Below are 144,179 nucleotides of genomic sequence, written 5' to 3' on the forward strand. Positions count from 1 at the left end.
TCTGTAGTGTGTACAGGTATTATTTTTATAGTAAGAATTATTATTTTACAAAATAAAAGTAAAACTGAAGCAGTTGTAAACATGGAATTGTCCTATGTAATGAGGCTTTTAAAATTTCTCCTCAATACACATAGTTTCTTATACAGTAATCTTGGGTGAGGTAGAGTGAGGTTATAGTAATTATAGGGCCATATTTTACAAAATTATCTTTTCAGGCATATACAGTATAATTTCTTACAAAGAAAATAACCTTGTAATATGCTTCTTTCTTTCTGATTTTTTTCCTCTTAATTGGAGAAGAAATCATACCAAGGAGAGTGATTATAAGAGAATATGAGTATCTATTCCCCTGCTTAGTGACACCAAAGAAACAACTTCTTTCAAAAAGGGCAAGACAAGAAGTGATTTACTTAACAAAAATATTCAATTATAAGGGAATCATCTGCAGTTCTGTTTCAGCAATACTCTCTATTCTTACTAATACACATTCTCTGTCTCAAAATCTGAAAGTATAAATGAATAAAGCATTAATGTTCCCTATGCCTTTTAGTTTTTGTGGAACAATATATGTCAAAGTCTAAAATCAGGAAAAAAAAGAGTGATCAGTTTTATTGAAATATTAGTGTGGATGATTCACAAGTTGAATAATTGAAGATAAATTAGACTCCAAGTGACTGCCAGGGTCGCTGGTTTTCTCAGAAGCCATGTTTATAAACAAAGGGAAAAATGAGAAATATGTGGCAAAAATGAGGAAAATGCTGGAACTCCAGAGCCTCACTGTAACACACCTCACAGACCTTATAAGACCTGACTCTGATTTTACCCATGGAAACCTCAAACATGGGCCTTAAAGAATCCAGATTACTTAGATCCTCAGACTAAAAAAGTATCCCAAACCACTATAAAGACCCCTGAATAATAACACTACTTCACATTATTATATTTTACATTTTACCAAGACACATCGACCTATATTTTTCTATACTTCATGCACAACTCCACAAGGTAGAGATAGAAAGAGGAATTACCCTAATTCCACAATAAAGAAATTAAGCCTGAGAAAGTCCTCATGGCTTTCCAAGGAAACCTATGTTAAATGGTAAAATGAAGATTCAAATTCAGGCTTTATGATAACATGACCTGTGCTCTATTTATTTCACTACAGAGGAGTGTGAGGTGAATCAGAGGATCTGCAGATAGTCAAAAAATGCATCAGGAGAGGGTGAACATAAATGTAAAAATCCTCAACAAAATACTAGCAAACAGGGTCCAACAGCAAATTAAAAGGATCATACACCATGATCAAGTGGAGTTTATCCCAGGATTGCAGGAATCTTCAATATGTGCAAATCAATCAATGTGATACACCATATTAATAAACTGAAGGATAAAACCATATAATAATCTCAATAGATGCAGAAAAAGCTTTTGACAAAATTCAACACGCATTTATGAAAAAAAAAACCCTCCAGAAAGTAGGCATAGAGGGAACTGACCTCAACATAATAAAGGCCATATATGACAAAACCACAACTAACATCATTCTCAATGGTGAAAAACTGAAACCATTTCCACTAAGATCAGAAAAAAGACAAGGTTGCTCACTCTCACCAGTATTATTCAACATAGTTTTGGAAGTTTTAGCCATAGGAATCAGAGAAGAAAAAGAAATAAAAGGAATCCAAATTGGAAAAGAAGAAGTAAAACTGTCACTCTTTGCAGATGACATGATACTATAAATAGAGAATCTTAAAGATGCTACCAGAAAACTACTAGAGCTAATCAATGAATTTGGTAAAATAGCAGGATACAAAATTAATACAAAGAAATCTCTAGCATTCCTATACACTAATGATGAAAAATTTGAAAGAGAAATTAAGGAAACACTCCCATTTACCACTGCAACAAAAAGAATAAATTACCTAGGAATAAACCTACCTAAGGAGACAAAATACTTGTATGTAGAAAACTATAAGACACTGGTGAAAGAAATTAAAGAGATGGAGAGATATACCGTGTTCTTGAATTGGAAGAATCAACATTGTGAAAATGAATACACTACCCAAAGCAATCTACAGATTCAATGCAATCTCTATCAAACTACCAATAGCATTTTTCACAGAACTAGAATCAGAAATTTCACAATTTGTATGGAAAAAAAAGACTCCGAATAGCCAAAGCAATCTTGAGAGGAAAAAAAAAATGGAGCTGTAGGAATCAGGCTCCCTGACTTCAGACTATACTACAAAGCTGCAGTAATCAAGATAGTATGGTACTGGAGCAAAAACAGAAATATAGATCAATAGAACAGGATAGAAAGCCCAGAGATAAACCCATGCACATATGGTCACCTTATCTTTGATAAAGGTGGCAAGAAAATTCAATGCATAAAATACAGCCTCTTTAATAAGTGGTGCTGGGAAAACTGGACAGCTACATTAAAAGAATGAAATAAAAACACTCCCTAACACCGTATACAAATATAAACTCAAAATGGATTAAAGACCTAAATGTAAGGCCAGACACTATAAAACTCTAAGAGGAAAAAATAGGCAGAACACTCTCTGACATAAATCACAGCCAGATCCTTTTTGATCTACCTCCTAGAGAAATTGAAATAAAAACAAAAATAAACAAATGGGAACTAATGAAACAAATATTTTACACAACAAAGGAAACCATGTACAAGACGAAAAGACAACCCTTAGAATGGGAGAAAATATTTGCAAACGAAGCAACTGATAGAGGATTAATCTCCAAAATATATAAGCAGCTCATGCAGCTCAATATCAGAAAAACAAACAACCCAATCCAAAAATGCCTAGACGACCTAATAGACATTTCTCTAAAGAAGATATACAGATTGCCAACAAAAACATGAAAGAATGCTCAACATCATTAATCATTAGGAAATGCAAATCAAGACTAAAAAAAGGTATCACCTCACACAGGGTAGCATGGCCATCATCAAAACATCTACAAACAATAAATGCTGGGGAGGGTGTGGAGAAAAGGGGACCTCTTGCACTGTTAGTGAGAACGTAAATTGATACAGCCACTATGGAGAACAGTATGGAGGTTCCTTAAAAATACTAAAAGTAGAATTACCATACGACCCAGCAATCCCACTATTGGGCATATACCCTGAGAAAACCATAATTCAAAAAGAGTCATGTAGCACAATGTTCATTGAAGCTCTATTTACAATAGCCAGGACATGGAAGCAACTAAAGTGTCCATTGACAGATGAATGGATAAAGAAGATGTGGCACATATATACAATGGAATATTACTCAACCATATAAAGAAATGAAATTGAGTTGTTTGTACTGAGGTGGATCAACATAGAGACTGTCATACAGAGTGAAGTAAGTCAGAAAGAGACAAATAAATACTGTATGCCAACCCATATATGTGGAATCTTAAAAAAAAAAAAGTTTTGAAGAACCTAGCACCAGGACAGGAATAAAGACACAGATGCAGTGAATGGATTTGAGGACACAGGGAGGGGAAAGGTAAGCTGGGATGAAGTGAGAGTGGCATGGACTTATATATACCAACAAATGTAAAATAGATAGCTAGTGGGAAGTAGCCGCATAGCACAGGGAGACCAGCTCTGTGCTTTGTGACCACATAGAGTGGTGGAATAGGGATGGTGGGAGGGAGATGCAAGAGGGAAGAGATATGGGGATATATGTATATGTATAGCTGATTCACTTTTTTATAAAGCACAAATTAACACACCAGTGTAAAGCAATCATATTCCAATAAAGATGTTAAAAATAAATAAATAAAAGCAGCAGTTTTCAGGGCTTCAGAAATTACCCAATGTGCTCACCAGAGGGCACACCAAAGCAACAAAGGAGCAAACAGCAAGTATCATGTGACTGGTGAACAATCCTTGTTCATATCACTCATTCATTTGGGTAAACATGTATTGGACACTAAGTGTATGCCAGACACTTGTTAATCACAGAGAGTGCAGTGGTGAGTGTGATCTCTCATGAGATGCCTGTGTGATGCAAGAAATAATGAGGGATGTGAAAAATATTCTTTTTCATGGAAGTGGAAGATATGATATCCTGGGCAGAGACAAGTGTCAGTGATACCTTGTACGTGGTTATTTTTGCGATCCTGGTTTTTCCCTAGGGTGATGTGTCCTGGTGTATGTGCCTTACATTTGGGTGGGCTGCTCCTGGTTTCTGTTATTAATTTTGGCAGTTACCCCTTGTCTAGTACTTATCCAAATTCCCAGCCATTCCAATTACAAGATTGACTAAATATTTACCCTTTCTCTTCACTTCACTTTAAAAGGCCGTGAAATTTGAGGTTCAAAGGAATAGAGGTGAGCCTTTCTAATCTGAAAGGGTCCTAGGTTTTCTTGAGGACTACTGCAGTCCACTTGCAATATCACAGTAATGCCAACTCAGAGAATAACTGGAAAAGTATTCCGTATCTGTGTATCTCCTTGACATAGGAATTATCAGTTTCAAAAATAAAAAGAAAGAAACTGCTTGAAAACTGTCTTTTATTAGGTTCTTTTGGAGGAGGTAGGTGTTTGACAAACTTCTCAATATCTTCTAAAATTAGTATCTACCTCTTCTTGGGCAAATTATTCCATTTATTATGGGAGATAAAGAATTATGCTCTTCATTTATATATTCAAAAAGCAACAGCCTATCTGCGGGGAGAGGAAATTGGATGAAGGTTGTCAAAAGGTACAAACTTCCAGTTATAAGATAAATAAGTAATAGGGATGTAATGTACAAACTGAGAAAGATAATTAACACTGCTATGTGTTACATATGAAAGCTGTTAAGAGAGTAAGCCATAAATTCTCATCACAAGGAAAAGGATGTGTTTTCTACTTCTTTAATTTTGTCTCTCTATGAGATGTTGGATGTTCACTAAACTTATTGTGATCATCATTAAATGATTTATGTAAGTCAAATCATTATGCTGTATGCCTTAAATGTACACAGTGCTGTACACCAATTATATGTCAATAAAACTGGAAGAAAATATTAAAAATTTACAAACAAAAATAAAATTTTATATAAAAAAATGTCATGTACCACAATGTTCATTGCAGCACTATTTACAATAGCCAGGACATGGAAGCAACCTAAGTGTCCATCAACAAATGAATGACTGAAGATGATGTGGCACATATATACAATGGAATATTACTCAGCCATAAAAAGAAACAAAATTGAGCTATTTGTAGCGAGGTGGATGGACTTAGAGTCTGTCATTCAGAGTGATGTAAGTCAGAAAGAGAAAAACAAATACCATATGCTAACACATATATATGGAATCTAAAAAAAAATGGTTCTGAAGAACCTAGGGGCAGGACAGGAATAAAGATGAAGACGAACAAAATGGACTTGAGGACATGGGGAGGGGGAAGGGTAAGCCAGGACGATGTGAGAGAGTGGCATTGACATATATATACTATCAATTGTAAAATAGATAGCTAGTGGGAAGCAGCCGTATACTACAGGGAGATCAGCTCGGTTCTTTGTGACCACCTAGAAGGGTGGGATAGAGAAGGTGGGAGGGAGACACAAGAGGGAGGGGATATGGGGATATATGTATACGTATAGCTGATTCACTTTGTTATACAGCGGAAACTAATACAACATTGTAAAGCAATTATACTACAGTAAAGATGATAGAAAAAGAAAAACAAAACATGAACTATTAAAAAAAGTGCATCAGGAATGGCAGGGTCTACCCTCTGTAGATTATACACATTTTAAAAAAAGCTTTCATCCTAACTTTTGCTGAGTCAATTATCTGTATCTAACCTATTTAATGGAACACTCATTAGACTCCAGGATACACTGGTCTCTTTGATTATGCTACTTTCCAAGAGGGATAATTGCAAGAAGATTTGACATAAAGCTTTTATGTGTAAGCAAAACATCTTGGTGTGGAAAGAAAAGAAAAAATGGAACAGTTACTGTGTACCTAGCACTTTGTCCACTTTATATGCAATTTGTAATCCTTACAACATTTTAGGAGGTTAATACTCTTATTATCCCCTTTATTCAGATAAGGTAACTGAAACCTACAGAAGTTAGGTAACTTGCACTAGATCATAAAGCTAGTAAATGCTAGAGTTAGGATTCAAACTAGGCTCTATGTGGGTTCAAATACCATGTTTTACCCATTATATAATTCTATATAAATGTAAGAACTACTTTTTGCACAGTATTGTTTTATTTTCCAAACTATTTTCATATAATTTTATATACAAATGTTATCTGAACCACCCCCAAACTTTCCCAACAATTTCTTCTTAAAAAGAGGCATGGAAATCAATATCCTCAATTGACAGATTAGGAACCTAAGAGATAGAGAATTCAAGTGACCTACTAAAGATCTTACAGAGATATAGTTGATAGGGTCAGGACTCAGTATAAATGTTCTGTGTTATTTGCATTTAAACCATTCTGTCTAATAGAGAAAGATAATCAATAAAATAAAACAAGGTAAATTATATTAAATGGCAAAAAGAAAAAAAACCTGTTGCAATAGAATAACTATGCATAACATTATCAACAGAAATCAAAAGGAGCAATAAGTTTTGAAGTTCGGGCTTTGGATGAAATACAAAGAAAAATAATATATAAATCACAACTTTTAAAAGTATAAGGCATTGAAAAACATGAAACTGCACTCACTTTTATGTTGTGAAAAAGATAAAGATGTGGGTTGGAAACAGGGGAGAGGAGGAAAAGATAAAAAGTATAAGATAAGAAGAGAAAAAAAGGGAGCAATACTGGCTCAAGGACAAAAACCTAGGACAGGTGGTTTGCAGTTACTGGGTCGAGGGTGACCTTTGTTCAAGAAAGAATATTTCAGTAATGAAAAGTTTCTAACAGTATACCCCTAATTGCCTAATTCAGTGGCCTTTTCTGAGTTTTCGTCAAGCAGAAGTCCTTTTCAAATTTGCTCAATATCCTTGTAATTAATCTTGTTCTCCCTACTTTTCTGTGATATGGGACTTTTCTGGCTCTTCTTCTTCAGTGTATAAGGACACTTGCCTTAGTTTTATCAATAACTTATGCTATGAACTTGGACTAGTCATTTCTCTCTGAAATGAATTCTTCAAAATTAGAATGTCAAAGTGCATATTTAAGGTCCTTTCCAGTTCTAGAGAACCATGATTCTGTAATCACTTCCTTTAATGATAATTTTCCCAACCTTAAATCAGCATTTATTACTGGGATTTCTTAGCTCACACTGAAGGCTTTCATTTGATAACAAGGTATGACTTTCAAAACTCTGTCACCTTTTCTCCCAAATACCAGACCTCTTTATGCAAATCTCTCCACCTGATGTCCCATAGACACCTCAAATAAACTCTTCTTATCTGTAAACTTACTCTTCTTCCCACATCCCTTTGTGTCTTTAGTAATATCATAATCTTCTCCAGGTCAAGCCTCTTAAGGTCTATAACTCAGCACTATCTTCCATTCTCCTTTCACATAAAGTCAAATAATAATTGTATCAGGTTTAACTATGAAAGTTTCTTGTATTCATACGATTACTGTTTTGTCAGTGATCTGGTTTAGGTACTCATGTTTAAGTACTAGTGTTCAAAACTATTAAAACAGTTTTCTACTCTCCACCTTTTGCCCCACCCCCACCCCAGATCTCTAACTCTTTCTTTCAAGCCATGCCTTGAGGCAGCTAGAACTAACTTCCTTTGATGTAAGCTTAATGATGTTTGGTGAATTACAACTCATAAAGCACTTAAAATTGTTCCTGTAGCACAATTAAGCGGTATATAAATGTTGGCTATTATTATGATTCCCCTTCACAAATAACTCTGAAAACTTCCTTTGATATACAAAGAAAAATTCTATGTTTCTTAGATTAGCATATAATAATCATTACAGTTTGATATCAGCTTATCTGTCCAGTTGTATTATGTATAATATCTCACTGGACAGGAAAATATTTAATTGCCTTATTTTCACACATATCCATTTTAAGGGGAAATTATCCAGTCTGTGGCCACTATTTCATTCATGTCAAGTGACCCTATTCTCCTCATCCATCTCCCACCATACCATAGTTATTTGTATGATGGTTATGTATCCATCATATTTTAGAGCATCCAGTAGGGCTATCAATTATATTTTATGGCCTATCACAAAACAAAAATCAGTCCAAAATATTTTAGTTTTCTTAAGAATTTGAACTAATAAAATGGTGGAGAATTTCCCAGCTGGCAGTAAGAAGGGGAAAAATTGATAATGAAGGGAGAAATAAACATGAGTAGCCATGATGAGCCATATGAAAGATGAAGCTACATGTGGGCAAAAACTAAGCAGAAGAAAAATTAGTTGATTGGGATGGAAAGCAAAGAAAAAAAATTACACTGAGAGGAGATATGCCATAAGAAACCAGGGCCAACTGGTTCCTTAGAGAATTTTAAACAGTACAGGAATAACTTGTTTTATTTTGCTTCATATTATTGTACTTCAAAGATATATTGTGCTTTTTACAAATTAAAGGTTTGTGGCAGCCCTGAAAGCATATCAATGCCATTATTCCAACAGCACTTACTCACTTCATGTCTCTGTGTCACCTTTTGATAATTCTTACAATATTTCAAACATTTTTGTTATTATTATATTTGTTATGGTGATCTGTTATCAGTGATCTTTGATGTTACTCTTGTAATTGTTATGCAGGACAAAAATCACATCCATATAAGATGGTGAACTTAATCAATAAATATTTTGTGTGTTCTGACTGCTCTACTGACAAGCCATTCACCAGTTTCTCTCCCTTTCCTCAAGCCTCCCTATTTCCTGAGACAAAACAATATTGAAATTAGGCCAGTTAATAACCCTACAATGGCCTCTAAGTGTTCAAGTAAAAATAGTAGTGCCATGTTTCTCACTATAAATCAAAAGCTAGAAATGATTAAGTTTAGTGAGGAAAGTATTCAAAAGCTAAGATAGGCTGAAAGCTAGTCCTATTGCATCAGATAGTTAGCCAAGTCGTAAATGCAAAGGAAAAGTGTTTGAAGAATATTAAAAGTGCTACTCTAATGAACACATGAATGATAAGAAAGTGAAACAGCCTTATTGCTGATATAAAGTTTTAGTGGTCTGGAGAGGAGATAAAACCAGCCACAACATTCCCTTAAGCCAAATACAGATCAAGACCCCAACTCTCTTCAATTCTATAAAGGCTGAGAGAAGAGACAATGCTGCAGAAAAACAATTTGAAGCTAGCAGAGGTTGGCTTATGAGGTTTAAGGAAAGAAGCCATCTCCATAACATAAAAGTACAAGGTGAAGCAGCAAGTGATGATGTAGAAGCTGCAGCAAGTTATCCAGAAGATCAAGCTAAGATAATTAACTAAGTGGCTACACTAAACAACAGATTTTAAATGTAGACAAACATCCTTCTATTGGCAGAAGATTCTGTTTAGGACTTTCATAGCTAGAGAGAAGTCAATGCCTGGCTTCAAAGCTTCAAAGGACAGACTGACTCTCTTGGTACAGGCTAATAATGCAGCTGGTGATTTAATGTTAAAGCTAATATTCATTTTATTTTCGGAAAATCCTAAGGCCTTTAAGAATTATACTAAATCTACTCTGCTATGCTCTATAAGTGGAACAACAAAGCTTGGATGACAGCACATCTGTTTACAACTTAGTTTACTGAATATTTTAAGCCCACTGTTAAGATCTACTGCTCAGAAAAATAACTATTTCTTTCCAAATATTATGTACTGCTCATTGACAAAGCACCTGGTCACCCAAGAGCTCTGATGGAGATATAAAATGAGATTAATGTTGTTTTCATGTCTGCTAACACAACATGCATTCTGCAGCTCATGGTTCAAGGAGTAATTTCAACTTCAAGTATTGTTATTTAAGAAATACCTTTTATAAGGCTATAGCTGCCATAGATAGTGATTCCTTTGGTGGATCTGAGCAAAGCAAATACAAAAGGTTCTGGAAAAGAATCACCATTCTATATACCATTAAGAACACTTCTGATTCATGGGAAGAGGTTATGTCAGTGGAGGAAGTAACTACAGATGTGGTAGAAATAGCAAGAGAACTAGAATTAGAAGTGTAACATGAAGCTGTGACTGAATTGCTGCAATCACAAACTAATGGATGAAGAATTGCTTCTTATAGATGAACAAAGTGGTTTCTGGAAATGGAAACTACTCCTGGAAAAGATGCTGTGAAGATTGTTGAAATGGCAACAAAGGATTTAGGATATTACAGAAAGTTGGTTGATAAAGCAGTGAAAGGGTTTGAGTGGATTGACTCCAATTTTGAAAGAAGTTCTACTGTGAGTAAAATGGTATCAAATACCATTTCATGCTCAGATAAATCATTCATGAAAGGAAGAGTTGATCAATATGGCAAACTTTATTGTTGTCTTGGTTTAAGAAATGGCCACAGCCACCTCAACCTTTAGCAACCACCACCCTGATCAGTCAGCAGCTGTCAACATTGAGGCAAGAACCTCCACCAGAAAAATGATTACAACGGGCTGAAGGCTCAGATAATTTTCAGCATAGAGCATTTTTAATTAAGTATGTACATTGTTTAGGTATAATGCCCACTTAATAGACTACAATATAGTATAAACATAATTTTTATATTTTTGGAAACTCAAAAAATTCATGTGACTCACTTTATTATGATATTCACTTTATTGCTGGGTCTGGAACTGAACCTGCAAAATCTCCGATGTATGCCTGTAGCTAGATCCTAGAGCTGCTTCTGTTCAGATGACTTCTCCATTTTAATACACATTCAGTCATACTCCATTAATTCTTGAGTTAGTTTAAATATCTCCATTCCATATAACAAACACCCCATTTCAATCCCACCTCCCTCAAAATCTAACCCAGATTTTTTGTTCAGATTGAATCTTTCCTTCTAAAACAGCTCCCCAATTACATTGTTTAGTTCTGAAATATCATTAATCCTACTCACCTTTGTATGAAACTGACATGTGTGTCAGTCTCCCTGATTAGATTTAGATAGGATTTTACTCACATCGTGCTCTTTGTTCACTTAAAAAAAATAGTGAGTTATTTCTCCAGGAAAAAAAATAGTTTTACTCCAGATCGACAAAGAATGGCAATTAGGGGTCTGCAACCATGGTGAGCAATGTGCAAGTCTCCACACAGCGAAGAGAGGAGAACTCTTTTAAAGAGCGGAAAAGAGAGTTGGAAAGGCTATATTGAACAAAGAGTTCATTGGGAGAGTTGAGAGTTCAAAGTATAGTGGCTTTTACATTTGCTGAGTTGTGATATTCTCTCATTATCTGAGCTCTTGCCTGGCAAGAAGAGGAAGACTCTTTTTTCCTTTTGGGCTCAGCTATTATTGCAGATCTTGAGAGCTCCCTTTTCTGTCCTCCTGAATCTATTTTAACTGAGGTTTCTGTTTATTAATTTTCATATCCTCCAAGAGTGGATACTTAGTAAGTATTTAACTGACTGAAGGGCTGCAATGAACTGAATAAATTAAAATTCACTGAGGTGTTCAAGCAGAGGCCAGAAAAATCTGTCAGAGAATCTGTAGCAGATACCCTTACATTGGGTGAGTGGACTCAGAGGCTTATGAGACTTTTTCTACTTAATCAAAATATATTTAATAAATTTGTGTTTTCACAGTGATAATCAGAGATTAAATCCATCAATCCATATATTCCTTTATAGGAATAATGTCCAGAACTTGTAATGATAGGGAATACCCATGGACCATTTACATATGAGGAGGACGAAATTGTTTAGGGGACAACTATTAAAATCAGAAATTTTCCAAATATTTAGGCAACATTCACCTTGTATAATTGAAATCTTGCATGCATGGAGAAAAGTAATTGAATATTGTACTGACTATTATAAAAAAAAGGCTTTCTTTAAGCAATACTCCTTTTTAATTAAAAATGAAAATAAGCCTAATAGTTTTTGAATAAAAAGTAAAGTCAAATTCTTTTCTAAGTGGTCAAGGAAAGACCTCATATCTTGTTGATTGTTTTCATTGTATTTAAAAGCTCTTTTTTTGTCTTTTTTTATTTTTAACATCTTTATTGGAGTATAATTGCTTTCCAATGGTGTGTTAGTTTCTGCTTTATAACAAAGTGAATCAGTCATACATAAACATATGTTCCCATATGTCTTCCCTCTTGCGTCTCCCTCCCTCCCACCCTCCCTATCCCGCCCCTCCAGGCTGTCACAAAGCACCAAGCCAATATCCCTGTGCCATGTGGCTGCTTCCCACTAGCTATCTACCTTACTACGTTTGTTAGTGTGTATATGTCCATGACTCTGTCTCGCCCTGTCACAGCTCACCCTTCCCCCTCCCCATAACCTGAAGTCCGTTCTCTAGTAGGTCTGCTCCTTTATTCCTGCCTTACCCCTAGGTTCTTCATGACCTTTTTTTTTTCTTAAATTCCATATATATGTGTTAGCATACGGTATTTGTCTTTTTCTTTCTGACTTACTTCACTCTGTATGACAGACTCTAGGTCTATCCACCTCATTAAAAATAGCTCAATTTCGTTTCTTTTTATGGCTGAGTAATATTCCATTGTATATATGTGCCACATCTTCTTTATCCATTAATCCGATGATGGGCACTTAGGTTGTTTCCATCTCCGGGCTATTGTAAATAGAGCTGCAATGAACATTTTGGTACATGACTCTTTTTGAATTTAGGTTTTCTCAGGGTATATGCCCAGTAGTGGGATTGCTGGATCGTATGGTAGTTCTATTTTAATTTACAATTTTTCTTATTTCTCCAAATAGAACAGTAGTGTTTTATCACCTGTGGTGCTGGGAAATTTCTCTATAACCTATGAGAACTCTTTTTATATTACTGAATCTTCCATTGTATACATCCATTGTAAAGCAATTATACTCCAATAAAGATGTTTAAAAAAAAGATATTATTGAATCTTAACAATGTTTTTAAAAAGGGGTTAGAGAGAGAGACATTCAAGATGGCAGAAGAGTAAGACGCAGAGATCACCTTCCTACCCACAAATACATCAGAAATACATCTACATGTGGAACAACTCTTACAGAACACCTACTGAACGCTGGCAGAAGACCTCAGATTTTCCAAAAGGCAAGAAACTCCACACATACTTGGGTATAGCAAAAGAAAAAAGAAAAAACAGAGACAAAAGAATAGGGACAATACCTGCACTACTGGGAGGGAGCTGTGAAGGAGGAAAAGATGCCACACTAGGAACCCCCTTCACTGGCAGAGACGGAGTGGGGGTTGATGAGAGGGGAAGCATCAGAGCCACAGAGGAGAGTGCAGCAACAGGGGTGCAGAGGGCAAAGTGGAGAGATCCCCGTAAAGAGGATCTCTGCCTACCAACACTCACCAGCCTGAAAGGCTTGTCTGCTCACCTGCCATGAAAAGTGGGACCTGGGAGCTGAGGCTACCTCTTCGCAGGTCACATCCCAGGGAGAGGACAGGGATTGGCTGTGTGAACACAGCCTGCAGGGGGCAAATACACCACAGAGAGAGGGGAGGGAGTCTGGGAAAAAGTCCGGACCTGCCTAAGAGGCAAGAGACCATTGTTTATGAGTGTGTGAGGAGAGGGGATTCAGACCACTGCCTAAATGAGCTCCAGAGATGGGCGCGAGCAACGGCTATCAGCGCAGACACCAGAGACAGGCATGAAACGCTAAGGCTGCTACTGTAGCCACCAAGAAGCCTGTGAACAAGCACAGGTCACTATCCACAGCTCCCCTCCCGGGAGTCTGTGCATCCCACCACTGCCAGGGTCCAGCGATCCAGGGACAACTTCCTCAGGAGAACGCTCAGCATGCCTCAGGCTGTTGCAACATCACACAGGCCACTGCAGCTGCAGGCTCGCCCCGAACTCTGTACCGCTTCCTCCCCTTGGCCTGAGTGAGACAGAGACCCCTAATCAGCTGCTTCTTTAACCCAGTCCTGTCTGAGTGAAGAACAAATGCCCTCAGTGACCTACACGTAGAGGTGGAGCCAAATCCAAAGCTGAACCCCAGGAGCTGTGCGAACAAAGAAGAGAAAGGGAAATCTCTCCAAGTAGCCTCAGGGGCAGCAGATTAAGTCTCTTCAATCAACTTGAAGTACCCTGCATCTGTGGAATACTTGAATAGACAGTGAATCATCCCAAAATTGAGGCAGTGGACTTGGGAGCAACTATACATATATATATATACATATATATGTATATATTTTTTTCATTCTTCGTTTTTTCTGAGGGTGTATGCTTCTTTCTGTGATTTTGTCGGTATAGCTTTGCTTTTATTACTTATCTTAGGGTCTGTCTGTACCTTCTTTTTTATTATTATAGCTTTTAGTGCTCATTATCATTGGTGAATTTGTTTTTGGTTTGGTTCCTCTCTTCTTTCATTCCTTTTTTTTCTTTTTATATTATTTTTAATTTTTTAAAAAATTTAATATTTATAATTTATTTTTCAATTTTAATAACTTTTATTTTATTTTATTCTTTCTTTCTTTCCTTTTTTTAATCCCTTTCCTTCTGAGCTGTATGACTGACAGGGATTTGGTGCTGGCCAGGTGTCAGACTTGTGCTTCTGAGGTGGGAGAGCTGAGTTCAGGACATTGGTGCTCCAGAGACCTCCAGGCTCCATTTAATGTCAAATGGTGAAAGATCTCACAGAGATCTCCATCTCAATGCTAAGCCCCAGCTCCACTCAATGACCAGCAAACTACAGGACAGTACACCCTATGCCAAACAACTAGCAAGACAGGAACACAACCCCACCCATTAGCAGAGAGGCTGCCTAAAATCATAATAAGTCCACAGACACCCCAAAACAGCACCACCGGATGTTAACCTGCCCACCAGAAAGATGAGATCCAGCCTCATCCACCAGAACACAGGCACTAGTCCCCTCCACCAGGAAGCCTACACAACCTACTGAACCAACATTAGCCACTGGGGGCAGAGACCAAAAACAACAGGAATTATGAACATGCAGCCTGCTAAAAGGAGACCCCCCAAACAGTAAGTTATACCAAATGAGAAGACAGAGTAACACACAGCAGATGAATGAGCAAGGTAAAAACTGACCAGAGCAAACAAATGAAGAGGAAATAGGCAGTCTACCTGGAAAATAATTCAGAGTAATGATAGTAAAGATGATCCAAAATCTTGGAAATTGAATGGATAAAACAAAATAAAAGTTTAACAAGGACCTAGAAGAACCATAACACAAACAAACAATGATGAGCAACACAATAAATGAAATTAAAAATTCTCTAGAAGGAATCAATAGCAGAATAACTGAGGCAGAAGAACGGATAAGTGACCGGGAAGATAAACTAGTGGAAATAACTACTGCAAAGTAGAATAAAGAAAAAGGAATGAAAAGAATTGAGGACACTCACAGAGACCTCTGTGACAACATTAAATGCACCAACATTTGACTTTTAGGGGTCCCAGAAGAAGAAGAGAAAAAGAAAGGGACTGAGAAAATATCAGAGATATTTGAAGAGATTATAGTTGAAAACTTCCCTAATATGGGAAATAATATAGTTAATCAAGTCCAGGAAGCACAGAGAGCATCATACAGAATAAATCCAAGGAGAAACTTTCCAAGACACATATTAACCAAACTAGCAAAAATTAAATACAAAGAAAATATATTAAAAGCAGCAAGGGAAAAGCAACAAATTACATACAAGGGAATTCCCATAACATCAAGAGCTGAATTTTCAGAAGAACTCTGCAAGCCAGAAGGGTGTGACCGGAAATATTTAAAGTGATGAAAGGGAAAAACCTACAACCAATACACCACACAGGAAGGATTTCATTCAGATTCAAAGGGGAAATTAAAAACTTTACAGGCAAGAAAACCTAAGAAAATACAGCACCAACAAACCAGCTTTACAACAAATGCTAAAGGAACTTCTCTAGTCAGGAAACACAAGAGAAGGAGACCTACAATAACAAACCCAAAACAAATAAGAAAATGGTAATAGGAGCATACATATCGATAACTACCTTAAATGTAAAAGGATTAAAGCTCCAACCAAAAGACATAGACTGGCTGAATGGATACAAAAACAAGACCCATATGTATGCTGTTTACAGGAGACACACTTCAGAGCTAGGGACACGTACAGACTGAAAGTGAGGGGATGGAAAAAGATATACCATACAAATGGAAATCAAAAGAAAGCTGGAGTAGCAATTCTCATATCAGACAAAATAGACTTTAAAATAAAGGCTATTACAAGAAACAAAGAAAGACACTACAACTGATCAAGGGATCAATCCAAGAAGAAGACATAACAGTTGTAAATATGTACCCATCATAGGAGCAACCCAATACTTAAGGCAAATGGTAACAGCCATAAAAGGGGAAATCAACAGTAACAAAATCATAGTAGGGGACTTTAACACCCCATTTTAACCAATGGACAGATCATCCAAAATGAAAATAAATAGGGAAACACAAGCTTTAAATGATATATTAAACAAGGTGGACTTAATTGATATTTATAGGACATTCCATCCAAAAAACAACAGAATACTCATTCTTCTCAAGTGCTCATGGAACATTCTCCAGGAGAGATCATATCTTGGGTCACAAATCAAGCCTTGGTAATTTAAGAAAATTGAAATTCTATCAAGTAACTTTCCAGAACACAATTCTATGAAACTAAGTATTAATTACAGAAAAGAACTGTAAAAAATACAAACACATGGAGGCTAAACAATACAATACTAAATAAGCAAGAAATCATTGTAGAAATGAAAGAGGAAAGCAAAAAAAAACCTAGAAAAAATTGACAATGAAAACACGACGACACAAAATCTATGGTTTGCATGAAAAGCAGTTCTAAGAGGGAAGTTTATAGCAATACAATCCTACCTTAAGAAACAAGAAACATCTCAAATAAAGAACCTAAACTTACACCAAAATCAATTAGAGAAAGAATAACAAAAGAACCCCAAAGTAAGCAGAAGGAAAGAAATCATAAAGATCAGATCAGAAATAAATGAAAAAGAAATGAAGGAAACAATAGCAAAGATCAATAAAACTAAAATCTGGTTCTTGGAGAATATAAACAAAATTGATAAAGCATTAGTCAGACTCACCAGGAAGAAAAGGGAGAAGACTCAAATCAATAGAATTAGAAACAAAAACGGAGAAGTAACAACTGACACTGCAGAAAAAGAAAGGATAATGAGAGATTACTACAAGCAACTCTATGCCAATAAAATGGACAACCTGGAAGAAATGAACAAATTCTTAGAAAAGCACAACCTTCTGAGGCTGAACCAGGCATATATAGAAAATATAAACAGACCAATCACAAGCACTGAAATTGAGACTGTTATTAAAAATCTTCCAACAAATAAAAGCCCAGGACCAGATGGCTTCAGAGGCAAATTCCTTCAAACATTTACAGAAGAGCTAACACCTCTCCTTTTCAAACTCTTCCAAAATATAGCAGAGAGAGGAACACTCCAAACTCATTCTACGAGGCCACCACCACCATGATACCAAAACCAGAAAAGATGTGAAAGCAAACAAAAACTACAGGCCAATATCACTGATGAACATAGATGCAAAAATCCTCAACAAAATACTAGCAGAAAGAGTCCAACAGCACATTAAAAGGATCATACACCATGATGAAGTGGATTTATTCCAGGAATGCAAGGATTCTTCAATATATGCAAAACAATCAACGTGATACACCATATTAACAAATTGAAGGAGAAAAACCATTTGATCACCTCAATAGATCCAGAAAAACTGTCAACAAAATTCAACACCCATTTAGGTAAAAACCCTCCAGAAGCAGGCATAGAGGGAACTTACCTCAACATAATAATGTCCATATGTTACAAACCCACATCCAACATTGTTCTCAATGGTGAAAAACTGAAAACACTTCCTAAAATTTCAGGAATAAGACAAGGTTGTCCACTCTAACCACTATTATTCAACACAGTTTTGGAAGTTTTAGCCACTGTAACCAGAGATGAAAAAGAAATAAACGGAATCCAAATCAGAAAAGAAGTAAAGCTGTCACTTTTTGCAGATGACATGATACAACACATAGAGAATCCTAAAGACTCTACCAGAAAACTAATAGAGTGAATCAATGAATTTGGTAAAGTACAGGATACAGAATTAATGCACAAAAATCTCTAGAATCCCTATACACTAATGATGAAAAATATGAAAGAGAAATTAAGGAAACACTCCCAATTACCATTGCCACAAAAAGAATAATATACCTAGGAATAAACTTACCTAAGGACACAAAATACCTGTATGCAGAAAGCTATGACACTGATGAAATAATTAAAGATGATACAAAGTGATAGAGAGATATACCATATCCTTGGATTAGAAGTATCAACACTGTGTAAAATGACTACACAACCCAAAGCAATCTACAGATTCAATGTAATTCCTATCAAATTCCCAATGGCATTTTTCACAGAACTACAACAAAAAATTTCAGAATTTGTATGGATACACAAAGGACTCCGAATAGCCAAAGCAAACTTGAGACAGAAAAGTGGAGCTGGATGAGTCAGGCTCCTAGACTTCAGACTATACTATAAAACTACAGTAATCAAGACAGTATGGTACTGGCACAAAAACAGAAATATAGATAAATGGAACAGCATAGAATCTCAGAATCCCAGAGACAAACACACACTTATGTTCACCTTATCTTTTTTTTTTTACATCTTTATTGGAGGATAATTGCTTTACAATGGTGTGTTAGTTTCTGCTTTATAACAAATTGAATCAGTTATACATATACATATGTTCCTATATCTCTTCCCTTTTGTGTCTTCCTCCCTCCAACAAACCTTATCCCACCACTCTAGGGGGTCACAAAACACCAAGCTGATCTCCCTGTGCTATGCGGCTGCTTCCCACTAGCTATCTATTTTACATTTGGTAGTGTATATATGTCCATGCCACACTCTCACTTTGTCACAGCTTACCATTCCCCATCCCCATATCCTCAAGTCTATTCGCTACTAGGTCTGTTTCTTTATTCCCGTCTTACCCCGAGGCTCTTCATTACCTTATTTTTTTTGTTTTTCTTAGATTCCATATATATGTGTTAGCATATGGTATTTGTTTTTCTCTTTCTGACTTACTTCACTCTGTATAACAGACTCTAGATTCATCCAGTTCACTACAAATATCTCAATTAAGTTTCATTTCATGGCTGAGTAATATTCCATTGTATATATGTGCCACATCATTTATTTATTTTTTACATCTTTATTGGAGTATAATTGCTTTACAATAGTGTGTTAGTTTCTGCTTTATAACAAAATGAATCACTTATACATATGTTCAAATATCTCTTCCCTTTTGCATCTCGCTACCTCCCATCTTTCCTATCCCACCCCTCTAGGTGGTCAAAAGTCACCGAGCTGATCTCCCTGTGCTATGCGGCTGATTCCCACTAGCTATCTATTTTACATTTGGTAGTGTATATATGTCCATGCCACTCTCTCACTTTGTCACAGCTTACCCTTCCCCCTCCCCATATCCTCAAGTCCATTCTCTAGTACGTCTGTGTCTTAATTCCTGTCTTACCCCTAGATTCTTCAAGACATTTTTTTTCTTAGATTCCACATATATGTGTTAGCATACGGTATTTACTTTCTCTTTCTGACTTACTTCACCCTGTATGAAAGACTCTAGGTCCATCCACCTCATTACCAATAGCTCAAGTTCATTTCTTTTTATGGCTGAGTAATATTCCATTGTATATATGTGTCACATCTTCTTAATCCATTTATCTGATGATGGACACTTAGGTTGTTTCCATCTCTTGGCTATTGTAAATAGAGCTGCAATGAATATTTTGGTACATGACTCTTTTTGATTTATGGTTCTCACAGGGTATATGCCCAGTAGTGGGATTGATGGGTCATATGGTAGTCTGTTTATAGTTTTTTAAGGAACCTCCATACTGATCTCCATAGTGGCTGTACCAATTCACATTCCAACAAGCAGTGAAAGAGTGTTCCCTTTTCTCCACACCCTCTCCAGCATTTATTGTTTCTAGATTTTTTGATGATGTCCATTCTGACTTGTGTGAGATGATATTTCATTGTAGTTTTGATTTGCATTTCTCTAATGATTAATGATGTTGAGCATTCTTTCATGTGTTTGCTGGCACTCTGTATATCTTCTTAGGAGTAATGTCTATTTAGGTCTTCTATGCATTTTTGGATTGGGTTGTTTGTTTTTTTTGTTATTGAGCTGCATGAGCTGCTTGTAAATTTTGGAGATTAATTCTTTTTCAGTTGCTTCATTTGTAAATATTTTCTCCCATTCTGAGGGTTGTCTTTTGGTCTTGTTTATGGTTTACTTTACTGTGCAAAAGCTTTGCAGTTTTGTTAGGTCCCATTTGTTTATTTTTTTTTTGTATTTCCATTTCTTCAAGAGTTGAGTCCAAAAGGATCTTGCTGGGATTTATATCATAGAGTGTTCTGCCTATGTTTTCCTCTAAGAGTTTGATAGTTTCTGGCCTTACATTTAGGTCTTTATTGCATTTTGAGCTTATTTTTTTGTATGGTGTTAGGAAGTTATCTAATCTCATACCTTTATATGTACCTGTCCAGTTTTCCAAGCACCACTTATTGAAGAGGCTGTCCTTTCTCCACTGTACTTTCCAGTTTCCTTTGTCAAAGATAATGTGAACATATATTCGTGAGTTTATCTCTGGGCTTTCTATCCTGTTCCATTGATCTATCTTTCTGTTTCTGTGCCAGAACCATACTGTCTTGATTACTGTAGCTTTGTCGTATAGTCTTAAGTCAGGGAGTCTGATTCCTCCAGTTCCGTTTTTCATTCTCAAGATTGCTTTGGCTATTCTGGATCTTTTGTGTTTCCATACAAATTGTGAATTTTTTTGTTCTAGTTCTGTGAAAAATGCCTGTGGTAGTTTGACAGGGATTGCATTGAATCTGTAGATTGCTTTGTGTAGTAGAGTCATTTTCACAATGTTGATACTTCCAATCCAAGAACATGGTATATCTCTCCATTTATTTGTATAATCCCTCATTTCTTTCATCAGTGTCTTAGAATTTTCTGCATAGAGGTCTTTTGTCTCCTAAGGTAGGTTTATTCCTAGATATTTTATTCTTTTTGTTGCAGTGGTAAATGGGAGTGTTTTCTGATTTCACTTTCAGATTTTTCATCATTAGTGTATAGGAATGCCAGAGACTTGTGTGCATTAATTTTGTATCCTTCTACTTTACCAACTTCATTGATTAGCTCTAGTAGGTTTCTGGTAACATCTTTAGGATTTTCTATATATAGTATCATGTCATCTGCAAACAGTGACAGCTTTACCTCTTCTTTTCCGATTTGGATTCCTTTTATTTTCTTTTCTTCTCTAATTGTTGTGGCTAAAACTTCCAAAACTATGTTGAATAATAGTAGTGAGTGTTGGCAACCTTGTCTTGTTCCTAATCATAGTGGAAATGCTTTCAGTTTTTCACCATTGAGGACGATGTTGGCTCTGGGTTTGTCATACATGGCCTTTATTTTGTTGAGAAAAGTTCTCTCTATGCCTATATTCTGGAGGGTTTTTATCATAAATAGGTGTTGAATTTTGTCAAAAGTTTTTCTGTATCTATTGAGAAAACCACATGGTTTTTCTCCTTCAATATGTTAATATGGTGTATCACATTTTTTGATTTTCGTATATTGAATAATCCTTGCATTTCTAGAATAAACCCCACTTGATCATGGTGTATGATCCTTTTAATGCGCTGTTGGACTCTTTCTGCTAGAATTTTGTTGAAGATTTTTGCATCTATTTTCATCAGTGATATTGGCCTGTAGTTTTATTTCTTTGTGACATCTTTGTCTGATTTCGGTATCAGGGTGATGGTGGCCTCGTAGAATGAGTTTGGGAGTGTTCCTCCCTCTGCTATATTTTGGAAGAGTTTGAGAAGGATAGTTGTTATATCTTCTCTAAATGTTTGATAGAATTCGCCTGTGAAGTTATCTGCTCCTGGGGTTTTGTTTGTTGGAAGAATTTTAATCACAGTTTCAAATTCAGTGCTTGTGATTTGTGTGTTCATATTTTCTATTTCTTCCTGATTCAGTCTTGACAGCTTGTGCTTTTCTAAGAATTTGTCCATTTCTTCCATGTTGTCCATTTTATTGGCATAGAGTTGATTGTAGTAATCTCTCATGATCTTTTGTATTACTGCAGGGTCAGTTGTTACTTCTCCTTTTTCATTTATATTTCTATTGATTTGAGTCTTTTACCTTTTTTCCTGATGAGTCTGGCTAATGTTTTATGAATTTTATTTATCTTTCAGAAAACCAGCTGTTAGTATTATTGATCTATGCTATCATTTCTTTCATTTCTTTTTAATTTATTTCTGATATGATCTTTATGATTTCTTTCCTTCTGCTAACTTTGGAGGTTTTTTTGTTCTTCTTTCTCTAATTGCTTTAGGTGCAAGGTTAGATTGTTTATTCGAGATGTTTCCTGTTTCTTAAGGTAGGATTGTATTGCTATAAACTTCCCTCTTAGAACTGCTTTTGCTGCATCCCATAGGTTTTGGATCATCGTGTCTCCATTTTCACTTGTTTCTAGGTAATTTTTTAATTTCCTCTTTGATTTCTTCAGTGATCACTTCGTTATTAAGTAGTGTATTGTTTACCCTCCATGTGTTTGTATTTTTTACAGATCTTTTACTGTAATTGATATCTAATCTCATACCACTGTGGTTGGCAAAGATACTTGATACAATTTCAATTTTCTTAAGTTTACCAAGGCTTGATTTGTGGCCCAGATATGATGTCTCCTGGGAAATGTTCCATGAGCACTTGAGAAAAATGTGTATTCTGTTGTTTTTGGATGGAATGTCCTATAAATATCAATTAAGTCCATCTTGTTTAATATATCATTTAAAGCTTGTGTTTCCTTCTTTTTGGATGATATGTCCATTGGTGAAAGTGCGGTGTTAAAGCCCCCTACAATAAATTTGTTACTATCGATTTCCCCATTTATGGCTGTTAGTATTTGCCTATGTATTGAGGTTCTCCTTTGTTAGGTGCATAAATATTTACAATTGTTATATCTTCTTCTTGGATCGATCCCTTGATCATTATGTAGTGTCCTTCCTTGTCTCTTCTAATACTCTTTATTTTATAAAGTCTATTTTTTCTGATATGAGAATTGCTACTCCAGCTTTCTTTTGGTATCAATTTGCATGGAATATCTTTTTCCATCCCCTCACTTTCAGTCTGTATGTGTCTCTAGGTCTGAAGTAGGTCTCTTGTAGACTGCATATATATGGGTTTTGTTTTTGTATCCATTCAGCCCATCTGTGTCTTTTGTTGGGAGCATTTAATCCATTTACATTTAAGGTAATTATCGATACGTGTGTTCCTATTCCCATTTTCTTAATTGTTTTAGGTTTGTTATTATAGGTCTTTTCCTTTCCTTGTCTTTCTTGCCTTGAGAACATCCTTTAGCATTTGTTGTAAAGCTGGATTTGTGATGCTGAACTCTCTCAGCTTTTGCTTTTCTTTGAAGCTTGTAATTTTCCCATCAAATCTGAGTAAGATCCATGCTGGGTAGAGTAATCTTGGTTGTAGGTTTTTCTCCTTCATCACTTTAAATATTTCCTGTCAGTCCCTTCTGGCTTGCAGAGCTTCTTCTGAAAGGTCAGCTGTTAACCTTATGGGGATAATCTCGTGTGTTATTTGTTGTTTTTCCCTTGCTGCTTTTAATATGTTTTCTTTGTGTTAATTTTTGACAGTTTGATTTATATGTGTCTTGGCGTGTTTCTCCTTGGATTTATCCTGTACGGGACTCTCTGTGCTTCCTGGACTTGATTAACTATTTCCTTTCCCATATTAGGGAAGTTTTCAACTATAATCTCTTCAAATATTTTCTCATTCCCTTTCTTTTTCTCTTCTTCTTTTGGAACCCCTATAATTCGAATGTTTGTGCATTTAATGTTGTCCCAGAGGTCTCTGAGACTGTCCTCATTTCTTTTCACTCTTTTTTCTTTATTCTGCTCTGCAGTAATTATTTCCACTATTTTATCTTCCAGGTCACTTATCCATTCTTCTGCCTCAGTTATTCTGCTACTGATCCCTTTTAGAGTATTTTTAATTTCATTTATTGTGTTGTTCATCGTTGCTTGTTTCCTCTTTTGTTCTTCTAGGTCCTTGATAAATGTTTCTTGCATTTTCTGTATTCTGTTTCTAAGATTTTGGATCATCCTGACTATCATTATTCTGAATTCATTTTCAGGTAGACTGCCTATTTCCTCTTCATTTTTTAGGTTTGGTGGGTTTTTATCTTGCTCCTTCATCTGCTTTTTGTTTCTCTGTCTTCTCATTTTGGTGATCTTACTGTGTTTGGGGTCTCCTTTTTTGCAGGCTGCAGGTTTTTTGTTCCCATTGTTTTTGGTGTTTGTCCCCAGTGGCTAAGATTGTTTCAGTGGGTTATGTAGGCTTCCTGGTGGAGGGGACTAGTGCCTGTGTTCTTGTGGATGAGGCTTGATCTTGTCTTTTGGGTGGACAGTTCCGTTTCTGGTGGTGTATTTTGTGGTGTCTGTGGCCTTATTATGGTTTTAGCCAGCCTGTCTACTAATGGGTAGGTTTGTGTTCCTCTCTTGCTAGTTGTTTGGCATAGGGTATCCAGCACTGTAGCTTGCTGGTCGTTGAGTGAAGCTGGATGTTGGTGTTGAGATGGAGATCTCAGGGAGATTTTCGCCATTTGATATTACGTGGAGCTGGGAGGTGTCTTGTGGACCACTGTCCTGAAGTTGGCTCTCTCACCTCAGAGACAGAGCGCTGACTCCTGGCTGCAGCACCAAGAGCCTTTCATACACACGGCTCAGAATAAAATGAAGAAAAAGTAGAAAAAACGAAATAAAGGGGATAAAATAAAGTAAGGTAAAATAAAATAAAGTTATTAAAATAAAAAAATAATTATTAAGAAAAAAATTTAAAAAAACCCAAAACGGTTGGATAGAACCCTAGGACAAATGGTGAAAGCAAAGCTGTACAGACAAAATCTCACACAGAAGCATACAAATACACACTCACAAAAAGAGGAAAAGAGGGAAAAATAATAAATCTTCCTCACAAAGTCCACCTCCGCAATTTGGGATCATTAATTACCTATTCAGGTATTCCACAGTTGCAAGGCACTTCAAGTTGATTGTGGAGATTCAATCCACTGCTCCTGTGGCTGCTGAGAGAGATTTCCCTTTCTCTTCTTTGTTCGCACAGCTCCCGGGGCTCAGCTTTGGATTTGCATGTAGGTTGCCGCCTTTGCATGTAGGTTGCCTGAGGGTGTCTTTTCTTCGCTCAGAGAGGGCAGTGTTAAAGGAGCCGTTGCTTCGGGGGCTCTGGCTCATTCAGGCCAGGGTGGAGGGAGGGGTACAGAGTGTGGGGTGAGCCTGTGGCGGCAGAGGCCAGCGTGACGTTGCACCAGCCTGAGGCGTGCTGTGCTTTCACCCAGGGAAGTTGTCCCTGGATCCCGAGAAACTGGCAGTGGCGGGCTGCACAGGCTCCCTGAAACAGAGGTGTGGATAGTGACCTGTGCTTGCACACAGGCTTCGTGGTGGCAGAAGCAGCAGCCTTAGCGTCTCATGCCCGTCTCTGCTGTCCACACTGTTAGCTGCGGCTCACGCACGTCTCTGGAGCTCTTTTAAGCAGCGCTCTTAATACCCTCTCCTTGAGCACCAGGAAAAAAAGAGGGAAGAAAAAGTCTCTTGCCTCTTCGGCAAGTCCAGACTTTTTCCTGGACTCCCTCCCAGCTAACCATAGTGCACTGACTCCTTCCGTCTGTGTTCACGCTGCCAGTCCTCTCCGTGAGCTCCGACAGAAGCCCGCCTCTCAGGCTGGTGAGTGCTGGTAGGCACTGATCCTCTGTGCAGAAATCTCTCCACTTTGTCCTCTGAACCCCTGTTGCTGTGCTCTCCTCCACAGCTCCGAAGCTCCCCCTCTCCACCACGTACAGTCTCCGCCCGTGAAGGGGCTTCTAGTGTGTGGAAAGCTTTCCTCCTTCACGGCTCCCTCCCGCTGGTACAGGTCCTGTTCCTATTCTTTTGTCTCTGTTTATTCTTTTTTCTTTTGCCCTACCCAGGTACATGGGGAGTTTCTATCCTTTTCAGAGGTCTGAGGACTTCTACCAGCGTTCAGTAGGTGTTCTGTAGGAGTTGTTCCACGTGTCGATGTATTTCTGATGTATCTGTGGGGAGGAAGATGATCTCCGCATCTTACTCTTCTGCCATTTTCCCCTCTCTCCCACATCTTCTTTATCCATTCATCTGTCGGTGGACACTTAGTTTGCTTCAATGTCTTGGCTACAGTAAACAGAGTTCAAAGAACATTTTGGTACATGATTCGTTTTGAATTATGGTTTTCTCAGGGTATAGGCCCAGTAGTTGGATTGCTGGGTTATATGATATATATATTTTATTTTTAGTTTTTTTTTTTTTTTTTTTTTTTTTTTTGCAGTATGCAGGTCTCTCACTGTTGTGGCCTCTCCCGTTGTGGAGCACAGGCTCCAGACGTGCAGGCTCAGCGGCCGTGGATCATGGGCCTAGCCGCTCTGCGGCATGTGGGATCTCCCGGAACCGGGGCACAAACCCGTGTCCCTGTATCGGCAGGCAGACTCTAAATCACTGCGCCACCAGGGAAGCCGTTATTTTTAGTTTTTTAATGAACCTCCATACTGTTCTCCATAGCGGCTGTATCAATTTACATTCCCACCAACAGTGCAAGAGGGTTCCCTTTTCTCCACACCCTTTCCAGCATTTAGTGTTTCTAGATGTTTTGATGATGACTATTCTAACTGGTGTGAGATGATATCTCATTGTAGTTTTGATCTGAACTTCTCTAATGATTAATGATGTTGAGCATTCTTTCATGTGTTTGTTGGCAATCTGTATATCTTCTTTGGAGGAATGTCTATTTAGGTCTTCTGCCCATTTTTGGATTGTGTTGTTTGTTTTTTTGTTATTGAGCTGCATGAGCTGCTTGTACATTTTGGAGATTAATCCTTTGTCAGTTGCTTCACTTAAAAATATTTTCTCCCATTCTGAGGGTTGTCTTTTGGTGTTGTTTATGGTTTCCTTTGCTGTCCAAAAGCTTTTAAGTTTCATTAGATCCCATTTGTTTATTTTTGTTTTTATTTCCATTTCTCCAGAAAGTGGGTCAAAAGGATCTTGCTGTGATTTATGTTGTAAAGTGTTCTACCTATGTTTTCCTCAAAGAGTTTGATAGTGTCTGGCCTTATATTTAGGTCTTTAATCCATTTTGAATTTATTTTTTGTGTATGGTGTTAGGGAGTATTCTAATTTCATCCTTTAACATGTACCTGTCCAGTTTTTGAAGCACCACTTATTGAAGAGGCTCTTTTCTCCACTTTATATTCTTGCCACCTTTATCAAAGATAAGGTGACCATATGTGTGTGGGTTTATCTCTGGACTCTCTATCCTGTTCCATTGGTCTATAATTCTGTTTTGTGTCATTACCATACTGTCTTGATTACTGTAGCTTTGTAGTATAGTCTGAAGGCAGGGAGCCTGATTCCTCCAGCTCCATTTTTCATTCTCAAGATTGCTTTGGCTCTTCGGGGTCTTTTGTGTTTCCACACAAATTGTGAAATTTTTTATCTACTTCTGAGAAAAATTCAAGTGGTAGTTTGATAGGGATTGCATTGAATCTGTAGATTGCTTTGGGTAGTAGAGTCATTTTCACAGTATTGATTCTTCCAATCCAAGCATACGATATATCTCTCCATCTATTTGTATCATCTTTAATTTCTTTCATCAGTGTCTTATAATTTTCTGCATACAGGTCTTTTGTCTCCTTAGGTAGGTTTATTCCTAGATATTTTATTCTTTTGTTGCAATGGTTAATGGGAGTATTTTCCTAATTTCATTTTCTGATTTTTCATCATTAGTGTATAGGAATGCCAGAGATTTCTGTGCATTATTTTTGTATCCTGTTACTTTACCAAATTCATTGATTTGCTCTAGTAGTTTTCTGGTGACACCTTTTTAGGATTCTCTGGGTAGAGTATGATGTAATCTGTACACAGTGACAGCTTTACTTCTTCTTTTCCGATATGGATTACTTGTATTTATTTTTCTTCTCTGACTGCTGTGGCTAAAACTTCCAAAACTTTTGAATAATAGTGGTGAGAGTAGGCAACCTTGTCTTGTTCCTGATATTAGTGGAAATGGTTTCAGTTTTTCACCATTGTGGATGATGTTGGCTGTGGGTTTGTCATACATGGCTTTTATTATGTTGAGGACATTTCCGCCTATGCCTACTTTCTTCAGGTTTTTATCATAAATGGGTGTTGAATTTTGTTGAGAACTTTCTCTGCATCTATTGAGATGATCATCTGGTTTTTCTTCCTCAGTTTGTTAATATGGTGCATCACGTTGATTGATTTGCGTATATTGAAGAATCTTTGCATTCCTGGAATAAACCCCACTTGATCATGGTGTATGATCCTTTTCATGTGCTGTTGGATTCTGTTTGCTAGTATTTTGTTGAGGATTTTTGCATCTATGTTCATCAGTGATATTGGCCTGTAGTTTACTTTCTTTGTAACATCCTTGGCTGGTTTTGGTGTCAGGGTGATGGTGGTCTCGTAGAATGCGTTTGGGAGTGTTCTTCCCTCTGCTATATTTTGGAAGAGTTTGAGAAGGATAGGTGTTAACTCTTCTTTAAATGTTTGATAGAATTTGCCTGTGAAGCCATCTGGTTATAGGCTTTCTTTCTTGGAAGATTTTTAAACACAGTTTCAATTTCAGTGCTTGTGATTGGTCTGTTCACATTTTCTATTTCTTCCTGGTTTGGCCTCATAAGGATGGGCATTTTAAGGATTTGGCAACTTTTTCCAGGTTTTCCATTTTATTGACATATAGCTGCTTGTAATAATCTTTCATGAGATTGTGTGTTTCTGCAGTGTCAGTTGTTACCGCTCATTTTTCATTTCTAATTCTATTGGTTTGTGTCTTCTCCCTTTTTTTGTTGATGAGTCTGGCTAATGGTTTATCAATTTTGTTTATCTTCTCAAAGAACCAGCTTTTACTTTTATTGATTTTTGCTATTGTTTCCTTCATTTATTTTTCATTAATTTCTGATCTGATCTTTATGATTACTTTCCTTCTTCTGACTTTGGGATTTTTTTTGTTCTTCTTTCTGTAATACATTTAGGTGTAAGGTTAGTGTTTTTATTTCAGATGTTTCTTGTTTCTTAAGGTAGGATTGTATTGCTGTAACCTTCCCTCTTAAAACTGCTTTTGCTGCATCAAATTGATTTTGGGTTGTTGCGCTTTCTTTGTCATTTGTTTCTAGGTATTTTTTGATTTCCTCTTTGATTTCTTCAGTGTTCGCTTGGTTATTTAGTAGTTTGTTGTTTAGCCTCCATTTACTTGTATTTTTTACAGATTTTTTCCTGTAATTGATATCTATTCTCATTGCATTGTGGTTGGAAAAGAGATGTAATATAATTTCAATTTTCTTAAGTTTACCAAGGCCTGATCTGTGACCCAAGATATGATCTATCCTGGAGAATGTTCTATGAACACTTGAGAAGAAAGTTTATTCTGCTGTTTTTGAATGGAATGTCCTATAAATATTAATTAAGTCCATCTTGTTTAATGTACCTTTTAAAGCTTCTGTTTCCTCATTTATTTGCATTTTGGATGATCTGTCCATTGTTGACAATGGAGTGTTATAGTCCCCTATTATAACTGTGTTACTGTCGATTTCCCCTTTTATGGCTGTTAGTATTTGCCTTATGTATTGAGGTGCTCCTATGTTGGGTGCATAAATATTTACAATTGCTATATCTTCATCCCTTGATCGTTATGCAGTGTCCTTCTTTGTCTCTTGTAATAGTCTTTATTTTAAAGTCTATTATGTCTTATATAAGAATTGCTATTCCAGCTTTATTTTGATTTCCATTTGCACGGAATATCTTTTTCCATCCCCTCACTTTCGGTCTGTATGTGTCACTAGGTCTGATGTGGGTCTCTTGTAGACAGCTTATATATGGTTCTTGCTTTGGTATCCATTCAGCCAGTCTGTGTCCTTTGGTGAGAGCATTTGATCAATTTACATTTAGAGTAATTATCAATATTTATGTTCCTATTCCCATTTTCTTAATTGTTTTGGGTTTGTTACTGTAGGTCTTTTTCTTTCTTGACTAGAGAAGTTCCTTTGGCCTTTGTTGTAAAGCTGGTTTGGTGGTGCTGAACTCTCGCAGCTTTTGCTTGTCTGTAAAGGTTTTAATTTCCCCATCTATGATGAATGAAAACCTTGCTGGGTAGAGTAATCATGGTTATAGGTTTTTCTCCTTTGTCACTTTAAATATGTCCTGCCAGTCTCTTCTAGCTTGCAAAGTTTCTGCTGAAAGATCATCTCTTAACATTATGGGGATTCCCTTGTGTGTTATTTGTATTTTTCCCTTGCTGCTTTTAGTATGTTTTATTTGTATTTAATTTTTGGTAGTTTGATTAATATGTGTCTTGGTGTGTTTCTCCTTGGATTTATCCTGTATGGGACTCTCTGTGCTTCCTGGACATGATTAATTATTTCCTTGCCCATGTTAGGGAAATTTTCAACTATAATATCTTCAAATATTTTCTGAGTCCCTTTCTTTTTCTCTTCTTCTTCTGGGACCCCTAAAAGTGTGATGTTGCTGCATTTAATGTTGTCACAGAGGTCTCTGAGACTGCCCTCAGTTCTTTTCAATCTTTTTTCTATATTCTGCTCTGCAGTAGTTATTTCCACTATTTTATTTTCCAGGTCACTTATTCGTTCCTGTGCCTCAGTTATTTCCCTATTGATTACTTCTAGAGAATTTTTAATTTCATTAATTGTGTTGTTCATCATCGTTTGTTTGATCTTTAGTTGTTCTAGGTCCTTGTTAAATGTTTCTTGTATTTTCTCTCCTATTTCCAAGATTTTGGATCATCTTTACTATTATTATTCTGAATTCCTTTTCAGGTAGACTGCCTGTTTCCTCTTCATTTATTAGGTCTGGTGGGTTTTTACATTGCTCCTTCATCTGCTGTGTGTTTTTCTGTCTTCTCATTTTGATTAACTTAATTTTTTTTGGCGTCTCCTCTTTGCAGTCTGCTGGTTCATAGTCCCCATTGTTTTTGGTGTCTGTTCCCAGTGGCTAACGTTGGTTCATTGGGTTGTGTAGGCTTCCTGGCCGAGGGGACTAGTGCATGTGTACTGGTGGTTGAGGCTGCATCTTGTCTTTCTGGTGAGCAGGTCCAGGTCTGGTGGTGTGTTTTGGGGTGTCTGTAGACTTATTATTATTTTAGGCAGCCTCTCTGATAATTGGTGGGGTTGTGTTCCTGTCTTTCTAGTTGTTTGACATAGGGTGTCCCGCACTGTTGCTTGCTGGTCATTGAGTGACTTGGGTGCTGGTGTTGAGATGGAGATCTGTGGGAGATTTTTGCCATTTGATATTTTGTGGAGCTGGGAGGTCTCTTGTTGACCAGTGTCCTGAAGTTGACTCTCCCACCGCAGAGGCACAGCACTGACTCCTGGCTGGAATCACAAGAGCCTTTCATACACACAGTTGAGAATAAAAGGGAGAAAATATAGTAAGAATGAAAGTAAGAGCATAAAATAAAATAAGATAAAATAAAATAGTTATTAAAATAAAAAGTAACAAATAATTATTTAAAAAAATTTTAAAGAGTAAAAAATTAATAAATTTAAAAAAAGTAACAGGCAGACAGAACCCTAGGAGAAATGATGAAAGCAAAGCTATACAGACAAAATCTCACACAAAATCATACACATACACACTCACAAAAATAGGAAAAGGGGAAAAAATATATCTTGCTCCCAAAGTCCACTTCCTCAATTTAGGATGATTCCTTGTCTATTCAGATATTTCACAGATGTAGAGTGCATCAAGTTAATTGCGGAGATTTAGTCTGCTGTTCCTGAGGCTGCAGGGAGTGATTTCCCTTTCTCTTCTCTTTTTGCACTGCTCCCAGTGTTCAGCTTTGAATTTGGACCCGCCTCTGCTTGTAGGTCGCTTGAGGGTGTCTGTTCTTCGGTCAGACTGGACGGGATTAATGGAGTAGCTGATTTGGGGCCTCTGGCTGACTCAGGCCAGGGGTGGAAGGGGTATGGATGTGGTGTGTACCTGTGGTGGCAGAGGCCAGCATGACGTTGCAGCATGCTGATGCAAGCCGTGCATTCTCCCGGGGAAGATATCCCTGTATGATGGGACCCTGGTAGTGGCAGGCTTCACAAACTCCTGGGAGGGGAGGTGTGGAGAGTGACCTGTACTTGCACACAGGCTTCTTGGTGGCGGCAGCAGCAGCCTTAGCGTCTCATTCCTTTCTCTGGGGTCTGTGCTGTTAGCTGCGGCTCGTGCTCATCTCTGGAGCTCCTTTAAGCAGCACTCTATATCCCCTCTCCTTGAGCACCAGGAAACAAAGAGGGAAGAAAAAGTCTCTTGCCTATTCGGCAGGTCCAGACTTATTCCCAGACTCCCTCCCAGCTAGCAGTTGTGCAATAACCCCTTCAGGCTGTGTCCACGCTGCAAACCCCAGTCCTCTCCCTGGGATTTGACTGAAGCCCAAGTCTCAGCTTCCAGACCCCGCCTGCCACAGTGGGTGAGCAGACAAACCTCTCAGGCTGTGGAGTGCTGGTCAACACTGATACTCCATGCAGGAATCTCTCTGCTTTGCCCTTCCAACCCCTGTTGCTGCACTCTCCTCTGTGGCTCCAAAGCTTCCCCCCTCCACCCCCTGCAGTCTCTGTACGTGAAGGGCCTTCCTAGTATGTGGAAACCTTTCCTCCTTCAGAGCTCCCTCCCACTGGTGCAGGTCCCAACCCTATTTTTTTGTATCTCTTTTTCCTTTTTTCCTTGGCCCTACCCAGGTACGTGGGGAGTTTCTTGCCTTTTGGGATGTCTGAGGTCTTCTGCTAGCATTCAATGGGTGTTATATAGGAGCAGTTCAACGTGTAGAGATATTTCTGATGTATCTGTGGGGAGGAAGGTTATCTCTGCCTCTTTCACTTCTGCTATCTTCCTCAACTCCCTCTACCTTATCTTTTATAAAGGAGGTTAGAATATACAATGGAAAAAAGACAGTCTCTTCAATAATTGATGCTGGGAAAACTGGATAGCTACATGTAAAATAATGAAGTTAGAACACTCCCTGACACCATACACAAAAATAAACTCAAAATGGATTAAAGACCTAAACGTTATGCAAGACACTATAAAACTCTAAGAGGAAAAAATAGGCAGAACACTCTCTGACATAAATCACAGCAAGATACTTTTTGACCCACCTCTGAGAGAAATGGAAATGAAAAAAAAATTAAAAATGGGACCTAATAAACCTTAAATATTTTGCACAGCAAATGAAAATATAAAGACAGAAACAACCATCAGAATGGGAGAAAATATTTTCAAATAAAGCAACTGACAAAGGATTAATCTTCAAAATTTACAAACAGCACATGCAGCTCAATATCAAAAGCCTGAACAACCCAATCCAAAAATGGGCAGAAGACTTAAATAGACATTTCCGCTATGATGATATACATATTGCCAACAGACACATGAAAGGATGCTCAACATCACTAATCATTAGAGAAATGCAAATCAAAATTACATTGATGTATCACCTCACACCAGTCAGAATGGTCATCATGAAAATATCTACAAACAATAAATGCTGGAGAGGGTGTGGAGAAAACGGAACCCTCTTGCACTGTTGGTGGGAATGTAACGTGATAAGCCACTATGGAGAACAGTACGGAAGTTCCTTAAAAAACTAAAAATAAAACTACCATATTACCCAGGAATCCCACTACTAGATATATACCCTGAGAAAACCATAATTCAACAAGATTCGTGTACCAAAATGTTCATTGCAGCTCTAGTTACAATAGCCAGGACATGGAAGCATGCTCTGTGCCCATCAACAGATTAATGGATAAAGAACATGTGGCCTATATATACAATGGAATATTACTCAGCCATAGAAAGAAATGAAACTGAGTTATTTGTAGTGAGGTGGATGGATCTAGAGACTGTCATACAGTATGAAGTAAGTCATGAAGAGTAAAACAAATAACATACGCCAACACATATATATGGAATCTAAAATAATAAAATAAAACGTTTCTGAAGCACCTAAGTTCAGAACAGGAATAAAAATGCAGACATAGAGAATGGACCTGCGGACATGGGGAGGGGTAGTGTAAGATAGGACAAAGTGAGAGAGTGACATGGACATATATATATACTATCAAATATAAAATAGATAGCTAGTGGGAAGCAGCCACATAGCACAGGGAGATCAGCTCGGTGCTTTGTGACCACCTAGAGAGGTGGGACTGGGAGGGTGCGAGGGAGGAGATGTGCGGATATATGTATATGTATAGCTGATTCACTTTGTTATAAAGCAGAAACTAACACACCATCATAAAGCAATTGTACTCCAATAACGGTGTTAAAGATATTAAAATAAAATAAATTTAAAAATAAAAAAGAATTACAACAGACACCACAGAAATACAAAGAATCATAGGAGACTACTACAAAAAACTATATGCCAATAAAATGTACAACCTAGAAGAAATGGACAAATACTTAGAGAGGTACAACCTTGTAAGACTGAACCAGGAAGAAATAGAAAATATGAACAGATTAATCACAGGCCCTGAAAATAAAACTCTCATTTAAAAACTTCCAACAAACAAAAGCCCAGAACCAGGAGTCTTCACAGCCGAATTCTATGAAACTTTTAGAGAAGAGTTAAAAAGTACCCTTCTGAAACTCTTCCAAAAATTGACAGAGAAAGGAACACTTCAGAACTCATTTTATGAGGCCACCATCACCCTGATACCAAAACCAAAGATACCAAAAAAGAAAATTACAGACTAATATCACTGATGAACATAGTTGCAAAAATCCTCAACAAAATATTAGCAATCTGAATGGAGCCATACATTAAAAGAAACATACAACGTGATGTAGTTGGATTTATGCCAGGGTTGCAAGTATTTTTCAATATCTGCCAATGAATTGGTGTGATACACCTCTTTAAAAAATTGAAGAAGTAAACCATATGATTGAGAGAGGGGGAAGATGATGGTAGAGTAAGACGCGGAGATCACCTTCCTACCCACAGATACATCAGAAATACATCTACACGTGGAACTACTCCTACAGAACACCTACTGAATCCTTCCAGAAGACCTCAAACCTCCCAAAAGGCAAGAAACTCCCCATGTACATGGGTAGGACAAAAGAAAAAAAGAATAAACAGAGACTAAAGAATAGGGATGGGACATGTACCAGTGGGAGGGAGCTGTGAAAGAGGAAAGGTTTCCACACACTAGGAAGCCCTTTTGCTGGCAGAGACTGCAGGAGGTGGAGGGGGGAAGCTTCAGAGCCACAGAGGAGAGCACAGAAAAAGGGGTGCCGAGGGCAAAGTGGAGTGATTACTGCACAGAGGATGGGTACCAACCAGCACTCACCAGCCCGAGAGCCTTGTCTGTTCACCTGCCAGGGTGGGCAGGTCTGGGAGCTGAGGCTTGGGCTTCTGGCAGAGCACAGGGAGAGGACTGGGTTTGGTGGCATGAGCACAGCATGCAGGGGGTTAGTGCACCACAGCTAGTAGGGAGGGAGTCCAGGAAAATGTCTGGGCCTGCCGAAGAGACAAAAGACTTTTTCTTCCCTCTTTATTTCCTGGTGCACGAGGAGAGGGGATTAAGCACGCTGCTTAAAGAAGCTCAAGAGACAGGCATGAGCCATGGCTAACAGCACGGACCAAAGAGAAGGGATGAGATGCTAAGGCTGCTGCTGCCACCATAAAGAAACTTGTGTGCGAGCACACGTCACTATCTGCACCTCCCTTCTGGGGAGCCTGTGCAGCCCGCCACTGCCAGGGTCCCGGGATCCAGGGACAACTTCCCCGGGAGAACGCACGGCACGCCTCCGGCTGGTGCAACGTCCTGCCGGCCTCTGCCGCCGCAGGCTCGCCCCGCATCTCGCATCTCCCTCCTCTCGGCCTGAGTTAGCCAGAGCCCCCAAATCAACTGCTCCTTTAATCCCATCCTGTCTGAACAAAGAACAGATGCCCTCAGGTGATCTAAATGCAGAGGCAGGGCCAAATCCAAAGCTGAGCTCCGGGAGCTGTGTGAACAAAGAAGAGAAAGGGAAGGCTCTCCCAGTATCCTCAGAAGCAGTGGATTAAAGCTCCACAATCAACTTGATGTACCCTGCATCTGTGGAATAGCTGAATAGACAACGAATCATCCCAAATTGAGGAGGTGGACTTTGAGAGCAAGATTTATTATTTTTCCCCTTTTCCTCTTTTTGTGAGTGTGTATGTGTATGGTCTGTGTGAGATTTTGCCTGTATAGCTTTGCTTTCACCATTTGTCCTAGGGTTTTATCTGTCTGATTTCTTTTTTTTTTTTTTACTTTGTAAAACATTTTTTTCTTACAATATATTTTTATTTTAATAACTTTATTTTATTTCACTTCATTTTCTTTTAGCCTCATTCTTTCTTTCTTTCTATATTTTCTCCCTTTTATTGTGAACCATATGGATGAAAGGCACTTGGTGCTGCAGCCAGGAGTCAGTGCTGTGCCTCTGAGGTGGGAGAGCCAACTTCAGGACACTGGTCCACAAGAGACCTCCCAGCTCCACATAATATCAAATGGCGAAAATCTCCCAGAGATCTCCATCTCAACACCAACACCGAGCTTCACTCAATGATCAGCAAGCTACAGTGCTGGACACCCTATGCCAAACAACTACCAAGACAGGAACACACCCCCACCCATTAGCAGAGAGGCTGCCTAAAATCATAACAAGGCCACAGTCACCCCAAAACACACCACCAGATGTGGACATCCCCACCAGAAACACAAGATCCAGTCTCATCCACCAGAACACAGGCAATACTCCCCTCGACCAGGAAGCCTACACAACCCACTGATCCAAATTTAGGCACTGGGGACAGACACCAAAAACAACGGGAAATACGAACCTGCAGCCTGTAAAATGAGACCCCAAACACAGTAAGATCAGCAAAATGAGAAGACAGAGAAACACAAAGCAGATGACGGAGCAAGATAAAATCCCACCAGACCTAACAAGTGAAGAGGAAATAGGCAGTCTACCGGAAAAATAATTCAGAATAATGATAGTAGTGATGATCCAAAATCTTGGAAATAGTATACAGAAAATGCAAGAAACCTTAAACAAGGACCTAGAAGAACTAAAGATAAAACAGGCAATGGTGAACAATAAAATAAATGCAAATAAAAATACTCTAGAGGGGTCAGTAGTACAATAACTGAGACAGAAGAAGCTGACCTGGAAGATAAAAGAGTGGAAATAACCAATGCAGAGCAGAATAAAGAAAAAAGAATGAAAAGAACTGAGGACAGTCTCAGAGACCTCTGGGACAACATTAAACACACCAACATTCAAACTATAGGGGTTCTAGAAGACGAAGAGAAAAAGAAAGTGAGTGAGAAAGTATTTGAAGATACTATAGTTGAAAACTTCCCTAATATGGGAAAGGATATAGTTAATCAAGTCCAGGAAGCACAAAGAGTCCCATACAAGAAAAATCAAAGTAGAAACCTACCAAGACACATATTAATCAAACTGTCAAAAATTAAATACAAGGAAAACATATTAAAAGCAGCAAGGGAAAAACAACAAATAACACACAAGGGAATCCCCATAAGGTTAAAAGCGGATCTTTCAGGAGAAACTGCAAGCCAGAAGGGACTGGCAGGACATATTTCAAGTGAAGAGGAGAAAAACCTACAACCAAGATTACTCTACCCAGCAAGTATCTCATTCATATTTGAAGGAGAAATATAAACCTATACATACAAGCAAAATCTGAAAGAGTTCAGCACCACCAAACCAGTTTTACAACAAATGCTAAAGGACCTTCTCTAGGCAAGAAACAGAAGAGATGGAAAAGACCTACAATAACAAACCCAAAACAATTTAGAAAATGGGAATAGGAACATACATGTCGATAATTACCTTAAATGTAAATGGATTGAATGCTCCCACCAAAAGACACAGATTGGCTGAATGGATACAAAAACAAGACCCATATATATGCAGTCTACAAGAGACCCACTTCAGACCTAGAGACACATACAGACTGAAAGTGAGGGGATGGAAAAAGATATTCCATGCAAATGGAAACCAAAAGAAAGCTGGAGTAGCAATTCTCATATGAAATAAAATAGGCTTTTAAATGAAGACTATTAGAAGAGAAAAAGAAGGACACTGCAAAATGTTCAAGTGATCAAACCAAGAAGAAGATATAACAATTGTAAATATTTATGCACCCAACATAGGAGCACCTCAATACATAAGGCAAATACTAACAGTCATAAAAGGGGAAATCAACAATAACACATGCATAGTAGAGGATTTTAACACCCCACATTCACTAATGGACTGATCATCCAAAATGAAAATAAAGAAAGAAACACAAGCTTTAAATTATACATTTAACAAGATGGATTTAATTGATATTTATAGGACATTCCATCCAAAAAGAACAGAATACACAATCTTCTCAAGTGCTCATGGAACATTCTTCAGGATAGATCATATCTTGGGTCACAAACCAAGCCTTGGTAAATTTAAGAAAATTGAAATTCTATCAAGTACCTTTTCTGACCACAATGCTATGAGACTAGATATGAGTTACAGGGAAAGATCTGTAAAAAAATACAAACACATGGAGGGTAAACAATACATTACTTAATAAGGGAGTGACCACTAAAGAAATCAAAGAGGAAATCAAAAAATACCTAGAAACAAATGACAATGGAGACACGACAACCCAAAACCTATAGGATGCAGCAAAAGCAGTTCTAAGAGGGAAGTTTGTATAAATATATGCCTACCTTAAGAAACAGGAAGTATCTTGAATAAACAACCTAACCTTGCACCTAAAACAATTAGAGAAAAAAACAAACAAAATTAGCAGAAGGAAAGAAATCATAAAGATCAGATCAGAAATAAATGAAAAAGAAATGAAGGAAAAAATAGCAAAGATCAATAAAACTAAAAGCTTGTTCTTTGAGAAGATGAACAAAATTGATAAACCATTAGACAGACTCATCTAGAAAAAAATGGAGAACACGCAAATCAGTAGAACTAGAAATGAAAAAGGTGAAGTAACAAGTGATACTGCAGAAATACAAAAGATCATGAGAGATTACTACAAACAACTCTATGCCAATAAAATGGGCAATGTGGAAGAAATGGACCAATTCTTAGAAATTGCACAATGTGCCAAGGCTGAATCAGGAAGAAATAGAAAATAATAACAGACCAACCACAAGCACTGAAATTGAAACTGTGATTAAAAATCTTCCAACAAACAAAAGCCAGGGCCAGGTGGCTTCACAGGCAAATTCTATCAAACATTTAGAGAAGAGTTAACACCTATTCTTCTCAAACTCTTCAAAAATATAGCAGAGAGAGGAACACAACCAAGCTCATTCTACGGGGCCACCATCACCCTGATAACAAAACCAGACAAGGATGTCACAAAGAAAGTAAACTACAGGCCAATATCACTGATGAACATGGATGCAAATACCATCAACAAAATACAAGCAAACAGAATCCAACAGCACATTAAAGGGTTCATACACCATGATCAAGTGGGGTTTATTCCAGGAATGCAAGGATTCTTCAATAGACGCAAATCAATCAATGTGATAAACCATATTAACAAATTGAAGGAGAAAAACCATATGATCGTCTCAATAGATGCAGAGAAAGCTTTCAACAATATTCAACACCGATTTATGATAAAAACCATCCAGAAAATAGGCATAGAGGGAACTTTGCTCAACATAATAAAGGCCATACATGCAAACCCATGGGCAACATCATCCTCAATGGTGAAAAACTGAAAGCGTTTCCACTAAGATCAGGAACAAGACGAGGTTGCCAACTCTCACCACTATTATTCAACATACTTTTGGAAGTTTTAGCCAGAGCAATCAGAGAAGAAAAGGAAATAAAAGGAATCCAAATTGGAAGGGCAGAAGTAAAGCTGTCACTGTTTGCGATGATATGATACTATACATAGAGGATCCTAAAGACACTACCAGAAAACTACTAGAGATAATAAATGAATTTGGTAAAATAGTAGGATACAAATTAATGCACAGAAATCTCTGGCATTCCTATACACTAATGATGAAAAATCTGAAAGTGAAATCAAGAAAACACTCCCATTTACCATTGCAACAAAAGAATAAAATATCTAGGAATATACCTAGCTAAGGAGACAAAAGACCTTTATGCAGAAAATTATAAGATACTGATGAAAGAAATTAAACATGATACAAATAGATGGAGAGATATACCATGTTCTTGGATTGGAAGAATCAACACTGTGAAAATAACTCTACTATCCAAGCAATCTACAGATTCAATGCAATCCCTATCAAACTACCACTGGCATTTTTCACAGAACTAGAACAAAAAGGTTTACAATTTGTATGGAAACACAAAAGATCCCAAATAGCCAAAGCAATCTTGTCAATGAAAAAGTGAGCTGGAAGAATCAGGCTCCCTGACTTCAGACTATACTACAAAGTTACAGTAATCAAGACAGTATTGTACGGGCACAAAAACAGAAATATAGATCAATGGAACAGGATAGAAAGCCCAGAGATAAACCCCCACACATATGGTCCTCTTATCTTTGATAAAGGAGGCAGGAATATTCAGTGGAGAAAGGACAGCCTCTTCAATAAGTGGTGTTGGGAAAACTGGACAGCTACATGTAAAAGTATGAGATTACATCACTTCCTAACACTATACACAAAAATAAACTCAAAATGCAATAAAGACCTAAATGTAAGGCCAGAAAGTATCAACGTCTTAGAGGAAAACATAGGCAGAACACTCTGTTACATAAATCACAGCAAGATCCTTTTTGACCCACCTCCTAGAGAAATGGAAATAAAAACAAAAATAAACAAATGGGACCTAATGAAACTTCAAATCTTTTGCACAGCAAAGGAAACCATAAACCAGACCAAAAGGCAACTCTCAGAATGGGAGAAAATATTTGCTAATGAAGCAACTGACAAAGGATTAATCTCCAAAATTTACAAGCAGCTCATGCAGCTCAATAACCAAAAAAACAAACAACCCAATTCAAAAATGGGCAGAAGACCTAAATAGACATTTCTCCAAGGAAGATATACAGATTGGCAAGAAACACATGAACGAATGCTCAATCTCATTAATCATTAGAAAATTGCAAATCCAAACTACAATGAAGTATCGTCTCACACTGGTCAGAATGGCCATCATCAAAAAACTTAGAAACAATAAATGCTGGAGAGGGTGTGGAGAAAAGGGAACACTCTTGCACTGCTGGTGGGAATGTGAATTGGTACAGCCACTATGGAGAACAGTATGGAGGTTCCTTAAAAACTACAAATAAAACTACCATATGACCCAGCAATCCCACTACTGGACATATACCCTGAGAAAACCCTAAGTCAAAATTAGTCATGTACTAAAATATTCATTGCAGCTCTATTTACAATAGCCAGGAGATGGAAACAACCTTCGTGTCCATCATCAGATGAATGGAGAAAGAAGATGTGGCACATATATACAATGGAATATTACCCATCCATGAAAAGAAACGAAATTGAGTTATTTGTAGTGAGGTGGGTGGACCTAGAGTCTGTCATACAGAGTGAAGTAAGTCAGAAAGAGAAAGACAAGTACTGTATGCTAACACATATATGTGGAATCTAAGATAAAAAATGTCATGAAGAATTTAGGAGTAAGACAGGAATAAAGACACAAACGTACTAGAAAATGGACTTGAGGATATGGGGAGGGGGAAGGTTAAGCTGTGATAAAGTGAGAGTGGCATGGACATATATACACTACCAAACGTAAAATAGATAGCTAGTGGGAAGCAGCTGCATAGCACAGGGAGATCAGCTCGGTGTTTTGTGGCCACCTAGTGGGGTGGGTTAGGGAGGGTGTGAGAGAGGGAGACACAAGAGGGAAGAGATATGGGAACATATGCATATATATATATATAACTGATTCAGTTTATTATAAAGCAGAAACTAACACACCATTATAAAGCAATTATACTCCAATGAAGATGTAAAATTTTTTTTAATAATAAATAAATAAATACAAGCATCAAGGGCCATTAGAGTGAAAAGGAATCATGCCCAGAGTGTAGTGTTAAAGGGGAAAAACAAAGAAGCAGAGGACCCTACTCTTGTACAACTACAGAAAATACATTTAAAAAATCTATCCACATGAAAAACAAATAAACAAACATATGGTCATCTCAATAGATGCAGAAAAATCTTTTGACAAAATGCCACACCCTTTTATGATAAAAGCCCTCCAGAAAGTGGGCATGGAAGGAACCTACCTCAACATAATAAAGGCCATATATGACAAACCCACAGCTAGCATCATACTTAACAGTGAAAAGTTGAAAATATTTCCCTAAAGATCAGGAACAAGGAAAGGACGTTCACTCTCACCATTCTTATTCAAGATAGTTTTGAAAGTCCTGGTCATGCCAATCAGGAAGAAAATTTAATATAAATAATCCATATTGGAAAAGTAGAAGTAAAATTGTTACTGCTTGCTGATTACATGATTCTATACAGAGAAAATCCTAAAGATGCTACCAGAAAACTATTAGAGTTCATCAATGAATGTGGTAATTTTGTCAGATACAAAATTAATACACAGAAATCGGTTGTATTTCTATACACTAACAAAGAAATATCAGAAACCAAAATTAAAGAAATACCCCCATATCCCATCTCATCAAAAAGAATAAAATACCAAGTAATCAAATCACCTAAGGAGGCAAAAACCTGTACTTCAAAAATTATTAGACACTAATGAAAGAAATAGAAGATGACACAAAGTGATGGGAGGATATACCATGTTATTGGATTGAAAGAATCTATATTGTCAAATGACTATATTACCAAATGTAATCTACAGCTTCAATGCAATCCCTGTCAAATTACCATTGGCATTTTTCACAGAATTGGAATAAATTTTTAAAAAAATATAGAAACACACAAGACCCCAAATATCCAAAGCAATCTTGAGAAATAAAAATTGAGCTGGAGGAATAGGGCTCCCTTCCTTCAGACTATACTACAAACCTACAGTAATCAAAAGAGTATGGTAGTGGCACAAAGACAGACATAAATCAATGGAACAGGATTCTTCCTGATAAACTTATGGGATTTCCCTCATACATTATTTCTTGCGTTTTCCTCATTCCTTTGTTCTTTAGTTCTTCTAGGTCTTAGTTAAACATTTCTTGTATCTTCTCATCTGTGCCTCCATTCTTTTTCTGAGATATTGCCTCATCTTTACTATCATTACTCTGAGTTCTTTTTCAGGTAGATTGCCTGTCTCCACTTCACATAGTTCTTTTGGCGTTCTGTCTTGTTCCTTTATCTGGGATGTATTCCTCTGCCATCTCATTTTGTCTTACTTTCTGTGATTGTGGCTTACATTCCACAAGCTTCAGGGTTTTAGTTCTGCTTGCCTCTGCTGTCTGCTCCTGTCCTGGTGTGGCTTCTTTCTTATCTTTGGATATATGGTATCTTTTTTGGTAGATTCTGGCTTTTTTTTTTCTGTCAATGACTGTTCAAGTTAATTGTGTTTTGGTGTTTCCATATGAAGAGGTGAGCTCACATCCTTTTTCCCTGCCATCTTGTCTGTGATCAGTAATTGCCACTTTCATTCAATATGGTATTGGAAGTCCTCACAGAATGTCAGAGCCAGGGCTCAACTTCTTGGTGCAAAGAAGGGTTCAGACTCTGTTCTCTCTCAAAGGTGCTCACCACCCATAAACTGTGGAGAAGGCATGGTTGCCCGTTCTCTGGAGGGTCATGCAGGCAGTGCTACTGAGTGGCCAGTGGACCATGGGTTGCCAAGTTCTGCTCAGGTGAGCACTAGCACAGCCTGCTGGTGAGAGCCAACTACCTGCAGGGCTGCTTTTTTAGTTTTAGAGCACAGATTTTTACCTTAGTTTGATTTATTTGTAGATATTTATCTTTCTTGATGCTATTGTAAACAGAATAATTTTCTTACTTTCTATTTCATATTGTTTGTGGGTGGTGTATTGACACACAACTGATTTTTATAAGTTAATTTTTTACTGTGTGTCTTCGTTGATTTTTTAAATTATCTCTAGTATTATTGTGGATTTGTCTTGGGGGGGATTTTTCTATATATAAAATCCTGTCATCTGCAAATACAAGTAGTTTATTTCTTCTTTTCTAATTTGGATGCATTTTACTTCCTTCTCCCCAACCCGCCTAATTTCTCTGACTAGGACTTCCAATGCAATGTTAGATAGCACTAGTTAAAGTGAACATCTTTGTCTGTTCCAGATCTTTGCAGAAAAGTTTCAATTTTTCATGCTTGAATGTCATGTGAACTGTGGTTTTTTCATATATGTCATTTACTATGCTGAGGAAGTTCCTTCTATTCCTAGTTTTCTGAGTGATTTTATCACTGAAAGCATAAGAGTGTTAAATTGTGTCAAAAAGCTTTCTGCATCTATTGAGATGTTCATACTGTTTATTCCCCTTCATTCTATTATTATGGTATATTACATTGATTGATTTTCTTATGTTTCTTATGTTGAAATACACTCATATTCCTGGGAAAATTGCATTTGATCAATACCTGTTTATATTTTCTATTTCTTCCTGCATCAGTTTTGGTAATTTGTTTGATTTTAGGAATTCTCTCATTTCCTATAGATTATCTTATTACCTGGCGTACAATTGTTTATGTTATTTTTTTATATTACACTTAATTTAATGTAAGTAGTAATGTTCCCACTTTCATTTTTGATTTTAGTGGTTTGTGCCTTCTCTCTCTTTTTCTTCATCTAGCTAGTTTTACCTTTTCAGAGGACCAAGTTTTAGTTTTGTTGATTCTCTTGATTTTTTTTTTTGCTATTCTCTCTTTGATTTTAAAATCTCTGCTCTAATCTTTTTCATTCCTTTCCTTCTGTTGCCTTTGAGTTCAGTTTGTAATTTTTTCTCTAGTTCCTAAAATTGTAAAGTTAATTTTTTGGTTTGAGATTTTAGTATATAACGTAGTGATTAGATGCTATAAATTTCCTTTTGAAATGAATATTTATTCTACTATTGTTAATTGGAGTGTACTATACATATACATTAAGTCTACTTATTTTATAATATTGTTCAAATTACTTCTTTATTAATCTTCTCTCTAGATGTTCTAGCTATCATGGAAAGTGATGTGTGCATGTCTCCAAATATTATTGTAGAATTTTCGATTTATCCCTTTAATTATGCCAATATTCTCTTCATATATAATGGGGCTATGTTGTTTGATTTATAAATGTTTATAGTTGTATCTTCTTGATGAATTCACCCTTTAATAAACATACAATGTTCTCTTTGTCTCTTGTAATGTCTTATATTAGTATATTCACTGTAACACTATTTTGCTTATTATTTCATGGGATATTTTTATATTCTTTCACTTTCAACATATTTGTGTCTTTTTATATAAAGTTAGTCTCTTTTAAAGAACATATAGGTAGATCACGTTTTTATTCTTTAATCCTGTCTACCAATTTTCTCTTTTAATTATTGAGTTTAATCTATTTACATTTAAAGTGATTATCATTAATGAAGAATTTAGTTCTGCCACTTTTCTGTTTTTTTCTACATGTCTTTTTTTGTTCAATTCCTCCTGTACTTCTTTGTTTTGTATTTGATTTTTTTCTGGTGTACCATTTTTATTTCCTCTTTATTTCTATTTTAAATTTATGTTCTTAGTAGTTATCATGAGAATTATCATTAGTATCCTAAATTTTCTAGGAAACTAGTTGAACTATACCAATTTAGCTTCAATAGCATAAGTTAGCTCCTATGCTGCTATGCATCTCTATTCTCCCCTTTATGTCATTATTGTTAACAACTATATCTTTATACATTGTGTGCCCATTAATACAGATTTATAATTATTATCTTACGCATTTTTCTTTTTAACTCACATAGTAAGTAAAAAGAGAAATTACAAACCCCCAAAACACTAAATTTTATATTAATCTATTTTATTTTTAACAGAGATATTTATGTGGCTTTGGATTGCCATTTATTGTCTTTTTGCTTAAGCATTAAGAACTCCCTGTAGCTTTTCTTGTAGGGTAAGTATACTAGCAACAAGAGCACTTAGCTTTTGTTTATCTGTGAAGATCTTAATTTCTCTTCATTTTTGAAGGATAGTATTGCCATATTGAACTTTTGAGAAGTTTTTCTTTTAATTTTATTTGAGCACTTTAAATATATCATCCCACTGCCTTCTGACCTCTGTGTTTTTTGATGAGAATTTTTCTGTTAATCTTATTGAGGAGTCCATGTATATGACAGGTTGCATCTCTCTTGCTGCTTTCAAAAAACTTACTTTCATTTTGGCCTTCAACAGTTTGATTATAATGTGTCTCAATGTAAATCTCTTTAGTTTATCTTATTTGGTGTTTATTGGGCTTCCTGGATGTATGAATTTGTGTCTTTAAATCAAATTTGAAAATTTTTCAGCTATTTTTACATCAAATTTTCTTTGACCCTTTTTACTCTTCTCCTTCTGGGATTCCCATAATACATGCATTGATTTACCTGTTTGTGTCAAATTTGTAGCTTAGGCTTTGTTCATTTTTCTGTATTCTTTCTTATCCTCAGGGTAATTTTTATTAGCCTTTTTAAAGTTTATTTTCCTTTACCTGTTGAAATATGCTTTTGAACCTCTGCAGTGATTTTTTTCATGTCACCTGTTATATTTTTAAGCTCCATAATTTGTATTTGGTTCTTTCTATAATTTTTATCTCTGTTTTGATTTTCCCTACTTATATACACATCATTTTCCTGATTGCTTTTAATTACTTGTCCATGGTTTCTTTATCTCTTTGAGCATATTTAAGATAGTTAATTTATAGATTTTTTCTTGTAAGTCCAAAGTCTGAGCTTCCTTAATGATGGTTTCTGCTTATTCCTTTTATCTTATAAAATGATCACAGTTTCCTGTTTCTTTTTATGCTTCATGTTTTTTCAGAGAGTTGGATGTTTTGAATATTGCAATGTGGTAACTCAGGAAATCAGATTCTCTCATCTTCCCCAAGATTGCTGTTTTTGCTTATTGTGTGCTGTAGTCTTCTATTTTGTTAGTGACTTCATCAAACTATTTTGCAAAGATTATAATCTTTGTTGTGTGTGGTTATTGAAGTCTCTGTTCCATTATCCCCACACTCAACCTGTGACCTTACAGAAATTTCCTTGAAAGCCTGGATCAAATAAGAAGAAAAAGATATTTGATCACTCTAAATTCTTTCAACAGATATTATCTGGAAAAATTACTTCAGCCTGAGGGAATTAAAATAATGGCCACCCTGTGCTTGTCCCTCAGTAATCCAACAGGCCCATAAAAACACACAGCTCTGACTTTTGTAGGACAAAGTTCTTTGCCTGCCTTTGTACCAGAAAGCCACACAAGAAATTTGGTCTATCCTTTCCATGTGTGCCCACTATGGTGATGTGGAATAGTAGCTGTTATGCAAAATGCCAAAATTTACTGCAATTTACCAGCATCTTAATTCATCTAGCACATTCATGGATGATTGTTTGATTGAATTCCAGAGTTCTAATATAGTTCATTCTGAGATTTATTTTTTTTTTTGCCAATAAAATTGTTTCAGTGGAGTTATAGGATCCTGGAGCTTCCAATCTGCCATCTTATGTGACATCATTCTCAGAGTCATTTTTGTAACTCATTTATGTTGTTGTTGTTAAAATATTAATTTAGTGTTGGATGAACAATAATTTTATGTCCCCTTATGTGCAGTGTGTGGGTTGCTGAAATGGTGCAGGAAGTATTCTTGACGTTTATTCCTTGTGTCTACTTGGCTGAGTATTGGTGCATTTATTGGCCTCTCACATCTGGTCTCAGTCATTGACACTACAGCTGCAACCTCAGTCATGAGTGTTTCTTATACAAATCACTTACACTGAGAAATTGTACTGGGGAAAATGTGCATCTCAGGATCTTGAGAATTTTCATGAATAATTTAAAGAGAAAGAAACTGAGGAAGACGTAGAGGCACAAAAATAATGAAAATTCTTGACAAGATTTCAATTACAGGCACAACTTTTTAGGATAGCAGGAGAGGTAGGAAAATCTCGAAACTATTATTTTTTAATGCTGAATTTGAGAAATAAGCCAAAGCGAAGAAGAATATCTCATGGGAAAAAGACACAAGTGGAATGTATCATGATTCAGGACATTTTAAAAAATATCTCAGAAAGATTTGCAGAGACCAAGTTCTGAAACACAAGTTTCAGACAAATTCAGAGTAGCTCACACCTACTCCCCACTCTCCAGTCAGTACGCTACAAAAGTATTGAACAGAATTTCCATAATCAACCCTTAAAATATACCTTAAAAGAGAAGGGAAGTGGAAGGGTATCAGAAAATAAATAAGTAGTGTCAAGAAAACATAACTATACTATATAAAGGTAAATATAAGAGTTACAAAACCTGACTCTATTAACCATAAGCAAGATAAGACAAAATGAAACTGCATTACAGTAATAAAAATATACCACAGAAAAAAATGGGAGGTAAAGTAAGAAACAAAATTGAGCATAGGAGGCAAAAGACTGATGAAGAATCCACTCAGGAAGAATGCACAATGCAAGGGAAAAAAAACAATTCAAATTACCCATGAATGTTTGGTGAAGAAAAGAGTTTATTAAAAATATGAATTACATATAAAAGGAACTCAATGAGCAGGTAAATATCAAAATATAAGTTTAAAGGAAGGATTTAGGGCTAAGGAAACAAAACAATAAAACTCCATTTGATAAATAAACTACAAAATGCACAGAACTCCATAGAAATGCTGAAAATCAAATTAAAGAAATGGAGAGAAATTCTAATATAATCACAGTGAATGCAGAGAAAAAGAGTTTTAAAAATTAAAGCAGTTAGAAAGAAAATAATAGAGACAAAGATCACAGATGATGTAGTGAAAATAATCCTGAAGTAGAACAACTTCTGCTCTACAAATGGAACAGGGAAACTATTGGATAATATAACAGCAGAAAATTCCCAAATAATGGAAGAACTAAAGTTGTAAATCTAAAGACTGTACTTTGTGTTCCAGCATAATTTTACAGAGATTAACTGAAAACAAGTCATAGATTGCTGCAAGATTGTGGAGTAGGATGATCTTGAGCTCATCTCCTCCCTCAGGAGCAACAAAATTACAATTATTTACAGAACAACTATTAATGAGAAAGATCAGAATCAACCAAAAGAGATCTTCTACAACTAAAGGTATAAAGAAGGAACCACAATGAGGCTGATAGGAGGGGTGGGGTTGCAGTATAGTCAAGACCCCTACTTCCTGGTGGGTGATCCACAAATGGGAGGATAATTATAATTGCAAAGGTTCCCCTCAAGGAGTGAGGGATGTGAACCAAGCATCGAGCTCCATAGCTTGGGGTCCCTCACTTGGAATATGATCCCCCAGAAAGTTTGATTTTGAAGGCCAGTGGTACTTTCTTTTTGGAGATCCAGAGGGCTAAGGGAAATAGAGACGTCATTCTTAAAATGTACAAAGAAAATCTCAAACACTGCAGAACACAGGGCAGAAGCAGTAATTTGAAAGAAGCCAGGGTCACACCCAGCTGCTGATCTTGGAGAGTCTCCTAGGGAGGCAGGAGGTAAGTGGAACTCACCCTGGAGACATGGACACTGGCAGCAGCTATTTTGGGGAGCTCATTCTACCATGAGGACACTGGTGCTGGCAAGTGCCATTTTGGAATCCTCCTTCTAGTTTATTAGCCCAGAACAGAGCTCTGCCCTTGCCCACCAGCCTGTAGACACCAGTACTGGGATGCCTCAGGCCAAGAAAATAACCATGTGGGGCAGCCCCACCCACCAGCAGTCAGGCTGCTTTAAGAATCCCTGAGTGCACAGTCACCCCTGGACAGAGTCCTATCCAGTAGGGGGGAGCTCAGGATAGTGACTGTAAAGATGATGAAAGAACTTGGGGGAAAAATGGATGCATAGAGTTAGAAGATAGAAATTTTTGACAAAGAGTTAGAAAACATAGCATATATATACATATATATGTATATATAGGTTTATATACATATATATGTATATATATACATGTATATGTATACACACACACACACACACACACACACACACAATGGAATACTACTCAACCATGAGAAAGAATGAAATTTTGCCATTTGCAGCCAAATGGGTGGGCCTAAAAGGTACTATGCTAAGTTAATAAGTCAGACAAAGACAAATACCATATAATATCACTTATATGTGCAAACTAAAAAATAAAATAAAATAGTGACTATAACAAAAAAGAAACAGCCTCACAGATATAGAGAACAAACTAGTGTTAACCAGTGGGGAGAGGGAAAGGGTGAGGAGAAATATAGAAGCAGGGTATTAAAAGGTAGAAACTATTATGTATAAATTATGCTACAAGGATATATTGTACAACACATGGAATATAGCCAATATTTTATAGTTACTATATTGTATACCCATAACATATAATATTGTACATCAACTATACTTCAATTTTTTAAAAAGAATAAAAATCACATGATAATTTTAATAGAGAAGGAGCATTTGACAAAATTCAACATCCATTCATTATAAAAATTACTATCAAACGATATAGAAGGATCATATCTCAATATAATAAAGGCCATATATGAAAAACCCATAGCTAACATCATACTCAACAGTGAAAACTGAAAATGTTTTCTTTATATTCAGGAACAAGATAAGGATGTTCACACTTGCCAGTTTTATTCAACATAGTATTAGAAGTCCTAGCTACAGTAATCAGACAAATAAAAAGAATCCAAATTGGAAAAGAAGAATTAGAAGTGTCACTCTTTGCAGATGACATAATATTATATATAGAAAATCCTAAAGATGCCACCAGAGAAATACTAGATCTCATCCATGAAATCGGTAAAGTTGCAGGATACAAAAGTAAAATACAAAAACCTGTTGAATTTCTATACACTAACAACCAACTATCAGCATAAGAAATTAAGGAAATAATCCCATTTACAATCACCACCAAAAGAATAAAATACCTAGGAATAAAACTCCCTAAATTGGAAAAACACTTTCGCTCAGGAAAGTATGACACTGTTAAAAAAAAAAATTAAAGATGACACCATCAGATAGAAAGATATACTGTGTTCATGGATTGGAAAAATTACTATTGTTGAAATATCCATACTACCCAAAGCAATCTACTGATTTAATGCAATCCTTATCAAAATACACATAACATTTTCCACAGAACTAGAACAAATAATCCTAAAATTTATATGGAACCAGAAAAGACCCTGAATAGTCAAAGTATATTTGAGCAAGAAGAATAAAACTAGAGACCTCATATTTCCTGATTTCCAAATATATTTCAAGGCAACAGTAATCAAAAGAACATGGGACTGGTATATAACAGATGTTTAGACCAGTGGAACAGAATAGAAAGCCCCAAAATAAACCCATGCAAATAAGGTACTGATCTTCAATAATGATGCTAAGAACACAAAATGGGGAATTTATAATGTTTTCAATAATTGGTATTGGAAAACTCTGTATCCTCATGTAAAAGAATGAAATTGGACCCTTACAACATAAAAATAAACTCAAAGTAGATTAAAGGGTTAAATGAAAGACCAGAAACGTAAAATGTGTAGAAAAAAACATAGGGGAAAAGATTCTTAGCATTAGCTTTGGAAATGATTTATTGGCTAAGACATCTAAAACACAGGCACCAAAAGTCAAAATAGACAAGTGGGATTCCATCAAATTTAAAAGCAAATAAAACAAACAGCGAAATGAAATGGCAATCTACAAAATGGAAAAAAATATTTGCAAACTATATATCTGATAAAAGGATCTTATCCAAAATATTTAAGGAATATATCTATCACCTATTTATCTACTTATCATCTATCTATCTATCTATCCATCTATCTATCTATCTATCTATCTATCATCTATTCATCTATGGAACACCATGTGGTTACAGTTAATAATACAGTACCGTATACTTGAAATTTGCTAAGAGAGCAAATCTCGTCTTCTCATGACAAAAAAATTGAAATGTGATGAGATGGATGCATTAATTAGCTTGATTATGGTAATCATTTCACAATGTATACGTATATCTGATATGTCAAATATATTACAAAACTATCAGTATGGTGGTGGTGTAAAGAAATATATACCTGTGGAACAGAATAGACAGCCCAGAAGTGAATCCACTCACCTATAGTCAACTGATCTCCTTTTCTTGTGACATATAGATTAGATAATGATATTTTCTAAGTTTAAGGTGTACAACTTGTTGATTTGACACTTTTATATATTGCAATAAAAGTACTGTCACAGTGTTGGCTAACATCTCTATCAGGTCACATGATTATCATTTCCTTTCTTTGTGGTGAGAATGATTAAGATCTACTCTTTTAGCAACTTTGAAGTCTGTAATATAGTATTGTTGACTATAATCACTATGCTGTGCATTCGAACTCCAGGACTTATTTATCTTCTAGTTGTAATTTTGTATCCTTAAATATATATCTCCAATTATCTATTCCTCAGCCCCTGGTCATCATCATTCTGTTCTCACTTTATACAAATTCGGCTACTTTACATTTACAAATATTACATATTTACATGTGATATCATACAATATTTGTCTTACACTGTCTCACTTACTTTAGCATAATGCCCATAAGTTCCATTCATGTTGTCCCAAATGGTGGGATTTCTTTATTTCTCATGGCTGAATAATATTTCATTGTTTGTTTAAATATATATCACATATCTTTATACATTCATATGTTGATAGACACCCAGGTTGTTTCCATATCTTGGCTATTGTGACCAATTCTGTAATAAACATGGGAGTGCAGATATCATTTTGACATTATGTTTTAATTTCCTTTGGATATATACTCAGATGTAGGAGTTCTATTTTTAATTTTTTGAGGAATTTTCATACTTTTTCTGTAATGGGCAAACCTATTTGCATATTGAGTTGAATGAGCTCTTTATAAATTTTTGTTATTAATTCCTTATATAATGTAAGAATTGCAAATATTTTACCCTTTCTGTATGTTGCCTTTTCATATTGTTGAATGTTTCCTTTGCTGTGCAGAATATTTTCAGTTTTATGTAGTCCCAATTGTTGATTTTTTAATTTATTGCCTTTGCTTTTGGTGTCATATGCACAAAATCATTACCAGGCCAATTTCAAGTAGCTTCTTCCTTGCTTTCTTCTAGAAGTTTTATGGTTTTACATCTTGCATTTAAGTCTTTATTTTTAGTTTAAGTTTACATGGTGCGAGAAATTAGTCCAGTTTGATTCCTTTGCAAGTAGTTGTTCATTTTTCCCTAAACCGTTTATTGAAGATACTGTCTTTTCCCCCATTGTATTTTCTTGTCTCTTTTGTTGTAGATTAATTGCCTATGTAGGTGTGAGATAATTTCTGGGTTCTCTATTTGGTTCTCTAGATCCATGTGGCTGTCTGTGACAGTACAATACTGTTTTGATTACTATTGCTTTGTAGTATATTTTGAAATCAGGGAGCATGATACCTCCATCTTTGTCCTTTCTCAGGATTGCTTTGGCTATTTGAGGTCTCTTGTGGTTCCATAAAAATTTTAGGATGATTTGTTTTATTTCTGTGGAAAAAAATTCCATTGCTATTTTGATGGGGATTGCATTGAATCTGTAGGTTGTTTAGGGTAGTATGGACATTTTAATGATAGTAATTATTCCAATGCATGAGCATAGTATATGTTTCCATTTATGTGTCATCTTTAATTTCTTTCTTCAACATCTTGTATTCAGAATACAGGTTCTTTCACCTCCTTGGTTAAATTTATTCTGAGGTATTTAATTCTTTTTGCAATGTAAATGGGATAATTTTCTAAATTTCTCTTTCTGATAGGTCATTATTAGTGCATAGAAACAAAACAGATTTCTGTACACGAATTTTGTATCTTGCAACTTTACTGAATTAATTTACTAGTTCTTTAAGAGTTTTTCTTTTTTTCTTTGGCAGGGGCAGGCTTTGGGGTTTTCTATATATAGTATCATGTCACCTGTAAATAGTGACAGTTTTAATTCTTCTTTTCCACCCTGGATGCCTTTATTTCTTTTTCTTGCCTAATTTCTGTGGTTATAACTTCCAACTCTATGTTGAAAAAAAGTGACAAGTGTGGACATCCTTGTCTTCTTCCTGATCTTAGAGAAAAAGCTTTCAGCTTTTCACCTTTGAGTATAATGTTAGCTATTGGTTTAACATATAAGGCCTTTATTATGTTGAGCTAAACTCCCTCTATTGTTGAAAGATTTTATCAGAAATGGATGTTGATTTTTGTCAAATGCATTTTCTACATCTATTGAGATAATATGTGATTTTTATCCTTTGTTTTGTTAATATGGTGTATCACATTGATTGAGGCATGGATGTTAAGCCATCCTTACATCCCTGAAATGAATACCATTTGTTCATGGTGTATGACCCCTTTAATGTACTCTTGAATTTGGATTGCTTAATATTTTGTTGAGAACTTTTGCACCTATATTCATCAGGGATATTAGAGCTTGTATTACAATTTTCCTGTGTGTGTGTGTGTGTGTGTGTGTGTGTGTGTGTTGTCCTTGTCTGGTTTTGATAGTAGGGTAATGCTAGTCCTTTAAATTTTGTTTGGAAGTGTTCCTTCCTCTTAAATTATTTGGAATACTTTGAGAAGGATGGATATTAACTCTTTTACAAGTTTGGTAGAATTTGCAGGTGAAACCATCTGTACATTGACTTATATGTTGGGATGTTTTTTAAATTACTGAATGAATTTTGTTACTAGCAATCTGTCTATTCAGATTTTCTATTTCTTCATGACTCATACTTAGAAGAGTGTATATTTCTAGAAATTTATCCGTTTACTCCAGGTTGTCTAATTTGTTGATATATGGCTGCTTATAGTGTTCTCTTATGATGCTTTGTATTTCTGTGATGTCAGTTGTAATTTCTCCCCTTTCATTTCTGATTTTATTTATTTGGGCTCTCTCATTTCTTCTTGATGAGTCTGACTAAACATTTGCCATTTTTTTTAAACTTTTCAAAGAACCAACTCTTAGTTTCATGGATCTTTTCTATTTTTTTGTCTTTATTTCAATTTTTTCCTCTCTGCTTATTATTTTCTTCCTTCTACTAACTTTGGTCTTTGCTGTTCTTCTTTTTATAGTTCCTTTAAGTGTACATTTAGATTGTTTATTTGAAACTTTTCTTATTTCTTGAGGTAGGTTTTTATTGTTATGAACTTCCCTCTTAGAACTGCTGTTGCTGCATCCCATAGATTTTGTAAATTTGGGTTTCTATTTTCATTTGTCACAAGATATTTTAAGTTTTCTTCTTTGATTTCTTCATTGATCCATTGCTTGTTGAGTAACTTGTTGTTTAGTCTCTATGTGTTTGTGAGGTTTTTTCCACTTTTCCTCTCGTACATAATTTCTAGGTTCATATCATGGTTGAAAATAATGCTTGATAAGATATCAGTCTTCTTAAATTTATTGAGACTTGGTTTTGTGGCCTAATATGTGATCTATCCTCAAGAATGTCCCATGCAAAATTAAAAATAATGTGTATGTATTCTATTAGTTTTGGATGGAATATTATATATATAATGTTATATAACATTAATTAATGCTATATTAATGTTATATATAATATATATTAAAGAAACCTACTATTATTTTATCACTGTCCATTTCTCCCTTTATTTCTGTTAATATTTGCTTTATACATTTAGATGTTCCAATGTTTGGTGCATAAATGTTTACAAATGTTATATCCACTTGTTGTATTGACCACTTTATTATTATGTACAGTAAGTCCCCTATATATGAACCTTCAAGTTGCAAACTTCCAAAGATATGAGCTAGCATCTTGTTCCAGAAGGGAACCAGAACCTGTGCCATCAACTTCAGGCATGAGTGAAATTGTAGCTTGCCCTCTGTCTCTTATTGCTGATGATCCTTCAGCTCTACCATCTCCCACCTCTTCTCCCTCCTCCAGTCAGTAGCTCTTCTTGCCTGTTCACTTGATGCCAACCCCTGTATGCCAGCTGTTGTACTGTACTACTGTACTTTGCAAGGTACTGTACTGTAAGATTAGAAATGTTTTATTTACTTTTTGTGTTTGTTATATATTATTTGTGTGAAAAGTATTATAAACCTATGACAGTACAGTATTCTATAGCCAATTGTGTTAGTTAGGTACCTAGGCTACCTTTGTTGGACTTAAGAACCAATTGGACTTATAAACATGCTCTCTGAACAGAACTTTCTGTTTGTATGTAGAGGACTTATTGTAATGGTCTTCTTAGTATTTTGTTATAGATTGATTTGAAAGTCTATTTTGTCTGATATGAATATTACTACCCTAGTTTTCTTCTCCACTTACCTGTAATATATTTTTACATCCCTTTATACTCAATCTATGTGTGTCTTTAGAATTTAAGTGACTCACTGTAGGCAGCATATGAATTGGTCTTGTTTGATTTTTTTAAAACTTGCCTCTACCCTATGTCTTTTTATTGGAGCATTTATTCAATTTACATTTAAAATAATTGTTTATAGGTATGTACTTATTTCCATTTTATTGGTTGCTTTCTGATTGTTTTTGTAGTTCTCCATTCCTGTCTTCTCCTTCTTCTCCTTCTTCTCCTTCTTCTCCTTCTTCTCCTTCTTCTCCTTCTCCTCCTCCTCCTCCTCCTCCTCCTACTTTTCCCTCTCTCTCTCTCTCCCCCTTATGATTCCATAGATATCTTTAATGTTATATTTCGATTTCTTTCTCTTTATTATTTTGTGTATCCATTGTAGGTTTTAGGTTTGTTGTTGCCATAAGGTTTATGTAAATCAACCTGCATATATTTTAAGTTGGTAGAAGCTTAAGTTTGAAGGAATTCTAAAAGCATTATATTTTTACTCCCCATCCCCATGTTTTATATTTTGTTTTCATAGTTGACATCTTTTTATTTTGTGCATTCCTTAACTACTTATTATATTTATAGTTGATTGTATTACTTTTGTCTTTTTAACCTTCATATTAGCTTTTTAAGTGACTGATTCACTGCCTTTACTGTTTATTTCCCTTTTCCAGTAAGATTTTTCTTTTCACATATTTTGTTACTTCTATTTGTGGGCTTTTATTTTCCACTTAAAGAATACCCTTTAACATTTCTAGTATGGTTGGTTTAATGTTGGTGAACTCCTTTAGTTATTACTTATCTGGAAACTCTTCATCTCTCTTTCAATTCTAAATTATAATCTTGATGGGTAGAGTATTCCAGCTTGTAAGTTTTTCCCTTTCAGCACCTTACATATATCCTGCCACTCCCTTCTATCCTGTAAAGTTTCTGTGAGAAATAAGCTGATTATCTTATGAGGATTACCCCATATGTGATTAGCTGTTTTCTCTTGTTGCATTTAAGATGCTCCCTTTATCTTTAGTTTTTGCTATTTTATTTATAATATGTCTTATCGTGGATTTCTCTGGGTGCATTTTATTTGGGACTCTTTGCGCTTCCTGTACCTGGATGTTTGCTTCCTTCCCCAGGTTAGGGAAATTTTCAACTATTATTTCTTCAAATATGTTTCCTGTCCCTTTCTCTCTCTCTTCTCCTTCTGGGACCACCTATAATAGGAATGTTAGTATCCTTGATGTCCCAGATGTCCCTTAAACTCTCTTCATTTAAAAAAATTCTTTCTTCTTTTTGCTCTTCTGATTGGGTGATTTGCACAATTCTACATTCCAGATTGCTTATCCATTCTTCTGTAACATCTAATATGCTGTTAATTCTTTCTTGTGTATTTTTAAAATTTTAGTTATTGTATTATGTGGCTCTGAATGATTATTTCTTATATTTTCTAAGTATTTGTTGAAGTTCTCATTGAGTTCCTCCATTATTTTCCTGAGTTCAGTGAGCTTCCTTATGATAGCTTCTTTGGACTCTTTACCAAGTTAATTACTTGCCTTTATTTCATTAGGGTTTTCCCTGGGGGGTTATTTTGTTCTTTTTTTGAACATATTCCTCTGTCTCATCATGTTGTTTGACTTTTTTTCTATGAATCAGGCGAAACAGCTACCTCTCCCAGTCTTAAAGTAGTGTTCTTGTTTGGGAGCATCCTATGTGTAGACTGCTTGTGCCTGAGGAGCACTGTGCCCAAGACAGTCAGTGGGGCAGCTGGGGCTGGAGTATGTGTGGACATGAGGATGGGGAGCCCCAAGGGGACTCAATCAATGATATTTCCCTGTGCCTCTGATCCCAGAGAGGACTCCAGCAGTTCCCTGCTCATTTTGCAGAAGCTCTAGTTTTAGTAAATGGATTTCCTTCCCATATAGTTTAGGTGCCCTTTAAACTTTTGCTTTTGCTTCTGTTGTGTCCCAGGGTGAGTGAGTCTGCACTTTAACCCCTCAGCAAAATCTTCCCTACTGAAATTTGCCACATTGGAGGGGTGGGTTCCCACGGAAATAACACACCATGCTATTACACAATTGGAGTTTCCTACTTCTGACTGTATATTTACATTTATTGTTTTGTTGTTTACTTTTATATATTTTCATTTCATTTTTCTCATTTCTGTTTGAATTCTCATTTCAGCATTTCTTGCAAGACAGATCTAGCAGTTGTGAACAACCTCAGCATTTTTTTCTTTTTTTCAAACACTGTCTTTATTTCTCCTTTTTACCTGAAGGATAAATTGGCCAGATAGAGAATCTTGTCTGGCAATTTTTTCGACACTTCGAATATGTCATTTCATTCTCTCTTGGCCTGTAGTGTTTTTGCTGAGAAAATTGCTGACAGCTTAATGGGGGTTCTTTGGTAAGTTACAATCTTTTTTCTCTGGCTGCTTTTTAAGGTTCTTCTTTTCTCATTTATTTTTTAATAGTTTTATTATAATGTGTCCTGGTCTATTTGCATTGAGCTAATGGGATGATTTATTAGCTTTGTTAACTTGTATGTCCAAGTCTCTCCCAAGTTTTGGAAAGTTCTCAAATATTATTTCTTTAAATAAACTTTCTGCCCACTTCTCCATCTCTCCTTCTTCTGGAATCCCAATTATTCTAATATTTGTATGTCTATATGAACCCAATCATTTAGGCTTTCTTTCTTCTTTTTTAATTTTCTTTTTTGATGTTCTCCTTTGAGTTATGTCAAAATTCATTTCCTTTTAATAACATATTCTGTCTTCCCTTTGTACTACTCTGCTGTAGATGCTCTATATTGCATTTTTCATATAATTCATTGAAGTCTTCAGCTCCAGAATTTCTGTTTGGTTCTTGTTTATTATTTCTATATTATTGAAATTTTCTCATTTTGTTTTGTATTGTTTTCTTAAATTTTTTGAATTGTCTTTCTGTGTTTTCTTGTAGCTTATTGAGGTTCCTCAAAAGAGCCATTTTGAAGTATTTATTGTCTACATCACAAAATTTCATGCCTTTGAGCCTGGTTATTGGAAGATTATTATCTTTGGTGATTACGTGTTTCCATGATTCTTTCTATTCCTTGGAGTTTTGTGTTGCTGATTTCATATTTAAAGCAGCAGACAAATCCTCAAATCTTTTCCTTTTGCCTTCATGTGTGGAACACAGTCCTTTGGCATGTTATACCAGGAGTTTTCTCCAAACTTTTATGGATACACCTGCTGCATTCATCTTGTCCCTCTTTTTGCAGAATTCTTAAGTTTGTATATCCTTTCTGATTCCTACAACTCACATGCTGGCTACTGTAAGCCTCTGATTTATTTTTAAGAAAGTGGAGCTATAGTTCAAGTTTGTAGTTTCTCCCTTGACACAGATCCTGGTCTCTTTTTTGATACCAGTCTGTCTACTGGACCCAGTCTTGCCATCATACTTAGGAGCATGCTTAAGGAGTTGGCTTCAGAGTGGCAGGAGGTGTGGGTATAACACTCTGAGCATTGAGGATGTCCATGGAACTGGTGGAGATATCCTCCTGTGAATTTCTCCCAGGTGCTTGTGGGCAGACTTCCTGCTGAATTCCTGAGTGCCATCAGTATGAACTGTTAATGCCATTTAATTTTCTTATCCTCTTCTTTCCCAATCTCTTTCTTCTCTCCAGTCATGAAGGTTCCACATCAGTATTCTAGTTGTTGGAAATAAACTGATTACTCCAGCAGTATCCAATATAGCTGAGACATCTTTTCACACTCTACTCTACTTTTCCTCCACAAGATTAGTTGCCTCTAGCTAATACAGCCATGTACTCTGTTGCCTTGGATGATGGTGACACTGGCAAAATTCCTCTTCCCTCCGTGTTGCATCCCAGGGCTGTCTGTCTATTACCAGATAGACAAATTGGAAAAAAACTTATTCCATATCCTTTGCTATATGCTGCTGAATCCCACAATTCCCACAGAGGAACTTTTGTTTATGTTTGTATGTCTAATTGATTATTTTAAAAGGGAAGCAAATAAGAGGAATGTATTATGCTCTCATGATGCTGACATCACTTTACAATAAATTGATATTTGACAAGAATGTCAATAATACATAATGGGGAAAGGATGGTCACTTTAACAAATAGTAGTAGGTAAACTGAAAATCCAAAGGAGTAAAAATGAAATTGGATTCTTACAACACACCACAATCTAAAATCAACTCAAAAGAGATTAAAGACTTAAACACAAGACCTGAAACTGTAAAACTCCTAAAAGAAAACAGGGAAAAATCTTGAGATGGTTTTGACAATGAGTTTTTAGATATACCACTAAAAGCACAGGCAACAAAAGCAAAAATAAACAAGTGAGATTGCATCAAAATAAAAGGCTTTCTCACGGAGCGGCTAGGCCCGTGAGCCATGGCTGCGGAGCTTGCGCGTCCAGAGCCTGTGCTCTGCAACGGAAGAGGCCACAACAGTGAGAGGCCCGCGTACTGCAAAATAAATAAATAAATAAATAAAAATAAAATAAAATAAAAGGCTTTCTGCACAGCAAACAATCAACAGCATGGAAGGTCAATCTACAGAATGGGTGAAAATATTTACAAACCATACAGTAGATAAGGAGTTAATATCTAAACTATATAGATAAAACATACAAACTCAAAAACAAAATAGAAATTACTTGATCAAAAAGTGGGCAAAGGACCTGAATAGACATTTCTCAAAGGAAAAGCTACAAATAGCCAAACAGGAATATGAAAAGGTGTTCAACATCACTAATCACCAGGGAAATGCAAATCAACACCACAATGAAATATCACCTCACATATGTTAAGGCACTTTTATCAAAAAGTGAAAAAAGATAACAAGAGTTGGTATAGATGTCAAAAGATGGGAACTCCTGTGCATTCTCTGTGGGAATGTAACTTGTTGTAGCCTCTATGGAAAGCAGTGTGAAGGACTGCTGGATCATATAGTAGCTCTATTTTTAGTTTTTCTTTTTTTTTTCCCTAAGGCATTTCCACATTCTTCTCCATAGTGGCTGTTCCAATTTACATTCCCACCAACAATGTAGGAGGGTTCCCTTTTCTCCACACCCTCTCCAGCATTTATTGTTTGTAAATTTTTTTGGTGATAACCATTCTGACCAGTGTGAGGTGATACCTCATTGTAGTTTTGATTTGCATTTCTCTAATAATTAAGGAAGTTGGGCATCTTTTCCTGTGCCTGTTGGCCATCTGTATGTCTTTTTAGTGAAGTGTCTATTTTGATTTTTGCCAAGTTTTTGATTGGGTTTTATATATATATATATATATATATATAGCTGCATGAGCTGTTTATACATTTTGGAGATTAATCCCTTGTCAGTTGCTTTGTTTGCAAATATTTTTTTTCCAATTCTGAGTGTTCTGTTTTCATTTTGTTTATGGTTTCCTTTGCTGTGCAAAAGCTTTGAAATTTAATTAGATCTCATTTGTTTACTTTTGCTTTTATTTTCATTACTCTAGGATGTGGATCAAATAAGAGCTTGCTACTTTTATGTCAAAGAGTGTCCTGCCTATGTTTTCCCCTAAGAGTTTTAAAGTGTCTGGCCTTACATTTAGGTCTTTAATCCATTTTGAATTTATTTTTGCACATGGTGTTAGGAAGTGTTCTAGTTTCATTCATTTACATTTTCCCAGCATCACTTATTGAAGAGACTGTATTTTCTCCATTGTATATTCTTACCTCCATTGTCATAGATTAGGTGACCAGAGGTGCATGGGTTTTTCTCTGGAGTTTCTATCCTGTTCCATTGATCTATGTGTTTGTTTTTCTCCAGTATCATACTGTTTCGATTACTGTAATTTTGTAGTATAGTCTGTATCTACAAAACGGAAATAGATTTACAGATATAGAGAACTAACTTATGGTTGCCAGTTGGTAAACAGGGGTAGGGTTAAATTGGAAGATAATGATTGACATATACACACTACTATATATAAAATGGATAACTAATATACATAAAATGGGTAACTAATAAGGAGCTACTGTATAGCACAGGGAACTCTATACTCTGTGATGGCTTATATGGGAGAAGAATCTAAAAAGGAGTGGATCTATGATTCACTTTTCAGTGCACCTGAAACTAGCACAACATTGTGAATCAACTATAATCCAGTAAAATTGTAAAATAAATATTAAATTAAAATAGAATTTAAAATATAAGTGCCATATGATCCAGAAATATCATGTCTTGGTATGCATCAAAAGGTTTTAAAATTATTGTCTTGAGAATAGATCTGCACTGTTATATTCATTTGAGCATTATTCACAAAAGTCAAAACCTTAATACAACCTATATAACCCTTAGTGGATGCATGAATAAAGAAAATGTGGTATATACATACAATGGAAATTTATTCAGCCTTAAAAATAAAAAGATACTGCAATATGATACAATGTAGATAAACCTGGATGACATTATGTTATGTGAAATAAGCCAGACACAGAAGAACAAATAATACATGAGTCCACCTATAAAGTTGTCTAAAATAGTCAAACTCAGAATCAGAGAGTAGAATGGTGGTTGCCAGGGATTGGTGGAGGGGTAAAGGGAAAATATTTATCTGAGAACACTTTATTTATACAAGATTAATAAGTTCTAGAGATCTACTGTATAGCATAATACCTATAGTTAATAACACTGTATTGTACACTTAAACATTTGCTAAAGGTTATAGCATATGTTAAGTGTTCTTATCCCTCACAAAAAATAATAAAAAGGAAAGTTTTGGAGCTTATCTATATGTTTATGGAATAGATTGTAGTGATGGTTTCATGTGTGTGCAGTTACCTCCAAACTCATTAACATGTATACAGTAAATGCACACAGTATTTTATATATAAATACTTTCTCAGTAAAGTGGTTAAGAAAGGCTAGGAGAGGGGTATGCTGGAATTATATGTACTATAATTGCAACTTTTCTGTAAATCTAAAGTAATTCCAAAATTAAATTATATTAATTAAAAAAACAAAAATTAAATTGGAAGGTTCTGGTTCCAGATAAGACTAGGTAAGAACACTTTAACCTCCTCTCTCACAGTAAATAAATTGAATACACGGAAGAGCTATATGAGGTCTCTGAAAAGTAAATGGTATCATGTTGATGGGAGGAAGAAAAACAAATCTCAAAGTACCACAGAAACAAAATGAGCGTCCTGTTTTTTCCCCTCTAGTTTCTTCTTGGTTGAACTCCAAGGTAGCCTGAAACCTACAGTTATTTATCAGGTGTTGACAGAAATAACACCAAAAAATCCTTTTATTTCTGTTCCAAAAGGCAAGAAAGAGGTCAGTTAGGGTGGAGGAAATTCCCCTTTTATTTTAGTTTTTAAATATTCCTCCCTGCCCCAGCCTCCAAGCAGTTCCTGTATTGGCATCAATGACGCCAGTGGTGACCAGGCATGTGCCTAAAACTCTGAGGAATGGGAACTCTTATATCTGATCTGAGAAATTGTGTTTCCAAGAGCATAGATAGAATCCCTACATTTTTTTAAAATTTTCTAGCTATTTCATCCTGGAGGCAGAAGAATCCACAGAAAGTGTGCCACAGAATAGTGAAACAAAAGATTCAGCATCCCAGACAATGTTCCAAGGAGGGATGGTCCCTGGGAACTGGCAAAATTTATGGAGATTGCAGAAAATAAGTAGCTCAAGAATCCCATCATGTTGTATAGGATCCTTGGGCTCTTGCTTGAACAATGGAAACAAGGATCTGATCCTAAACCCCATATCAAGAAACTGACCTCTTGAGGAAGACAAACACTTACATCCCAGACTGATTACTAGGTGGTACACACACAAGTGACATCCAAACAAATTGACAAAGGCTTTGAAAACTAACAAACATTAGAACCACTGTCGAAAAAAGACAAAGTATAACTTACAGTCTGAACTGAAAGAGTTGGTTGTCTATTAGAACAAAAATGCCGACATTTGCCAAAGGATTTAAACAAGACCCAGAATCATTTAACATAATATTTGAAATGCTTACTATAAAACTCAATATGACTTGCCTTTTTTTAGTTGTGGAATGCGAACTCTTAGTTGCAGCATGTGGGATCTAGTTCCCTGACCAGGGATAGAACCTGGGCCTCCTGCATTGGGAGCGTGGAGTCACTGGACCACCAGGGAAGTCCAAAACAAGGAAAATCTTAACTCAAAAAGGAAAAGAAAACCAACAACTTTGAACCCTGAGATGTTAAATATGTTGGAATTATCAGCTAAAAATATAATGGAGTATTATATTAATGCAAAAATAAGTCAAGCATAACACATTTTTTAAAGGGCTCTAGTGGTTTATTTCTTCTTCAATTAATTGAAGTACAATTAAAAATAAAATTGTATGTATTTATGGGGTAGAATATGATGACTTGATCTACATGTTTTTTCTGAAACAATTACCACAATCAGGTTAACTAATGTATCTATCAATTCACATAGTTACAATTTCCTTTTTATTGTAGTGAGGACACTTAAGATCTATTCTCTTGGTAAATTTCAAGTATAAAATAAATTATTAATTATAGCCATCATGCTGTATATTAGATCACAAGAACTTATTCATCTTCTAACTGAAGGCCTGTAGTCATTGACTATCAGCTCCCCACTTAACTCCCACCTGCCCAGGAACTAGATACCAAATGATAGACTGATCATACAGCATTTGCCTTTCTGTGTCTGAATTATTTCATTTAGCATAATGTCCTCTATGTTCACCCAAGTTGTTTAAACTGGCATGATTTACCTCCTTCTCCCGGCTGAAAAATATTTCACTGCATATATATATATATATATATATATATATATGTGTGTGTGTGTGTGTGTGTGTGTGTGTGTGTATACACACATATATATACATATATATGTGTGTGTATATATATATAAAATATATACATATGTATACACACACACACACACACATATATATATATATATATATATACACATATATATATGTATATGTTGTTTCCATATCTTGGTAATTGTGAATAATGTTGCAATAAAAGTGAGAGGGTAGATATATCTTCAAGATACTCATTTGGATTCCTTTGCATTTACACCAAGAAGTGGAAATTCAAGATCATAAGGTAGTTCATTTACAAATGTTTTGAGGAAATTTAATATTGTTTTCCATAATGGGTGAACAATTTACATTTCCACCAACAGTGTACAAAGGTTCTTCTTTCTCCACATCCTCATAGCACTTATCTCTTGTCTTTTTGATGATAGCCATGATATATGTGTGAGAGACTATCTCATTATGGTTTTAATTTACATTACCCTGATGATTCATGATGTTGAGCATCTTTTCATGCACCTGTTGGCCATTTGTGTGTTCTTTGGAAAAATATCTATTCAAGTCTTATGCCCGTCTTTAGATGAGGGTATATATTTTTGCTATTGAATCAAATATCTCATATACATTTTGGATATTAACCCCTTATCATATATCTGAATGAAAAATGTTGCCTGCCATTATCAGGAAACAAATGTTGTTACAGCAATCAAGCCACTACAGCCACCCCTGACAGTGAGCCATGAGGGAAACTCAGCATGGAGACAAACAAGCTGCCCACTGCCAAGCGCTCAGCCACTGCTACCACCCACAGTGGTGCACTCTGAGGGAACTCAAGATGGTAAAGCATGGGATACTAGCCCTAGATAGCTAAGGTGCATATCAAAGGAATGATTTCAATGAGCCCATACTCTTGCATCTTCACATACATAGAAAAGGGCTAAATTTATTAACTCCAGACACCTGGGTTTCTTTTTTTAAACATCTTTATTGGAGTATAATTGCTTTACAATGTTGTGTTAGTTTCTGCTTTATAACAAAGTGAATCGGTTATACATATACATATGTCCCCATATCTCTTCCCTCTTGGTCTCCCTCCCTCGCACCCTGCCTATCCCACCCCTCTAGGTGGTCACAAAGCACCAAGTTGATCTCCCCGTGCTATGCAGTTACTTCCCACTAGCTATCTATTTTACATTTGGTAGCGTATGTATGCCCATGCCACTCTCTCACTTTGTCACAGCTTAACCTTCCCCTTCCCCATATCCTAAAGTCCATTCTCTAGTAGGTCTGTCTTTATTCCTGTCTTGCCCATAGGTTCCTCATGACCTTTTTTTTTTATGATTCCATATATATGTGTTAGCATACGGTATTTTTTTTCTCTTTCTGACATACTTCACTCTGTATGAGACTCTAGGTTCATCCACCTCACTACAAAAAACTCAATTTCGTTTCTTTTTATGGCTGAGTAATATTCCACTGTACATATGTGCCACATCTTCTTTATCCATTCACCTGTTGATGGACACTTAGGTTGCCTCCCTGTCCTGGTTATTGTAAATAGAGCTGCAATGTACATTTTGGTACATGACACTCTTTGAATTACGGTTTTCTCAGGGTATATGCCCAGTAGTGGGATTGCTGGGTCATATGGTAGTTCTATTTTTAGTTTTGTAAGGAACATCCATACTGTTGTCCACAGTGGCTGTATCAGTTTACATTCCCACCAACAGTGCAAGAGGGTTCCCTTTTCTCCACACCTTCTCCAGCATTTGTTGTTTGTAGATTTTTTGCTGATGGCCATTCTGACTGATGTGAGATGATATCTCACTGTAGTTTTGATTAGCATTTCTCTAATGATTAATGATGTTGAGCATTCTTTCATGTGTTTGTTGGCAGTCTGTATATCTTCTTTGGAGAAATGTCTATTTAGGTCTTCTGCCCAGTTTTAGATTGGGTTTTTTGTTTTCTTGTTATTGATCTGCATGAGCTGCTTGCGAAGTTTGGAGATTAATCCTTTATCAGTTGCTTCATTTGCAAATATTTTCTCCCATTCTGAGAGTTTGCTTTCCATCTTGTTTATGGTTTCCTTTGCTGTGAAAAAGGTTTTAAGTTTCATTAAGTCCCATTTGTTTATTTTTGTTTTTATGTCCATTTCTCTAGGATGTGGGTCCAAAAGGATCTTCCTGTGATTTATGTCATAGAGTCTTCTTCCTATGTTTTCCTCTATGAGTTTGATAATGTCTGGCCTTACATTTAGGTCTTTAATCCATTTTGAGTTCATTTTTGTGTATGGTGTTTGGGACTGTTCTAATTTCATTCTTTTACATGTACCTGTCCAGTTTTCCCAGCACCACTTATTGAAGAGGCTGTCTTTTCTCCATTGAATGTTTTTGCCTCCTTTATCAACGGTAAGGTGACCATATGTGTGTGGGTTTATCTCTGGGCTTTTTATCCTGTTGCACTGATCTATATTTCTGTTTTTGTGCCAGTACCATACTGTCTTGATTACTGATTACGTGGGGAGTTTCTTGCCCTTTGGGAGGTCTGAGGTCTTCTGTCAGCGTTCAGTGGGTGTTCTGTAGGAGTTGTTCCACATGTAGATGTATTTCTGATGTATTTGTGGTGAGGAAGCTGATCTCCATGTCTTACTCTTCCACCATCTTGAAGACTTCCTGGTTTTCTTATCTAACAGTAATCTTTTGATATTTTGACTACCTGGTATTCATTGCAAAAAGGCCTATATACCCTGGATCTCCTCTTACCTCTTTGGAACAACCCCTCAGAGATATCTGAGAGGCTGTGTCTCAGGCTTAAATTTTCAGTTTTGTCCAACAAATAAAACATAATTTTCAACTTTTAGTTTGTGCATTTTTTTTTGCAGTCAACATAATATATTGTTTTCAAATATTTTTACCCATTCCGTAGGTAACCTCTTCATTTGTTGATTATTTTTTCTGCTGTGCAGAAGCTTTTTAATTCGATATAGTGTGACTGGTTTATTTTTGTTTTTGTTGTTTGTACTTTTGGTGCCATATCCAAAGAAGTCATTGCCAAGACCAAAGACAAAGATCTTTTCCCATATATTTTCTTCTAAAAACTTAAGGTTTTAATTTATACAGTGAAGTCTCTAAGTTAATTTTTGTTAGTGATGTAAGATAGGGGAACAAATTTATTATGTTGCATGTGAATACTCATTTTTCTTAACACCATTTATTGAAGGGACAATATTTCCTCATTGTGTGTTCTTGATGCCATTGTCAATGGTTGTTTGACCTTATATGCATGAGTTTATTTCTGGTTTCAATTCTGTTCATTTGGTCTATGTGTCTTTTCTTATGTCAGTACTATAATGTTTTAATTACTATAGATTTTTAATATATGTTGAAATCAGAAACTGTGATGCTTCCAACTCTGTTCTTTCTCAAGGTTGCTTTGACTATTTGGAGCCTTTTCTAATTTCAAGGGAATTTTTTAATTGTATTTTTCTATTTCAGGGAAAAATGTCATTGGTATTTTGATAAGGATTGCATTGAATCCATAGATTTCTTTATGTAGAATGGATATTTTAAGAATATTGATACTTCCAATTCATGAGTACGGTATGTCTTTCCACTTACTTGGTTCATATTCAACTTATTTAATCAATGTCTTGCAGATTTCAGTGAACAGAAATTTTACCTCTTTGGTTACATTTATTTCTAATTTTAACTTGTTTTGATGGTATTGTAAATGTGATTGCTTTCATAATTTCTTTTTCAAATAGTTCACTTTTAATATAATGAAATGCAACTGATATTTGTATGTTGAGTTTTGTATCCTGCAACTTTACTGAATTTATTAGCTTTAACATTTTTTGTTGCCATATGTAGGGTTTTCTATATATAAGATCATGTTATTTTCAAACAGAGACAATTTTACTATTTCCTTTCTTCTTTGGATAGATTTTAGTTCTATTTCTTTCCTAATTACTCTAGATAGGACTTTCAGTACTATGGGGAATAAAAGTGCCTAGTGTGGGCAACTTTGACTTACCCCTTATCTTAAGGAAAAGCTTTCAGTTTTTCACCTTTAAGTATGATGTTTGTTGTGGGTTTGCCATATATGGACTTTATTATGTTGAAGTACATTTCTTTTTTCTTTTTTTTTTTAAACCAAATACACACAGAAATGTGGATTGTTTTTGTTTTTTGCGGTACACGGGCCTCTCACTGTTGTGGCCTCTCCCGTTGCGGAGCACAGGCTCCGGATGCGCAGGCTCAGCGGCCATGGCTCACGGGCCCAGCCGCTCTGCGGCATGTGGGATCTTCCCGGACCGGGGCACGAACCCGTGTCCCCTGCATCGGCAGGCGGACTCTCAACCACTGCGCCACCAGGGAAGCCCTACATTTCTTCTATACCTAATCTGTTGAGAGGTTTTATCATGAAAGGATGTTGAATTTGTCAAGTACTTTTTCTGCATCTATTGAGATGAACATATGATTTTTATCCTTCATTCTGTTAATGTGGCATACTGCATTGATTGTTTTGCATATATTGAAACATCCTTGCATTTCAGGATTATCTTATTTGATCATTGGCTATGAATCATTTTAATGTTCTGTTGAATAATATTTTCTACTATCATATTGGGAATTTTTGCATATAAATTTATCAGGGATAGTGGCTTGAAATTTCCTTTTCTTGTAGTGTCTTTCTCAAGCTTTGTTCTCAGTGTAACTCTGGCCTCATAAAATTAGTTTGTACATGTTCCTTATTATTCAATTTTTTGGAAGAGTTTGATAAGGATTGGTATTAATTCATTTTTAATTGGTAGAATTAAGTTTTAAAGCCATGTTGTACTGGGTCTTTCATTGTAGCAGAATTTATAATTTTTAAATTTCATCTTCTTATTTGTTATTAATTTGTCCAGAATTTATATTTCTTTATGGTTCAGTCTTGGTTGGTTCTGTTTCTAGGGATTAATCCATTTCTCATAGGATATTCAATTTGTTAGAGTATTACTGTTCATGGAAGTCTCATATAATCCTTTGTAATTCTCTGATATCAATCATAATATCTCCTCTCATAGTTATAATTTTTTGAGTCTTTTTTTTCTTAGTCCACTAAATGTTTGTCAATTGTGTTTATCTTTTCAATAACCAGCTCTTAGTCTTATTCATCATTTGTATTGTTTTACTGGTATGTATTTCATTTATTTCTGTTTCATATTTTTTATTTCCTTTCCTCTGCTACCTTTTGGAGTAGTTTGATTTTCTTTCTCTCATTCCTTGAATTATTAAACTAAGCTATTAATTTGAGATCTTTCATTTTTCTTAATGTAGATGTTTATTGTTATAAACTTCCTTGGTATACTTGTTTTTGCTGCATTCCATAAGTTTTGGTATACTGTGTTTCGATTTTTGTTTATTTCAAGATTTTTAAAATTTCCTTTTGATTTTTTCTTTGACACACTGTCCCATTTGTTGCTCAGAAATGTATTATTCAATTTTCATATATTAGTAAAATTTCACTTTTTCTCCTCTTACTGACTTCTAGCTTCATACTTTTGTGGTTGGAAATGATAGTTAGGATGATTTCAATAACTTTAAGCCTGTTAAGGATTGTTTGTAAACTAACATATAATCTATACTGTAGAAAGTTTCATGTGCGCTCAAGAAGAATGTGTATTCTGCTGTTGTTGGATGGATTTTCTCTATATCTCTGTTAGGTCCATTTGGTATAAAATGATATAAATATTGCTTCCCCAGCTTTCTTTTAATTTCCAACTACATGGCATAACTTTTTCTACCCCTGCACTTTCAGTCTATGTGGATCTTTAGAACTGAAGTGAGTCTCCTGTAGGCAATATATATACAGGTCTTGTTTTATTGTCAATTCAGCCATCCTATGTGTTTTGATTGGAAAATTTACTCTATTTCCATTTATAGTAATTACTCATATGTATTTACTTATTGCCATTTTGTTAGTTGTTTTGTAGTTGCTTTCGCAATTCTTTTTTTTTTGTTCCTTTCTCCTTCTTTTGTCCTCTTCCCTTGTGATTTGATGACTATCATTAGTGTTATGTTAGAATTCCTTTCTCCTTTTTGTGGGTATATATCTGTTATAGATTTTTGGTTTGTGGTTACCATGAAGTTTATATATAGCTATCTATATATGTATACATGACTTTTTAAGTTGCTGACCTCTTAATTTCAAATGCATTTTAACAACTCTGCATTTTTTCTCTCCTCCCCTCATGATGACTGTTTTTGACATATTTTTCATCTATTTGTTTTGTGTATTCCTTAATTGCTTATTGTAGATATAGACAGTTTAACTACTTTTGTTCTTTAACCTTCCTACTAGCTTTGAATGTGGGTAATGTACTACATTGACTTTGTATATGATTTTACTCATGAGATTTTCCTTTCATACCTTTCATGTTTCCAGTTGTGGCCTTTTCTTTCTAGCTTAAAGAAGTCCCTTTAACATTTCTTATGAAGCTGTTTTGATGTTGCTAAACTCTTAGCTTTTCTCTACAATGTTGATCTCTCCTTTGAATCAGAATGAGAGCCTTGCCAGGTAGAATATTCTTGGTTTTAAGTTTTTCCGTTTTATCACTTTCCATACATTGTGCCATTCCATTTTGTCCTGCATAGTTTTCACTTAGTAGTCAGATAGCATTATGGGAGTGCCCTTGTATGTAACTTGTTTATTTTCCCATGTCGCCTTTAATATTCCCTCCTTTACTTCAAGTAACAGATTTTTTTTTTTTTTTTTTTTTTTACTGCTCGAAGGAGTATGGACACACACCCTGTAGGACACATTAAAATTAAGATCACATGAAGCACAGCTGATTAATAAGATAAATTTTCATAGATTAAATATTTTTTAGTGTTGGAATAGACTTTGGTTATTTAGTAGCATATTGTGTAGCCTCCAGGTGTTTGTGTTTATTAGTTTTTTCTTGTAGTTGATTTCTAATCTCATAGAGTTGTGATCAGAAAAGATGCTTGATATTATTACTTCAATTTTCTTAAATTAACTGAGGCTTGCTTTGTGGCCCAGCATGTGATCAAGCCTGGAGATTATTCCATGGGCACTTGGGAAGAATGTGTATTCTGCTGCTTTTGAACTGAATGCTCTATGAATAACAATTTAGTCCATCTGGTCTAATGTGCTGTTTAAACCCTGTGTTTCCTTATTGATCTTCTGCCTGGATGATCTGTCCATTGATGTAAGTGAGGTGTAAAAGTCCCCCACTATTACTGTGTTAGTGTCAATTTCTCCTTTAAAGGCTGTTAGTATTTGCCTTGTATAATGGGGTGCTCCTAAGTTACATGTATGTATACTTAAAATTGTTATATCTTCTTCTTGGATTGATCCCTTGATGATTATGTAGTATCCTTCTTTGTCTCTTCCAACAGTCTTTATTATAAAGTCTAGTTTTTTCTGATATGAGTACTGCTACTAGAGCTTTCTTTTGATTTCCATTTGCATGGAATGTCTTTTTCCATCCCCTCACTTTCAGTCTGTGTGTGTCCCTAGGTCTGAAGTGGGTCTCTTGTAGACAGCATATATATGTGGGTCTTGTTTTTGTATCCATTCAGTCAGTCTAATACTTTTGATTGTAGAGTTTAGTCCATTTACATTTAAGGTAATTATCTATACATACGTTTCTATTGCAATTTTCTTAATTGTTTTGGATTTGTTTTTGTAGGTCTTTTTTCTTCCCTTCCTTTTTTATTCCCTTCTCTTGTGATTTGATCAATAATCATAGTGTTGTGTTTGGATTCCTTTTTCTTTGTGTGTGTGTATCTATTGTATATTTTTCATTTGCTGTTACGATGAGGTTTTGATATAACAGTCTATACGTAAACAAGATTGTTTTAATTTGCTGGTCTTTTTTTTTTTTGGAGTATAATTGCTTTACAATGGTGTGTTAGTTTCTGCTTTATAACAAAGTGAATCAGTTATACATACACATATGTCCCCAAATCTCTTCCCTCTTGTTTCTCCCTCCCTCCCACCCTCCCTATCCCCCCCCTCCAGGCGGTCACAAAGCACCGAGCTGATCTCCCTGTGCTATGCAGCTGCTTCCCAGTAGCTATTTACCTTACATTTGGTAGTGTATATATATGCATACCTCTCTCTCACTTTCTCACAGCTTACCCTTCCCCCTCCCCATATCCTCAAGTCCATTCTCTAGTAGGTCTGTGTCTTTATTCCTGTCTTACCCCTAGGTCCTTCATGACATTTTTTTCTTAAATTCCATATATATATGTTAGCATATGGTATTTGTCTTTCTCTTTCTGACTTACTTCACTCTGTATGACAGACTCTAGGTCTATACACCTCATTACAAATAGCTCAATTTCCTTTCTTTTTATGGCTGAGTAATATTCCATTGTGTATATGTGCCACATCTTCTTTATCCATTCATTCGATGATGGACACTTGGGTTGTTTCCATCTCCTGGTTATTGTAAATAGAGCTGCAATGAACATTTTGGTGCATGACACTCTTTGAATTATGGTTTGCTCAGGGTATATGCCCAGTAGTGGGATTGCTGGGTCATATGGTAGTTCTGTTTGTAGTTTTTTAAGGAACTTCCATACTGTTCTCCACAGTGGCTGTATCAATTTACATTCCCACCAACAGTGCAAGAGGGTTCCCTTTTCTCCACACTGTCTCCAGCATTTATTGCTTCTAGATTTTTTTGATGATGGCCATTCTGACTGGTGTGAGATGATATCTCATTGTAGTTTTGATTTGCATTTCTCTAATGATTAATGATGTTGAGCATTCCTTCATGTGTTTGTTGGCAGTCTGCCTATCTTTGGAGAAATGTCTATTTAGGCCTTCTGCCCATTTTTGGATTTGGTTGTTTGTTTTTTTGTGATTGAGCTGCATATGCTGCTTATGAATTTTGGAGATTAATCCTTTGTCAGTGTAGCAGGATACAAAATTAATTCACAGACATTACTGGCATTCCTACACAATAATGATGAAAAATCTGAAAGTGAAATCAAGAAAACACTCCCATTTACCATTGCACCAAAAAGAATAAAATATCTAGGAATAAACATACCTAAGGAGACAAAAGACCTGTATGCAGAAAATTATAAGACACTGATGAAAGAAATTAAAGATGACACAAATAAATGGAGAGATATACCATGTTCTTGGATTGGAAGAATCAACATTGTGAAAATGACTCTACTACCCAAAGCAATCTACATATTCAATGCAGTCCCTATCAAACTACCACTGGCATTTTTCACAGAACTAGAACAAAAATTTTCACAATTTGTATGGAAACACAAAAGACCCCGATTAGCCAAAGCAGTCTTGAAAACAAAAAACGGAGCTGGAGGAATCAGGCTCCCTGACTTCAGACTATACTACAAAGTTACAGTCATCAATACAATGTGATACTGGGACAAAAAAAGAAAGATAGATCAATGGAACAGGATAGAAAGCCCAGAGATAAACCCACGCACGTATGGTCACCTTATCTTTGATAAAGGAGGCAGGAATGTACAGTGGAGAAAGGACAGCCTCTTCATTAAGTGGTGCTGGGAAAACTGGACAGGTACATGTAAAAGTATGAGATTAGATCACTCCCTAACACCATACACAAAAATAAACTAAAAATGGATTAAAGACCTAAATAGAAGGTCAGAAACTATTAAACTCTTAGAGGAAAACAGAGGCAGAACACTCTATGACATAAATCACAGCAAGATCCTTTTTGACCCACCTCCTAGAGAAATGGAAATAAAAAAAAATAAACAAATGGGACCTAATGAAACTTCAAAGCTTTTGCACAGCAAAGGAAACCATAAATAAGACTAAAAGACAACCCTCAGAATGGGAGAAAATATTTGCAAATGAAGCAACTAAGTTGCTGTCTTTTAATTTCAAATGCATTTCCAATATTCTGCACTTGTGCTCTCCTCTTCTCACGATTGCTGGTTTTGATATCATATCTGTGTGAAGATGGTTTCCTACCTTTACTTTATGTTTTCCTTTACTAGTGAGCTTTTCCATTTGTAATTTTCTTGTTTCTAGAAGTGGTCTTTTGTTTTCCACCTAGAGAAATTCCTTTAGCATTTGTTGTAAAGCTGGTTTGGTGGTGCTGAATTCTCTTAACTTTTGTTTGTCTGTAAAGCTTTTGATTTCTCCATCAAATCTGAATGAAATCTTTGCTGAGTAGAGTAATCTTGGTTGTAGGTTTTTCCCTTTCATCACTTTAAATATATCTTGCTACTCCCTTCTGGCCTGTAGGGTTTCTGCTGAAAGACCAGCTGTTAACCTTATGGGGATTGCCTTATATATTGTTTGTTGTTTTTCACTCATTGTTTGTTGTTTTTCTCTTATATATTGTTTGTTGTTTTTCATCTGTGGGTTGCCTTTTCACTTTGTTTATGATTTCCTTTGCTGTGCAGAAGTTTTGAGTTTAATTAGTTTCCATTTGTTTATTTTGTTTTTATTTCCATTACTGTGTGAGACTGATTGTAAAAGATATTGCTGAGATTTATGTCACAGAGTGTTCTGCCTAAGTTTTAGCCTAGGAGTTTTGTAGTGTCCAGCCTCACATTTAGGTCTTTAATCCATTTTGAGCTTATTTTTTTGTATGGTGTTAAAGAATGATCTAATTGCTTTTTTTTTGACATGTAGCTGTCCAGTTTTCCCAGCGCCATTTGTTGAAGAGACTGTCTTTCCACCATTGTATAGTCTTGCATCTTTTTTCACAGATTTTTTGACCATAGGTGTGTGGTTTTATTTCTGGGATTTTCATCATGTGCCATTGATTTATAGTTCAATTTTTGTGTCTGTCCTATACTGTTTTGATGACTATAGCTTTGTAGTACACTCTGAACTCAGATAGCCTGATTCCTCCATTTTTCTTTCTCAATATTGCATTGGCTATTTGGGATCTTTTGTGTCTCTGAACAAATTTTAAGATTTTTGGTCTAGTTTTGTGAAGAATGCCATTGGTAATTTGATAGGGATTGCATTGAATCTGTAGATTGCCTTGGGTCATACAGTCATTTTGACAATATTTATTCTTCCAATTTAAGAACATGGTATATCCTTCCATCTGTTTCTGTCTTCTTCTATTTCTTTCATCAACATCTTATAGTTTTCAGAGTACAGGTCTTTTGTCTCCTAAGGTAGGTTTATTCCTATGTATTTTATTCTTTTTGATACAATGGTAAGTGGAATTGTTTCTTGAATTTCTCTTTCTGATCTTTCATTGTTAGTGTATAGAAATGCAACACATTTCTGTATATTAATTTTGTAGCCTGCAACTTTTCCAAATTCTTTGATGAGCTCTAGCAGTTTTCTGGTAGCATCTTTAGGATTTTCTATGTATGGTATCATGTCATCTGTAAACAGTGGCAGTTTAACTTCTTTTCCAATTTAGATTCATTTTATTTATTTTTCTTCTCTGATTGCTGTAGCTAAGACTTCCAAAACTATGTTGAATAAAAATGGTGAGAGTGAGCATCCTTGTCTTCTTCCATGTGTTAGAGGAAATACTTTCAGCTTTTCACCATTGAGTATGATGCTACCTGTAGGTTTGTCATATATGGCCTGTATTATGTTGAGGTAGGTTCTATCTTTGCCCACTTTCTGGAGAGATTTTGTCATAAATGGTGTTGAATTAGGTCAAAAACTTTTACTGCATCTATTGAGATAATCATATGGTTTTTATTCTTCATTTTGTTGATATGGTGTATCACACTGTTTGATTTGCAGATATTGAAAAATCCTTGCAACCCTGGGATAAATCCTGCTTGATCATGGTGTATGATTCCTTTAATGTATTGTTGGATTCAAATTGCTAGTATTGTGTTAAGGATTTTTGTGTGTATGTTCATCGGCAATATTGGCCTGTGATTTTCTTTTTTAGTGGTGTCTTTGTCTGGTTTTGGTATCAGGGTGATGATGGCCTCATAAAATGAATTTGAGAGTTTTCCTTCCTCTGCAATTTTTTGCAACAGTTTCAGAAGGATAGGTGTTAGCTGTCTCTAAATGTTTGAGATAATTTTCCTGTGAAGCCCTCAGGTTTTTGACTTTTTTTTGTTGGGAGTTTTTTAATTATAGTTTAAATTTTAGTGCTTGCAATTGGACTATTCATATTTTCTAATTTTTCCTGGTTCAGTCTTGGTAGATTGTACCTTTCTAAGAATTTCTCCATTTCTTCCAAGTTGTCCATTTTATTGGCATACAGTTGCATATAGTATGATCCTTTGTATTTCTGTGTGTCAGTTGTAATTTCTCCTTTTTCATTTCTAATTTTATTGATTTGAGTCCTCTCTGTCTTTTTCTTGATGAGTCTGGCTAAAGGTTTATCTAATTTGTTTATCTTTTCAAAGAACCAGCTTTTAGTTTTATTGATCTTTGCTATTGTTTTCTTTGTCTCTATTTAATTTATTTCTGCTCTAATCTTTATGATTTCTTTCTACTAACTTTCAGGGGTTTTTTTTTTTTTTTGTTTCTTTTGTTTTGTTTTCAGTACATGGGCCTCTCACTGCTGTGGCCTCTCCCATTGCGGAGCACAGGCTCAAGAAGCACAGGCTCAGCAGCCATGGCTCATGGGCCTAGCTGCTCCACAGCATGTGGGATCCTCCTGGACTGGGGCATGAACCCATGTCCCCTGCATCGGCTGGTGGACTCTCAACCAGTGTGCCACCAGGGAAGCCATAACTTTCAGTTTTGTTTATGATTCCTACTGTATTTGCTTTAGGTGTAGGCTTAACTTGTTTTTTTGAGGTTTTTTGTTTCCTGATGTAAGATTGTATCACTATAACCTTTCCTAATAGAACAGCTTTTGCTGTGTCCCATAGATTTTGGGTCGTGGTGCTTTCATTTTCGTTTTTCTCTAGGTATTTTTTAATTCATCTTTGATATTTTCAGTGATACATTCATTGTTTAGTATCATATTGTTTAGCCTCCACATGTTTGTGTTTTTTATAATTTTTATTTTCTTGTATTTCATTTCTTATCTCATAGCCTTGTGGTCAGAAAAGATATTTGGTATGATTTCAAATTTCTTAAATTTACTGAGGCCTGCTTTGTGACCCAGTATGTGGTCAATCCTGGAGAATGCTCCATGCGCACTTGAGAAGAATGTGTATTCTTCTCTTTTTGGATGGAGTGCTCTATAAATATCAATTAAGTCTATCTGGTCTAATGTGTCATTTAAGGTCTGTGTTTCCTTCTTGATTTTCTGTCAGATGATCTGTCCATTGACAAAACTAGGCTGTTAAAGTTCCCCACTATTAGTGTGTTACTGTTGATTTCTCCCTTTATGTTTCTTAGTATTTGCCTTGTATATTGAGGTGCTCCTATCTTGGGTGCATATATATTTACAATTGTTATATCTTCTTCTTGGATCAATCCCTTGGTTGTTATGTAGTATCTTTCTTTGACTCTTATAACAGTCTTAATTTTAAAGTCTATATTGTCTGATATGAATATTGGTACTCCAGCTTTATTTTGGTTTCCATTTTTATGGAATAACTTCTGTTCCCTCACTTTCAGTCTGTATGTGTCCGTAGATCTGAGGTAGGTCTCTTGTAGACAACATATATATGGTATTGTTTTCATATCCATTCAGCTAGTCTATGTCTTTTGGTTGGTGCATTTAATCTAGTTACATTTAAGGTCATTATCAATATGTGAGTTCCTAGTCCCATTTTCTTAATTGTTTTGGGTTTGTTTTCGTAGATCTTTTTTCTTCCCTTCCTCTTTTATTCTCTTCCCTTGTGGTTTGATGACCATGTTTCGTATTGTGTTGGGGTTGCTTTTTCTTTTTTGTAGGTGTATCTTTTGTAGTTTTGGTGTTTGCTGTTCCCATGTTTTCATATAGCAGTCTGTATATGTACAATGTTGTTTTAAGTTGCTACTCTCTTTCCCGCCTAGAGGAGTTCCTTTAGCATTTATTGCAAAGGTGTTCTGGTGGTGCTGAATTCTTTTAGATTTTGCTTGTCTGTAATGCTTTTGAGTTCTCTATCAAATCTGAATGAGAGCCTTGCTGTGTAGAGTATTCCTTGCTGTAGGTTTTTCACTTTCATCACTTTAAATATATTGTGCCAGTCCCTTCTAGCTTTCAGAGTTTCTGCTGAGAAATCAGCTGTTAAACTTATGGGAGTTCCCTTGTATGTTATTTGTTATTTTTCCCTTGTTGCTTTTAATAATTTTTATTTGTGTTTAATTTTTGTCAATTTGATTACTATGTGTCTTGGTGTGTTTCTCCTTGGGTTTATCCTGCCTGGCACTCTCTTCACTTCCTGGACTTGGGTGCCTAATTCCTTTTTCATGTTAGGGAAGTTTTCTACTATAATCTCTTAAAATAATTTCTTGGGTCCATTCCCTCTCTACTCTCCTTCGGGACCCCTATAATCTGAAAGTTGGTGAATTTAATGTTGTCCCAGAGGTCTCAGTCTGTCTTCATTTATTTTCATTCTTTTTTCTTTATTCTGTTCCATGTCAATGTTTTCCACCAGTGTCTTCCAGATCACTTACCCATTCTTCTGCCTCATTTTTTCTGCTATTGATATCTTCTAGTGTATTTTTCATTTCAGTTATTTTATTGTTCATCTCTGTTTGTTTGTTCTTTAATTTTTCTAGGACTTTGTTAAACATTTCTTGCATCTTCTCCATCCTGCCGCCATTCTTTTTCTGAGGCTCTGGATCATCTTCACTATCATTATTCTGAATTCTTTTTCTGGAAGTTTGCCTGTCTCCACTTCATTTAGTTGTTTTTCTGGGGTTTTATCTTGTTCCTTCATATGAGACATAATCCTCCGCCTTTTCATGTTGTCTATATTTCTGTGATTGTGTTTTGTTTGTTTTTTTCCCCCTCAGGCTGAAGGATTGTTGTTCTTCTTGATTCTGCTGTCTGCCATCTGGTGGATGAGGCTATCTAAGAGACTTGTGCAAGCTTCCTGATGGAGAAACTTGTGGTTGGTAGAGCTGGGTGTTGCTCTGGTGAGAAGAGCTCAGCAAAACTTTAACCTGCTTGTCTGCTGTTAGGTGGAGCTGTGTTCCCTCCCTGTTGGTTGTTTAGCCTGAGGTGACCCAGCACTGGAACCTACAGGCTCTTTGGTGGGGCTAATGGTTGACTCCGGGTAGGGTCACACCAATGAGTACTTCCCAGAACTTCTGCTGCCAGTTCAGCTCCACCCCCCAAAAATCTCTTTTTATCTTTATTTTTTGCCATTTTAATTACAATGTCTCTTGTTGTGGTCCTCTTTGAGCTGATCCTGTTTGGGACTCTCTGTGCTTTCTTGACTTGGATGTCTGTTTCCATTCCCAAGTTAGAGAAGTTTTTATCTATTATGTCTTTAAATATGTTCTCTGCCTCTTTCTCTCACTCTTTTCCTTCTGGCACCCATATAATGTGAATGTTAGTTTGCTTGATGATGTCTCAGAAGTCTCTTAATCTGTCTTCATTTCTCTCTATTCTTTTTTTCTTTTTTCTATTCAGCTTCAGTGATTTCCACTTTTCCATCTTAAGCTCACTGATTTGTTTCTCTGAATCATTTAGTCTACTGTTGTTTCCTTCTAATGTATTTTTCATTTCAGTTATTGTATTCTTCATCTCTGTTTGGTTGTTCTTCATATTTTCATAGTCTTTGTCTAAAACTTCTAATATCTCACTCTATTCATACATTCAGTTCTTTGATCATCTTTACAATCATTACCTTTAACTCTTTCTCAGGTAGATTGTCCATCTCCACTTCACTTAGTTCTTCTGAGATTTTATCTTGTTCCTTCATTTCAAACATGTTTCTCTCTTGCTTTGTTTTGCCTAACTTGCTATTTTTATTTCTATGTATCTGGTAGAAACATATACTAACCTTGGAGAAGTGGCCTTTGTTGATGACATCATATGTGTCCCAACAGCACAGGCCCCTCTCATCATCAGAGCTATATGCTATAGGTGTGCTCCCTATATGGGTTTGTGGGTCCTTCTGTTTTGGTGGTCTGACTCCTGTGGCTTGTCTCATAGTCATGGCTGGCCCTGGGTCTGGTTGATTGTCAAGCCCTGCTTTCTATGAAAGTTGTCAGCCACTGGTTGGTGGAAGTGTGTTACAAGTCAGCTGGCAGAGGTATCCCAGGGTATGCCAGGTTTAGTTCTGGCTCACTCATGGACAGAATAATAGTCCAGGAGATCCAGGGGCTGGTGTCCTGGGGCTGGTGTCCTGGGGCTGGTGTTCACCCAACTGGCAAGTAAAGCCAGTTCCTATGGTTGTTTTGGCTCACTGGTGGGAAGAATCTGGTTCTGGGGTCTGACTGCAGGTCCCAGGGGTCTCAGAGCTGGTGTCAGTCTGTTGGTGGTGGGGTGGACAATTCCTGACACAGCTGGCTGTAGTGTCTGTGATGATCCAAAGGTGGCCCAGCTGGTACCAGGGCTGGAGCTGGCCTGCTGTTAGATGGCTTGGCTCCTGTCTCTGCACTTTATTGGGCTGTGGTTGTCCTGGTGTTGGTGTCTGCCCAGTGTTGGGTGAGGCTGGTCTTCAGGCTAAAGCAGACTCTCTGGTCTGTGAGAATGGAGCCCAGGGAACTTGGGGGCTTTTGACTGCCCATTGGTGGGTAGAGTTGGATCCCAGTGTCTCTGGCTGTAGAGCCCTTGGTGTAACAGTTATAGTGCCTGTGCATTAGTGTTTAGATCTGGGTCTTGGGCCCTTTGGGGAGCAGGCCATGTCCAGTAGTGGCTCTGGGTTCAGGAGGTGTTAAGGCAGCCTGTCTGCTGCTGGGTGGAGCGTGTGTAGGTATCCTAGCACTAATGCCTACAGGATGGTGGGCAGGGGCATGGCTGGTCATGAGGTTAATAAGCTAGAGGAAGAATTTTAAAATGGTGTTTACCAGAAACAATGTCCACATGGTAGAAAGAGCTCCCATGATGGCTGTTACCAGTGTCTATGTCCCCAGGATGATGTTCATTTGCCTCCTACCTCTCTAGGAGACTCTCCAAGATCAGCAGGTAGGTCTGACTCAGGTTCCTTTCAAATTACTTCTTCTGCCTTGTGTCGCAGAACATGTGATAATTTGTATGTGCCCTTTAAGAGTGGAGTCTCTATTTCCCAAAGCTCTCTGGGTCTCCCAAAAGTAAGCCCTGATGGCCTTCAATGTCAAACATTCTGGGGGTTCATCTTCCTGGCATAGAAACCCCGGACTGGGGAGGCTTATGTGTGGCTCAGACTGCTTACTGTTTGGGGAGAACTTCTGCAATGTAATTATTCCCCTATTTGGGGTTTGCCCACCTATAGGTATGGGTTTTGACTATACTGCAACTCCACCCCTCCTACCTATCTCAGTTGAGGTTCCTTCTTTATATTTTTAATCATAGAAGATATTTTCTGGTAGGTTCCAATATTTTTTATCAATAGCTGTTTTGTAAATAGTTGTGATTTAGGTGTGCTTATGAAAAGAGGGGGGCTCAGCGTCTTTCTACTCCTCCATCTTGGGACTAAATCTAAACATGGTTTTAAATTTTAAAATACAATTAAATCTGAGGGGGCATCATCTTCATCATTATCCTTTTAGACTTGCACAGTACTTTGTAGGTTATAGAGCACTTTCACATGTGTGATCTTATTTTGCCTTAAACAGGCAGATTGAGACTTGTGATATTTAGAAAAATTTATAAAACATTTATAGGCCTTTTGAATTTTGTTATTTTTTTCTTGTTATCAAAGCCCATATTCCTAGTAGGTAGAGAAGCCAAGATGATTTTTACTGTATCATTCAGTATCTCAGTAGGAAACAAATAGCATACACAAAATGGTTTAAGAGATTTAATGAAGGTATTTTTTGCAGAGTTGTGAACAGGATTAAAGAACCAATAAGGAATGATGAGATATATAGTGTCTAGCAGCAATAATAAGCCTTTAGTACTTGCAGGCCTGAAGGGACCTCAGAAAGAACTGTGTTACTAGAATACAGCAAGAACTAAAGCTATAAGAAAGGAGCTGACCAACAGGAACTCTGGTCACACAGTTGTTGCAGAGAGGTAAAGATATGTCATGACATCTTTTTCTCTTCCTGTACCCCAGTCCCTTGCCTCTTATTGCTTAATCCAACTGAAATCAGAAGTAAAGGGACTCTTGGTTATACAGTTCATACAGATCACTCTCCTGTGGCATAGAGCAGTGTAGAGGAGGGTGGAACATAGATATTGGGGGAGTAGAAAGCAAATAAAGTCTGTGCAACACACCTACCATTTTATGAACAAGTTTGCCCCTACAAACAATGATGTTACTTTATATAATCTAGCAAGTTGTAGAGAACTACATCTAAATGGTGTGATTGACAAGACACTGCAAAGGCCCCTGAAGATCTACTATATAAGATTCTTCCTTTGGATTTTAAAGAGTTTTCTCATTGCAAAAATCGTTTATCTTGTTCTTTCTTCTTTTATTTAATTATTTTTTAATTATAAATGTCTCTGCATGTGGTAATACCACAACATGATATTGCTTGAAGGAGGGAAATTAGATTAAGAAGAGTGGTGGTGATGTCATCCAGGAAAGGGAGAGATAGTTTGAAACAAGAAGTAAGAGAATTAAAGAGATGAATAACTTACTGCTGCCAATGGCTGGAACCAGTTGTCATTGAATGTTGGCCCATGTCCAGAAGAGTAACCTGGTTAGAGTCTAGTCAGTTTGATAAAAATGCAAAATGTATCCTCAAGCTATTTATGACACATCTCTTTCTGACACTTCAGAAAAGCTGGTGCTTGCATGTTGCTTGGGAGGTTTTGTGAGCCAAAGGATTTTATGAACCTTCCTGACTGAAATATAAAATAAAGTTTCTGTCTCCACTTCTAATACACAAGACACTTTGGTTTCAAAGCAGTAAGGAATTATTGTTTCTCTTCAATGTTTAAGACAGACCTTAGGAATCTTTCCTCTGTCTGACACCTCATAACTAACTATCCTGTGTAAAACAGTTTATCTCGTAGCCCAGGCCTTCAATTTCAGGGTGTACTCAGAATGTAATTAACATTAGGTTAGGTGACAAACTACAAATAACTTATAAGACTAAATTAAATATATGTACTATTCTCATCCCCATCCCTTTAATACTATTTCTATCCCAAATAAAATACTTTATGTTCTATATACTTTATGTTTTATAATAAACTAGCAATTTTTTACCAACTACCAGGTGCCAGATACCATGTTAAGTGCCTTTCCGGTATTATCAAATTCATTCTTATATTACTAATGATAAAAAAGGTAAACTGTTGAAAGGTTAAGTAATTATCCATTGGCCATGTAGCTAGTAGATGGCAGAACTAGAAATTTAACACATGTCCGATCTAACTTCAGAGTCCTTGAGGGTTTAGTTATTATTCTATGCTACTTTCTTATTTTACCACTTTTGTAATCGCCACCAGACTGTTCCTTCTCTCTGGATTGTCCATTTCTCAATATCTGACTAGAGAAGGTCTATATAACCTTCTCAGTCCAGTTTAAATTGCACATTTTCTAGAAAACTTTTACTCTGTACCTTTATTTATTATTTATATTTTAATCGTCTGAGTGTTTTAGACTTTTCTTGTGTAGTTTATCGTATTCTACCTTATATTTCAGTTATTTTGAAAATATGTAATTTCCTTAATTAGATAGTAAGCACATTAATAGTAGGAACAGTGCCTGCTTCCCCCACAGCATGTATCAGAAGCACATTGATTTGCAGACAGCAGACTTTAATAAATGTTTGCTAACTCAAATATCTTATTTATTCATTTGTTCATTTGTTAATTTAATAAACATGAATTAAGTGGCTCTGTGTGTATTTATGTATGTGTGTGTTCTTAACAAGATAGGATTTAATCCAACATGAAAATGCCACCGAAAATTTCCCAGAAATATATTTTTTAGCTTAAGATCCCTTGAATAACAAGATTTGACTAGAGGAAGGACAATGTATAATGTAGAAAGATCAAATTTGGAGTTATATAGACCTGTTTGGTTTGATTTTGGGCGCCAGAATGTAGTGGCTATGTGGCCTTGGAAAAGTCCAATAATCACTTCAGCTTTGGTTTCTGCATCTGGAAAATGGAATTAAAAGTATTTATATTAATATCAATATTTTAAGTTAAGGTCCACTTACCTAGAATGTCTTATCCTTTCCCTTAGTTAATAGGAATGCATACACAGACACACACACACACACACACGTACATACGCAAACAAATACTCCCCTTGGTTACTTCATCTATTAAAATATCATTTTATACATCATATCCTCTGAAATCTGTGATCCTCATTCCCCTACTCGAATTAAACATCTTCTGTTATTCCATGCGGGACCAACACCTAGAACAGTGCTTGATAAAGTATAAGCTTCTTAAATATGTGTTGAATTAATTAATTGAGTAGGCTTCCTATAAATTAATATCTGTGGTTTATTTCTTTTTAATTTAGGCAGATCTGAGAATTATACTTTATTTTTTTATTATTGGGAAATAGATGTTTTACAATGTTGTGTTAGTTTCTACTGCACAGCAAAGTATAGTTCTCCGTGCTATATAGCATATTCTTATGAGTTATCTATTTTATATGTGTTAGTGTATATATGTCAATCCTTATCTCCCAATTCAGCTCATCCACCCCCACCCACTGTCTCCCCTTGGTGTCCATACGTTTGTTCTCTACATTTGTGTTTGTAATTCTGCCTTGAAAACCGATTCATCTATACCATTTTTCTAGATTCCACATATATGTATTAATATACTATATTTGTTTTTCTCTTTCTGACTTACTTCACTCTGTATGACAGTCTCTAGTTCCATCCACGTCTCTACAAATGACCAATTTCATTCCTTTTTAAGACTGAGTAATATTCCATTGTATATATGTACCACATCTTCTGTAACCATTCATCTGTCGATGGACATTTAGGTTCCTTCCATGACCTGGCTATTGTAAGTAGTGCTGCAATGAACATTGGGGTGCATGTGTCTCTTTGAATTATGGTTTTCTCTGGGTATATTCCCAGTGAGATTGCTGGGTCATATGGTAGTTCTATTTTTAGATTTTTAAGGAACCTCCATACCATTCTCCATAGTGGCTGGATCAATTTAAATTCCCACAAACAGTGCAGGAGGGTTCCCTTTACTCCACAACCTCTACAGCATTTATTGGTTGTTGATTTTCTGATGATGTCCAGTGTGAGGTGACACCTCATTGTCATTTTGATTTGCATTTCTCTAATAATTAGTGATCTTGAGCAGCTTTTCATGCGACTCTTGGACATTTGTATGTCTTCTTTGGAGAAATGTCTATTTAGGTCTTCTACCCAGTTTTGGATTGGGTTGTTTGGGTTTTTTTGATATTGAGTCACATGAGCTGTTTATATATTTTGGAGATTAATCCTTTGTCAGTTGCTTCATTGCAAATATTTTCTCCCATTCTGAGGCTTGTCTTTTTCATCTTGTTTATGGTTTCCTTTGCTGTGAAAAAGCTTTTAAGATTAATTAGGTCCCATTTGTTTATTTTTGTTTTTATTTCCATTTCTCTAGGGGGTGGGTCAAAAAAGATCTTGCTGTGATTTATGTCATAGTGTGTTCTTCCTATGTTTTCCTCTAAGAGGTTTATAGTGTCTGGCCTTACATTTAGATCTTTAATCCATTTTGAGTTTATTTTTGTGTATGGTGTTAGGGAGTGTTCTAATTTTATTCTTTTACATGTAGCTGTCCAATTTTTGCAGCACCACTTATTGAAGAGACTGTCTTTTCTTCACTGAGTATCCTTGTCTCTTTGTCATAGATTAGGTGACCATATGTGCGTGGGTTTATCTCTGGGATTTCTATCCTGTTCCATTGATCTATATTTCTGTTTTGGGACCAATATCATATTGTCTTCATTACTGTAGCTTTGTAGTATAGTCTGAAGTCAGGGAGTATGATTCTTCCAGCTCTGTTTTTTTTTTTTTTCTCAAGATTGCTTTGGCTATTTGGGGTCTTTTGTGTCTCAATACAAATTTTAAGATTTTTTTGTTCTAGTTCTATAAAAAATGCCATTGCTAATTTGATAAGGACTGCATTGAATCTGTAGATTTCTTTGGGTATAGTCATTTTCACAATATTGATTCTTCCCATCCAAGCACATGATATATCTCTCCATCTCTTTGTGTCATCTTTGATTTCTTTCATCAATGTCATAGTTTTCTGAGTACAGGTTTTTGCCTCCTTTGGTAGGTTTATTCCTAGGTATTTTATTCATTTTGTTGCACTGTTTTATGGGATTCTTTCTTTAATTTTGGTTTCTGATTTTTCATTGTTAGCATATAAGAATGCAAAGGATTTCTGTGCATAAATTTTGTATCCTGCAACTTTACCAAATTCATTGAATAGCTCCAGTAGGTTTCTGGTGACATTTTTAGGATTTTCTATGTCTAGTATCATGTCATCTACGAACAGTGAGAGTTTTACTTCTTTTTTTCCAATTTGTATTCCTTTTATTTCTTTTTCTTCCCTGATTGCTGTGGTTAGGACTTCCAATACTATGTTGAATAATAGTGGGGAGAGTGGACATCCTTGTCTTTTTCCTGATCTTAGAGGAAATGCTTTCAGTTTTTCACCATTGAGAATGATGTTTGCGGTGGGTTTGTCATATATGAGCTTTATTACGTTGAGGTAGGTTCCTTCTGTGCACACTTTCTGAGAGTTTTTATAATAAATGGATGTTCAACCTTATCAAAAGCTTTTTATGCATCTATTGAGATGATCATATGGTATATATTCTTCAATTTGTTAATATAGTGTATCACATTGATTGATTTGTGTATATTGAAGACTCCTTGCATCCTTCAGAAATATCCCACTTAATCATGGTGTATGGTCCTTTTAATATGCTGTTGGATTCTGTCTGCTAGTATTTTGTTGAGGATTTTTGCATCTATATTCATCAATGATACTCAACTGTGATTTTCTTTTTTTGCAGTATCTTTGTCTGGTTTTGGTGTCAGGGTGATGGTGGCTTTGTAGAATGAGTTTGGGAGTGTTTCTTCCTCTGTAATTTTTTAGAACAGTTTGATATGGGTGGGTGTTAGCTCTTCTCTATATAAAATTCACCTGTCAAGCCATTTGTCCTGGACTTTTGTTTTTTGGAGGAGTTTTAATCACAGTTTCAACTTATTACTTGTGATTTGTCTGTTCATATATTCTATTTCTTGCTGGTTCAGTCTTGGAAGGTTATACCTTTCTAAGAATATGTCCATTTCTTCCAGGTTTTCCATTTTATTGGCATATAGTTGCTTGTAATTGCCTCTTATGATGCTTTATATTTCTGCACGGTCCACTGTAACTTCTTCTTCATTTCTAATTTTATTGATTTGAGTTCTTTCCCTCTTTTTTTTGATGAGTCTGGCTAATGGTTTACCAATTTTGTTTATCTTCTCAAAGAACCAGCTTTTTGTTTTATTTATCTTTGCTACTATTTTCTTTGTTTCTATTTCATTTATTTCTGCTCCGAATTTTATGGTTTCTTTCCCTCTACTAACTTTGAGTTTTGTTTTTTCTTCTTTCTTTAGTTCCTTTAGGTGCAAGGTTAGGTAGTTTAGTTGAGATTTTTCTTGTTTCTTGAGTTAGGATTGTATTGCTATAAACTTCCCTCTTAGAACTGCTTTTACTGAATCCCATATGTTTTGTATCATCATGATTTTGTTGTCATTTGTCTCTAGGTATTTTACGATTTCCTCAGTGATCTCTTGGTTATTCAGGAGCATATTGTTTAGCCTCCATGTGTTTTTGTTTTTATTTTTTTTCCTGTAATTTATTTCTAATCTCATAGTGTTGTGGTTGCAAAAGATACTTGATATGTTTTCAGTTTCCTTAAATTTTCCGAGGCTTGATTTGTGACCCAAGATATCATCTATCCTGGAGAATGTTCGGTGTGCACTTGAGAAGAAAGTGTAATCTGCTCTTTTAGAATGGAATGTTCTATAAATATCAATTAAATCTATCTGGTCTATTGTGTTATTTAAATCTTGTGTTTTTGTATTAATTTTCTGCCTGGATGATCTGTCCATTGGTGTAAATGAGATGTTAAAGTCCTCTAGTATTATTGTGTTATTGTAGACTTCCTCTTTTATAGCCCTTAGCATTTGCCTTAGGTATTGAGGTGCTCCTATGTTGGGTGCATAAATATTTACAATTTTGTTGTCTTCTTCTTGGATTGATCCCTTTATCATTATGTAGTGTCCTTCTTTATCTCTTGTAATAGTCTATTTTAAAGTCTATTTTGTCTGATATAAGAATTGCTACTCCAGCTTCTTTTGATTTCCATTTGCATGGAATATGTTTTTCCATCCCCTCACTTTCAGTCTGTGTGTGTCCCTAGGTCTAAAGTGGGTCTCTTGTAGACAGCATGTATATGGGTCTTGTTTTTGTATCCATTCAGCCAGTCTGTGTCTTTTGGTTGGAACATTTAATCCATTTACATTTAAGGTAATTAGTGATATGTATGTTCCTATTACCATTTTCTTAATTGTTTTGGGTTTGTTTTGTAGGTCCTTTTCTTTTATGTTTCCCACTTAGAAAAGATCCCTTAACATTTGTTGTGGAGCTTGTTTGGTCTTGCTGAATTCTATTAACTTTTGCTTGTCTGTAAAGCTTTTGATTTCTTGATCAAATCTGAATGAGATCCTTGGTCGGTAGAGTATTCTTTGTTGTAGGTTCTTCCCTTTCATCACTTTAGATATATCGTGCCACTCCCTTCTGGCTTGCAGAGTTTCTGCTGAGAAATCAGCTGTTAACCTGACAGGAGTTCCCTTGTATGTTATTTGTCATTTTCCCTGTTGCTTGTAATAATTTTTCTTTGTCTTTAATTTTTGTCAATTTGATTACTATGTGTTTTGGTGTATTTCTCCTTGTGTTTATCCTGACTGGGAGTCTCTGCACTTCCTGGACTTGGGTGCCTATTTCCTTTCTCATGTCAGGGAAATTTTGACTATAATCTCTAAAATATTTTCTTGGGTCCTTTCTCTGTCTCTTGTCCTTCTGGGACCCTTATAATGCAATTGTTGGTGCCTTTAAAATTGTCCCAGTGGTTTCTTAGGCAGTCTTCATTTCTTTTCATTCTCTTTTCTTTATTCTATTCTGAGGCAGTGAATTCCACCATTCTTCCTGGTGTCTTCCAGGTCACTTATCTGTTCTTCTGCCTCAGTTATTCTGTTATTGATTCCTTCTAGTGTATTTTTCAATTCAGTTATTGTATTGTTCATCTCTGTTTGTTTGTTTTTTAATTCTTCTAGGTCTTTGTTAAACATTTCTTACATCATCTCCTACCTTGCCTCCATTCTTTTTCTGAGGTTCTGGATCATCTTCACTATCATTATTCTGAATTCTTGTTCTAGGAGGAAGCCTATATCCATTTCTTTTAGTTGTTTTTCTGGGGTTTTACCTTGTGACCTCATCTGGGACAAAATCCTCTGATTTTTCATTTTGTCTGTCTTTCTGTGATTGTGGTTTTCATTCTGAAGGTTGCAAATTGTAATTCTTCTTCCTTCTGCTGTCTGCCCTTTTGGTGGATGAAGCTATCTAAATGCTTGTGCAAGATTTCTGATGGGAGGGGCTGGTGGTGGGTAGAGCTGGATGTTTTTCTGGAGGGTACAGTTCAGCCAAAACTTTAATCCACTTCTCTGCTGATGGGTGGGGCTGAGTTCCCTCTATGTTGGTTCTTTGGCCTGAGGTGACCAGCACTGGAGCCTACAAGCTCTTTGATGGGATTAATGGTAGATTCCATGAGGGCTCACACCAATGGGTACTTCCCAGAACTTCTGCTGCCAGTGTCCTTGCCCTCATGGTGAGCCACAACAACTACCCCTCTGCAGGAGACCATCCAACACAATCAGGTATTTCTGGTTCAGTCGCCTATATGGTCACTGCTTCTTTCCCTTGGGTCCTGCACAAGACTTTGTGTGTCTCCTCCAAGAGAGGAGTCTCTGTTTCCCCCAGTCCTGTTGAAGTCCTGCAATCAAATCTCAGTGACCTTCAATGTCTGATTCTCTAGGGATTCCTCCTCCCATTGCCAGACTCTCAGGTTGGGAAACCTGATGTGGGGCTCAGAACCTTCACTCCAGTGGGTGGACTTCTGTGGTATAATTGTTACCAGTTTCTGAGTCACCCACCCAGCAGTTATGGGATTTGGTTTTATCGTGATTGCACTCCCTCTACCATCTCATTTCAGTTTCCCCTTTGTCTTTGGATGTGAGGTATCTTTTTTGTTGAGCTCCAGTGTCTTCCTGTCGATGATTGTTCAGCAGTTAGTTGTGATTCCAGTGCTCTTGCAAGAGGAAATGAGCACATGTCCTTCTACTCTGCCATCTTGAACTAATCTCTCCAGATCTGCAAATTACTAATTGTTCTCTTCTTTCCAGTAATGTGTTTCTCCTGATAGTAGGCATTAAGGAATTTAAATGTCCACTATCAGAAGCACTCATTTGGGCCCCAGAAGGTTGCTGTTCTAATACAGTTCCTGACATCTGAGAGTCAGTAAACCTTTAGCAATTCTGTGTCCAACTTCCCTTTCCCCAAAAAATAGAGGTTTATTATTCAGTTTAGCTAGATATCACAAGAGAATGTAAGACTTTGACAGACATACAACATTTGCTGAGGAAAAGTTAAAGACAGAACTCCAGACACAGAAGCTCAGTATTCCCCTTGTGCTTTAAAATTTCCTGCTTTTAGTTCTCCTCCAGCTACTTCCCTCTACAGGTCCACTGGTATGTACTCCAATTGAAGACTTAACTCTCTTTTCTGAACCAGGCATCAATTATGCAAAATTTCCTGCTCAAATGGTCCAGAATCTGCTGTCAAGGACCAAAGCCATTTCTTGCTTATGTCCATCTTTTCAAGAACAGACTGATCCACAAGTGTGTTTAACCTTAGACCTGGAGATGGCCAAGAGGCAGCTGTTTGCAAGTTGTAAGAGATGGATGGACTTGAATATATGGAAGTTGTGTATAAACATACACCAAAGAGATATTTGTGGTACAGGGCAGAGGTAGAAGTGGGAAAAGTAGGAAGGTGGACTTTGTGCCTCAAAATGCCTCCATTTATACTCCTTTGCTAGACCTGGGCAATGTTAAATTTGGACCTTCAGGAGCCAATGTAGTTTTGCTAGCCAATCAGAGGGCAGAGAATGAACCTGGATTAACTGCAATGTATTATTCACCTTATCTTCTTAGGATACCTAACTAGGTTCCTCTGTGCTTCTCCTTGGCTATCCAATACCCAGGGCTCCTAACAGGGCTGATTTATCTAGGTCTTTCTCAGATCTACAAATTATGCCTCCATCTTCCTTCACGTCTCTGAGTCAAAGTTTACATTCCCTAAAATTTGTAAGTTCTGTTAAGTAAGAGAAAATGATTTGAAATCAGAAGAACTACATTTGAGCCCAGGTTCATAGTTAATTGTATCCTTGAATAAGTTTTACCTCTCTAAGTAAAAACCTACTACATGCAAAGTGTTTTCAGATATATCATCATATATGTCATATATATCAAATGGAAATAATATTAGTATTTTCCTCACAAGGTCCCTATTAAACAAAAAATGAAACTAATAACATCAGAACTAAAATGTATTCATCCAAACATTGTGCAAAACACCTTAAATTCATTGTGTAATATTTATACCTGTAAAAAAACAAGATTAATACTGTTAGTGTCTCATTTTACAAATGAAGAAACTGAAGAAGAGTTTAAGTAAATTTTGTCCCAAGTCAGTTAGGTAGTTTTAGATCTCAAACTGGAATTCAGGTTTGTCTGCTCCTATGGTTCAAACTCTTAAGTATATAAGATAATATATATGAAAGGGTGTTAGCTATTATAATTTTTATGAATAGATCATTGCTATGTGCCAATGGTCACTTAAAGCTTAATTTGCTGATTTTGCTAAGTGTGTCTGTATTATCTGTATTTTAAAAGAGGACTACCCATGAAACAATGTTTTATTCTGAAGAAAGGAATCTCTAATAGCTGAAATTTAAGACAGTGGGGCAGGGAAGCAAGAACATATTATTCATATGTTATAAATCAGTAGTTCTCAACCTGGAGTGACTGCACACACAGAGAAGATATTTGGCAATATCTGGAGACATATTGTTTGTTACAAATCACGGGGGTGATGATGCTAGTGTCTAGTTGGTAGAGATCTAGGAATGCTGCTATATGCTGCAATGCACAGGATAGCCTCTACAGCAAAGAATTATCCAATCTAAGATGTTAGTAGTGCCAATGTTGGGAAACTTTGTTGTAGATGACCTCTTGCTCTTAGAAGTGCTATCCAGGAGTAATACATTCAGTTTTCCCTCCTCTTAATGTTGACTCATAGTTCACCCTTCTGTAGACATTTATCATTATTCGTATTTGCATTTGGGTTGCAAATTTATGACTTAAGTAGATTTAGGGGCCTTATTTACAGGGCTGAGGTTTTTTTTTTTTTTTTTTCATTTCTAAAGATCAGTAACACATTTGTTTTAGCAAAAAGCTTAGAAGCCTTACCAGGACTCTCAGACTTAAAAAATTTGGCTCCAGAACTGCAGAATAGCATGAAGCTAGGAGAATTTGGGGCCTCATGGTCTTGTTCTCATGACACATCACTTCAATCAAAGATTCAACTACACATGAGTTATGAAACTGCTCAAGATAAAATACTTGGGTTTCAAATAAAATCTATCTGTGGCTTGGATTTTCTCCATCAGACCACTTAAAAATATTTCACATATAGAACGTTCTTAGCAATGTAGGATCTCAGTGCGTCTTGTAAACCCACTCAATAACATCCTAAGAATATTTCTGACAATGTAGGTGCATAGAAATTATTGTTATTTTAGAAAAATGGGAAACAAGTCTTCCCAAACTTTGCTTCTATCAATCAGAGCTGCAGCCAGGGACTTCAGTCTTAGGTTTCTCAATCAAACCTCTAATCATTCAATTATGCATCCTTCCTTAGTTGAAAACATTGATCACAGTAACTGGGCACTGACTTAAAGAGAAAGGGATGTTAAATAGACCAACACCTAAAACTGGAAGTAGAACTCATTTCATTAATAGATCTTTGGATTTTCAAAGGAGATAAACACTAAATGAATCATTTCGAGGAGACTCATGGAGCAGATGAAGCAATGCAAAAGCCCACTTTTATATTTCTTCTTTATTAAAATGTAATGGTGACAAACCACAATTCACCACCTTTTGGATTATGCCAACCTCATCCCCTAATACATCACAATGCTGAGTAATGAGTGAGATCACTAACATTAGTAAGCTTTTAGACCAAAATTTAAAATATATTATTACTTAAGTCTCCAGGCAGCAGTGTGTTATTACTGGACTCTTTGAGCAATCAACCTTTCAGGAGAAATAGAAGGCAGTGATGACAGCGTGTTCCCAGAATTCCATCAGGCTGAGATTATTGTGGCTGAGGTCTGGGCACTTTGATACTAAATTTTAAAAGAAGTCATTTCTTTTAAAGAGGGTTCTGCTCTAAAATCTGGCTAGAGAAAGCTGAATTTAACTAGCAGCCCAAAGCCGTTCCAAAGTGTACAAACAAAAGCATATAATGAAAATGCGCCTCAGTGAAGCAGTCAGCATTCAAAAACTAGAATTCTGTTTTTCCCTGCTTAGGCCAGAACTTTGTACACAGGGTAAGTGTTCAACTTAAAAGATAACTGCTTCCTCTTCAGGTGACTAAATGTATTGGAGAGATGAGTATGACTAATCCATGTTCAAGTTCACATTGCAACAAAAGTCAGAGTCTGATTTTACCCTTTCCCTTCTCAAGGCTAAATCTCAGGCTGTAGGTAAAAAAGGAATCGGTTGACTGATGAGTGTGACTATAGTGGACCACTGCTAAAAAGTTTAACCAGGGGACTAACCCCACTATAGGCACAGTTTACATTTGCAGAAAACTCCAAGCCTTTCAAGAAGGTTCACATTATTTTTTTCCTTATGTTTTTCTTTACAGTATGCTTTGCTGAGAGGGAAATCAGTCAGATATTCCCAAATCTGAACTAGTGGAAAGAACATGAGCTTTGAAGTTAATTAGACCCAAGTTTGAATCCTAATTTCCCCATTTTGCTAAATGGTTGATATTGAGCAAGATGTTGAATTTTTTAATCTTTAAATTGGGATATGATATCCACTTTACTGATATAATGTACACAAAACACATGGCACTTAGTGGGCCTTAAGAAATGCACCATTTTAAAATCAAGGTTCTTTCTGGGCTTAGCATTACAGGCTACCTTTTAAAGATAAATAAATCGATGCTTAAAGTGGCAGTAAATTCCTAGAGAGCACTGCTTTGAACTTGACAGAAGCCTAATGACAGTAAATCACCCACTTGGGGCAAAGATGACATCTGATATTCTGGAAGAATTTCATCTGTAGACTACCCAGTCTACAGTAAAGTCTTCCTGGAGAAAGGAGGCCACAAAGTTGACAGGTTCCATTCTCACAGATGAAAACAAAGGGCAAAATCCTCATGCAACTTTAACTTAACATATGAAAGGAAGCAGGTGATTAAAAGCATGGCGTTTGGAGCTAAAATTTGGGATTGAAATTCCAGCTCTGCCATTTATTAGCTGTGTCACCCAGGTCACAGGTTATATTATGTAACTTGTCTGAGTGTCAGTTCCTTCACTGATAAAATGGAAATGATAAAATCTACCTCATAGTGTGATATAGCTGGATAATACCTGCTCACAAAGAATCAATATTTGATTTTCAGTTATTTTGTGAACTGGAGGTCAAACATAACCATTATTAAAAACTGAATCATATAAACTTAATATAAAATAAATTGTATTAAAGAAAAAGTGAATAAATACTTAAAACTCATCACTTTTTCCTAGTACAAAAAGCCTAAGGGCACCATGAATAAACCTGCAGTCTGACAAAATCTGACTTCCTTTCATCTGACAATGAAAGAGATCACACACCAGAGGAATCATGGGGCATCTCTCAAACAAAGGAGAAGATGGAGTTACAGAATTTTGGAGATAGATTTATGGAGCTTAAGTGACATTTAAATGAAAGAGTGTTTTGATAGTCTCAAAGCAAAGCAGAGTTGCATGTAAAGGGACCGACATCATGTATGCACAGCAAAGTGGACTCAGGGTCTTGTTTCCTTAGAAATATAATGTTAAGATAGATGTGGGATGTTATGCTAGAAACACTTCATCTGAACCTCTTTACCTGAGCTGGAAAATCAAGGCTGCTTCTCTGGGTCAAAGTGATTTAGGTTTCATAGACAAGAGTAGGATACTTCATTATTAATGATATAATTACAAACAACCAAGTTTCTAAAGTCTTTTAGGGAACAGGGTTCTATAGTGAGTAAGACAGCAGTAGACACTGGAAGAAGGGGGATGATATGTCATTTTACAGTTGCAGATGTTGGTGGGAAAAGCATTGATTTCTCTTAACATTGCAGCTGGCTTTATCTCTGTCTTTTATTCCAGCATTATGAATAGCAGGAAGGATTTTTATAGTCCAAGTTAATTTTTATTTTCTACACTTCTTAATTATTTTACTATTATCTATGCACTTAAGGTCTTCTATCCATATGATGGAAATACTATACGATGGTGTACTACTGCACATGTCTTCCCAAATCTGAATTCAATGACATCATGCTGCTAACTTGAAACTGACCATAGTGGAATGTTTGTACCAGAGAAACCAGAAACACTACACATCAGGGGTCTTTTTCTCTCCCAGACAGCTGGTTGTTAAGAACAGCACCTCACCATTCATTAGGTTATGTGAGGACTGCAAAAGTTAATACATGCCAAGTGCTTACAACTGTGCCTGAACCCATAGTAAACACTCAAAAGAAGTTAGTTGTTGTTGTTGTTATCACAACAGCATGGTATTGTTTGTAGTATGAGGAGATGAATAAGAAGGAAGAATGGTAGTAGTAGTAGTAGTAGTAACTAAGAGACACACCTATAAGGATGTGTTAACATTGTATTCTAGGCAGAATTCTAAGATGGCCCCCAAGATCCTTGCTCCTTTAGGTAAGGTCCTGAATAATCACTGGGATTATGATAGATCATGCTCCTATGATTAGGTTGTATTATATGGCACAACTGATTTTCTTTGAAAATTGTTTTATTTTTTTATTGTGGTAAAATATACATAACACAATTCATCATTTTAAGCATATTAATTGAACAATTCAGGGACATTAAGTACACTCCCATTATTGTGCAACCATCATCAATATCAATCTCCAGAATTTTTCATCATCCCAAACAGTGAATGTCTTTCTTGTAACTTTTTGTTTTTAATTTGGTTGCATCAGGTTTTTTTTTTTTTTTTGGTTTGTTTTAACATCATTATTAGAGTATAATTGCTTTACAATAGTGTGTCAGTTTCTGCTTTCTAACAAAGTGAATCAGTTATACATATACATATGTCCCCATATCTCTTCCCTCTTGCATCTCCCTCCCTCCCACACTCCCTATTCCACCCCTCTAGGTGGTCACACAGCACTGAGCTGAACTCCCTGTGCTAGGTGGCTGCTTCCCACTAGCTATTTTATGTTTGGTAGTGTATTTATGTCCATGCCACTCCCTCACTTTGTCACAGCTTACACTTCACCCTCCCCGTGTCCTCAAGTCCATTCTCTAGTAGGTCTGCAACTTTATTCCTATCTTGCCCCTAGGTTTTCTGACGATTTTCTTTCTTTCTTTCTTTCTTTTTTAGATTCCATATATATGTGTTAGCATACGGTATTTGTTTTTCTCTTTCTGACTTACTTCACTCTGTATGACAGTCTCTAGGTCCATACACCTCACTACAAATAACTCAGTTTCATTCCTTTTTATAGCTGAGTAATATTCCATTGTATATATGTGCCACATATTCTTTATCCATTCATCTGTTGATGGACACTTAGGTTGCTTCCATGTCCTGGCTATTGTAAATAGAGCTGCCATGAACATTTTGGTGCATGACTCTTTTTGAATTTTGGTTTTCTCAGGGTATATGCCCAGTAGTGGGATTGCTGGGTCGTATGGTAGTTCTATTTTTAGTTATTGGAGGAGCCTCCATATTGTTCTCCATAGTGGCTGTATCAATTTACATTCCCACCAACAGCACAAGAGGGTTCCCTTTTCTCCACAACTTCTCCAGCATTTATTTTTTGTAGACTTTTGCTGATGGCCATTCTGACTGGTGTGAGATGATAGCTCATTGTACTTTTGATTTGCATTTCTCTAATGATTAATGAGGTTGAGCATTCTTTCATGTGTTTGTTGGCCATCTGTATATCTTCTTTGGAGAAATGGCTTTACAGGCGAATTCTATCAAACATTTAGAGAAGAGCTAACACCTATCCTTCTCAAATTCTTCCATAGCAGAGGGAGGAACATTCCCAAACTCATTCTACAAGGCCACCATTACTCTGATACCAAAACCAGACAAAGATGTCACAAAGAAGGAAAACTACAGGCCAATATCACTGATGAACAAAGATGCAAAAATCCTCAACAAAATACTAGCAAACAGAATCCAACAGCACATTAAAAGGATCATACAATATCATCAAGTGGGGTTTATCCCAGGAATGCAAGGATTCTTCAATATACACAAATCAATCAATGTGATACACCATATTAACAAATTGAAGGAGAAAAACCATATGATCATCTCAATAGATGCAGAGAAAGCCCTTGACAAAATTCAACACCCGTTTATGATAAAAACCCTGCAGAAAGCAGGCATAGAGGGAACGTTCCTCAACATAATAAAGGCTATATATGAGAAACCTGCAGTCAACATGGTCCTCAATGGTGAAAAACTGAATGCATTTCCATTAAGATCAGGAGCAAGACAAGTTTGCCCACTCTCACCACTCTTATTCAACATAGTTTTTGAAGTTTTAGCCACAGAAATCAGAGAAGAAAAAGAAATAAAAGGAATACAAATTGGAAAAGAAGAAGTAAAGCTGTCACTGTTTGCAGATGTCATGATACTATACATAGAGAATCCTAAAGATGCTACCAGAAAACTACTAGAGCTAATCAATGAATTTGGTAAAGTAGCAGGATACAAAATTAATGCACAGAAATCTCTGGCATTCCTACACACTAATTATGAAAAATGTGAAAGTGAAATTAAGAAAACACTCTCATTTACCACTGCAACAAAAAGAATAAAATATCTCAGAGTAAACCTACTTAAGGTGACAAAGACCTGTACGCAGAAAACTATAAGACACTGATGAAATAAATTAAAGATGATACAAGTTAATGGAGAGATATACCATTTTCTTGGATTGGAAGAATCAACATTGTGAAAATGACTCTACTACCCAAAGCAATCTACAGATACAATGCAATTCCTATCACACTACCACTGGAATTTTTCACAGAACTAGGCAAACAAATTTCAAAGTTTGTATGGAAACACAAAAGACCCTGAATAGCCAAAGCAATGTTGAGAAAGAAATGCAGAGCTGGAGGAATCAGGCTCCGTGACTTCAGAATATACTACAAAGCTGCAGTAAGCAATACAGTATGGTACTGGCACAAAAACAGAAATATAGATCAATGCAACAGGATAGAAATCCCAGATATACACCCACACACATATGGTCAACTTATCTTTGATAAAGGAGGCAAGAATATACAGTGGAGAAAAGACAGCCTCTTCAGTAAGTGGTGCTGGGAAAACTGGAGAGCTACATATAAAAGAATGAAATTAGAACACTCCCTAACATCATACACAAAAATAACCACAAAATTGATTAAATACCTAAATTAAGGCCAGGCACCATTACACTCTTAGAGGAAAACGTAGGCAGAACACTCTATGACATAAATCACAGCAAGATCCTTTTTGACCCACCTCCTAGAGAAATGGAAATAAAAATAAACAAATGGGACCTAGTGAAACTTAAAAGCTTTTGCATAGCAAAGGAAACCATAAACAAGATGAAAATACAATACTCAGAATGGGAGAAAATATTTGCAAATGAAGCAACTGTCAAAGGATTAATCTCAACCTAAGGACAAACCATCACAAACAGCCAAGTAATGCAACTGCTTAAACTATAGCCAAGTAAATAATGGGTTTTCTTCTTTGAGTCTGCCTGCCTCTTCTCTATAAAGTCTTTCCTTTAACTCCTGTTCGTGGAACACTCCTAACCATTTTCAGTTTGGCACTGTCTGATTCCAATTGATTTTTGTTCAAATAAACTCAAAGTCTGTAATATGAAAAAAAATGGATTAATCTCCAAAACATACAAGCAACTCATGCAGCTCAATATCAAAGAAACAAACAACCCAATCCAAAAATGGGCAGAAGGCACAATTGATTTTAAGGTAGGGAGATTATCTGGATGGACCTGATCTATTCATATCATCACTTTAATTCTGAGTCTATATGTCGTAGATAGAGCAATTGAAAACTTTGAAGGATGAGAAGGATTTGATGTATGTTTGCTGGCTTGAACATTGAAGGGGGTATGTGTCAATGAATGTGGGTGGCCTCTAGGAACTAAAAGCAGTGTCTGGCTAATAGCCAGCAAAGGAATAGGAACCTCAGTTCTACAACTGCAAGGAAATGAACTCTGTCAACAATGAGAATGAGCTTGGAAGTGGATTTCCCCTAAGTCTCCCATATAAAAACTCAGTCTGAAAAACACCTTGATCTCATCCTGTGAACAAAACTCAGTCAGGTCCATCCAGTCTTCTACCTTAAAGAACTATGAAGTGATAAATGGATTTTATTTTAAGATACTAAATTTATGGTGACTTGTTAAACAAAAATAATTTAAAAAACTAAATAGTCTTCCTCATAATTATTTATTTTTTGTTATTTCATCATTTTCCCCAGTGCCAGCTGTAGTAAATTCCTTAAAGTAAAATGTCTATGTACTGTTCCATGAGAGCAGCATAAAGGGGCCAGAGGAGCAAAATGCACCATAAAAATATGAGAATCCTCCCTGCTCCCCTTTTCCCACTCTCAACATTTCTAAGTTTATAGCACAGGCAAAGAATAGAGGAGGGGAGGAAGCTTATATCTTCTCATCATATAGATGAGTGAATTCCCTCCTTCAAGAACGTGCTTCTCTGAACTGGTGTGAACTGTGCTCTGGGGTGAAACTCAGTTTCTCCAAGATGGTACCACAACCTCTAACTCTTCAAACTCCACTGACTCAGACATGAATTCTACTTCAGAGCTAAGCTTGAGAAAATAAGAGAAGGACACCACTAGGTAGAGTGGTAAGTATTAGCCCCTAAAGGAACAGAAAGTAGACCCCATGTAGCACCCTAAAGCCTCATACAAGAAAGGAAGAAGGATAGGAAGGGGAACAGTGCCTTTTAATCTAAGTTTGAGTCCTGAGGCTGTGCAATAGAGAAACTGTGTGGGGTTCCCCAACAGATATACAGTAAATCACCTCAACTTCACTTATTGTAAGTATTAAATAAGATAATTTACATTTAAGTGATCAGCATGCAGTAGTTGCTGGTTTTCCCATACACTCACTTTTTACCAAATACTACTACTACAAGACCAGATCAAGATGGCAGAGGAGTAGGATGTGGAGTTCACCTTCTCCCCACAGATACATCAAAAATTCATCTACATGTGGAACGACTCTCACAGAACATCTACTGAACCCTGACAGAAGACTCCAGGGCAAGAAAATCTCCACGTAACTGGTTAAGGCAAAAGAAAAAAAAGAGAAAAAGGAATCAGGACAGGATGTGCACTTCTGGGAGGGAGCTGTGAAAGAAGAAAGGTTTCCAGACACTAGGAAGTCCCCTTACTAACGGGGATAGAGAGAGCTTCAGAGCCTTAGAGGAGAGTGCAGCAACAGGTGTGCAGAGGGCAAAGCAGAGAGAGATCTGCACTGAGGACCAGTGCTGACGGCACTCCTCAGCCTGAGATGTTTGTCCACTCACTCGCTGGAGCGGGTGGGGCTGGGTACTGAGGCTTGAGCTCCTGAGTGGGCTAGGGTGTAGTGTGCCACAACTGAGGGAGTCCAGGAAGAAGCCTGGGCCTTCCAGAGAAGTAAGGTACAATTTTAGGGGGCATGCAAGGAGAGGATCAGGCCTAACATAGGAACTTCTTTCTCTGCATGCTCACAGGTGGCAGGGCAACACCTACATGAGCTCCAGGGGCAGGTGAAAGCTGTGGGCTGCCATCTCAGACTCCAGAGGCTGATGCAAATGGCTGCTGCTGCCGCCGCCCCTGTGAATGTGGGTGAAGGTCACTACCCCAACCTTCCAGGGAGCCGGCACAGCCCACCAAAGACATGTGTCCCATGATCCAGACCCAATTTCTGTGGGAGTGCACAACGACCACTTCTGCTGTAAGCACCCCACAACATGGTGCCAACCACTGCCCCCACCTCCCTGGGGGGTGCACAACCTGCTATCACTTCCTAGGGTCCTACAATTTGGGGCCAACTTCCCCAGGGATGCACCACCCTCACTGCTGCAGCTGCATAAGGACACACTATTGGAGCCAACTGCTGCACCCACCTTCCTGGGAGCATGTACCTGTGCACCTGCACACCCCCTATCAAGGGGATAAGAGTGAACACACACTGAGGAAAGTGACAGCAAGCATCCAAACCAAAAACAGCCCTCACATCAAAAAAATATTAAACCCACATAAGCTACACAGGGATGCTCCCTCTTATAAATAGCCCTCCAAGACTACAGTAGATAATTGTTTCTCCTAAACTCACAGAGTAAGAAAAATATAAGCAAAATGAAGAAGCAGAGGAACCACTCTCATTTAAAAGACCAAGAAAATTCCCCTGAAGGAGCAAATAATGAAACAGACCTCTTCAGTCTAATAGACAGTGAGTTCAAAAAGGAGGTAATGAAAATACTGAAGGAATTAAGAAAGGCTATCAAAAGAAATACATATTACTGAAAAATGGAACTAGAAACTATAAGGAGGAGCCAATTAGAAAAATTCATTTTCTGAGACAAAAGCTGCACTTAAGGCAATGAATAGCAGAATGAATAATGCAGAAGAAAAAATAAGTTACATGGAAGATAGACTAATGAAAATTACCCAATCAAAACAGCAGACAGAAAGCCAAATGAAAAAAAAAATGAAAGCAATATAAGAGACTGATGGGATAATATAAAGTGGGCCAATCTATGCATAATATGGATTCCAGAAGGAGAAGAAAGACAAAAGGGAATTGAAAATGTATTTGAAGGAATTATGGCTGAAAATTTCCTAAATCTAAAGAAAGAAACAGATATCCTGATACAGGAAGCTCAGAGGGTCCCAAACAAGATGAACCCAAATGGACCTACACCAAGACATATTATAAAAAAATGGAAAAAGTTAAAGAAAAGATTCAAAAAGTAACAAGAGAAAAAGAAAGAGTTCTTTACAAGGGAACCCCCATAAGGTTATCAGCTAATTTCTCTACAGAAAACTGCAGGCCAGAAGTGAGTGGCAAAATATATTCAAAATCTTGAAAGAAAAATCTGCAACCTAGGATACTCTACCCAACAAGATTATCACTAAGAATAGGAGGAGAAATAACTTCTCAGACAAGCCAAAACTAAAGAAGAAATAGCAATACTAACCCTATCCTAAAAGAAATATTTAAAGTTCATCTCCAAATAGAAAAGAATCAAGAAGAAATAGGAAGGAGGAAATCACAATTGGAAAATAAATCACTTAAGTTATCCAGTATACAGATCAAAAAGAAAAAAAAAACCTATTTGTGAAAGCAATGAAAAACACAAGGAACAGCCAAGGGATAAACATGAATATATAAAAAGTGACACCACAATCATAAAATGTGGGGAAGGAGAGTAAGAAAATGCAGATTTTTTTTCTTTTTTTTAGAATGTGTTTGAGCCTTTATGACTATCAGTCTAAAGCAAGCAGATATAGAAAGGGGTTAACATACTTGAAAAACAGGGCAACCACAAATCAAAAACATACAATAGATTCACAAAAATCTAAAAGAAGAGAAAACAAGCATAAAATAAAAAGAAATCATCAAACCAGAAAAAGAAAGGAGCAAAGAAGAAACAAGGAATCAACTGGAAAACAATGTTTAAAACAGCAATAAATACATATGTATCAATAATTACCTTAAGTGTCAACAGACTGAATGCTCCAATCAAAAGACATAGAGTGGCAGACTGGATAAAAAAACAGAAACCTACAATAGTCTTCCTACAAGAGACCCACATTAGGGCAAAGGACACGTATAGATTGAAAGAGAGGGAATGGGAAAAGAAATTTCATGCAAACAGAAATGACAAGAAAGCGCAAATTGCAATACTCATTCAGACAAAACAGACGTTAGAACAAAGGCTATAAAGAAAGATAAAGAAGGACACTAATCTCAGCCATAAAAAGAATGAAATTATGCTATTTGCAGAGACGTGAATAGACCTAGAGACTGTCATACAGAGTGAAGTAAGTCAGAAAGAGAAAAACAAATATTGTACATTAATTCATACATGTGGAAACTAGAAAAATAGTACAGATGAACCTATTTGCAAAGCAGAGACACAGACATAGAGAAAAAATGTATGGACACCAAGGGGGTAAAGGGGGGTGGGATAAATTGGGGGATTGGGATAGACATGTGTACATTATTATGTATAGAATAGATAACTAATGAGAACCTACTGTATAGCACAGGGGGAAAAAAAGAAGGTACAATCTGTTTGTAGGAGATATATTAAGTTAACCTTAAAAATGCATTCCAATATACAGTAGACGCAGACAAATACCATTTGATTCCACTTATATGGGGTACCTAGAATAGTCAACTTCATAGTCAGAAAGTACATTGGTAGACGCCAGGGGCCAAGGGGTGTGTGGAGGGTAAGTCAGGAGTTAGTGTTTAATGGGGACAAAGTTTCAGTTTAGGAAGGTGAAAAATTTGGGGATGATGGTGAGAGTTGCACAACAATGTGAATATACTTAGTGCCACTGAACTGTACAGTTAAATATGATTAAAATAGTATGTGTTATATTATGTGACTTTTACCACAATAAAAAAAATTAAAAAGAGGACAGTATATAATGATAAAAGAATCAATACAAGGAGAGGATTTTACACTCATCAATATATATACACCTAATATAGGAGCACACAAATACATAAAACAAATACTAACAGACATAAAGTGAGAAATTGATGGAATACAATAATAGTAGGAGATTTTCACACTACAATCACATCAATGGACACATCTTTCAGACCAAGAATCAATAAAGCAACAGAGGTCTTAAATGATGCAATAGAACAGTGAGACTTAATTGATATTTTCAGGACATTAAATCCAAAAAAAGCAGGATATACATTCTTTTCAAGTGCACACAGAACATTCTCTAGGATTGACCACATCCTAGGGCATGAAACTAACCTCAACAAATTTAAGAGTATAGAAGTTATTTCAAGCATATTCTCTGACCACAATGGCATGAAACTAGAAATCAACAACAGGAAAGGAAATGAAAAAAAAAATACCTGGGTACTAAATAACTTGCTACTAAAAAAGCAATGGGTCAATGAGGAAGTCAAAAAGGAAATTAAAAAATATATTGAGACAAATGACAAAGAAAACACAATACAAAATCTATGGAATGCAGCCAAAGTAATTCTTAGAGGGAAGTTCATAGCAATACAGACCTTCATCACAAAACAAGAAAAATCTCAAGCAAACAACCTAACCTATCACCTAAAAGAATTTAAAAAGAAGAACAAACAAAACCTAAAGTCAGCTGAAGGAAGGAAATACTAAAGATCAGGGAGGAAATAAATAAAACTAAAATTAAAAAAATAATAATAACCAAATTAACAAAACCAAGGGCTGGTTCTTTGAAAAGGTAAGCAAAATTGACAAACCTCTGCCCAGGCTCACCAAGAAGAACAGAGAGAGAACCTAAATAAATAAAATAAGAAATGAAAAAGGAGAAATCTCAACTGATACCACAGAAATACAACAACAACAAAAAAAGAAAATAAGAGAATACTATAAACAATTATATGCCAACAAATTTGACAACCTAGAAGAAATGGACAACTTTCTAGAAACATACATACCACCAAAATTGAATCAAGAAGAAATGGATAATTTGAACAGATCGATCACAAGAAGTGAAATAGAATCTGTAATAAAACAAAAAAAACAAAAAACTTCCTACAAACAAAAGTCCAGGACCAGATGGCTTCAAAGCTAAATTCTACCAAACATACAAAGAAGAAGGTATACTGAATCTTCTCAAACTCTTCCCAAAGATTGAAGAGAAGGGAACACTACCAAAAGCATTCTATGAAGCCACCATCACCTGGATACCAAAACCAGACAAATACACCACCAAACAAGAAAAGTACAGGCCAATACCTTTGATGAATATAGATGCAAAAAATTCTCAATAAAATATCTGCAAATGGAATCCAACAATGCATTAAACAGATCATACACCACGACCAAGTGGGATTCATCCCAGGTTCACAAGGATGGTTCAACATATGCAAATCAATTAATATAATAAACCACATTAACAAAAGTCAAAAATCACATGATCTTCTCAATAGATGCAGAAAAAGCATTTGCTAAAATTCAACATCCATTCATGATAAAAACTCTTACCAAAGTGGGAATAGAGGGAATATATTTCAAAATAATAAAAGCCATTTATGACAAACCCACAGTCGATATAATAATCAAAGGTGAAAAACAGAAAGCCTTCTCACTAGGATCTGGAACAGCACAAGAATGCCCACTTTCACCACTTCACTTCAACATAGATTGGAAGTCCTAGCCACAGCAATCAGACAAGAAAAAGAAATAAAAACTATCCACATTGGAAGGGAAGAGGTAAAATTGGCATTATATGCAGATGACATCATACTATATATAGAAAACCCTCAGGACTCCACACAAAAACTATGAGATCAAATAAATGAATTCAGCAAAGTAGCAAGATACAAGATTAACATTCAGAAATCAGTTGCATTCCTTTACACTAACAATAGGATAACAGAAAGGGAATGTAAAAAAACAATACCTTTTTTTAAATAATTTTTTTAACATATTTATTGGAGTATAATTCCTTTAGAGTGTTGTGTTAGCTTCTGCTGTATAACAAAGTGAATCAGCTATATGTATACATATATCCCCATATCCCCTCCCTCTTTCACCTCCCTCCCACACTCCCTATTGCACCCCTCTATGTGGTAACAAAGCACTGAGCTGATCTCAATGTGCTATGCAGCTGCTTCCCACTAGCTATCTGTTTTACACATGGTAGTGTGTATATGTCAATGCTACTCTCTCACTTTGTCCCAGCTTACCCTTCCCCCTCCCCATGTCCTCAATCCCATTCTCTATGTCACTGTCTTTATTCCTGTCCTGCCCCTAGGTTCATCAGAACTATTTTTTTTTAGCTTCCATATATATGTGTTAGCATACAGTATTTGTTTTTTCTTTCTGAATCATTTCGCTCTCTATGACAGACTCTAGGTCCATCGACCTCACTACAAATAACTCAATTTCATTTCTTTTTATGGCCGAGTAATATTCCATCGTATATATGTGCCACATCTTCTTTATCCATTCATCTGTCAATGGACACTTAGGTTGCTTCCATGTCCATGCTATTGTAAATAGTGCTGCAATAAACATTGTGGTACATGACTCTTTTTGAATTATGTTTTTCTCACAGTATATGCCCAGTAGTGGTGTTGCTGGGTCACCTGGTAGTGCTATTTTTGTTTTTCTAAGGAACCTCTATAAAAAAATCTACAAACTTTTTTTAAGGAACCTCCATACTGTTCTCCATAGTAGCTGTATCAATTTACATTCCCACCAACAGTGCAAGAGGGTTCCCTTTTCTCCACACCCTCTCCAGCATTTATTGTTTCTAGATTGTTTGATGATGGCCATTCTGACTGGTGTGAGATGATATCTCATTGTAGTTTGGATTTGCATTTCTCTAATGATTAATGATGTTGAGCATTCTTTCATGTGTTTGTTGGCAATCTGTATCTTCTTTGGAGAAATGTCTATTTAGGTCTTATGCCCATTTTGGGATTTGTTTTTTTGTTATTGAGCTGCATGAGCTGCTTGTAAATATTGGAGATAAATCCTTTGTCAGTTGCTTCATTTGCAAATATTTTCTCCCATTCTGAGGGTTGTCTTTTGGTCTTCTTTATGGTTTCCTTTGCTGTGCAAAAGCTTTTAAGTTTCATTAGGTTCCATTTGTTTATTTTTGTTTTTATTTCCATTTCTCTAGGAGGTGGGTGAAAAACGATCTTGCTGTGATTTATGTCATAGAGAGTTCTGCTTATGTTTTCCTCTAAGAATTTGATAGTTTCTGGCCTTACATTTAGGTCTTTAATCCATTTTGAGTTTATTTTTGTGTATGGTGTTAGGGAGTGTTCTAATTTCATACTTTTACATATACCTGTCCAGTTTTCCCAGCACCATTTATTGAAGAGTCTGTCTTTTCTCCACTGTATATTCTTTCTTCCAACCCAGAAATCCCACTACTGAGCATATACCCTGAGAAAACCGTAATTCAAAAAGAGTCATGTACCAAAATGTTCATTGCAGCTCTATTTACAATAGCCAGGACATGGAAGCAGACTAAGTGTCCACCTACAGTTGAATGGATAAAGAAGATGTGGCACATATTTACAATGGAATATTACTCAGCCATAAAAAGAAACAAAATTGAGAAATTTCTAGTGAGGTGGATGGACCTAGAGTTTGTCATACAGAGTGAAGTAAGTCAGAAAGAGAAAAACAAATATCATATGCTAGCACATATATATGGAATCTAAGGGAAAAAAAGGTTATGAAGAACGTAGGGGTAAGATGGGAATAAAGACACAGACCTACTAGAGAATGGACTTGAGGATATGGGGAAGGGGAATGGGAAGCTGTGACAAAGTGAGAATGTGGCATGGACATATATACACTACCAAATGTAAAATAGATAGCTAGTTGGAAGCAGCCACATAGCACAGGGAGATCTGCTTGGTGGTTTGTGACCACCCAGAGGGGTGGGATAGGGAGGGTGGGAGGGAGGGAGATGCAAGAGGGAAGAGATATGGGAACATATATATATGTATAACTGATTCACTTTGTTATAAAGCAGAAATTAACACACCATTGTAAAGCAATTATACTCCAATAAAGATGTTAAAAAAAAAGACATGGCACATATATACAATGGAATATTACTCAGCCATAAAAAGAAATGAAATTGAGTTATTTGTAGTGAGGTGGGTTGACCTTGAGTCTGTCATACAGAGTAAAGTAATTCAGAAAGAGAAAAACAAATACCGTATGCTAACACATATATATGGAATCTAAAAAATATAAAATGGTTCTGAAGAATCTAGGGGCAGGACAGGAATAAAGACACAGATAGAGAGAATGGACTTGAGGACACGGGGAGGGCAAAGGGTAAGCTGAGACGAAGTGAGAGAGTGGCATGGACGCATATACACTACCAAGTATAATATAGATAGCTAGTTGGAAGCAGCCGCATAGCATAGGGAGATCAGCTCAGCTCAGTGCTTTGTGACCACCTAGAAGGGTGGGATAGGATGGTGGGAGGGAGACGCAAGAGGGAGGGGATATGGGGATATATATATACGTATAGCTGATTCACTTTGTTATACAGCAGAAACTAACACAAAAAAGTAAGGCAATTATACTCCAGTAAAGAAGTTTAAAAAAAATATACAAACAATAAATGCTGGAGAGGGTGTGGAGAAAAGGGAACCCTCTTGCACCATTGGTGGGAATGTAAATTAGCAATACCTTTTAAAATTGCACCCCCAAAATTAAAATGCGTAGGAATAAAACTGACCAAGGAGGTGAAAGCCTTATAAACTAAGAACTATAAAACATTAATAAAGGAAATAAAACAGAATTCAAGGAAATGGAAAGGTATCCCATGTTCTTGTACTGGAAGAATTAATATTGTTAAAATGGCTATAATTCCCAAAGAAATCTACAAATTTAATGTGATTCCTATCAAATTACCCATGAAATTTTTCACAGAAGTAGAACAAATAATCCAAAAATTTATATGGAACCATAAAAGACCCAGAATTGCTAGAGCAATACTGAGGGAAAAAAGAAAAAAAGCAGTAGGCATAACTCACCCAGACTTCAGACAATAGTGCAGAGCTACAGTAATCAACAGTGTGATATTTGTACAAAAACAGACATATAGATAAATGAAACACAATAGAGAGCCCAAAAATAAACCTACACACCTATGGTCAATTAATCTTTGACAAAGGAAGCAAGAATATAAAATGGGAAAAAGATAATCTCTTCAGCAAGTCGTGCTGGGAAAGTTTGACAGCTGTATGTAAATCAATGAAGTTAGAACAGAGCCTCACATCATGCATAAAAATAAACTCAGATTGCTTAAAGACTTAAACATAAGCCAAGACACCATAAAACTCCTAGAAGAAAACATAGGCAAAATATTCTCTGACATAGATAGTACCAATGTTTTCTTTGGTCAGTCTCCCAAGGGAATAAAAAGAAAACAAAAGTCAACAAAGGGGACCTGCTCAAATTTACCAGCTTCTGCACAGCAAAGGAAACAATTTTAAAAAATTAAGACAACCTATCGAATGGGAGAAAATATTTGCAAATATGGTGACACACAAGGGCTTAATCTCCAAAATATACAAATAACTCATACAACTCAACAACAAAAAAACAAATAACCCAATCGAAAAATAGGCAGAAGACCTTAATACATGTCTCCAAAGAAAACATACAGATGGCCAGTAGGCACATGAAAAGATGCTCAACATCACTAATTATTAGAGAAATGTAAATCAAATCTACAATGAGGTACCACCTCACACGGGTCAGAATGGCCATTATTAAAAAGTCTACAAATAGAAAATGCTGGAGAGGATATGAAGGAAAGGGAACTCTCCTACACTGTTGGTGGGAATGTAAGTTGGTACAGCCACTATGGAAAACAGTATAGAGTTTCCTCAGAAAACTAAAAATGGAATTACTATATGTTCCAGCAATCCCATTCCTGGGAATATACATAGAAAAAAACTATAATTCAAAAAGATATATGCAATCCTATTTTTATAGCAGCACTGTTCACAATAGCCAAAACATTGAAATAACCTTAATGTCCATTGACAGATGAATGGATAAAGAAGATGTGGTACATATATATGATGGAATACTACTCAGCCATAATAAAGAATGAAATAATGCCATTTACAGCAACATGGATGCAAAAGTCAGAAAGAGGACAAATATCATATGATACCACTTATATATGGTATCTAAAATATGACACAAATGAACCTATCTACAAAACAGAAACAGACTCATAGACATAGAGAACAAACTTGTGGTTGCCAAGGGGGAGAGGAGGTGGGGGAGGGATGGTTTGAGAATTTGGTATTGGTTGATGCAAATTTTTACATTTAGAATGGATAAACAACAAGGTCCTAATGTATAGCACAGGGAACTATATTGAATAGCCTGTGATAAACCATAACGGAAAAGAATATTAAAAAATGAATGTATACAAATACTACTACTATTACATACTACATCTTACCTACTACTACTACTATTTAAATAATTATTTGTAATTTATCAAGTACATTTATATATCACCCAAGGACACACCATGAGTTAGGATAACAGCTGTGTCTAAAGTTCATGTCTCCAAGGCTAAATATTATAACAGCGTAATAACAATACCAGTAATAACTACCATTTATTGAACACCTTATATGTGGCACCACTGTATTAATACTTTCACATTGGTTACCTCCCATCCTTTCAACAAACCTGTGGGGTAGGATTTATTGCCTTTGTTTACTAAATGAGAAATTTGGGGCTTACGAAACAAAAGTAAGTGTCAGAGCTTGAGGATGTGTCTGTTGGACTAAAGAAAAATCTATCTTCTATACTGCCACACTTACTCACTAATGCCTCAGTATTAATGAGCTTTGTTCTGCTTTTTCCTCGTAGAAGCAAGGAGGATTACTATAAATAGGACTAGAAAGAAGGAGGGTGGGGAACTGAAGGTAATGTTCCTTTTTTCTATTTTCCTAAGCCTGATTCTACCTGTTATATATAAAGTTTGTGCAGAATATTGAAAAAGTAATCAATAATCATATATTTCTGACACAAAAATATTTATGTCCCTACAATTTTAAGTACTTAATGGTAGGTATTGATAGGTATTTTTATCTTTATTTTACCAGTGAAGAAGGAAATTTTAAGAGATTGGTAGCTTATCCCAGGTCACATAGTAACTAAGTGGCTTGGGATCAGGTATGAGTTGCTCAAAAGTTCAGATGCTTAACCTTAACTGACACTGCACTGATTCTCCTTGAATTACACACTCAGAATTCTTGGTAGCAGCACTGGTCTATGACAAAGTGGTCATCAACTTTTAAAGCAGGTGGACCTGCATTTAATATACATGTTTTACCTGCATATCAGTTTCTCATCACAAAGTATAACCTGGAACTTAGTGTTGCTCAACATTTTCAAATTCTGAATGGAAAGAGCTTATACTTACAGAGAAGTCCCTAGAAGTCCCTTTGTTTTCCTTGGATGCTTTGCAGTCCGTTGTTGGCTTAAGCAAGACCACCAGAGAAACGTGAATATGGACTACAGGGTTACTTTATTTTGACCAAGTATAACTCAATAATAATTTAGAGGGAAGATCACTTTGGCTTTATGGCATCAATTTACAGTAAGCAATATTAATAGAAATAGGCCTTAAGAAACATGTTACTGTGTTTACTATGGAGGTGCTGTTGATGATATCGCTCACAACATACTCTTCAAGACTGCTCATAAAAAGACTAGTTTTCTGATCTTCATAGCAATAGTTTCCTGATCTCAGTAGCAATAACTCTGCTTCTATATTTTCCATTTAGATAATGTGAATCATGCAACTGATAAGGTTTCCTTCTTTGCATTGAAAGTTTAAAAGTTCAGAATCAAATTTGTAGCTCATGTTAAGCAAATGTGAAGAACTTTTCAAGCATGCAGTTTGCATGCTAACTGCATTCAGACATTCTTTATTCAGTCACTGCTATCTCTTCATTTCCAAAGCCATATACTCTTTCCAAGCTTCATAGAGTCAGTATGTGTAGTGGTTAAAACCATGGATTCTACAATTAGATTGTCTGAGTTTGAATCTACCTTCTGTCACTTACTATGTGACCATGAACAAAGTATTTATGTACTCTGTACCTCAGTTTCTGCATTTGTTGAGTCGACATAATAGTACTTAGCTCTTAGAGCTGTTATGAGTATTATATTGTGGTAATATATGTAAAGTGCTTAGAACAGAGCCTAAAATTCAGTACCTCCACATTGTATAACTCCAGTGGATGCCATTTACATAGAATGCAGTGTGAATGGTAATTCCTTGATTTGGACAGTATGGTGGCTCTGCTGACACATAGTGAGTGCCATATACATGTTAGCTATTGTTATTGCTAACACATGCTCATAAAGCAGAGTTTTACTGGAAAAAATAAATGGGATTTTGCCTATTTCCCTGTCTCTGAGTTTCCACAGAAGAATGTGGGTGCATAAAAATTCAGGCTGTCAGACAAGTTTCTAAAACTTTCATGCAAGGCTGCCTTTCCACCTCTAAATAGAGCCAGGTGCAATCCCATTTTGTACTAGGTTAGTGAGGTGGGAGCAGCATGTGACATCCAAGTATTATATATAAATATGCTAGGTAGGCCATTTCATCAGACTTGTTATTCTAACTTTAAGCAGCAAATACAGCATAAGGAAAATTTTAATTTGGCCTGTACCCACAAACTTTCTTAAGAGTTTTAAGGGATTTTAATGAAAGGGTCATATTGAGTTAGACCTAATATTTTTGGTTCTTTGTTTTAAAGTCTCATTTCAAATCGAGAAGATATTTAAATGTTTAATGTCAAATAAGCATGTTCTTCTAACATGCATGTACCACCACCACCAATACTGCTTTCTTTAATTTGCTTAGTCTAAAAAACTGCCTGACAATAATCATCTTGAATGACAGAAACATGAGAATGCAGAGGAAGATTTGGAGGGTTTTGGAAAACACATGAATGTCTAAATATTAAAATAAAAATATAGAGCTTCCCTGGTGGTGCAGTTGTTAAGAATTTGCCTACAAATGCAGGAGACACAGGTTCGATCTCTGGTCCGGGAAGATCCCACATGCCACGGAACAACTAAGGCCATGCACCATAACTACTAAGCCTTCACTCTAGAGCCTGTGAACCACAACTGCTGAGCCCAATGCCACAACTACTGAAGCCCATGCACCTAGAGCCTGTGCTCTGCAACAAGAGAAGCCACCGCAATGAGAAGTCCATACACCACAACGAAGAGTAGTCCCCACTCGCTGCAACTAGAGAAAGCTCGCACACAGCAGCAAAGACCCAACATGGCCAAAAATAAATAAATTAAATTAATTAATTAATAAAAATATAAAATAAATATGTATATATATATTAATGTTAGTGATATAATAGTTCCACTTCAGATGAAAGCAGATCTTAGAGAAGAGGGTTTTCTCTTTAGAAGACATAGACTAGATCTGCAGGCAAACACACAACCCTCATACTTTCCAAAGGATATTCCATATTTTAGCAAGCAGGCAAGGAGAGGCTATAGTAGAAGGGATCACTGTACTCCCATTCCCTTTGGATTGATTGAGTAACTTTAAAGTATTTCATAGGGAAGAGTGAATGACCACTTGGCTTTGCTCTCAGTCAAAATTAAACTTTAATTGGTTGAATGTGAGCTTCTATCTTCAAATTGTTCCTGGCTCATAAATATTAGAGCAGTGCCTCCGTCTACTATTTGCAAAATCAGGAATCAAAAATTGGCTGCCTCAGTTTTTCAGCCAAATTTCCAACCTTTTCTCCATAAGTCTCAAGACCCTCCTACATTGACTTTCAGTCAAAGACAACCAAGAAAGACGCTAAAATAAAGCATTTCAAAACCCAATTTACCCATAAGTCCAGGGAAACTGTTGAGCTTCTTGTTCTAAGCCTTACACTAGGAAACTCTGTGGAAAAATGATTCCAAATAGGAGTTTTGGTAATTGAATATGATTCCTATCTTAAACCCCCATAGCAGACTATCAACAACCCATACCCTCAGGTTCAAAAAAAAATAAAGAAAATCAAGGAAGCTTATGATGTCACCTTTTACCTCTCCTGGACTATGATGCTTTCATTCCTTCTCCAAATATTTATTGAATATTTATTGTATTCAAAATACTGATTAGGCGACTGAGCTCATAATCTCTACCTCCTAAAAGTAAAAATGGAACTCATACTTAAATAATCTGGCTAAATGTTTTTTCAATTTTGCTTAAAGACATTGAAATAATCTTTGAAAAGAAGATCTCACTCAATGTTATGGGCCAAACTGTATTCCACTAAAATTTATATGTTCAAGTTCTAACCTGCAGTTCCTCATAATATAACTTTATTCAGAGATAGGTCTTTACCATGTTAAAATGAGGCCATTGCAGTTGACCCCAATCTAATATGACTTGTGTCCTTATAAAAAGGTGAAATTTGGAGACAGGATTAAATACACAGGGAGAACATTATGTGGACATATAAACATCCACCTATAAGCCAAAGAGAGAGGCATGGAACAGATTCTTCCCTCACATCCTTCAGAAGGAACCAACCCTGCTGTGTTCAGACTTCTAATCTCCAGAACTGTTGATACAATCAATTGTTGTTTAAGCCACCCAATTTATGGTACTTTGTTACAGAAACCCTAGTAAACTAATACAGTCAGTTTAACAATTCATAATTATATGGAAGCCTAAGTTTTCAACCTATCTAGAAGTATGTACACAACATGTGTATATGCACACACACACATAAATACACCTTGAGGTAACTCAAGGCAGAACTAATTAGTATGTTTCTAAAAATTAACACTACCATTTTATTTTTCAGCAAAAATTAACAATGAATCTAATTCTATAAAGGGATAAAAAAATAACTATATTAAAGCAGGTCGAGAAATGGTTTGTATTATCAATGCCAAATCACTCTGGACAGTTACTTAAGTTGTATGTGAATGACAAAAAACACAGCATTATGAAGAACAAATGAAAATGGACAAATGCTACAACAGACACAAGGTGCTGCCTGTTTTGGGAATGGCATTCTCATGGCTCTGTTCTTCTCCGGCCCATGTGTAATCCATGCATGGGGGCATGGAATTTTTTAACAGCAAAATTCCAGTCAGCCAGCAAGTGTGCAATTTGAGCCCCAGCTGCTCCTTAAGGATAAGGAGAGGGGGAAGGGATACATTTGACAGCAAAACATTGACATTACTATAGATTAAATGACTTCTGAGTTATTCAGGGGAGATTCTTTGAGACAGCACTCAAGTTAGAAATTTTTTTTTCTATCAAAATTCAGGTACATTTCTAAGCAATAATGCAAATATCAGGTATATTTATAAAGCAGAAATGCAAGTAGACATATCTATAAAATTTCATATACCCATACATATTATATGCCATTTCATTAGTATAATATCATTCTGTTAAATGTTGAAATTTTGTAGGTGTGTATGTTTGTGTGTGTGTGTGTGTGTGTGTGTGTGTGTGTGTGTGTAAGAGGGTCTTATATTGTCCACTGTAGAAATGCAAATACTTCAGGGAGGTCACACTTTACGTTCCTAATCAGCAACCACCGAAATTGTTAGTAAACCTTTAAGCTGAATAGACTTGGGAAGGAGAAGTTTGGAGTGGGTTGAAGGCAATTTAGGGTGTAGGACAAAGTTTGATGACAAACTATTTATCTAAGAACATTCCTGAAAGGGAGAATACAGGTCAAAGGATATTGAGCAAGTTGGTGAATTCCAGACAATCTATCACTCAATAGTCAGAACACACATTGACTTCTCTTGCTTCTCTCTAGGTACACTCCTGCAGAAAGCACCAGAAAGAACATTGTTGGAGTTGATTTGTCTGGCTTCTTGGTGCTGGGTAGGGAGGACAGCAAATAATTGAAGTAGTTTAAAGTTGTTTAGAGTTTTCTGGACTTAATCTTAAGCTTCACATTGCAATGTTGCCCTCTGATAAGTTTCCTTGCAAATATGCTCTAGCCAAGACCAGAAAGTTCATTTGGCAATTGTGGATGTGTCTGTTTGTATATGGAATTTTCTGTACTTTACCTGGTTGAATTAACAACTTAATCTTTTCATCTTCTAGTAATATTAATAATTGCCATATATTGAGTACCAGGTAATATTATAAGCACTTCATATTTAATCTTCAAAACAGCTCTACAAGGTAGATGTTATTGTTTTCATTTTACAAAGACACTGTGAGTATAAGGGTAAAGTTATATGTAGCTTGGATTCAAACCCAACCACTTTGGATTCAAAGCTGGGCTATTTCATTTCCAGTATATTATAAGTGATTGGATTTGAATTTGTGACCTATTTTTAAAAATGTTCCGTGTTTATTTTTTAACAATTTATATATAATCCCTTGCAGTATTCTGTGTTTCAGCAGACTTCACTGACAAATGGTTTTCCTTTAAGTTCTTAAATGGAGTACGTATTGTCAGCATAAATTTGGGGACATTATCCATTTTAAAAACTCAGGAGTCTTGTTTCCCGGATCGTTCCCAGCACTAGGCCCTGGTTGTTCAGCAACCCTCACCCACACACAGCGGATCACTGCTCATCCTTAATCTCTCTTAGGCTCAGAGAGACTCTACAGTGCGTGCCCTGAGTTGGTGCAGACCCGACCCTAGTCTCTCCACAGCTCTGTAGAGGCAACCACCACAGCATCTCCAGATGCCGCGGATGGTGTCAGCGCAGAGCTGGGCAGATGCCGCAGGTCACTGGGCCACTGCTGCTAATGGTGCCCACCTGGTGGCACTGAGATCAGATTCAAACTGCCCAACTATGCCTAGCAGTGCTTCTACTAGGACATTACGCCTGTCACCAAGTACACCCTCGAGTTCCAGGCGACTACTGGCAGTCACTATGATGTAGATTGTCGATCTGACGGCCCTGATGGCAATATGTTATACAAAAAGATGAAGAAACAGCCTTCAAAACTGGGACATACAAATTTTGTGTCAGCAATGAATATTCTGCTTTCACACATAAAATACATAAAATCGTATATTTTAATTTTGAAGTTGGAGAAGGCCCACCTTTGTTTCCTAGTGAGAACTGAGTCAGGGCTCTTACCCAGATGGAATCTGCCTGTGTTTCAATTCATGTAACTCTGAAGTCTGTCATCAACTTTCAGACTCATTTCCGTTTGAGAGAAGCTCAAGGCCTAAGCCAGCCAAGGATCTAAATATAAGAGTGGCTTGGTCAGTAGAAGCCCGCATTCTTCTGGTGGTTAGCATAGGGCTGGTACTTCTTCTGAAAAGTCTTTTTCAGTTAAAATAACCACCATAACTAATGTTGGATCATAACTACGTTTTGAGAATTCATGCACCCTAATCACTATACTATTGCTGTCCTCTAATTTTAGGTACAGAAGAACTTAATACTGGCAACATTTTTAAAACCTTATTCATACACTTGTTGGGGGGTGATGTGCAGTGCATAGCCTCAAACTTTGGAAAGGACACCTTTTTTTATTTGTACAGGTAGAAAAACTTTGGAACTTATTGTGATCTATTCAAAATTCAACACCAATGATGTTGGTGTTGTTTATATCTACTCTTCTGTACACTAAACTTTGGTATTTTGATTCCTTTTAGCCATTTAAAAGTATTTTTCTTTTAGGTTGTGGATATTTTTAAAACCTTACATTTAATGTCCACGTGTGTTGTGAAGGAAGATAATTGCCTTTTAACTGTTTATAGCAAATAAAATTTTGTTTTTAAGAAAATCAAAAGTGATTAATTGTAGCCCAAGCCCTATTCTGCACTGTTTAATTTTATGGGAAAAAATAGAACATAGAAATGTCATTTAATATTGATATAATTTTAAACTGATACATCATGGTTTAATTTATTTCTCACTAGCTTAGAAAATGTCACATTTTTCTTTTGGGGGCTTTATTCTATGGTTTATAACCAGATATGTTTTTTATTCACAAAGACAATCTTATCAAACAAAAAATAGTATGTTTCAATAACAAATTAGCATTTACACAAGCCTTAATATCAGACTGTTATAACAGGTAGAATATTTACAGGAAAAAAGTTAAGGCACTTCTATTAGGGGGCAAATAAATGAGAAAAAATTTAGTGAGTTACCTGCACACATTACATTGTCAGTGTTTTTTCCAAAGAAAGCAGGTGATCTGTTTTATTTTAGCATTTTAATTGGCTGGTTCTTGCTCTTATACGAATTTCACTTCTTTGTCATTCCCAGTTAAAATTGACAGTTGTAATGTAATATTAGTATCATAAAAATGCCATACATTTTATCCTGATTGGTGTGATGCACTGAGAAGTTTGTTTCTTTGTTTTTTACTTTGTTTTTTCTTTTTGTTTTTTCTTTTTTTTTGTCTTGCACATGCTATTTGTACAATCTCCGGTTAGTGACCCTAAGGTGATTTAAAAATTTAGAATGCTATGTGTGCTTCTTATTTGATAATCTTCATTGACTGTACTTCATTTAATGAGTGTTAAATAGTGCATATTCTGTACACTATAGGGTTTGGACTGTTTTTGCATTTTATAGCTTGTATAGATTGAGCTGATTGAAATAAGACTTTGTTCCAAGTATTCTGGAATAGAATATGAGATGATGACAAACTGTATAGGTCTTTAAAGCTTTTCTGCTGTTAAAAAATAATTTGCAACTGCTTTTTGCCATGCCTCTCTCCCTCACCCTAAAATGCTGAGTGCTAAATAAGACTGTTATATTGTAGAGACTTTGATATGTGGTACCATAGAAAACTGGTTGGATAGCTCTTACCACTACTTATTAGAAGTTAACTCTTAATTCTAAGCTGTCTTTAAAAGTGTATACACTTCAGCATGTATAAGCAAAACAAATTCAAGTTGCTCTGCTTCCTAATTTCAAACAATACAATGTATCAAGGGATGAACATGTTTTCAACCCTTTAATTCTAAAATTTTTGAAGACCAAATAGCTATTCCTTAAACAATACTTACCAATGGATTAGAAGTGAATTTTAAAGTTGTGCAGATTTATCTATTAGGGTTCTTATATCGGCTTGCTTTGTGTCAAGTGCCTGGTGTGATGGATACTGCAGAAGTTAGAATTTGAAGTTAAAAGATTGGAGGGCAAGTAGCAATATAGGCACTGTGACCTTGAGCCCCTATCAATTTCCTGTTGAAGCTATAAAAAATTACCATAAACTTAGTGACTTAAAACAATACAAGTTTATTCTCTTATAGTTCTAAAGGGAAGAAGTAAATAAATGAGTGTTAGTGAGGGTAAAGTAAGGTGTCATCTGGGTCAGCTGTCTGGCAGCTTTAGGGTGAGTCTGTTCCTTGCCTCTTTTACTGGCTGCATTATCCCAATCTCTGTTTCTGTGGTCACATTGTTTTCTCCTCTCTTGTACTCAAACCTCCTTCTGAATCCTTCTCATAGACTTTTGGGATTATCTCGGACCCACCCAGATAGTCCACGATAATCCCCTCAACTCATGATCCTTAATCACATCTATATGTCCTTTTTGCTATATAAAGTAATATTCACAGGTTCCAGAGATTAGGAAGTGGATAACGTTTGGGGACCATTATTTAGCCTACCACAAGCACTTCAGTCTTGCTGAAGATGTGTGTGTGTGTGTGTGTGTGTGTGTTTACGGCAATAAAGATGAACAAATGTTTACCTGCTGTTTTCCATAACTCATACTGTAAAGACTATTAAAACACACAGTTTATTTTCATTGTTACCATTATTAATACTCCACTGAAAATCCCACTACATATGCCAGCTAAAGCAAGTTGTCCGCAAACAGGATTGTATATAATTATAATTCTTATATTGTATTCTGCAACTTTATAAATGCCCCTCTATATTTAGATTTGAAAATTTTAAACACTTATGTTAACAGGATTGATTAGCATGGGCATATATTAAATGTCCTTTGCTGGTTGCCTGTCTGCTCCACTGTTTTGAGATACTTACACCTTAATTAAGCAGAGTTGGGTATCATCACTGTGCTGAGATTGGCATAGATAATGCACTTATTTAATCTGTTTTTATCAAAACATCATGATATTAAGTTATTACCAAAAATAATTTTCTTTTTCAAATTTATTAGTAATTTATTATATTATAGAGTAAATGTTCCAAGTAAAAGAAAATAATTTTAAGATTGGATAGCAAAAACGTAGGTATTTAAAAACTCCACATAATGTCCACTGTGTATAAAGTGACATTAAAAAAGTAAGGGTTGTATAAGGTTGAGAAATTAAGGAAAAGCAAACTGACATAACTACTGATACACTTACTGATGAGCCTTAAGACAGCCTCTTCAATAAGTGGTGCTGGTAAAACTGGGCAGCTACATGTAAAACAATGAAATTAGAACACTCTCTAACACCATACACAAAAACAAACTCAAAACGGATTAAAGACCTAAATGTAAGGCTAGACACCATCAAACTCTTAGAGGAAAACATAGGCAGAACTCTTTATGACATAAATCACAGCAAGATCCTTTTTGACCCACCTTCTAGAGAAATGGAAATAAAAACAAAAATAAACAAATGGGACCTAATGAAGCTTAAAAGCTTTTGCACAGCAAAGGAAACAATAAACAAGACAAAAAGACAACCCTCAGAATGGGAGAAAATATTTGCAAATGGAGCAACTGACAAAGGACTAATCTCCAAAATTTACAAGCAGCTCACACAGCTCAACATTTAAAAAGCAAACAACGCAATCCAAAAATGAGCAGAAGACCTAAATAGACATTTATCCAAAGAAGATATACAGATTGCCAACAGACACATGAAAGAATGCTCAACATCATTAATCATTAGAGAAATGCAAATCAAAACTACTCTGAGATATCATCTCACACCAGTCAGAATGGCCATCATCAAAAAATGTACAAACAATAAATCCTGGAGAGGGTATGGGAAAAGGGAACTCTCTTGCCCTGTTGGTGGGAATGTAAATTGATACAGCCACTATGGAGAACAGTATGGAGGCTCCTTAAAAAACTAAAACTACCATATGACCCAGCAAACCCACTACTGGGCATATACCCTGAGAAAACCATAATTCAAAAAGAATCATGTACAAAATATTCATTGCAGTTCTATTTACAATAGCCATGACATGGAAGCAACCTAAATGTCCATCAACAGATGAATGGATAAAGAAGATGTGGCACATATATACATTGGAATATTACTCAGCCATAAAAAGGAACAAAACTGAGTTATTTGTAGTGAGGTGGATGGACCTAGAGACTGTCATACAAAATGAAGTAAGTCAGAAAGAGAAAAACAAATACCGTATGCTAACACATATATGTGGAATTTTAAAAAAATGATCATGAAGAACCTAGGCACAAGATGGAAATAAAGATGCAGACCTTCTAGAGAATGGACTTGAGGACATGGGGAGGGGGAAGGGTAAGCTGGGACAAAGTGAGAGAGTGGCATGGACATATATACAATACCAAATGTAAAATATTTAGCTAGTGGGAAGCAGCTGCATAGCACAGGGAGATCAGCTCGGTGCTTTGTGACCACCTAGAGGGGTGGGATAGGGAGGGTGGGAGGGAGGGAGATGCCAGAAGGAAGAGATATGTATATGTATAACTGATTCACTTTGTTATAAAGCAGAAACTAACACACCATTGTAAAGCAATTATATTCCAATAAAGATGTTAAAAAAAAAAGAAGTAGGACAGCAGGGATCCTTGTTCCCTCTTCTTGCAAATGTCTAGGGGAAGAGTTTTCATTACTGGATTCCAGATGCTTTTCTGTCTTTCCACCCAGCCTGGCCACTACTGTTCTACCTCTTCCAGAAAGCCACTTTTCCATCACCAAAACTGTTAGACCTGTGTCTTGATTACTCTCTTCAAGGAAAGTTAGCCTGTTTGTATTGGTTCCCTTTGCCCCTGAGGCTCTCGGGGAGACACAGAGGGCCCATTGGAGTCTGCACATACACTGGGTTGTCTTACAGGAGAGGAATGCTGAGGTTGTGAAATTTGTTTCAGTTTCTTTGAAGTACGAACCAAGCCTGTTTGTTGTCTCAATGGGAGAGATGGTCTCGTCTTTCCAAGTTCCTCACTGCATTTTTCAATTCTGAGAAAAAAAAGGGGTCAGAGCCTTGTATTCACATGTACAATGTGATGAGCAAGAGAAGAGAGGTGCACGAAGGAGGGTTTTCAGATAGCTGCTCCTGGTTCACATGTCAACTTGACTTTTAGAGAATTTTCACATGAAAATGACACCTTGTCAGCCATTGAAGAACAACACCTGGGGTGAAATCTTCTTCATGGATGTCAGTGACCACTTGTTAATGACAGTATCACTAGGAATACAAGCAGCAGAATGAGACCAACTTGCATATAAACCTCTAACACCACCCACGAATAACTTTTGATGAAATTATTGAGGTATATTAAAGTTTTTGAAATCACCACTGTTACCTGTTGTAAAAATAATACAGGCTTTTTATAGTCTGTATGCAACTGGTTAAAGTTTGATAGTTGTTTATATTCAGCTGGGTATGCATATATAAGTAGAAAATGCATATCTATTCAGACATTAAAAAAAAAACAACTCAGGAGTATTGAGTTTTATCAACTTTGCAAAGACCCTTCTAGGAGTTACAAAACAGAGCTCCCATTCCAGTCCCAGAAGAAAGTTTTGCTATTCATGTCAGCTCACTAGAAAAGGCTATCAGCTTTCCACTATAACCCACCAAGCTGGGTAATTTTGGGAGAATGATGGGCCAAGCCTAGTTCTCAATAAACTATTGTCTTCCTCAGTAACCACTCCAGATAACTTCTGGAACCATGTGGTTATTTCGATTTTTAGGAGCAATCAGTCTCCAGATGAAGTTATCTGTGCACAAATTCTTTTTATCCAACATCTAGATGTTACTCAGGGGAAAAAATATCTCAGCTTGTTGCAGGAGAAGGAAGTCAGTGGGAGGCTACTTCAGAAAGTCAGTGGGAAGGTCCCTTTAGTGATATTAATTTAACTGTAAGGAAGAATCAAAGTAACCTGGATTCAACGATCTCTCCTCCCCGCAAGACAAACTTCAAAGGACTCGGTTTTCCTCATAGGCAGGTCTTTCTAGCTCCCTTGCTTTCCTAATTATCAGAACTAAGAGGGTTTCTGGGAGAGAAGTGGTTCCCCTGTCGTCTCTCTTTATAACAGACTTGGAGCTTGTAACTGACACCTCCCAAAGGCAGGGGGCCTGTTTGCTGAAAGCCTTACTCTCCCTGGCACACCATTCATGCCATGAATAAATAGGAGACCAATGCTTCAAGGCTCTAGTGGACCTGGCAGAACAAACTGACCAGCATTCCCAGCCTGGGTCCCAGCTGTATACACATGATACTCAACCTGACAAACCGAACTTCCCAATTCAACTGTTTTTCTGCCTAATACACACTCATGTGCTGATCTGATTTCACCCATTAAAACTGCTTTTATCAATGATCAATGCAAAAAAAATAGTTACTTGAAAAATTTTGCAACTCAATTGAAAATCTCCATTACATGAGCTATTTATTGTAACACTCTATGATCCTAATATAAGGATCCATTATTTGTCTTAGGAGGACCCAGGAGATATTTTCTCACTTTTAATGAGTGGTATGATTCTTTGTATTGAATATAATAACTATAATAGCCTTTAATATTTCCCTTTGTGTCTTGGTTGCTAGAAATCTCAGAACTCAAACCGATGCAAAATTGCCCAAAATTCCCATTCTTCTTTATGTTTTCAGTCCCTTAAATTTAGTCTTAAATGTTCATTATAATATGTGTCATTATTGTAAATCATTTCAAACTTTCTATGAAATATGAAAGTAGATAAGGGCATAAATTATAAATAAATATATATATATATACCCTTTGGGAAGAGATATTAAAGGCTTTCTTGTTTTGATTATAATATAATAATGGCTCTTAAGCATAAGCTGACACTTGTTTCCAACACATGTACTTTTTTTTACTATTGAGGCATAATTCACATACCATAAAATCTACACTTTAAAGCATACAATTCACAAAATTGTACAATTACTACTATATAATTCCAGACATTTTCATCACCCCAAAAGAAACTCTGTACGCATTATCAGTAGCTCTCCATTCTTTATTTCTCTATCCCCTGGCAACTAATAATCTACTTTCTGTCTCAATGAATTTGCCTATTCTGGACATTGCATACAAATGGAATACTAAAATATAGTCTTTTGTGCCTAGGTTCTTTTACTTAGCATAATGTTTTCAAGCTTCAACTATGTTGTAGTATGCATCTGTACTTCATTCCTTTTTATGGCTATGCAATATTCATTTGTATGGATATACCACATTTTATTTATCTATTCATTTGTTGATAGATATTTGGGTTATTTCACTTGCTGACTATTGTGAATAATAATGCTATGTACATTCATGTATAAGTTTTGGTGTGGACGTAAGTGTTCAATTCTCTTGTGTATATCCCTATAGATGAAATTGCTGGGCCATATTGTAACTCTATTTGACTTTTGAAGGAAACACTAAAGTGGTTTGCACAGTGGCTACATCACTGTACATTCCCACCAACAATATATGAGAGCTCCTATTCTTCTGAATCCTTGCCAAAACGTATTTTCTGTTCTAATTTTTCTGTTTTCATTTCAGCCATCCTAGTAGGTTTGAAGTATTTTATTGTGGTATTGATTTGTGTTTTCCTAATGACTTATGATATTTGGTATCTTTTCATGTGCTTCCTGGACATTTGCAGATCTTATTTGGAAAAATGTTTGTTCAGACCCTTCATGTTTAAATTATGCTGTCTTTTTACTGCTGAGTTGTAAGAGTTTGTTATATAGTCTGTATACCAGACGCTTATCAGATATATGATTTACAAATATTTTCTCCCATACTGTAGGCTGTCTTTTCACTTTCATCAAAATGTCATTTTAAGCAAAAACATATTTGAATTTTATGTAGTCATTTATTTATATCTTTCTTCATTGTTTTAACTTTTGTTGTCATATCTAAAATATCATTGTATAACCCACTGTCACAAATAATTAGGCCAACTTTTTTCTAAGAGTTTTACAGTTTTCCTAAGCATTTTATTCTTTTGTTCGTAATATAAATGTAATAGTTTCCTCAATTTAAATTTCATATTGTTTATTGCAAATGTTATAGAAATACAATTGCTTCTTTTATATTGATCTTGTATCCTGAAAACTTGCTGAAATACTTTCATTATAATAGGTTTGTGTGTATGTGATCTACATAAAGATCATGCCATATGAAAATAAAGATACTTCTACTTCTTAATTTACAATTTGGATGCAAATTTTAAAATTTATTTTAATCAATTTATTTTTTGCTTGCCTAACTGCAATGGCTAGAATCTCCAGTTCAATGTTTAATAAAATTGGCAAGAGGGGACATATGTGCCTTTTCCTAATCTTAGGGGGAAAGTTTTCACTCTTTCACATTAAGTATTATGTTAGCTGTGGGTTTTTCATAGATGCCTTTTTTCCTTTATCAATAATTCCCTTCTATTACTGGTTTGATGAGTGTTTACCATAATAGGTGTTGAATTTTTGACAAGTGTATTTTATGTATCTATTGAGATGATCATTGTGTCCTTTATTCTATGATTATTGTATATTACATTGATTGATTTTCATATATTTACTCAACCTTGTATACCTGTGATAAATCCCATTTTGTTATGGTATATGTTCTTTTTTTATATGTTGCTGGATTTGACTTGTTAACATTTTGTTGAGGAATTTTTTCATCTCTATTCATAAGAGATATGATCTGTATTTTTTTCCTTATGATGTCTTTGTCTGGTTTTGGTATCAGGGTAATATTATTCTCATAAAATGCATTGGAAGCTAGTCTCTATTCTAGTTTTTGGAAGATTTTGTGAATGATTGTTGTTAATTCTTTAACTGCTTGGTAGAATTCACTAGTGAGCCATCTTCTTCTGCAGTTTTTTAATGGAAAGTTTTTTATTACTTATTCAATCTCTATTTGGTATAGATATATTCATATTTTTATTTCCTCTTGAGTCAGTTTCAGTAGTTTGTGACCTCCTAGAAATTTTCGCATTTCATCTTGTTTATTTAACTTGTTGACTTTCAAATGCTCATAGTATTTTCTTTCTATTTTTGTAAGGCTAGTAGTAATGTCATCTCTTTCATTCCTAATGTTAGAAATTTGAGTCTTCTGTAATATTTTTCTGTCACATGAGCTAAACTGTTAATTTTATTGATTGATCAAAGAACCAATTTTTTATTTCATTGATTTTATCCATTTTCTATTCTCTATTGTACTTGCTTCCTCTCTACTCTTATTATTTCCTTCTTTCTGCTAAATTTAGGTACAGTTTGCTCATCTTTTTCCAATTCCTTGAGATGTGAAGTTAGGTTTTTAATTTTGGATACTTCTTTTTTAATGTAAGCATTCAAAACTGGAGGAAAGATGAAGCAAGGTAAGGTGGTGGGGGAAGCACAAGCCACACAGCCACTACCACATCTTCCCAGCAGTAGTAGCAACAGTGACTGTGGTGCACAAGGAGCCTAGAGTAGATGCTCAGTTAGATTGATCTTGGTGCAGCCTTATTCAAAGAACATCCCCAGGATCTCTCATTGCCATATTACTATAGATTTCCTTCTGTCTGACTGATGTTGTGATCCTTGTACCACCATACTTCTATCATCTTTTCTATTCTAGTCTGAGCCAGAATTGGCTCACCACTGTTGCATCTGGCACTTCTGAACTTCCCAGGTTTCTTTTCAAGAATAAGCCGAGTCATCTTTACTGGAAATCAGCTTGCTGAAACCATTTTTTTCTGGGGCTGATAGCCTTCCTGTTAGCAGCCTTTTGCAGGGAGTGGTGGTGCACTTGTATAAAGAGTATCTGTCAGGAGAGACTGGAGCACTCCAAAAGGAGACTACCTTGAGCAAGTGGAGTTTGCTAAAACTATTGAAACAGCAGTTCTTGAAGTTGAAGAAAAGTATATGGGAGATTGTGAGACAAGATGGCAGAGTAAAAAGTCTTTGAGCTCCCCTCCTCTCACAAGCATACCAAACTGCTGAACAACCATCAAAAACAAATACTGGAATCTACAAAACAAAAAAAGATATTCTACATGCAAAGACATGAAGAAGAAACCATGAGACTGCAAGAGGGGCACAATTGTGACATAATCAAATCCCATACTAACTGGGTGAGTGACCCATAGACTAGAAATAATAATATTGCAGAGGTTCTGCCAGAGGAGTGAGAGCTCTGAGCCCCACACCAGGCTCCCCAGCCTAGGGGTCTGGCATCAGGAGGTGGAATCCTCAGAGCATTTGGCATTGAAGGCCAATGGGGCTTTCTGCAGGAGCTCCACAAGACTCAGGGAAGCAGACTCCAATCATGGAGAGTGTACACAGGTTCTCATGCACACAGGGACCAAGAGCAAATGCAGGGCCAGACTTAGGGCCAGACTTACCTGCTGGTCTTGTGGGGAATCCTGAAGAGGCAGGGGGAGGCTGTAGCTCTGGTTGGGGTCAAAGAACTGGTGGCAGACATAACAGAGACATATGTGAATTCTGGCTAGAGGCAGACATTTTGGGTCCTTGGCCCTGAGACATGGTCCCGCCCAACATCCTGTAAGCTCCAGTCCTGGGACACCTGAGGCTAAACAACCAACAGGGCAAGAACATAGCCCCACCCATCAGCAGACAGACTGCCTAAACACGTCGTGATCCCACAGACATCTCTAGACACACCCCTTGACATGGCACTGCCCAACAGAAGGCCAGAACACAGGTCCACACACCAGTGCATAGGCACTGGACCCTCCCATCAGGAAGCCTGCACAAACATCTAGACCAGCCTCACCTACCAGAGGAAGACACCAGAAGCAAGAAAACTATAATTTGCAGCCTGCAGAACTGAATTCACAAATATAGGACAGAAACTACACTGGGATCAGGTGGTCCCTGGCACTTGGGTGACAGAGGGGAGTAGAGTGCTAGGACACATAGAACATCCCCTACAGAGGGTCACTTCTGCCATGTTGAGAAATGTAAATAAGTTACTACATACATAAAACTACAAATAGAAATTTAAACAAAATGAGATAACAAAGGAATATGTTCCTGACAAAGAAATAAAATAAAACTCCAGAAAAACAACTAAATGAAGTGGAAATAGGCAATCTACCCAATAGAATTCAAAGTAATGATCATAAAGATGATCAAAGATCTCAGGAAAACAATGGATGCATAGAGTGAGAAGTTACAAGAAGTTTTTAGAAAAGAGTTAGAAAATATAAAGAACAACCAAGCAGAGTTGAAGAATAAAATAACTGAAATGAAAAATACACTAGAAGGAATCAAGAGCAGAATAAATGAGGCAGAAGGACAGGCAAGTGAGCTGGAAGACACTGGTGGAAATCACTGCCATGGAATAGGATAAAGAAAAAAATGAAAAGAAATGAAGACAGCCTAAGAGACCTCTGGAACAACATTAAATGCACCAACATTCACTTTATAGGGGTCCCAGAAGAACAGGGAGAGGAAGGGCCTGAGAAACAATTTGAAAATATAATAGCTGAAAATTTCCCTAACATAGGAAACAGTCACCCAAGTTCAGGAAGAGCTGAGTGTCCCATATAGGACTAACACAAGGAGGAACACACTGAGACACATAGGAATCAAATTGACAAAAACTAAAGGCAAAAAATAATAATAAAAGCAAACAAGGGAAAAGCAACAAATAACATACAAGGGAAACACCATAAGACTAACAGCAGGTTTTTCAGCAGAAACACTGCAGGTCAAATGGGAGTGACACTATATTTTTAAAGTGATGAAAGGGAAAATCCTACAACAAAGAATACTCAACAAGGCTATCATTCAGATTTGAGGGAGAAATCCAAAGTTGTATAGGCACACAAAAACTAAGTAATTCAGCAAAACCAAACCAGATTGATAAAAAATGCTAAAGGAACTTCTCTAAGTGGAAAAGAAGAGGCCACAACTAGTTACAAGAAAATTATGAAATGGAAAATCTCACAGCTTAACGTTAGATCTGGGGCAGATAAGTCCTGGGTGAAGTCTGTCACAGAGGCAGTCCAGACCTCAGGAAACAACACAGCCACCTTAATTCCTGCAGCCACAATGCCCAACACCCAGACCTAGCCTACTCCACACCACAGCCTCGCACTCAATCTGGGATGAGCACAACAGAGAAAGGAAGACGACTTCGGACTTCTGAATGGAACTGAGGGTGCCTACACAGGAGGCACACAGGCACCCTGTTACAGCATGACCTCACTTGCTTCATCAATCATCTCTTCTGGGACAGGACATATACTCAAGGCAACAGAGCCTGATCAAACCTGACCCTCAGGGCTTCTACTCCAACAATTCGGGATCAAACTGCCCCTGACAAGGCAGTGACAGCCATGGAGAAAAAGGAATCCCCACCTCACATCCAGCACAATCTAGAGATACTACAACACAAACCACATTGTTGGTATTTACTCAAACAGTGCCCCAGTAGCAGACCAGACTTCTAAAGGCAGCACAGCCACCAGAATTCCCAAGACCACCTCACAGCACACAACAGACCCAGCTGAACCATTTGGTCCTAACCACTGTCACAGCTTATTACTGGATCTGAGAGAAACCACAACAGGAGAAAAGACAAAAATTTTGGCAGCATCAGAGCAGAGCTGTAGATGCCTACACCGGCAGCACATAAGACCTCTGTACACACACAAGTCCCACTTGCTTCAGAACTCCCCTCCTTTGGAGAAAAGACCCCAGTGTGGAGAGAATAAATAACACACACTTAAAGGAAACAGAGCCAGTTCAAGCCCAAACCTCAGGACTTCCACTCCAGCAACTTAGGAACAGACCCTGACCCTGATATGGGGTTATGGCTGCTGAGCAGAAAGGAAGTCTCATGTTACACAGGCACAGTCTCCAGCTCCTCCATCACCAGCTACACCTATTACCAAGCTGCTAGAACATCCTGGGGAAAGACGTGAATGGAGTTTATATCAAAACCAGCCCTTCCACCAAAGGAATAGGGCAAACACAGTCTACATAGGGAGGCTCACACATAAGAACACCCTTTCAAGACCATAATAGGTAACTATTTCCTGCTTTAATTTTTATTTTATATTGGACTATAGTTGATTTACAGTGTTGTGTTAGTTTCGGGTGTACAGTGAAGTGATTCAGTTTATATATATATATATATATATATTTATATATATATTCTTTTTCAAATTCTTTTCCCATTTAGGTTATTACAGAATATTAAACAGAGTTTCTTGTGCTATATGGTAGGTCCTTGTTAGTTACCTATTGTAAATATAGTATAGTGTGTATATGTCAATCTCAAACTCACAATTTATTTCTACCTCCAACCCTTATCCCCCCCGTAACCATAAGTTTGTATTCTATGCCTGTCAGTCTGTTTACGTTTTGTAAATAAGTTCATTTATATCATTTTTAAAAATTAGATTCCACCTATGAGTGATATCATATGATATTTGTCTTTGTCTGACTTACTTCACTAGGTATAATAATCTGTAGGTCCATCCATGTTGCTGCAAATGGCATTATTTCATTCTTCTCAATGGTGGAGAAATATTCCATTGTATATATATACAACATCTTCTTTCTCCATTCATCTGTCAGTGGACATTTAGGTCGCTTCCATGTCTTGACTATTGCAAAGAGTGAACATTGTGAATGTATCCTTATTATTATTTTTTTGCAGTACGCGGGCCTCTCACTGTTGTGACCTCGCCCATTGTGGAGCACAGGCTCCGGACGCGCAGGCTCAGTGGCCATGGCTCACAGGCACAGCCGCTCCGCAGCATGCGGGACCTTCCCGGGTCGGGGTATGAACCCGTGTCCCCTGCATTGGCAGGCAGACTCTCAACCACTGCACCACCAGGGAAGCCCGAATGTATCCTTTAGAACTGTGGTTTTCTCCAGATATATGACCAGGATTGCTGAATCATAAGGTATTTCTATTTTTAGTTTTTGCAAGAAACTTCCGTATAGTTCTTCATAGTGGCTATATCAATTACGTTCCTGCCAACACTGTAGAAGGATTCCATTTTATCCACACCCTATACAGGTTTTATTGTTTGTAGACTTTTTGATGATGGCCCTTCAGACTGGGGTGAGATGATATCTAATTGTAGTTTTGATTTGCATTTCTCCAATAATAAGCAATTCTCAGCATATTTTCAACTGCTATTGCCCATAAGTATGTCTTTTTAATTTTTTTTAACATCTTTACTGGAGTATAATTGCTTTATAATGGTGTGTTATTTTCTGCTTTATGACAAACTGAATCATTTATACATATACATATGTTCCCATATCTCTTCCCTCTTGCATCTCCCTCCCTCCCACCCTCCCTATCCAACCCCTCTAGTTGGTCACAAAGCACTGAGCTGACCTCCCTGTGCTATGCAGCTTCTTCCCACTAGCTATCTATTTTATGTTTGGTAGTGTATATATGTCCATTACACTCTCTCACTTTGCCACAGCTTACACTTCCCCCTCCCCATATCCACAAGTCCATTCTCTAGTAGGTCTGTGTCTTTATTCCCATCTTACCCCTAGGTCCTTCACGAACTTTTTTTTCCCCTTAGATTCCATATATATGTGTTAGCATACTGTATTTGTTTTTCTCTTTCTGAATTACTTCACTCTGTATAACAGACTCAAGGTCCATCCACCTCACTACAAATAACTCAATTTAGTTTATTGAGTTGGGAATCTTGAGAGCGAAAAAGGGAGAAATATTCTCTGGCTGAGAAATATTCCATTGTATATATGTGCCACATCTTCTTTATCCATTCATCCGATGATGGACACTTAGGTTGCCTCCATGTCCTGGCTATTGTAAATAGAGCTGCAATGAAGATTTTGGTACATGACCATTTTTAAATTATGGTTTTCACAGGGTATATGCCCAGTAGTGGGATTGCTGGGTCATGTGGTAGTTCTATTTGTACTTTTTTAAGGAACCTCCATACTGTTCTCCATAGTGGCTGTATCAATTTACATTCCCACCAACAGTGCAAGAGGGTTACCTTTTCTCCACACCCTATCCAGCATTTATTGTTTCTAGATTTTTTTGATGATGGCCATTCTGACCAGTGTGAGATGATATCTCACTGTAGTTTGATTTGCATTTCTCTAATGATTAATGATGTTGAACATTCTTTCATGTGTTTGTTGGCAATCTGTATATCTTCTTTGAAGAAATGTCTATTTACGTGTTCTGCCCATTTTTAGATTGGGTTGTTTGTTTTTTTGATATTGAGCTGCATGTGCTGCTTTTAAATTTTGGAGATTAATCCTTTGCCAGTTGCTTCATTTGCATATATATCCTCCCAATCTGAGGGTTGTCTTTTTGTCTTGTTTATGGTTTCCTTTGCTGTGCAAAAGATTTTAAGCTTCATTAAGTCCCATTTGTTTATTTTTGTTTTTATTTCCATTTCTCTTGGAGGTGGGTGAAAAACGATCTTGCTGTGGTTTATGTCATAGAGTGCTCTGCCTCTTTTCCTCTAAGACTTTGATAGTGTCTGGCCTTACGTTTAGGTCTTTAATCCATTTTGAGTTTATTTTTCTGTATGGTGTTAGGGAGTGTTCGAATTTCATACTTTTACATGTACCTGTCCAGTTTTCCCAGCACCACTTATTGAAGTGGCTGTCTTTTCTTCACTGTATATTTTTGCCTCCTTTATCAAAGATAAGGTGACCAAATGTGCGTGAGTTTATCTCTGGGATTTCTATCCTGTTCCATTTGTCTATATTTTTGTTTTTGTGCCAGTACCATAGTGTCTTTGTTACTGTAGCTTTGTAGTATAGTCTGAAGTCAGGGAGCCTGATTCCTCCAGCTCCCTTTTTCGTTCTCAAGATTCCTTTGGCTATTCGGCATCTTTTGTGTTTCCATACAAATTGTGAAATTTTTTGTTCTAGTTTTGTGAAAAATGCCAGTGGCAGTTTGATAGGGATTGGATTGAATCTGTAGATTGCTTTGGGTAGTAGAGTCATTTTCACAATGTTGATTCTTCCAATCCAACAACATTGTATATCTCTCCATCTATTTATACCATCTTTAATTTCTTTCATCAGTGTCTTAAAATTTTCTGCATACAAGTCTTTTTTCTCCACAAGTAGGTTTATTCCTCGATATTTTATTCTTTCTGTTGCAATGGTAAATGTGAGTGTTTTCTTGACTTCACTTTCAGATTTTTCATCATTAGTGTATAGGAATGCCAGAAATTTCTGTGCATTACTTTTGTATCCTGCTACTTTACCAAATTCATTGACTAGGTCTGTAGTTTTCTGGTAGCATCTTTAGGATTCTCTATGTACAGTATCATGTCATCTGCAAACAGTGGCAGCTTTACTTCTTCTTTTCTGATTTGGATTCCTTTTATTTCTTTTTCTTTTCTGATTGCTGTGGCTAAAACTTCCAAAACTATGTTGAATAAGAGTGGTGAGACTGGGCAAACTTCTGTTGCTCTTTATCATGGTGGAAATGGTTTCAGTTTTTCACCATTGAGGACAATGTTGGCTGTGGGTTTCTCATATATGGCCTTTATATGTTGAGGAAAGTTCCCTCTATGCCTACTTTCTGCAGGGTTTTTTATCATAAATTGATGTTGAAGTTTGTCAAAAGCTTTCTCTGCTTCTATTGAGATGATCATGGGTTTTTTCTCCTTCAATTTGTTAATATGGTGAATCACGTTGATTGATTTGAGTATATTGAAGAATCCTTGCATTCCCGGAATAAATCCCTCTTGATCATGGTGTATGATCCTTTTAATATGCTGTTGGATTCTGTTTGCTAGTTCTTTGTTGAGGAATTTTTTTTTTTTTTTTTTTTTTTTTTTGCTGTATGAGGGCCTCTCACCACTGTAGCCTCTCCCGCCATGGAGCACAGGCTCCAGACGCGCAGGCTCACATGCCCAGCTGCTCTGCGGCATGCGGTATCCTCCTGGACTGGGGCACGAACCTGTGTCCCCTGCATTGGCAGGTGGACTCTCAACCACTGTGCCACCAGGCACGTCCTTTGTTGAGGATTTTTGCATCTATGTTCATCAGTGATATTGGCCTGTAGTTTTCTTTATTTGTGATATCCTTGTCTGGTTTTGTTATCAGGGTGATGGTGGCCTCGTAGAATGAGTTGGGGAGTGTTACTCCCTCTGCTATATTCTGGAAGAGTTTGAGAATAATAGGCGTCAGCTCTTCTATAAATGTTTGATAAATTTCCCCTGTGAAGCCATCTGGTCCTGGGCTTTCGTTTGTTGGAAGATTTTTAATCACAGTTTCAATTTCAGTGCTTGTGTTTGGTCTGGTCATATTTTCTATTTCTTCCTAGTTCAGTCTCGGCACATTGTGCATTTCTAAGAATTTGTGCATTTATTCCAGGTTGTTCATTTTATTGGCATAGAGTTGCTTATAGTAATCTCTCATGATATTTTGTATTTCTGCAGTGTCAGTTTTTACTTCTCCTTTTTCATTTCTAATTCTACTGATTTGAGACTTCTCCTTTTCTCCTTGATGTGTCTGGCTAGTGGTCTATCAATTTTCTTTATCTTCTCAAAGAATTAGCTTTTAGTTTTATTGATCTTTGCTATTGTTTCCTTCATTTCTTTTTCATTTATTTCTGATCTGATCTTTATTTCTTTCCTTCTGCTAACTTTGGGGATTTTTTTGTTCTTCTTTCTCTAATTGCTTTACGTGCGATATTAGTATGTTTATTACAGATGTTTCCTGTGTTTTAAGGTAGGATTTTATTGCTATAAACTTCCCTCTTAGAACTGCCTTTGCTGCATCCCAAAGGTTTCAGGTTATTGTGTCTCCACTGTCATTTGTTTTTACATATTTTTTGATTTCCCCTTTGATTTCTTCAGTGATCACTTGGTTATTAAGTAGTGTATAGTTTAGCCTCCATGTGTTTCTACTTTTACAGGGCTTTTCCTGTAGTTGATATCTAGTCTCATAGTATTGTGGTCGGAAAAGATACTTGATATGATTTCAATTTTTTTCAATTTACCAAGGCTTGATTTGTGACCCAAGATATGATCTATCCTGGAAAATGTTCCATGAGCACTTGAGAAAATGTGTATTTTGTTGTTTTTGTGTGGAATGTCCTATAAATAAGAATTAAGTCCATCTTGTTTAGTGTATCATTTAAAGCTTGTGTTTCCTTATTTATTTTCATTTTGGATTATCTGTCCATTGGTGAATGTGGGTGTTAAATTCCCCTACTATGATTGTGTTACTGTCGACCTCCCCTTTTGGGGCTGTTAGTATTTGCCTTATGTATGGATGTGCTCCTATGTTGGGTGCATAAATAATTGCAATTGTTATATCTTCTTCTTGGATCGATCCCTTGATCATTATGTAGTGTCCTTCTTTGTCTCTTGTAGTAGTCTTTATTTTAAAGTCTATTTTTTCTGATATGAGAATTGCTCCTCCAGCTTTATTTTGATTTCCATTTGCAAGGAATATCTTTTTCCATCCCATCACTTTCAGTCTGTATGTGTCCCTAGGTCTGAAGTGGGTCTCTTGTAGGCAGCATATGTACAGGTCCTGTTTTTATATCCATTCAGCCAGTCTGGGTCTTTTGATGGGACCATTTAGTTCATTTACATTTAAGGTAATTATCAATATATATGTTCCTATTCCCATTTTCTTAATTGTTTTTTGTTTGTTATTGTAGCTGTTTCCTTCTCTTCTGTTTCCTGCCTAGAGAAGTTTCTTTAGCATTTGTTGTAAAGCTTGTTTGGTGGTGCTGAACTCTCTCAGCTTTTGCTTGTCTGTAAAGGTTTTAATTTCCCCGTCAAATCTGAATGAGATCCTTGCTGGGTATAGCAATCTTGGTTGTAGGTTTTTCTCCTTCATTACTTTAAATATGTCCTGCCACTCCCTTCTGGTTTGCAGAGTTTCTGCTGAAAGATCAGCTGTTAACCTTATGGGAATTCCTTTGTGTGTTATTTTTTGTTTTTTCCTTGCTGCTTTTAATATTTTTTTATATTTAATTTTTGATAATTTGATTAATATGTGTCTTGGCATGTTTATCCTTGGATTTATCCTGTATGGGACTCTCTGTGCTTCCTGGACTTGATTAACTATTTCCTTTCACATATTAGGGAAATTTTCGACTATAATCTCTTCAAATATTTTCTCAGTCCCTTTCTTTTTCTCTTCTTCTTCTGGAACCCATATAATTCAAATATTGGTGTGTTTAGTGTTGTCCCAGAGGTCTCTGAGACTGTCCTCAGTTCTTTTAATTCTTTATTCTTTTTTCTGCTCTGCAGTAGTTACGTCCAATGTTTTATCTTCCAGGTCACTTATCCATTCTTCTGCCTCAGTTATTCTGCTATTCGTCCCTTCTAGAGTATTTTTAATTTCATTTACTGTGTTGTTCATCATTGCTTGTTTCCTCTTTAGTTCTTCTAGGTCTTTGTTAAATGTTTCTTGCATTTTCTATTTCCAAGATTTTGGATCATCTTTACTATCATTATTCTGAATTCTTTTTCAGGTAGACTGCCTATTTCCTCTTCATTTGTTAGGTCTCGTGTGGTTTTACCTTGCTCCTTCATCTGCTGTGTGTTTTTCTGTCTTCTTATTTTGCTTATCTTACTGTGTTTGGGTTCTCCTTTTTGCAGGTTGCAGGTTCATAGTTCCCGTTGTTTTCAGTGTTTGTCCTCAGTGACTAAGCTTGGTTCAATGAGTTTTTTAGGCTTCCTGGTGGAGGGGACTAGTGCCTGTGTTCTAGTGGGTGAGGCTGGATCTTGTCTTTCTGGTGGGCAGGTCCACGTCTGTTGGTGTGTTTTGGGGTGTCTTTGGACTTATTATGGTTTTAGGCAGCCTCTCTGCTAATGGATTGGGCTGTGTTCCTACCTTGCTAGTTGTTTGGCATAAGGTGTCTAGCACTGTAGCTTGCTGGTTGTTGAGTGAAACTTGGTCTTGGTGTTGAGATGGAGATCTCTGGAAGATTTTTGCCATTTGGTATTACATGGAGATGGGAGGTCTCTTGTGGACCAGTGTCCTGAAGTTGGATCTCCCACCTCAGAGGCACAGCCCTGATGCCTGGCTGGAGCACCAAGAGCCTTCCATCCACACAGCTCAGAATAAAAGGGAGAAAAAGTATAAAGAAAGAAAGAAAGAGTGTAAAATAAAATAAAAGATAAAATAGAGTTATTACAATAAAATTAATTGTTAAGAAAAAATATTTTTAAAGTAGAAAAAAAAGGGAAAAAAACGGATGGACAGGACCCTGGACAAATGGTGAAAGCAAAGTTATACAGACAAAATATCTCACAGAAGCGTCAACATACACTTCCACAAAAAGAGGAAGAGGGGATAAATAATGTATCTTGCTACCAAAGTCACCTCCTCAATTCGGGATTATTCGTTGTCTATTCAGGTATTCCACAGATGCAGGGTACATCAAGTTGATTGTGTAGCTTTAATCCACTGCTTCTAAGGCTGCTGGGAGAAATTTCCCTTTGTCTTCTTTGTTCGCACAGCTCCTGCATTTCAGCTTTGGATTTGGCCCAACATCGGCATGCAGGTAGCTGGAGGGCATCTCTTCTTCGCTCAGACAGGACGGTGTTAAAGGAGCACCTGATTTTTTGGCTCTGGCTCAGTCAGGACAGGGGAGAGGGAGAGGAAGTGATGAGGGGCAAGCCTGTGGTGGCAGAGGTCAGCGTGATGTTGCACCAGACTGATGCACACTGTGCACTCTCCTGGGGAAGTTGTGCATGGATCATGGGACTCTGGTAGTGGCAGGCGGCACAGGCTCCAGGGAGGGGAGGTGCGGATAGTGACCTGTGTTCGCACACAGGCTTTATGGTGGCTGCAGCAGCAGCCTTAGCGTATCATAGCTTTCTCTGTGGTCTGCACTGATAACCGCAGGTCAAGCCCCTCTCTGGAGCTCCTTTAAGCAGCACTCTTTCTTTTTTTTTTTCAAAGTAAACACATAAAATTTTAAAAATTTAGCCTAAGAGAAAACAAATTTTATTGAGAATAATATTTTCAATTCATCATGAACTTTTTTTTTTACATCATTGAGTATAGCTGCTCCACAATGGAAATTAACACAATGGTGTGTTAGTTTCCACTCTACAACAAAGTGAATCAGCCACACATACACACACACTCCCACATCTCCTCCCTCTTCCATCTCCCTCCCTCCCACCCTCCCTATCCCACCCCTACAGGCAGTCACAAAGCACCAAGCTGATCTCCCTGTGCTATGCGGCTGCTTCCCACTAGGTATCTATTTTACATTTGGTAGGGTATATATGTCCATGCCACTCTCTCACTTTGGCACAGCTTACAATTCCCCATCCCCATATCCTTAAGTCCATTCTCTAGTAGATCTGTATCTTTATTCCCGTCTTACACCTAGGTTCTTCATGACAATTTTTTTTCTTAGATTCCATATATATGTGTTAGCATATGGTATTTGTTTTTCTCTTTCTGACTTACTTCACTCTGTATGACAGACTCTAGGTCCATCCACCTCACTACAAATAACAGAATTTCATTTCTTTTTATGGCTGAGTAATATTTCTTTTTTTTTAACATCTTTATTGGAGTATAATTGCTTTACAATGGTATGTTAGTTTCAGCTTCACAACAAAATGAATCAGTTATATATATACATATATTCCCATATCTCTTCCCGCTTGCGTCTCCCTCCCTCCCACCCTCCCTATCCCACCCCTCCAGGCAGTCACAAAGCACCGAGCTGATCTCCCTGTGCTATGCGGCTGCTTCCCACTAGCTATCTACCTTACGTTTGGTAGTGTATATATGTCCATGCCTCTTTATCGCTTTGTCACCGTTTACCCTTCCCCCTCCCCATAGTCTCAAGTCCATTCTCTAGTAAGTCTGTGTCTTTATTCCTGGTTCACCCCTAGGTTTTTCATGACATTTTTTTTTAAATTCCATATATATGTGTTAGCATACGGTATTTGTCTTTTTCTTTCTGACTTACTTCACTCTGTATGACAGACTCTAGGTCTATCCACCTCATTACAAATAGCTCAATTTCGTCTCTTTTTATGGCTGAGTAATATTCCATTGTATATATGTGCCACATCTTCTTTATCCATTCATCCGATGATGGACACTTAGGTTGTTTCCATCTCTGGGCTATTGTAAATAGAGCTGCAATGAACATTTTGGTACATGACTCTTTTTGAATTATGGTTTTCTCAGGGTATATGCCCAGTAGTGGGATTGCTGGGTCATATGGTAGTTCTATTTGTAGCTTTTTAAGGAACCTCCATACTGTTCTCCACAGTGGCTGTATCAATTTACATTCCCACCAACAGTGTAAGAGGGTTCCCTTTTCTCCACACCCTCTCCAGCATTTATTGTTTCTAGATTTTTTGATGATGGCCATTCTGACTGGTGTGAGATGATATCTCATTGTAGTTTTGATTTGCATTTCTCTAATGATTAGTGATGTTGAGCATTCTTTCATGTGTTTGTTGGCACTCTGTATATCTTCTTTGGAAAAATGTCTATTTAGGTCTTCTGCCCATTTTTGGATTGGGTTGTTTGTTTTTCTGTTATTAAGCTGCATGAGCTGCTTATAAATTTTGGAGATTAATCCTTTGTCAGTTGCTTCATTTGCAAATATTTTCTCCCATTCTGAGGGTTGTCTTTTGGTCTTCTTTATGGTTTCCTTTGCTGCGCAAAAGCTTTTAAGTTTCATTAGGTCCCATTTGTTTACTTTTGTTTTTATTTCCATTTCTCTAGGAGGTGGGTCAAAAAGGACCTTGCTGTGATTTATGTCATAGAGTGTTCTGCCTATGTTTTCCATTTCATTGTATATATGTGCCACATCTTCTTTATCCATTCATCTGTTGATGGACACTTAGGTTGCTTCCATCTCCTGGCTATTGTAAATAGAGCTGCAATGAACAATTTGGTACATGACTCTTCTTGAATTATGGTTTTCTCAGGGTATATGCCCAGTAGTGGGTTTCATGGGTTATATGGTAATTCTATTTGTAGTTCTTTAAGGGACCTCCGTACTGTTCTCCATAGTGGCTGTACCAATTCACATTCACACCAGCAGTGCAAGAGCTCTTAATCCCCTCTCCTTGTGCACCGGGAAACAAAAATTTAAGAAAAAGTCTCTTGCCTCTTCAGCAGGTCCAGACTTTTTCCCAGACTCCCTCCCAGCTAACCGTGGTTCACTAGCTGCCTTCAGGCTGTGTTCATGCCACCAACCCCAGTCCTCTCCCTGTGATCCAACTGAAGCCTGAGCCTTAGCTCCCAGTCCCAGCCAAACTCATGGGATGAGCAGACAAGCCTCTCGTGCTGGTGAATGCTGATTGGCACCACTCCTCTGTGCGGGAATCTCTCCACTTTACCCTCCGCACCCCTGTTGCTGTGCTCTCCTCTGTGGCTCCAAAACTTCCCCCCTTCACCACCCACAGTCTCGGCTGCGAAGGGTCTTCATAGTGTGTGGAAACCTTTCCTCCTTCACAGCTCCCTACCAGTGGTGCACATCCTGTCCCTATTCTTTTGTCTCTGTTTTTTCTTTTTTCTTTTTCCCTACCCTGGTATGTGGGGAGTTTCTTGCCTTTTGGAAGATCTGAGGTGTTCTGCCAGCGTTCAGTGGGTATTCTATAGGAGCAGTTCAACGTGTATATGTATTTCTGATGTATGTGTGTGGAGGAAGGTGATCTCCACGTCTTACTCTTCTGCCATCTTCTCTCCCTGTATGTCTTTTTGTAGTAATGTCTATTTAGGTCTTCTGTCCATTTTTGATTGGGTTGTTTGTTTTTTTTGATATTGAGCTACATCAGCTGTTTATAAATTTTGGAAATTAATCCCTGTCAGTCACATCAGTTGCAAATATTTTTTCCCATTCTGTGGGTTTTCATTTTGTTTATGGTTTCCATAAACCATAAACAAACCATCTGTGCAGAAGATTTTGACTTTAATTAAGTCTCATTTGTTTATTTTTGTTTTTATTTTCATTACTCTAAGGAGGTAGGTCACAAAAGATCTTGCTGTGGTTTATGTCAAAGAGTGTTCAGCCTGTTTTCCTCTAAGAATTTTATAGTATCCTGTCTTATACTTAGGTCTTTAATTCATTGTGAGTTTATTTTTGTGTATGTTGTTAGAGAATGTTCTAATTTCACTCTTTTACATGTAGCTGTCCAGTTTTCCCAGCAACATTTATTCTCCTCATTTACTGAAGAGACCGTGTTTTCTCCATTGTAAATAGGTAATTATTTCACCTAAATTCCTAGAGACAGAGAGTTAAGTAAAATGAAAAAAGACAGAGGAATTATTCACAATTAAAAGAAAAATCCCCTGAAAAACAAATAACAAAACAGACCTAAACAATCTACTAAAACCTGAGTTCAAAAAGGAGGTAATAAAAATGTCACAGAAATTAAGAAAAATTATCAATAGAAATGCAGATCAATTTAACAAGAAGGTAGAAACTATTAAGAGGGGCCAGTCAAAAGTAGACATTAAATTTCTGAGATAAAAAGCAATCTAGAAACAAAAAACAGCAGACTAAACAGCACAGAATAAGAATTAAGTGATAAGTAGATAGAAAAATGGAAATCACCCAAGCAGAAAGGCAGACATAAAAATAAACAGAAAAACAAAAAAAAATTAAAGCAACATACAAAATCTATGGGGTAATATAAAGTGTGCCAACTTATGCATAAAAGGGATTCCAGAAGTAGAATAGAGAGAGAAGGAGATCAAGAATGCCTCTTAATGAATTATGGCTGAAATTTTCCCCAAACTAAAAAAGGAAACAGATATCCACATACAGGAAGGACAGAGGGTCCCAAACAAGAATCACTCAAACAGATCCAAACCAAGACACATCATAATACAAATGGAAAAACTTGATAAAGAGAAGATTCTAAAGACAGCAAGGGAAAACTCTCACTTACAAGGGTCCCCATAAGGTATATCAGCTGATTTACCTGCAGTAACTTCGCAGGTCAGAAGGAAATGGCACGATATATTCAAAGTCCAGAGAGAGAAAAACCTGCAACCTAGGATACTCTACCCAGGAAGATTATAATTTAGAATAAAAGGAGAGATAAAGAATTTCTTAAACAAGCAAAAACTAAAAGAATACAACAATACTAAAGCTACCCTAAAATAAATATTGAAGGGTTTCCCCTAAATATAAAAGAAGCAACAATCTATAGAAAAGGGAAAATCACAGTAAGAAATTTATAAAAGGATTGAAGGTCACCTAAATAAACAAGTATATAGATTTAAAAATAGTAAAAAGATTTTAAAAGTGATTACAATTGCAATTAACAGTAAAAAGATAAACATGAAGATAAAAAATAGGACAAGAAAATTACAAATTCTCAATGGACTAAAT

General features: G+C 36.5%; 1 pseudogene across 1 annotated transcript; it reads left to right on the top strand.

Annotated features, from left to right (window-relative positions):
• Positions 1 to 10,199: 10,199 nt before the first annotated feature.
• LOC309978594 (transmembrane emp24 domain-containing protein 7-like) lies at positions 10,200 to 119,057 on the top strand (annotated as a pseudogene). Its single transcript has 2 exons — positions 10,200 to 10,337; positions 118,557 to 119,057. The product of its transcript is annotated as a transmembrane emp24 domain-containing protein 7-like (transcript).
• The last annotated feature ends 25,122 nt before the right edge of the window (positions 119,058 to 144,179 follow it).

The sequence above is a fragment of the Leucopleurus acutus genome, assembly GCF_964270905.1.
Source record: "Leucopleurus acutus genome assembly, chromosome: X".
NCBI classification, from domain to species: Eukaryota; Metazoa; Chordata; class Mammalia; order Artiodactyla; family Delphinidae; genus Leucopleurus; species Leucopleurus acutus.